The sequence below is a fragment of the Oncorhynchus nerka genome, linkage group LG28, assembly GCF_034236695.1.
Source record: "Oncorhynchus nerka isolate Pitt River linkage group LG28, Oner_Uvic_2.0, whole genome shotgun sequence".
NCBI classification, from domain to species: Eukaryota; Metazoa; Chordata; class Actinopteri; order Salmoniformes; family Salmonidae; genus Oncorhynchus; species Oncorhynchus nerka.
Window position 1 is genome coordinate 43644178 of NC_088423.1, and position 144179 is coordinate 43788356.

General features: G+C 42.2%; 4 protein-coding genes across 5 annotated transcripts in view; 1 reads left to right on the forward strand and 3 right to left on the reverse strand.

Moving 5' to 3' along the window:
- Positions 1-822: 822 nt before the first annotated feature.
- LOC115113258 (PDZ domain-containing protein 8-like) lies at positions 823-71544 on the forward strand. Its single transcript, XM_029640727.2, has 5 exons — positions 823-2125; positions 27638-27766; positions 37397-37499; positions 64985-65147; positions 65320-71544. Exons 1-5 carry the CDS (start codon positions 1245-1247, stop codon positions 67566-67568), a joined length of 3525 nt encoding a protein of 1174 aa, XP_029496587.1. The 5' UTR covers positions 823-1244; the 3' UTR covers positions 67569-71544.
- A 520-nt stretch (positions 71545-72064) lies between these two features.
- Positions 72065-99156, reverse strand: LOC115112701 (synaptic vesicular amine transporter-like). The gene is given in 17 exon segments (XM_029639727.2): positions 72065-80528; positions 84528-84661; positions 84862-84981; positions 85088-85151; positions 87672-87723; positions 88244-88322; positions 89106-89201; positions 89754-89814; positions 91043-91086; positions 91200-91289; positions 91391-91483; positions 94576-94659; positions 94800-94858; positions 96194-96554; positions 98648-98820; positions 99055-99095; positions 99097-99156. Coding segments are annotated over 17 exon segments (1713 nt in total). The 3' UTR covers positions 72065-80426.
- A 7767-nt stretch (positions 99157-106923) lies between these two features.
- On the reverse strand, positions 106924-125384 carry LOC115113872 (potassium channel subfamily K member 18-like). Its single transcript, XM_065012812.1, has 3 exons — positions 125116-125384; positions 124785-124940; positions 106924-107769 (listed from the first exon to the last, which is right to left on the reverse strand). Exons 1-3 carry the CDS (start codon positions 125336-125338, stop codon positions 106931-106933), a joined length of 1218 nt encoding a protein of 405 aa, XP_064868884.1. The 5' UTR covers positions 125339-125384; the 3' UTR covers positions 106924-106930.
- A 15802-nt stretch (positions 125385-141186) lies between these two features.
- LOC115113873 (cytosolic phospholipase A2 zeta-like) overlaps positions 141187-144179 on the reverse strand; it is a 23142-nt gene continuing 20149 nt past the window's right edge. The window contains exons 17-20 of one of the 2 annotated variants that reach the window (XM_065012813.1): positions 142888-143067; positions 142521-142690; positions 142130-142316; positions 141187-141831 (exon numbers count right to left, since the gene is read on the reverse strand). In XM_065012813.1, the coding sequence (XP_064868885.1) occupies positions 141620-141831; positions 142130-142316; positions 142521-142690; positions 142888-143067 (749 nt within the window). In that variant the 3' untranslated portion in view covers positions 141187-141619. Of the gene's footprint in view, positions 141832-142129; positions 142317-142520; positions 142691-142887; positions 143068-144179 lie in introns of those variants that run through there. The other variant, XM_065012814.1, reaches the window with a different exon arrangement.

Genomic DNA, 144179 nt, shown 5'->3' on the forward strand with positions numbered 1-144179 from the left:
CAGTTAACCCACCATTCCTAGGCCGTCATTGAAAATAAGAATGTGTTCTTAACTGACTTGCCTAGTTAAATAAAGGTATAAAAAAACTATTGTTATGAAAGCTTGAAACGGCCCTAATTAATCGGCCATTCCGATTAATCGGTTGACCTCTAATCCACAAGCACAAAAACGTATAGTGCGATCAGTATAAAATAAAGCATTCACAAAATGCCACAAAGAGGACTACATTTAAAAAATATATACGTAAAAAAAAAAATATGAGGTCAAATCATGACCTCAGTGATCTTCAGGTCGGAAAGTCAGAGCTCTGGAAAGTGGTTTGAGTTCCCGAGTTGGATGACCATTCAAATAAATTGTTCCCGGGCGGTGCTCGTTTTTTTTCTCCAGAGTTCCCAGTTGTTTTGAATGTACTAAAGTCAGAAGTCGGAGATTTCCGAGATCCGAGTTCCCAGTTGTTTTGAACATGGCATTGAATGCACCAACAGTTTCCCTGGGCTCGGTTGGTGCTTATGGTCATTTCGGAAAAGGCTAAGCGAGAGGCAGAACTTTGCCAGAAATCTTTCTTATCCAGCAGGCGACGTTGTTTAGTTTATTTATTTATGAGGTTTATTTGATCGAATATACGTTTTGTCATGCTTAGATTGTTACGAGTGTACTGATAAGTAGGATACGTGATATCCCGGCAATTTTGAAAAAAACATTTTTTTATCGGAGTTGTCTCGAGATGGCTATACATATTCATGACATAAGGCTAGTAGCGTAGCAGATATTTACTACAGGTGGTTGATGTTAACAACTCAAATAATGAGATGTATCCACCAATCCAAAGAGAGGAATAGGGAGAGCTCCGTGCAGCTTTGTGTTAGGGCGGAGAGACAAGTATTGCCGCGTTCAAGTGCTAGTCAAACTCTGACATTTCAGATTTGTTAACTAGTTGTAGTCATACAAGTGCCACATTTGAACCAGTTAGCGAGTCGGAAATTTGAGTTTAGTTCCGACTAGCACACGAAGGCGGCAAAATATCCATAATCTTTGGTATGGTAGTGTACACTTTTCTAAATCCGTCATTACGCACAACCACGTAATACGTTCGCCCAATCAGCTGAAGAGCTTGAACCCCAAGAAAAAGGCAGCTAATATGGCAGGTTTGTGAGCAACCAGGTGGAACTTGCTTTGTTATTACTGTTATACGGCGGAATATGATTGTTTTATAACGCGGAAACGGGAAGAGGCAACTGCTCGAAATGATTTACTTGATAGTAATTTCCGCATTATCTGGCGCATTCATTACGTTGGTATTACAGTTCTTACTGCTTTACTGGAGAAGCCCCGAGCCAAAAACCGGGACAGTGCAATATGTCAAAGCAGTGCCTGATCCCGCCTTGAAGGATTACTTCAATAACCAACATGCCGAATCAGGTCAACAACAAGATATCGCAGCATCTGCTGCATCCAAACTGCAAGAGGCCACCTCTCCCAGGCAACAGGAAGCAGCTGTCACAAGCAGTAGCCCTAAACAACAACCGCCACCGCATTGTCAAAGCGAGCCCCTCCACACCTCCAAACCGGAGACGTGCAATTTTCTAAACGCGATCTTTTTGTTCCTATTCAGAGAACTCCGCGACACTCCTGTCGTTAGGCACTGGCTGACCAAAAAGATCAAGGTGGAGTTCGAGGAGCTATTACAAACCAAGACAGCTGGTCGGCTGTTGGAGGGACTCAGTCTCAGGGATATCTCCCTGGGTAATTCTTTGCCCGTTTTTAAAACGGCCAAACTTATTAATCCAGTGCGTTTAAATGAAGACGGCATGCCCGAGGAACTCAATTTCGAGGTGGACCTAGAATATAATGGGGGATTCCATCTAGCAATTGATGTAGACCTTGTTTTTGGGAAGTCAGCCTACCTGTTCGTAAAGATGACGCGTGTGGTTGGAAGACTGAAGCTGCAGTTCACTCGCGTGCCTTTTACGCACTGGTCCTTCACGTTCCTCGAGGACCCATTGATAGACTTTGAGGTGAAGTCACAGTTCGAGGGAAGGCCCTTGCCTCAGCTTACCTCAATCATTGTCAACCAGTTGAAAAGAGTCATCAAGAAGAAACACACCTTGCCAAATTACAAAATCAGGTAAAACTTGCTCAGAAACTACAGTTTTATATTTGTTTAGGTCTATGCAAGTCAGTAGGCCTGCCGAGAGATGGTCAAAAATGTGTATCAATATTTCAAGCTAGCCTAAGGACCATGGAAAGTGGCCCTCAACAGCCTTACTTCTATTTCTATAGTTACCAAGATCTGTAAGATGCATATTTGGACTCCAAGTTGGTGATAATACATAGGCCCAGAGCCTTCTATTTAGCTCAGTTTAAGGCTCTGCTTTGGCCTTTTAGCCTACTGCCACCTTTTTAGAAAAATGTTTAGGTTAAAAATGGACCACCATGTTACTGAAAGGTTTAATGACAACAAAACATGCTGTCTTGATGTTTTTTCAACTGTCAGCCAGGACATACCCACTTTCAGTATGCACACAGTGTGTTAGTTTAAGGTCTTGAGACATGGGATGGCACCTGTTGCAAAGAAAGCCATTGAGGGACATCATGGTTGCAGACGTATGAAAGGATAGGATTCATCCTATTTAGACAGAGGAGTGCTTTCTGTCACTACATTCAGAATGTTTTTAAATAATCACAACCTGGTGTGAAGTAGTGACAGTTAAACATTTAGCCGAAACTTGTGTAAAACTGAAAGACAAAAGCTTTCTAGTATTTCCCTGTTAGAAACATGAATGCACGTGCAGCATCCTTTCAGCTCCTCCTATTTATTAATCTCTGTCACTTTTTTCAGGCTCCCTTTTCTAGGTATCTTTTACTGGAAGTGTGCCCCTTCACTCTTGTATTTGGTTGCACTCTCATAGGTAAACAATTTAGACTAAGCTAGGCCTGGAAGTTTTCCGATTTTCTATAAACGTATGTCACATAGCCTAAATGTAGGTTTAACTGATGATATACTGCCTTACTAAATTGGTCTATTTTGTTACCGTAATGTTGTTACACTGTACCACTACTGTAACTTCTCAGGTATAAGAGCAATTTAATGTTAAGCGTTACCTTTTCAACGTGACTAGGCCTTAATGTAGAATAAATCGATGCCTTTTCAAGTTGCGGAAAACTAATCGATTGAATTATGCTGAAAAGGTAGGCCTTAGCCTATCACCTATAATTTGCTATGGTTGATCTTCTTCTAAATGCTTCTAGTGGCTCTGTCAGCTTATCATAAATGCTGTGACAGCACTCTCTGGGCTCAGAATTGGTGGCCCCAATTACATGGCACCCTGTCCCATGCAGCTGGCTCCTCTGTGTTATGTTTGGAAGGGTCACACTGGTGTGCTGGAACTGCAGCGATAGCTGCATTGGAATGTAAAACCTTTCTACATTCAGTCTCCTGTACAGTGTGATTAACATTATTCCTGTCTCATTCCTTTGCTTGGATTGTTAGAATAGCAGTATTCCAGCAAAATGTTATCTTGTTGCCTGTTCTATCCTTTGAAGTGAAATGCACTTCACATCCTGGGTAGGTTGTCTGCAGGTGCGTTGGAGATTCACTAGAATGTAGCATGCCAAAATCACTTTTTTAGTTTGCTATTAGCCTAATATGATTTATTTCAAGATGTGGTCTTTGCGTGTGAGTTTTTTTTGGGGCAAATCCACGCTAACAGAGGGATGCACAGTTCGGTAACAGAATGACGGTACCAACAGCATAAGCCGTCATTCTGTTACCAATCTTTGCATCTGCACTGTTCTGCAAGCACGTGTTTTTGTAAGGTTTTATATGGTTTGTTGAACTTTGCAGTAATTAGTTTTTGTTTGACATACATTTTAAAGTGAAAGATCAGAGAAACTTAGCATTTGCACTGTTTTTCAAGTAGTGCTGAGCGATTACCTGAAGTTTCGGGTTATTTATTTATTTATTTTTAATCAATTAGTTGACCAACATGGTTTATTATTTGAATTCCGCTTTGTTAGTTTTTTTCTGTGAGCTCAACGCGCACATTGCACAGTTTCTCTAGAGATAAATCAGGTCTTGTCTGAACTGGGATGTAGTAGGGAGTTGTAGTTAACAACAGGCCAATATTCTACGTAGTTTAGCGCATATAACATGGTAATTATTCCGTTGTCATAAATCACATTTTTTACGGCAATATTTTTCGTCAATTGGACGATGCTTTGTGTTCTTGAAATTTGCAACACAAACAAACATGGAGGAGCGTGAACGTGACACAGAGCACAGAGACACGGAGCTCGTACCTAAAAGAGGGGCTACTTCAGTCGCATGGATGTGGTTTGGGTAGGGCTGGGCGATATGGCAAATAAATGATCACTATCTATATATTTTTTTCATTCGATAACGAAAGTTATCACGATATTAATCAAATAATGTTTAAAAGGTGCATATCTGCTTTAGACTCAAGAATGCCTGAACAAACCACTAGGCAGAGCGTTGGGCCAGTAACCGAAAGGTTGCTAGATCGAATACCTGAGCTGACAAGGTAAAAATACATAATAGCAATGCATAATAGCATTTGTGATGTCTTTTCAATGTTTGCTTGTAGGGCATAAACGCTGTCAGTGCTGACTGCTTCGGGCAAACATCCCTAGATTGGCTGGTGCTTGAGGGGCGTTTATCAATACCGTGGCGCAAAATCAAAACTTCCTGCATGTTCCAAACAGTGACTTTGCTTCAGATGTTGAATAAGGTTTGTCGTATTACCAGACTTTGTAGCCACCTGTCTACGGCAAAATTTGCACCGAATGTTGCTTGGCTCTTTGTCGGACTTCAAAAAGCCAAACCACTTCCAAATTACTGAAACAGTTTAACCCTTTTTTTTTATCAATTTCTTCGTTGGAAGCTGCTCCTTCTCCATGGCTATCACTGCCACTGTTTTCGCTTACATCAATCATTTTTTGTGGTTAATAGTGGCTACTCCATCACATGAGGTGCTAAGTGGTTTTTAGTGGGCGTATACTTCTCCACGTGCATATTGTCACTTCTCCTCACGTTCCTGCTGCGTCAGAGGTCAAATTGACTGCTGTACCTAATTATTCTATATCGACATTATCGAAAATGAATCTAAACGTTTTATATCAATATTGAGGGAAGTATATTGAATATTGCCCAGCCCTAGGTTTTGGTATGAAAAGTCTGACACAGACCAGAAAACCGTCCTCTGCAAAATATGCCGCAGGCCAGAGTTCTGACAACAAGCTCAAACACGACTAACCTCTTTACCACCTACGCAAGAATCATGTGAAATAGTATGGAGAGAGTCTACGGATGAGACCCAAAAAAGTACAGTTGAGTGCTCAAAACAAACCCCTGACTCAGACGTTGCAAGAGGTTTTTGCCCGCGGCACACCATATGCCAAAGAATCCCGAAGATGGAAGAAGAGAACAGCTGCCGTTACAACTTACATCTGTCCAGACATGGCCCAATTTACATGGTCGAGAAACGGGAGTTTCTTGAGTTGGTGCTAACAGTCGACCCAAGGTACCAAATGCAAATTAATATGTGACAAGTATTAATGCCAAAATAACAGGCACGCCCCCCAAAATATATCTATTTTAATTTAAGTATTTTCTATTTACCTTTTTTTTTTTTGATTTTATACATTAATATTTTTATTTTGTTACATGCTTAACTGAAAATTTGCACAAAGGTTCTAAATAAAAGGAGAAATAATCAATAATAATATTTGTTGAGTATAATTCAAAATGTAATAAGAAATGTTTATTTATTTTATTTCACCTTTATTTAACCAGGTAGGCTAGTTGAGAACAAGTTCTCATTTACAACTGCGACCTGGCCAAGATAAAGCATAGCAGTGTGAACAGACAACACAGAGTTACACATGGAATAAACAATTAACAAGTCAATAACACAGTAAAAAAAATATACATTATATATACATTGTGTGCAAAAGGCATGAGGTAGGCGAATAGTTACAATTTTGCAGATTAACACTGGAGTGATAAATGATCAGATGGTCATGTACAGGTAGAGATACTGGTGTGCAAAAGAGCAGAAAAGTAAATAAATATAAACAGTATGGGGATAAGGTAGGTAAATTGGGTGGGCTATTTACCAATGGACTATGTACAGCTGCAGCGATCGGTTAGCTGCTCAGATAGCAGATGTTTGAAGTTGGTGATGGAGATAAAAATCTCCAACTTCAGCGATTTTTGCAATTCGTTCCAGTCACAGGCAGCAGAGAACTGGAATGAAAGGCGGCCAAATGAGGTGTTGCTTTAGGGATGATCAGTGAGATACACCTGCTGGAGCGCGTGCTACGGGTGGGCGTTGCCACCGTGACCAGTGAACTGAGGTAAGGCGGAGCTTTACTTAGCATGGACTTGTAGATGACCTGGAGCCAGTGGGTCTGGCGACGAATATGTAGCGAGGGCCAACCGACTAGAGCATACAGGTCGCAGTGGTGGGTGGTATAAGGTGCTTTAGTAACAAAACGGATGGCACTGTGATAAACTGCATCCAGTTTGCTGAGTAGAGTATTGGAAGCTATTTTGTAGATGACATCGCCGAAGTCGAGGATCGGTAGGATAGTCAGTTTTACTAGGGTAAGTTTGGCGGTGTGAGTGAAGGCGGCTTTGTTGCGGAATAGAAAGCCGACTCATGATTTGATTTTAGATTGGAGATGTTTGATATGAGTCTGGAAGCAGAGTTTACAGTCTAGCCAGACACCTAGGTACTTATAGATGTCCACATATTCTAGGTCGGAACCATCCAGGGTGGTGATTCTAGTCGGGCGTGCGGGTGCAGGCAGCGAACGGTTGAAAAGCATGCATTTGGTTTTACTAGCGTTTAAGAGCAGTTGGAGACCACGGAAAGAGTGTTGTATGGCATTGAAGATCGTTTGGAGGTTAGATAGCACAGTGTCCATGGAAGGGCCAGAAGTATACAGAATGGTGTCGTCTGCGTAGAGGTGGATCAGGGAATCGCCCGCAGCAAGAGCAACATCATTGATATGTACAGGCCTTTACATGTGGTCATCTTATATAAACTATTTATTCATTGAATTTACAGAATGTGCTATATCGTGATATGTATTGTTATCGGGATATGAAATGACCTATATCGGGATATGAGATTTTGGCCATATCTCACAATTACCATGATCCACTTCTACTTGTCCGGTCTGTGCTTATTTTATGCCTGCTACAAAAGAGGCAGAAGAATGCACGATCGTGAGGGGATATAGGGCAGCGCACAATTGGCCTAGCGTCATCCGGGTTAGGGTTTGGCCGGGGTAGGCCGTCATTGTAAATAAGTTCTTAGCCGACTTGCCTAGTTAAATAAAATAAATATAGAGTGCAGCTGTTGCTTCGTGAGATATCTCTACCTGAAAATACATGATTTTAAGTGATTCATCATTGGTATTCAGCAGTCATAAAAGTATGCCTTATTTACTTTGAAGAACTACAAAATATACTTTTTTGTCAGAAAGCATAGGCAGTAGCTCTATAGAGATGATGACTTGAAATAAAATAATAGTCAAATAAAACGCATGTAATATACACAACTGAAAATATATAAGTAATGTGAATAAATGGCTAATAAGTGATAAGCAGTAATGGGCAGTCACTAGCGTCATGGGAATTCTATTAATGGTTTTATTCTGTGTTACAGCATTCAACTCAAATGGTTGAAGTCGAAAAGCCTGATAATTTAAAAAAAGAAAATCCAACCAAAACTTAACCGGCCTCAAAAATTGATTGCTCAGCACTATCTTCAAGGAAATGTGTTTTTTAGTGAAATTCGGTGGAAATTGTTAAAAGTTGGCCTTGTGCATGGAGTTGTATGGTTTGCCAAACAAAAACCAATGATTGCAAAATTAAGCATACATTTTAAAGTAAAAAATTGGTGTCTCTGCATCACTGTGTTACTGTGGAATTGCCCTTTTTCAGAATGCGTAGTTGTGATTATCGGGTTGTGTAATAAAATACTGTAATATGTTCTGGTCCATTTCAAATCATGTTTATCATTGTTCTACCTGGCTGTTGCTTTGAAAATGTAAAAAAATATTTTTTTGCCCTTTTTTCTCACCAATCTTGTGATATCCAATTGGTAATTACATTCTTGTTCCATCACTGCAACTCCCCTACGGACTCGGGAGAAGCGAAGGTTGACAGTCATGCGTCCCCCGAAACACAACCCTGCCAAGCCGCACTGCTTTTTGACACACTGCTCACTTAACCCGGAAGCCAGCCGCACCAATGTTTTGGAGGAAACACTGGCCAGCTGGTGACCGAAGTCAGCTTGCAGGCGCCCGGCCTGCAATGAGTCGCTAGAGCGCGATGGGACAAGGAAATCCTAGCCGGTCAAACCCTCCCTTAACCCGGATGACGCTGGGTCAATTGTGACACAGCCTGGGATCAAACCCGGGTATGTAGTGACGCTTCAAGCACTGCGATGTAGTGCCTTAGACTACTTTGCCACTTGGGAGGCCCCTGGCTGTTGATTTTTACATGTTTTATTTGATATCAACATTTTTAACACTGTAATGCAGCAAATAGTCCCTACAAAACCAGCTTTTCTCGTTGATTTAGATTATACTTAACTAATTAGGTGAGATTAATCAGGTAATTATTGCTGTTTAAATGCCAGAGAATGTGAGTAGGCACATTGCTTCACTTGAAAATCAATGAAATGCTGTCTTGTGTCCGTTCATTTTGTCAGACTTTCCTTTTATCCACTATGTACTGTGTGGGCTGCAGAGCAGGCAAACAATGGTTTTGTTGTTTTGTGAGAACAACAACTCAATGTAACTATTTTAATGTTCCTCTGTGTGGCCACAGACACCTTTTGGCATGGCATAGCCACTTCTTGTGAAAGATCTGTTTCGGCTCATGTGTGGGAGCTAACTGTTAATTGTAGACTAAATGCACCAATCTGGAGGAGTTGCCTAAAAGGGTGCATGTGTCTGAGGTGCCCATGATAAGGACTGACTGGGCAAGCTAGGGTTCTGAGGTGATGTAATATAAAACAGCCTTTGAGGACAGAGCAGTGGACATTAGGATTTGCTGAATGTCACAGATGACAGAACTCTGGGCCAGACGGTTTACCAGGATGTGTACTCCAAGCATGCGCAGACCAACTGGCAAGTGTCTTCACTGACATTTTCAAACTCTCCCTGACCGAGTCTGTAATACCTACATCTTTCAAACAGACCACCATAGTCCCTGTGCCCAAGAAAGTGAAGGTAACCTGCCTAAGTACAGCACTTTGAGATATCAGCTGATGTACGAAGGGCTATATAAATACATTTGATTTGATTTGATTTAAGTGATTACTGCCCATAGCACTCACGTCGCTAGCCATGAAGTGCTTTGAAAGGCTAGTCATTGCTCACATCAACACCATCATGCCGGAAACCCTAGACCCACTCCAATTCGCATTCCGCCCCAACTGATCCACAGATGATGCAATCTCAATCTCACTCCACACTGCCTTTTCCCATCTGGACAAAAGGAACACCTTTCTGAGAATGCTGTTCATTGACTACAGTACAAAGCTCATCACCTAAGCTAAGGACCTTGGGACTAAACACCTCCTTCTGCAACTGGATCCTGGATTTCCTGATGGGCTGTCCCCAGGTGGCAAAGGTAGGCAACAACACATCTGCCACACTGATCCTCAACACTGGGCCCACTCAGGGGACTAAGCATGCACCCCTACTGTACTCCCTGTTCACCCACGACTGCGTGGCTAAGCACGACTTCAACACCATCATTAAGTTTGCTGACGACACACAGTGGTAGGCCTGATCACCGACAACGATGAGCCAGCCTATAGGAAGGAGGTCAGAGACGAGAACTTCTCCCTCAATGTGTGCAACACAAAGGAGTTGATTGTGGACTGAAGGAAAAGGAGGGCCGAACAGGTGCCCATTAACATCGCCGGGGCTTAATCGGAGCAGGTCGAGAGTTTTAAGTTCCTTGGTGTCCACATCACCAACAAACGATCATGGTCCAAACACACCAAGACAGTTGTAAAGAGGGCATGGGTCCCCAGATCCTCAAAAATCTCTACAACTGCACCATCGAGAGCATACTGACTGGTCTAGGACCAAAAGTCTCCTTAACAGCTTCTACCCCCAAGACCATAAGACTGCTGAACAATTAATCAAAATGGCCACCCGGACTATTTACGTTGATCTGTTCTGCCAGGTAAGGGGCCAATCACTTGGTGGATCAGATCAGAGTAAAATGCACTAAACCATTCACCCTGTTCCCGTCCTAATCTGAGAGTGGACAGGACAGACCAGATTGGAATCATTTTTTTGTAAGCTTGGGCTTACCGTGCGTCATTCCTTTTTAATTGTCATGACTTTGGGTGGTTGTTTGATTGACTCTACAATATGACTCGTATGTCCTGTGTGAAATTCAGAAATGATTTTAGTTTGAGATGTCCTGGACCTTCCGTAATGGGTGAAGCCTCATGGCGTTGGAGCCATTACGGCATCAAACAACCCCCACCTCTCACTTATCCACTGTCAGCTGGGTTGTTTGTTACATAATTGCTCTCCAGACATCTGTTATTCCTTCACTTTTACGTCTAACCTCTCGCTCTCTCTTTGAGCTCTTTGACTCAACATGCTGAGGGAGGGACACAGCACAGTTTTACATGTAGGTAGCCACTTTTTAATGGACCCTCTTCTCCTCTATGCTCCACTCTGGATAACCTGGGACTTCAGACACTTCATTGATTGAGCTGTCATTGTTATTAAGCTGTTCTATTGGATCTCAGAGAGGGAGAAAAAGAGGTTTATAAAACAATGAAGCTAGAAGTACTACTACAGCCTGTACTACTACTACTACTACTACAGCCTGTACTTCATACAGGACAAATGGCCATGCCCTCGCCCACCAATCTCCCCTTATGTCCAACCTCTGTCAATAGAACAACATATTGCATACTCTTGTATAAGTGTGTGTTTTAGTGACTGGTGCTCAGCTTGGGGTGACCACATTTAAAATACCCAAATGAGGGAGAACAGGATTTTGCGGGACAGTGTAGCCTACATTAATAATTTTGGGGGGCCAGCACCCCCCAACACACACACATCCCCTTTAACTAAAGCGCACCTAGCCTACTCTTGCCTCATGCCAAATTTGGTGATGCAGAAAACGAGACCACGTGTAGCTGTTTTCTGAAAATGTGGAATATGTGGCCAAAGAACATTTTTTGGTTGGTTTCAGGGAATGTAAAACAGTTAGGAAGTGAGACTAAAAATGGGATTGAGTGAAGTAGAAGCAAATATGTTGAATGAGCAAACCGCACTAGTTTGAAATTGACCTTATGTTTCAGTCTAATACGGCGATTTACATACTTCTGTAGCTCTTTGTTAAAAGCATGCTTTTTGTAAGTACTTAACTGTCCAATTTTCTCCAAATTTAGATGGAATTCAGCCCGAAAGGATTTGACAAATGTGATAGGCCAATGTCATATCTCAACCAATGTCTCACCCTGCGCTGTGCATAATATCAGATCTCAACAATGATTGGAGAAGTGTTTAACATCACCAGCACCACATCCCTATGATCTATCTCGTCAAAAGCGCAACGTGATTGCAAAAGGTACAGGTTGGAATGTCTATTTTCCTCGATTGAAGAGGAAGTCTGAGTGAAATGCGTGATAAATGTACCTTTTCTGTAAATTAATTTATTGATAAAATGTGGGACACAATTGTTTGGTTGTGGGACAAAGGGCCAAAATGCAGGACTTTCCTGCACAATCCGGGATATGTGGTCACCCTATGTCAGGGTAGGGCTGTGACTGTCATGGGATTTTGGATGACACTAATGGGCCATCCACAAAAATGTATGTATGTATGTATGTATGTTTTCTCCTCTCCTCCGCTCCTGACTGTATGGGCAATGTGTGTTGCAGCTGCAATATGGGGGGTGTTGCCTAGGCAACCGACAAATCCTTTGCTCCAACCCCGCTGGTCATCATTAGCTTCCATAGCAACAATGTCCAAAATTTATGGCTGAATTCTGCCCATTTCTACAATTGATCTATTAAAATGTGATTTAAAACCTAACCCTAAACCATAACCACACTGCTAACCTTAAGGCAACACCTTGCTTGTTGTAGCAAGGACCAACAGTTTCATCACGTTGTTAACAGTCCATATGTTACCGCAGAAACTGACAAAACTGCACGAATGCCTGGCCGTCCCGTCTAAATGGTTATGGCTGTTTTATTTTCATTACGGTCTTCATCCATAACCATCGGTTATTCGTAATTGTGCTAGACATCCTGATAATGTTGTTCATGACATCCTGATAATGAATAACTTCATCGATTTCCTTTTGCTCGAAATTTTTTTTTTTTTTTTTTTACAAGACACCTGACCAGTTTTCTTTACTTGCTAAAGTGATAGGACAACTCACAGTCTCTTAAATATGGATCACAATCTGTTTCAGCTCAATGTTTTCAAGATTTCTATCTAACATCTTTAGATTTCACTGTTGCTAGGGCACCGGGCATAACAATGAAGTACATTTGTATCAGAGTACAGTAATAATTTAATGAGCATGCATGTGATTTCAGTTCTATTTTGAGTGAAGTAGTAGAAAATGCTATGCTACTGTCTTTAGCACACACACGACAAGTTTATGATGACACGTGCTCCCTGATCCTGTTAGGGCATTGAGCAGTGGGGGGGTTACACAGGTGGTGTTGAGTCCATTTCCATAACATAAATAATTGCTGTTATTTTCACCACATGGGCCATTGGCATGTTTTCCAGACATGTTTTCCAGACATGTTTTCCAGACATGTTTTCCAGACATATGCTTCTTCTCATTTTGAGACTGATACCTTTACAAAAAAAATGTAGACTAGGTAGTGGAAGGATTTTCAGTCTGCTTTGCTCAGTAATGTAGTTTTCATACATTATTTAAGAAAATCACAATGTGTTTGGTTATTCCATCAGATTGTTGCATTTTACTGGTCACCTCTGCTTATCATCTCCTCTCACCTAGCAACCCTCATACAGTCATTTTAGGATTATTGCCTGAAACATCTGTCTGGCTGCATTTGATCCAGTCCTCCCAAAATAGACTTTAATCCTCACCGATCACACCAGGACTATTAAACTGAGTTTTGCAGATCTTTATTGGGCAACCAAGGCAGTTCAAATCAAATTTGATTCATCGCGTGCTTCGTAAACAACAACAGGTGTAGACTAAGTGTGAAATGCTTACTTATGGGTCCCTTTCCAACGATGCAGAGTTAAAGATAAGATATATACTTTTTTTAATGTAGGGTCACCCATTATTTTGATAGAAAATCTGGACTATCTGTAGATGTTATACAGATTCTTATCAACAGATAGTATGAACAATTGCTTGATAAGAGTAGGTTTAGGGTAAGGGTTAAGTTTTTAGGGTTAGGATAAGGGTTAGTAGATAGTCCATGCTCTACAGATGAACTATCCAAATAAGAAATAGTGACAAGGAATAAATACACAATGAATAATATCAATAACGAGTCAAAATAACCTGGCTATATACTGAGTTGATGTGCAGGGGTACGAGGTAATTGAGGTAGCTATGTACATATAGGTGGGTTAAAGTGACTAGGCAACAGGATAGATAATAGACAGTAGCAGCAGCGTATGGTGTGTGTGGTGTCAGTATGCATGTGTGTGAATGTTGTGTGTGTGTGTGGGTGTATATAGTGCGCGTGTGGGTAGAGCCCAGTGTGTGTGCATAGTCAGTGCAAAAAAGGATCAATGCAGGTAGTCCGGGTAGCTGTTTGATTAGCTATTTAGCAGTCTTGTTTAGAAGTCATATGCCTTGGGGGTAGAAGCTGTTTAGGGTCCAGGTTTTGCCCACTGGGGAACGTTTAGCTAAAAATGTTGATAAACACTGAACGAAAATATAAATCTGAGCCTATTGGTATCCGACCTCATGCTCCGATAGCATCTGCCTGACAGTAAGGGAGAGAACAGCTCGTGGCTGGCGTGTTTGCTGTCCTTGATGAGGCTGCACGCCTTCCTCAGGCACCGTTTCGAGTAGATGTCCTGGATGGGTGGGAGCACGGTATTAACTATGGCTGTATCCGAGTAAAAAAAAAAAAGAGTCATCTGTTCTTCTGATGAAGCGATTGGTTGAAATTTTAAAACGTATATTTTAAAAATATTTTTGGCAAGCCATATGTTTGGCTACTGAGCTTGTCTGATGCGTTAAGCACTGCACATAAGATGAAGACACAGGTCAATATAGCCTAACAAGAAGCTGCTGCTGGCCTTCGCAGATTCTACCATTATGCTCCTGATGTTGCCGGTAATAAGCTACACCAGCGTTCGGCAACCTTTTCCAGTTGGAGTGCCAATTTATCGTACCATTTCTACTGATCTGCATGCCAGTTAATTTATTCCTTTATAATAATGTCTTCATATCTCAAAATCAATGTCATGTGGTTAATCAATTATATCTAAATGATTCAAATCTAAAAGTAACATCTATTGCCATATAAAAGTAGCCTATAAAGCCAACAAATAAAAACGTTGAAGGTAGAAACTATCCTGATAAATATCCTGTAAATCACATTGGCTACTCATGGAACTTTTAAATATTGTGTCAACTATTGTATTAACTTGGTCCAGCCCGAAGCTCGTGCTAGCAAACTTGCAACATTGTATAAAATATTCTGGACCCTCAGAGTTTCCGGGGCCAATAAGCTCGGGACAGACACACAGCTGTAGGCTATTTTGCGCAAGGGAAAATAAGTAATCTGTTAGATTTACACTATATATACAAAAGTATGTGGACACTCCTTCAAATTAGTGGATTCGGCTATTTCAAGCTAACGTGTTGCTGACAGGTGTATAAAATCGAGCACACCGCCATGCAATCTCCATAGACAAACAGGCAGTAGAATGGCCTTAATGAAGAGCTCAGTTACTTTCAACGTGGCACCAGCATAGGATGCCACCTTTCCAACAAGTCAGTCAAATTTCTGCTCTGCTAGAGCTGCCTCTGTCAACTGTAAATGCTGTTATTGTGAAGTGGAAACATCTGGGAGGAACAAAGGCTCAGCCGCAAAGTGGTAGGCCACACAAATTCACAAAACGGCACCGCCGTGTGCTGTAGCGCGCAACAATTGTCTGTCCTCAGTTGAAACACTCTACCGAGTTCCAAACTGCCTCTGGAGTTTCATGAAATGGGTTTCCATGGCCAAGCAGCCACACACAAGCCTATGATCAACATGCGCAATGCCAAGCGTAGGCTCAACGGGTGCAAAGCTCGCCTCCATTGGAGCAGGGGAAACGAGTTCTCTGGAGTGATGAATCACGCTTCACCATCTGGCAGTCTGACCGACGAATTTGGGTTTGGTGGATGCTAGGAAAACGCTACCTGCCGAATGCATAGTGCCATAGTGTTGGTGGATGAGAAATTATGGTCTGGGGCTGTTTTTTATGTTTCGGGTTAGGCCCCTTAGTTCCAGTGAAGGGAAATTTTAATGCTATAGCATACAATGACATTCGAGACTATTCTGTGCTTCATCTTTGTGGTAACAGAAGTGGCACTCCTAGTGGCCGGGGACTTTAATGCAGGCAAACTTAAATCAGTTTTACCAAATTTTTACCAGCATGTCACATTTGCAACCAGGGGGGAAAATAATCCTAGACCACCTTTACTCCACACACAGAGATGCATTCAAAGCTCTCCCCCGCCCTCCATTTGGCAAATCTGACCATAATTCTATCCTCCTGATTATATAAGCAAAAACTAAAGCAGGAAGTAAGTGACTCGCTCAATACGGAAGTGGTCAGAACGCGGATGCTACACTGCAGGACTGTTTTGCGAGCACAGACTGGAATATGTTCCTGGGACTCATCCAATGGCATTGAGGAATACACCACCTCAGTCATCTGCTTCTCAATAAGTGCATCGATGACGGCGTCCCCACAGTGATTGTATGTACATATCCCAACCAGAAGCCATGGATTACAGGCAACGTCCGCATCGAGCTAAAGAGTAGAGCTGCCGCTTTCAAGGAGCGGGAGACTAATCCGGACGCTAATAAGAAATCCTGCTATGCCCTCAGATGAACCATCAAACAGGCAAAGCGTCAATACAGGATTAAGATTGAATCCTACAACTTCAGCTCTGACGCTCGTCAGGCTTGAAAACTATTACGGAATAGAAAGGGAAACCCAGACGCGAGCTGCCCAGTTACGCAAGCCTACCAGACAAGCTAAATAACTTTTTATGCTTGCTTCGAGGCAAGCAACACTGAAGCATGTATGAAAGCACTAGCTGTTCTGGATGACTGTGTAATAATGCTCTCGGTAGCTGATGTGAACGAAACCTTGAAACATGTCAACATTCACGAAGCCGCTGGGCTAGACGGATTATCAGGACGTGTACTCCGAGCATGCGCTGACCAACTGGCAAGTGTCTTCACTGACATTTTCAAACTTTCTGACTGAGTCTGTAATACCTACATGTTTCAAGCAGACCACCATAGTCCCTGTGCCCAATGAAGCGAAGGTAACCTGCCTAAATGATTACCGCCTCGTGGCACTCACGTCTGTAGCCATGAAGTGCTTTGAAAGGCTGGTCATGGCACATATCAACAGCATCCTCCCGGACACCCTAGACCCACTCCAATTCGCATACCACCCCAACAGATCCACAGATGACGTGATCTCAATCTCACTCCACACAGCCCTTTCTCACCTGGACAAAAGGAACACCTATGTGAGAATGCTGTTCATTTACTACACGAAGCTAAGGATTCTGGGACTAAACACCTCCCTCTGCAACTGAATCCTGGACTTCCTGACGGGATGCCCCCAGGGGATCAGAGTAGGCAACAACATGTCTGCCACGCTGATCCTTAACACTGGGGCCCCTCAGGGGTGTGTACTTTAAGTTTGCTGACGACACAACAGTGGTAGGCCTGATCACCAACAGCAATGAGACGGCTTATAGGGAGGAGGTCAGAGACCTGGCAGTGTGATGCCAGGACAACAACCTCTCCCTCAGTGTGAGCAAGACTAAGGAGCTGATCGTGGACTACAGGAAAAGGCAGGCCAAACAGGCCCCCATTTAACATTGACGGGACTGTAGTGGAGCGGGTCGAGAGTTTTTCAAGTTCCTTGTTTTCCACGTCACCAACAAACTATCATGGTCAAAACATACCAAGACCCTTGTGAAGAGGGCACGACAATGCCTTTTCACCCTCAGGAGACTGAAAAGATTTGGCATGGGTCCCCATATCCTCAAAGTTCCACAGCTGCACCATCAAGAGCATCTGGACTGGTTGCATCATCGCCTGGTATGGCAACTGCTCGGCATCTGACCGTAAGGCGCTACAGAGGGTAGTGCGAACGACCCAGTACTTCATTGGGGCTAAGCTTCCTGCCATCCAGGTCCTATATTATAGGCGTGTCAGAGGAAAGCCCATCAAATTGTCAGAGACTCCAATCACCCAAGTTATAGACTGTATTCTCAGCTACGGCATGGCAAGCGGTACCGGAACGCCAAGTCTAGGACCAAAAGGCTCCTCAACAGCTTCTACCCCTAAGTCATTAGACTGCTGAACAATTCATTAAATATACATTGAGTCCTCCCCCTCCCTCTCATTTTGAACACTGCTGCTACTCGCTGTTGTTTGATACCTGTGCATAGTCACTTCTCCCCCACCTGAATGTACAGATTACCTCAACTAGCCTGTACCCCCGCACACTGACTCGCTACCGGTGCCCCCTGTATATAGCCTCGTTATTCTTATTGTTACTTTTTATTATTGCTTTTTATTTTAGTCTACTTGATAAATATTTTCTTCTTCTTGAACTACACTTTTGGTTAAGGGCTTTTAAGTAAGCATTTCACGTTTGTCTACACTTGTTGTATTCGGTACATTTGACAAATAAAGTTTGATTTGATCTTTAATTTGAACAGTTTGGGGAAGGCCCTTTTCTGTTTTAGCATGAAACAAAGCGAGGTCCATACAGAAATGGTTTGTCGAGATCGGAGTGGAAGAACTTAACTGGCCTGAACAGAGCCCTAACCTCAACCCCATCGAACACCTTTGGGATGAATTGGAACGCCGTCTGCGAGCCAGGCCTAATAGCCCAACATCAGTGGCCGACCTCACTAATGCTCTTGTGGCTGAATGTAAGCAATCCCAGCAGCAATGTTCCAACATCTAATGGAGTTCCTTCCCAGAAGAGTGGATGCTATTATAGCAGAAACTCCATATTAATGCCCATGATTTTAGAATACAATGTTTGATGAGCAAGTTTCCACACACTTATTTGGTCATGTAGTGTATTTTATGACGTTTCCACCGGATCAGAGCATTACATTTTTTCCTCCTTTCATGCTTAGTGGTTATCGAAAGGGAGAGAGCTGGAAAGATTTTTCAAATAGGCTAAATTGAGGAACTGTTGTAATTCTTAATGGATGTAAAAACAGACTTTGTCAGTGAGTTAAGACAATCAGATAATAGTATTAGATCACCAAATGGGCACACTTATAGACCTACACTTGTGCGCAGGCCTGGTAGCCTCATCCTACTTCTATATGCGAAATCAGGTGTGTGTCCTTAGTCAAGATTCGACAGGACGTCTCCAAGCAAAAACTCGGAAATGGAATGAACCAAAACTTTTTTTCTCAGAAGTTTAGCCTAGGGTGTGCTCTCTGCAAACAACGTGTCCACTCCTACAATGACAACGGTAAGACTGTAATAATAATATTAAATGCATAACAGAAATTACCGTAACCAAACAAACATTGTAAATGAGAAATAATGGGAATTGACAGTAAATGTACTACTGGTGATACTGGTGTGCCATCCCCGCAGCCTCTGCAATGGATTAGTCCACTCAGACAGGCGTGAATCAGATGGGTGTCTCGTGTGGCAGAATCTTTTTATATTCAGTGCCTACGTTACAGCCTTATTCTAAAATTGATTAAATTGTTATTTTTTTCTCATAAATCTCCACACAATACCCCATAATGACAAAGTAAAAACAGGTTCCTATACATAAAAAAAAAGGAAATATCACATTTACGTAAGTATTCAGACCCTTTACTCAGTACTTTGTTGAAGCACCTTCGGCAGCGATTACAGCCTCGAGTCTTCTTGGGTATGACGCTACAAGCTTGGCACACCTGTATTTGGGGAGTTTCGCCCATTCTACTTTGCAGATCCTCTCAAGCTCTGGCAGGTTGGATGGGGAGCGTCACTGCATAGCTGTTTTCAGGTCTCTCCAGAGATGTTCGATGGGGTTCAAGTCCGGGCTCTGGCTGGTCCACTCACATATACATAGTCTTGTCCCGAAGCCACTCCTGCGTTGTCTTGGCTGTGTGCTTAGGATCATTGTCCTGTTGGAAGGTGAACCTTCGCCCCATTCTGAGGTCCTGAGTGCTCTGGAGCAAGTTTTCATCAAGGATTTCTCGGTACTTTGCCCAGTTCATCTTTCCTTCGATCCTGACTAGTGTCGCCACAGCATGATGCTGCCACCCCCATGCTTCACCGTAGGGATGGTTCCAGGTTTGGGCTCCCGAGTGGAGCAGTGGTCGAAGGCAGTGCTAGAGGCACTGAGACACCCTGGTGGCACTACAGACACCCTGGTTCGAATCCAGGCTGTATCACAACTGGCCGTGATTGGGAGTCCCATAGGGCGGCGCACAATTGGCTATGCGTTGTCACGGTTTGGCAGGTGTAGGCCGTCATTGTAAGTAAGAATTTGTTCTTAACTGACTTGCCTAGTTAAATAAAGTTTTTTTTAAATCCTCCAGACATGACGCTTGACATTCAGGCCAAAGAGTTCAATCTTAATTTAATCCGACCAGAGAATCTTGTTTCTCATGGTCTGAGAGTCTTTACGTGCCTTTTTGGCAAACTCCACACGGGCTGTCGTGCCTTTTCCTGAGGAGTGGCTTCTTCTGGCTGAGTGCTGCAGATATGGGAGAACCTTCCAGAAGGACAACAATGTCCACACAGGAATTCTAGAGCTCTTTCAGTGACCAACGGGTTATTGTCACCTCCCTTCTCCCCCTTCTCCCCCAATTGCGGCCAGCTCTAGGAAGAGTCTTGGTGGTTCCTAACTTGGAGGCCAGTGTGTTCTTGGCGACCTTCAGTGCTGCAGAAATGTTTTGGTACCCTTCCCCAGATCTGTGCCTCGACATAATCCTGTCTCGGAGCTCTACGGACAATTCCTTCGCTCTTATGGCTTGGTTTTTGCTCTGACATGCACTGTCAACTTTGGGAACTTATATCAACAAGTGTGTGCCTTTCCAAATCATGTCCAATCAATTGAATTTACCACAGGTGGACTCCAATCAAGTTGTAGAGACTTCTGAAGGATGATCAAGGGAAACAGGATGCACCCGAGCTCAATTTCGAGTCTCATAGCAAATACTTGGGTAAATAAGGTATTTCTGTTTTTTATTTTTAATACGTTTAGAAAAACAAACCGTTTTTGCTTTGTCATTGTGGGATATTGTGTATAGATTACAATGGAATTTTTATTGATTGAATCCATTTTAGAATAAGGCTGTAACGTAACAAAATGGCTGTAACAAAACAAAGAGTCTAATTACTTTCCGAAGGCACTTTATTTGCAACTGCTCAACTAAAAAAATATTTATCGACCAAACAATCGACCAGTGAACTAAATGGGGTCAGCCATAATGTCAACATGGAGGGTAAATGGGATTTTAAGATATTGAATTTGGACAATGCTAGATAAGAAAAGATCAGTGTTAGCTGTGAATTTCAAAACAAATCAAATCAAATGTTATTTGTCACATGCGCCGAATACAACAGACCTTACAATGAAATGCTTACTTACAAGTCCTTAACCAAAAATGCAGTTTTAAGAAAATTACTCCCCCCCCCCCCCCCCCCTTTAGCAGTCAGTCTTATGGCTTGGGGGTAGAAGCTGTTTAGAAGTCTCTTGGACCTAGGATTGGCTCTCCGGTACTGCTTGCCGTGTGGCAGCAGAGAGAACAGTCTATGACTTGGGTGGCTGGAGTCTTTGACAATTTTAGGGCCTTCCTCTGACACCGCCTGGTATAGAGGTCCTGGATGGTAGGATTCTTGGCCCCAGTAATGGGCCATACACAACACTACCCTCTGTAGCACCTTATGGTTGCATCACCGCCTGCCATATCAGACAGTGATGCCACCGGTCAGGATGCTCTCGATGGTGCAGCTGTAGAACCTTTTGAGGATCTGGGGACCCATGCCAAATCTTTTCAGTTTCCTGAGGGGGACAAGACTATCTTGGTGTGCTTGGACCATGTTAGTTTGATGGTGATGTGGACGCCAAAGAACTTGAAGCTCTCAACCTGCTTCACTACATGAGAAAGTGGAGTTCTGTCCTCCTTTTCCTGTAGTCCACAATCGATCAAATGTATTTATTAAGCCCTTCTAACATCCGCTGATGTCATAAAGTGCTGTACAGAATCCCAGCCTAAAACCCGAAACAGCAAGCAATGCAGGTGTAGAAGCACGGTGGCTAGGAAAAACTCCATAGAAAGGCCAGATCCTCGTAAGAAACCCAGAGAGGAACCAGGTTATGAGGGGTGGCCTCTTCTGGCTGTGCTGGGTGGAGATTATAACAGAACATGGCCAAGATGTTCAAATGTTCATAGATGACCAGCAGGGTCAAATAATAATGATCACGGTGGTTGTAGAGGGTGCAACAGGTCAGCACCTCAGGAGTAAATGTGAGTTGGCTTTTCATAGCCGATCATTCAGAGAATCTCTACCGCACCTGCTGTTTCTAGAGAGTTGATAACAGCATGTCTGGGACAAGGTAGTACATCCAGTGAACAGGCCAGGGTTCCATAGCCACAGGCAGATCATTTGAATCTTGAGCAGCATCACGACTTGGTGTACTGGCGACACCAAGTCATCAGGCCAGGTAGTCCTGAGGCATGGTCCTAGGCCTCTGGTCCTCCAAGAGAGAGGGAGACACAGAGAGCGAAAGTGAGAGAGAAAGAATTAGAGGGCGTACTAAAATTCACACAGGACACTTGCTAAGACAATATAAATACTCCAGATATTAACAGACTGACCCTAGCCCCCGACACACAAACAATTGCAGCATAAATACTGGAGGCTGAGACAGGAGGGAGACACTGTGGCCCCGTCTGACGTTAGCCCCGGACAGGGCCAAACAGGCAAGATATAACCCCACCCACTTTGCCAAAGCACAGTCCCCATACCACTAAAGGGATATCTTCAACCACCAACCTATAATCCTGAGACAAGGCTGAGTATAGTCCACGAAGATCTCCCCCATGGGGGGGGGGGGGGGGGGGAGCGCCAACCCGGACAGGAAGATCACGTCATTGACTCAACCCACTCAAGTGACACACCCCTCCTAGGGATGGAATGGAAGAGCACCAGTAAACCAGTGACTCAGCCCCTGTAATAGGGTTTGAGGCAGATAATCCAAGTGGAGAGATGGGAACCGGCCAGGCAGAGACACCAAGGGCAGTTCGTTGCTCCAATGCCTTTCCGTTCACCTTCACACTCCTGGGCCAGACTACACTCAATCATAGGACCTACTGAAGAGATGAGTCTTCAGTAAAGACTTAAAGGTCGAGACCGAGTCTGTGTCTTTCACATCGATAGGCAGACCATTCCATGAAAATTGAGCTTTATAGGAGAAAGCCCTGCCTCCAGCTGTTTGCTTAGAAATTCTAGGGACAGTAAGGAGGCCTGCATCTTGTGACCATAGCGTATGTGTAGGTATGTACGGCAGGACCAAATCGGAAATGTAATGTAAAGCTCATGTTATGCTTTGTAGGTTAGCAGTAAAACCTTGGAATCAACTCCTTCCCTATTGAAGTTGCAGTGGGATATTGGTCATGTTGCACTTCCTAAGGCTTCCCCTAGATGTCAACAGTCTTCAGAACCTTGTTTGATGCTTCTACTGTAAAGGAGAGGCTCATAAGGGCTCTTTGAGTCAGTGGTCTGGCAGAGTGCCACAAGCTCGTGACGCTCGTTCACTTGAGAGTTAGCTCGCGTTCCATTGCATTTCTGAAGACAAAGGAATTCTCCGGTTGGAACATTATTGAAGATTTATGTTAAAAACATCCTAAAGATTGATTCTATACATCGTTTGACATGTTTCTACGGACTGTAATGGAACTTTTTGAAATTTCGTCTGCTTCTAGTGGATGCCCTTCGTGAGTTTGGATTTGTTTACAAAACGTCCTAACAAAAGTAGCTGTTTGGACATAAATGATGGACATTATCAAACAAAACAAACATTTATTGTGGAACTGGGATTCCTGGGAGTGCATTCTGATGAAGATCATCAAAGGTAAGTGAATATTTATAATGTTATTTCTGACTTCTGTTGACTGCACAATATGGCGGATATCTTTTTGGCTTGTTCGGTCTCTGAGCGCCGTACTCAGATTATTGCATGGTTTGCTTTTTCCGTAAAGCTTTTTTGAAATCTGACCCAGTGGTTGCATTAAGGAGAAGTGTATCTAAAATTCCATGCATAACACTTGTATTTTAATTCACATTTATTATGGGTATTTCTGTAAATTGATGTGGCTCTCCGCAAAATCACTGGATGTTTTTGGAACTACTGTACAATGCGCCAATATATAGTGAGATTTTTTATATAAATATGAACTCTACCGAACAAAACACATGTATTGTGTAACATGAAGTCCTATGAGTGTCATCTGATGAAGATCATCAAAGTCATTTTGTGACTCCTCTCTTTGGCTGGAAAAATTGCTGTGTTTTTCTGTGACTTGGTTCTGACCTAACAATCGTTTGTGTTGCATTCGCCGTAAAGTCTATTTGAAATCAGACACTGTGGTGGGATTAACAAGAAGTGCAAATTTAAAATGGTGTGAAATGCTTCTATGTTTGAGGAATTTTAATTATGGGATTTCTGTTGTTTTGAATTTGGTGCTCTGCACTTTCACTGGCTGTTGTCATATCGATCCCGTTAGCGGGATCTCAGCCCTAAGAAGTTTAACAGGAAGCCAGTGTAGAGGCTAGCACTGGAGTAATATGATCTCTTTTTTTTTGGTTCTAGCCAAGATTCTAGCAGCCGTGTTTAGCACTAACTGAAGTTTTTTTTTTAGTGCTTTATCCGGATAGGTGGAAAGTAGAGCATTGCAGTTGTCTAATCTAGAAGTGACAAGCATGGATGATATTTTCTGCATAATTTCTGGACAGAAAGCTTCTGATTTTTGCAATGTTAGATAGATGGAATAAAGCTGTCCTTGAAACAGTCTTGATATGTTGGTCAAAAGAGAGATCAGGGTCCAGAGTAAATCCGAGGACTGTACAACCATCAAGATAAATAGTCAGATTCAACAGAAGAGTTCTTTGTTTTTTGGGACCTAGAACAAGCATCTCTGTCTGAATTTAAAAGTAGACCTCTCCTTTTGTCTTGATCACATTAAGGGAGAGGTGGTTCTTCTTGCACCACACGGTCAGGTCTCATTGTTATCGGTGATCAGGCCAACCACCGGTGTGTCATTGACACACTTAATGATTGTGTTTGAGTTGTGCCTGGCCATGCAGTCATGAGTGAACGGGGAGTACAGGAGGGGACTGAGCACGCACCCTTGAGGGGCCCCCGTGTTGAGGATAAGCGTTGCAGATATTGTTACCTACCCTTACCACCTGGGGTGGCCTGTCAGGATGTCCAGGATTCAGTTGCAGAGGGAGGTGTTTAGTCCCAGGGTCCTTAGCTTAGTGATGAGCTTTGAGGACACTTTGGTGTTGAACGCTGAGCTGTAGTCAATGAACAGCATTCTCACATAAGTGTTCCTTTTGTCCAGGTGTGAAAGGGCAGTGTGGAGTGCGATTGAGATTGCATCATCTGTGGATCTGTTGGTGTGGTTTGCAAATTGGAGTGGGTCTAGGGTTTCTGGTCTAATGGTGGTGTATTGAGCCATGACCAGCCTTTCAAAGCATTTCATGGCTACAGACGTGAGTGCTACGGGTCGCTAGTCATTTAGGCAGGTTACCTTAGTGTTCTTGAGCACAAGGACTATGGTGGTCTGTTTGAAACATGTAGGTATTACAATCTCGGCCAGGGAGAGGTTGAAAATGTCAGTGAAGATACTTGCCAGTTGGTCAGTGCATGCTCGGAGTACACGTTCTGGTAATCCGTCTGGCCCTGTGGCCTTGTTAATGTTGACCTGTTTTAAAGGTCTTACTCACATCAGCTGCAGAGAGCGTGATCACACAGTTGTCCGGAACAGCTGATGCTCCCATGCAAGTTTCAGTGTTACTTGCCTCGATGCGAGCATAGAATTCATTTAGCTCGTCTGGTAGGCTCGTGTCACTTGGCAGCTCTCGGCTGTGCTTCCCTTTGTAGTTTGTAATAGTTTGCGAGCCCTGCCACATCCAACGAGCGTCGGAGCTGGTATAGTATGATTCGATCTTAGTCCTTTATTGATGCTTTGCCTGTTTGGTGGTTCGTCGGCGTGTATCACGGGATTTCCTATAAGCTTCCGGGTTAGAATCCTGCTCCTTGAAAGCGGCAGCTCTACTCCGTGTGAATGTTGCCTATAATCCATGGCTTCTGTTTGGGGTATCTACGTACAGTCACTGTGGGAATGACGTCCTCGATGCACTTATTGATAAAGCCAGTGACTGATATGGTGTACTCTTCAATGCCATCGGAAGAATCCCAAAACATATATTCCAGTCTGTACTAGCAAAACAGTCCTGTAGCTTAGCATCTGCTTCATCTGACCACTTTTTTTATAGACCGAGTCACTGGTGCTTCCTGCTTTAATTTTTGCTTGTAAGCAGGAATCAGGAGGATACACTTATGGTCAGATTTGCCAAATGGAAGGTGGGTTAGAGCTTTGTTCGCGTCTCTGTGTGGAGTAAAGGTGGTCTATTTTCTTTCCCTCTGGTTGGACATTGACTTGCTGATTGAGATTGTAAGTTTCCCTGCTTTGACTTTTGGAGATGAGTTAGGCTCACAGAACTAGAATGAGTTATACTTTTTTTCTATTCAATACGTCTATGCATAGGCTATCTCACATCTTCCATTTTAGATTATTATGAACAGTTACACAAAATCTTATCTGGTTTAGAATGTGAGGGGCTTCAGGCTAGAAATATCATCAGGGGCCAAAAATAAAGGCATACGTGTGGTCCCAAACAGCATGATGTTCTTAATTACAATGAGTAAAGGGAGTTGCACACTGTATATTCAAGCTCCCAGTAATTTATTGGGTGAACCACCAACGTTTCTGCGTCACTGTTTTGCACAGTTGGTGCTTTATCCAATTAATTACTGGAAGCTTGTATATGGAGTGTGAGGCTCTCTTATTTAATAGCATACAGTTTACTCCCCATTAGTCAGCACCTCAAATAACTATTTTGGGTGAGTGCCAACTCATGCTTTTTATTACCTAATTACAACAACCCATTATTTACAGTTTAACCATCTGCCTTACTGCTGCTTTTAGCCAATGACCACACCCAATTGCGGAAGTTACAGTGCTGGGACCAAACATTTTGTGAGGGTGTCTGTGTGTATGGTCAGGGAGAGAGGTTGTGCGAGCAACGGGCAGGAGAACGTCATGTTGGGAGAGTGGGCCAGTGTGTGAGTAGAAGAGTGTGAGCTAGGGCGAGCCTGAGAGATGGAGAGCCAAGCTGTGAGTGTCTTTCTCAGCCCCGCATTGGTTGAGGTCAGCCTCCCTGCTGTGGAGCGAGAGCAGGTAACAACCAGGGTTTGTTAGATAATCTGATCCCAGCAGGATATGGATTTCCTCCTGCCTTTCCTACCTTCCTGCCAACTGGAACAGTGGGGCTCCTGTAGACGCTCCTATAGCATCTCCAACATTTCTTATCTATCTGTTCTCCGTCTTTCCCCTACTTTTCCTCATCTCTACATCATCACTCCTTCATGTTTCAACTCCATATCCTCTCAATCTCTCCTTTTATTTCCTAAAATGTTTATTTTCTCCTCATTTCTCTTTCTACTTCATCTCTTCTTCTCATTGTCTTCTTCATTCCCTTTTCCAACCCATTCATTCTCTGAGCAAGGAAGTGCCCTTATTACTGTGTAATTATTAATGTAATTTCAATGTAACATATTACACTAATTTATTACACACATTGATTCAGTGCATTTATTTTGTTTTGTGCCTTTTTATATCTGTAGTCCTATACTGTGTGGCTTTGTTTGTGCAGGTATTGTGAATAAGCCGTCAATAGCAGCTTTAGCATGCGTTTTAGACTGTTGGTTGTCTCTAGTTTTATCACTGAGCCTGTATTTCTGTCACTTAATAGAGACAATCCTGAGGATGCTGACAAAGCAGAAATGCTTAACGATTGTGTCTGTTAATCTGTTGCTGTGGGCTAACAGCAGATCATCCTCTGAAATGTAGATGTTACCCCCAATGGAAAAGCCAGAGGCCTATGCTTCGATTGTCAAACATGGCTAAATTTTGTTTTCAGTTAGGCCCCGAGTTCTTTCAAGTGTAGAATTCCTCAGCAGTTATAGTCTCACTGAAATCACAAACAGTATACAACAAATGTATAATCATTTACTCATTGTTTACCTTTTTGTGTTTTTCCAGATACAAACCCTTCTTCCCGTTCCAAGTGCAACCTTCCATTGGATCCTCCGCCTGTGACTTGGACCTCTCTGTTCAGGACTCAGGATTGGTTGAGGGTCGGCTTAGGGTCACCCTCGTTGAATGTAGCAGGTAGGATGACTCATTCTTGGTAATATTTGAGAGTGGGGTGGTATTTCCCTATGCATTACAGCAATCCCCCTTTTATCAGAGAATATATCAAATAATATAATTATACTCAAACCAAGTCAACCCTTCCCGTGTTGTATGTAGTTAGTGTTATGGTCCTAACAGGCCTATGAGACCATAAGAATGAAATGCTATTGATCATCATTATTAATAGTTCAACAGTACTGGTCTCCACAGCTTTTCTGCACAGGGATACTAAATACTTTATGTAACACACACTATGTTCAGCACTTTTTATGCAGACTCATAAGGTAGGCCACCCGCTGTGTGTATTCTAGCCTGGTTTGAGCTACTTGACAGGTTAGGATATATCTTATGGTGAAAACCACTTTTATTACATAAGTATTAAAATGACCTAAGATCTCTGGACTATATTTTAACATTGCATTTGTCACTAGTATTTATGCTAGGTGTTCAAGCCTGCTCTTCATAAATAATCAAGGCCTTTTATTCTCTAGCCACAGAAAGGAAATGCAGCACTAATCAACTTAACCTGCAAGGCTACAAATTTACCAGATGATTGACTTACCGCCTGCTCAAACTAACCTAATCCGTTTGGGCGACAATGCCTACCTACCACAGTTTCAGGCTGACTACACCGCTCACGTCGTGTGCGCGAGCGTTGCAAAATAAATTTAGACATGCATGTTATTCAATTATTGCACCCACACTGCTCACGCGCACCAATGAGCATCTGCGTTGCCAAAGGCTAAAATAGAAGTCAGTTCTATTTCTGATGCAGATCGTACTGCAAGTCCTGCCTCACCCATCTCCTCATTGATTTATAGAAGCAGCTATCCATGTGCCATCTCCTCATTGGTTACACCCACGTGGGTGACTGAAAGACGAACGAGGTCAGTGCCGGTAATGCACCTAATTTATAAAAGTTGCCAATCGCCATATAAAGTCAAGAGAAGAAAAAGCCTGGAAGGAGGAGAGATGACTAGAAACGATTTGGTTGACCATTTTATGTTTGGATTAATTGGCGGAGTAGAGGACCTTGTGCATTTCAGGTAAAATATCAACTCAATGTTTATATCCCAGGACAAATTAGCTAGCAACAGCAAGCTAGCTAAATAGGACAAATTAGCTAGCAAGTGCAAACTAGCTAGCTAAGTTGCCATAAATGTTTAATACTTTTCAACCGGTCCCTAAATCAGATTTTGTTTTGACATTTTAACCTGCGTGTCTTAATCGCATTTGGTGTGGGGGGACAAAATACATTTATGCACGATGGCGCACGCGCGTAGCTGGTTTGGGTTCCATGTTAGAGGGCGCACTTAAAAAGCAGCCCTTTGTCTCGGGGTAAGTGATGTATCCCTTCACTAGTCTCCTCTCCCTTCCTGAAACACCCACTTCTGCACTGGGCTGTTGCGGTGACTGTTTCACCACCTCACCGACAGTCATGACCGCAGTAAAATTCCATGTGACTGTTGAGTCATGGTAATCTCCTCTTATGCACACTGGACATGCTATAGTAGTACCCAACTTGCTAATGGCCTAATGGCCTGGTACTCAGGGCTCTATTTTCCCTCTAACCACTCTGACATCAATGCAAATGGTAACGAAACACAACAAAATGGAACAGTGCTTTCAAAGGTGATGATTAATTCAAAACACACATTGGCATATTAGGGCTTATACAGCCGCAGAGGCTTATGAGCGCAAGCATGAAATAAAAACCTGAATTATGACTCTGCCGTTATACAATATATAACCTACAGCATATTACGCATGGCAGAAAAACAAGAAACTAAACTGATTTTAAGATGCCTTTGGTACATAATTGGTCTAGCCTATACTCCAAAATTAAACAAATTAGAATAATCGCTTTTGAGTGTGGACAGTTTATTTATTATTATTATTATTCATACCAGATGGTGTGATTACCTTATGCTATGTTCCAAAATGTCTATCCAAATCAAATTTTATTGCTCACATACAGATGTTAATGCAAGTGTAGCGAAATGCTTGTGCTTCTTGTTCCGACAGTGCAGTAATATCTAACAAGTACCCTAACAATTTCACATCTACCTTATATACACAAGTGTAAAGGAACTAATAAGAATATGTACATATAAATATATGGATGAGCGATGGCCTAAAGGCATAGGCATGATGCAGTAGATGGTATAGAGTACATTATATACATATGAGATGAGTAATGTAGGGTATGTAAACATTATATAAACTGGTATTGTTTAAAGTGACTAGTGATATATTTATTGCATCCAATTTTTTATTATTAAAGTAGCTAGAGATGTAAGTCAGTATGTTGGCAGCAGCCACTCAATGTTTGATGGCTGTTTAACAGTCTGATGGCCTTGAGATAGAAGCTGTTTTTCCAGTCTCTCGGTCCCAGCTTTGATGCACCTGTACTGACCTCGCCTTCTGGATGATAGCGGGGTAAACAGGCAGTGGCTCGCTCGGGTGATGGTATTTTTGGCCTTCCTGTGACATTGGGTGGCGTAGGTGTCCTGGAGGGCAGGTAGTTTCTTCCCGTGATGCGTTGTGCAGACCTCACTACCCTTTGGAGAGCCTTACGGTTGTGGGCGGAGCAGTTGCCGTACCAGGCGGTGATACAGCCCGAAAGGATGCTCTTGATTGTGCATCTGTAAAAGTTTGAGTTTTCGGTGATGTGCCAAATTTCTTCAGTTGAAGAGGTGCTGTTGCGCCTTCACAACGCTGTCCTTGTGGGTGGACCATTTCAGTTTGTCTGTGATGTGTATGCCAAGGAACTTAAAACTTTCCACCTTCTCCACTACTGTCCCATCGCTGTTTCCTGAAGTCCACGATCATCATTATCGTTTTGTTGACGTTGAATGTGAGGTTATTTTCCTGACACCACACTCTGTGCCCTCACCCCCTCCCTATAGGCTGTCTTGTCGTTGTTGGTAATCAAACCTACCACTGTAGTGTCGTCTGCAAACTTGATGATTTGAGTTGGAGGCGTGCATGGCCACGCAGTCATGGGTGAACTGGGAGTACAGAAGAGGGCTGGGAATGCACCCTTGTGCGGCCCCAGTGTTGAGGATCAGTGGGGTGGAGATGTTGTTTCCAACGCTCACCACCTGGGGGAAGCCCATCTGAATGTCCAGGACCCAGTTGCACAGGGCGGGGTCGAGACCCATGGTTGCGATCTTAATGACGAGTTTGGAGGGTACTATGGTGTTAAATGCTGAGCTGTAATCGATGAACAGCATTCTTACATAGGTATTCCTCTTATCTAGATGGGTTAGGGTGTGATTGCGATTGCTTCGTCTGTGGACCTATTGGGGTAGTAAGCAAATTGGAGTGGGTCTAGGGTGTCAGGTAGGGTGGAGGTGATATGATCCTTGACTAGTCTCTCAAAGCACTTCATGATGACGGAAGTGAGTGCTATGGGGCGATAGTCATTTAGCTCAGTTACCTTTGCTTTCTTGGGAACAGGAACAATGGTGGCCCTCTTGAAGCATGTGGGAACAGCAGACTGGGATAGAGATTGATTGAATATGTCCATAAACACACCAGCCAGCTGGTCTGGGCATGCTCTGAGGACGGGGCTAGGGATGCCGTCAGGGCCAGCAGACTTGCGAGGGTTAATACGTTTAAATATTTTACTCACGTTGGCTGTAGCAAAGGAGAGCCCGCAGGTTGTGGTAGCGGGCCTTGTCAGTGGCACTGTATTGCCCTCAAAGTGAGCAAAGAAGTTATTTAGTCTGTCTGGAGCAAGACATCCTGGTCCGTGACGGGGCTGGTTTTCTTTTTGTAATCCGTGATTGCCTGTAGACCCTGCCACATACGTCTCGTGTCTGAGCTGTTGAATTGCGACTCTACTTTGTCTCTATACTGACTCTTAGCTTGTTTGATTGCCTTGCGGAGGGAATAGCTACACTGTTTGTACTCTGTCATGTTTCCGGTCGCCTTGCCATGATTAAAAGCAGTGGTTCGCACTTTCAGTTTTGCGCGAATGCTGCCATCAATCCACGGTTTCTGGTTGGGGAAGATTTTAATAGTCACCGTGGGTACAACATCACTGATGCACTTGCTAATAAACTCAGCATATACATAAATGTTGTTGTCCGATGCTATCCGGAACAGAGTACGACCCTGCCTCACACAGGAAGCGGCGCAGGTCCTAATCCAGGCACTTGTCATCTCCCGTCTGGATTACTGCAACTCGCTGTTGGCTGGGCTCCCTGCCTGTGCCATTAAACCCCTACAACTCATCCAGAACGCCGCAGCCCGTCTGGTGTTCAACCTTCCCAAGTTCTCTCACGTCACCCTGCTCCTCCGCTCCCTCCACTGGCTTCCAGTTGAAGCTCGCATCCGCAAGACCATGGTGCTTGCCTACGGAGCTGTGAGGGGAACGGCACCTCAGTACCTCCAGGCTCTGATCAGGCCCTACACCCAAACAAGGGCACTGCGTTCATCCACCTCTGGCCTGCTCGCCTCCCTACCACTGAGGAAGTACAGTTCCCGCTCAGCCCAGTCAAAACTGTTCGCTGCTCTGGCCCCCCAATGGTGGAACAAACTCCCTCACGACGCCAGGACAGCGGAGTCAATCACCACCTTCCGGAGACACCTGAAACCCCACCTCTTTAAGGAATACCTAGGATAGGATAAAGTAATCCCTCTCACCCCCTCCCCTGAAAAGATTTAGATGCACTACTGTTCCACTGGAGGTCATAAGGTGAATGCACCAATTTGTAAGTCGCTCTGGATAAGAGCGTCTGCTAAATGACTTAAATGTAAATGTAATGTAACATATCCCAGTCCATGTGATCGAAACAATCTTGAAGCGTGGAATCAGATTGGTCGGACCAGCGTTGAACAGACCTGAGCGCGGGCGTTTCCTGTTTTAGTTTCTGTCTATAGGCTGGGAGCAACAAAATGGAGTTGTGCTCAGATTTGCCGAAAGGAGGGCAAATTCCTTTAGATCTGACTAAAATAAACAATGGATTTATTGTGATGGTGTATATTAAATTGATTTATTAGACTTTTTTTAAATGTAGATGTTGGAAATGCATGCACCAGCGGCTTGTATGCGCGGAGGCCTTGAGATGCTAAACATGTTTATGTTAATTAGCTGCAAATTACCGTGAGACCGGCAGACTTTTGCATGACAACCAGATGACACAATTTCATGACCTCCAGAGCTCTACTCTGGGCCAATGAAAATGTGTAAACATGCCAGCTCTGGGTCTGAGCTCTGTCTCCTCCACCCTCTGCTGACGGTGGTGTAAGCCTTTATGTTGCTTGGGTCTGGTATAGTAGTGGAGTGGCTGAAACGGTAGGACATCCAGAAACCGGCTCCTCATTAATAATGCACAGTCCCTGCCCATTATGAGGCCAGGCCAATGCTATGACTGGCTGGCTGACACTCCTATCCTCACAGCTGCTGCAAATGGATACCCTATTACCTCACTGGGCCAGCCAGACATGTCTGACAATGACAACCATCCACCTCAACTTACCGTGCCCAATATTGGGTTTGTCTATGTGGAATTCCATTGGGATGGTGCCAACTGCAACCAAACTGCGAGGTCTTAGTTTTTGGGGGATAAGCAATGCACTTTTAAGGGAAAAAAAATGGTTGATATTCAGAGGAATATCAGGATATTCTACATAGGCCTGAAATGAACAGTGCACTGGTCCAGATGAATATTTGATCGATTGCAAATTGCAACAGGATCTCTTTAAACTGCCTATCATGTTCTTTATGTTCTCTTAGTTTTGGCTACTTTCTGTCTGGTTACTACCAACAGACGGTGAGAAACCTCTTAAAAGGTAATGATAGCATGCTTGCTTTTTCTTGCCTACCATGTGTCCAAAATACATCGCTAGTGAAAGTCTAAAATTCAATCTAAAAAGGGATTTCAAAGTCAGTTTTTTCCCCCTCCAAATGAATACAAAATACACATTGCATATATGAATGCATATATTTTCACACCCCAGAGTTAATACTTGGTGGAAGAAGCTTTGGCAGTAATTCAACTGTGACTCATTTTGAATAAGATTTTGCCAACTAAGCACAACTCTTACAGCAGCTATAGTTTTTGTCAATATTGCTCAAGCTCAGTCAATTTGGTTGGGAATCATTGATGGACAGCAATATTCAAACGTTGACTTTGGTGTTAAAATCTGTGTAATTCTCCCGCTGAAAAATAAAACTCCGACTGCTGTAGGTTTTCCTCTAACTTTTAACCTGGGCTCCTTTTTAAATATTTAAATCCGGACAAACTCCCCAGTCGCTGCAGGTGACGAGCATATCTATAACCTGATGCTGCCACCACAATACTTGAAAATACAGAGGAACAACTTTGCTTTCACTCCACATTACTGGCCTGTATGACAAAATGAAAAGAAGAAAGCTGGTGTTAAAAAATCCACTCCAAATCATCCATTCTGTTTGCAACCAAGGCCCTTAAAGGTAAACTTAGCGAAATGACATTGCCACGAACAGTAGGTTGTGTGGATCTGTAGGAATAAAATCCAAATGAATCTCTTTTTTCAGATGTAATTGTAAGGCATCAAAATGTGAAGACTGTGCAAGGGGTGTGCAGACTTTCACTAGGCTCTGTATGAATATAGAGTTACCAGTCAAATGCTTGGAGACACCTACTCATTCACTTTTAATTATTATTATTATTTTTAACTATTTCCTACATTGTGGAGTAATAGTGTTGACTTCAAAACTATGGAACCATGTAGTAACCAAAAAAGTGTTAAACAAATGAGAATCTATTTTAGATTTGAGTTTCTTCAAAGTAGCCTTGATGACGGGGCGGCAGGGTAGCCTAGTGGTTAGAGCCAGTAACCGAAAGGTTGCTAGATCGAATCCCGAGCTGACAAGGTAAAAATCTGTTGTTCTGGCCCTGAACAAGGCAGTTAACCTACTATTCCTAGGCCATCATTGTAAATAAGAATTTGTTCTTAAATGACTTGCCTAATTCAATAAAAGTAAAAAAATCAATAAATAAATTAGCTTTGCACACTTGGCATTCTCTCAACCAGCATTTCCAGGAGTTCCCACATATGCTGAGCACTTGTTGGTTGCTTTTCCTTCACTCTGCATTCCAACTCATCCCAAACCATCTCAATGGTGATTGTGGAGGCCCGGTCATCTGGTGCAGCACTTCTTGGTCAAATAGCCCTTACACAGCCTGGAGGTTGAAAGCACAAACCAGATGAGATGGCGTATTGCTGCAGAATGCTGTGCTAGCCATACTTGTTAAGTGTGCCTTGCATTCTAAATAAATCAGACAGTGTCACCAGTAAAGCACCTCCTCCATGCTTCACGGTGGGAACCACATATACGGAGATCATCTGTTCACCTACTCGGCATCTCACAAAGACATGGCCGTTGGAAGCAAAAATCGCAAATTTGGGAATCATCAGACCAAAGGGCAGATTTCCTCCGGTCTAATGTCTATTGCTCGTGTTTCTTGACCCAAGCAAGTCTCTTTGATTTATAAATCACTTGGTCTTTCACCATATAGGGTTATCTTCTGTATACCACCCCTACCTTTTCACAACACAACTGATTGGCTCAAAAGCATTAAGAATGAAACAAATTCCAGAAATTAACTAACAAGGCACTCCTGTTAATTGAAATACATTCCAAGGTGACTTCCTCATGAAGCTGGTTGAGAGAATGCGAAGAGTTTGTAACGCTGTCATCAAGGCAAAGGGTGGCTACTTTAAAGAATCTCACATTTAAAATATATATTTGTTAAACACTTTTATTTTGGTTATTACTGTGTTATTTCGATGTCTTCACTACTCTACAATGTAGAAAATAGCAAAAATAAAGAAAAACTGCTGGTCAAGACAGAAGAAGGGTGTCCAAAGCTTTAGTGGTCGGCTTTTACCCAAATTCAGAGAGGAGCTTTAAGATTTGCAATCAGTCCGTGACAGTATTAAGTTATCAAGTCTGTGTAAAATGTGCTGTCTACTACCACCAGATGGAGACATAGTCAGTATATTGTTAATCCAGAATCCACACATCTTGTATAAATACTGAGCTTGTTGTATACAGTAATTGGGGACTCAATTGATTTAAGTAATGGGTTTATCCAGTGGTCTAATTGGGGAAAATAAAAAATGGTTACTACAGTTTCTTTTATTTGCTTTTTTAAACACTTGTCAGTTGTATTTTTATGACCATAAAATTAAGTAAAAAAATATACATTTTGAAACCATCAATTTCAAATAGGTCTACGTACTGTATATTGTAGAAATGAATCCCACAATACACAAGAAGACTCTCCTATGTATTATTTTGGACAGTGAAGCAAAAACTTTTCATTTGGCTCTATACTCCAGCATTTTGGATTTGAGATGAACCGTTTCATATGAGACACTACAGAATGTCACCTTTTTTTTTTGAGGGTGTTTTATATAACTGTTTTACCGTTTAGAAAGAACTTTATGAAAGAAATAACTTTATGTATCTATTACCCCCTATTTGAAGGTGTCATAAGTAGTCAAGTGTAGTATTTGGTCCCATATTCCTAGCACACAATGACTACATCAAGCTTGTGACTCTACAAAATTGTTGGAATCATTTGCCGTTTATTTTGGTTGTGTTTCGGATTATGTTGTGCCTAATAGAAATGAATGGAAAATAATGTATTGTGTTTTTGAAGGCACTTTTTTTGTAAATAAGAATAGAATGTTTCTGAACACAATGTGGATATTACCATGATTATGGATAATCATGAATCAGTCTTAAATAATGATGAGCGAGAAAGTTACAGGCATATATATTATACCCCCCCCCCCAAAAAAAAAAAAGTTAACCCCCTGTTATTGGTAATGGTGAGAGGTTCGCATGTCTTGGGAGTATGATCTTTGTGCGTCTAACTTTCTCATCAGTATTCAGGATTATCCATAGTCATGGTAGCATGACATTAATGTAGAAGTGTTCAGAAACATTTTCCATTCTTATTTACAATCAAAAAAGACTCCAAAATGACACCATACAATATTTACCATTCATTTATATTGGGCACATCATAATCTGAAACACAACCAAAACAAACTGCAAATGCATCCAACAAGTTTGTGGAGTCACAAGCTTGATGTAGTCAATTTGTGCTAGGAATATGGGACCAAATACAACACTTGACTACTTTTATACACAAGTACATTTGTAAAAATACTTATGACACCTTCAAATAAAGTGCTGTAAAACGGGTATGTATTAAGAAAATACCCTCAAATAAAAGGTGACATTCTGTACTGAAACATTTTATCTTCAGCGTCCAAAATAAATAATTACGGGAGTGTAAATAGCTCAACACTTCAAATGTGCAGATACTACTGCTATACTACAGTAGTTTATGCTTTTCTTGTGTATTTTCATTACTACACCAGGGGGCAGCAATAGCCTTGACAGTGTTTGTTTGCTTTAGTATCATTGCAACCATTGGTCAGGGGTCTCTCTGATACATCTTAGTAGCACCAGAAAACATAGTGGCATCAACAGGTTTACATACAGTAGGCTATGCACTATACATAGGGAGACCAGGAGAATCCGCAATGATGTACTGTCTAAATGAGCTTTTTGTTCTGTAATTTCTCCTTCAGGCTGTTTATCCTGGGCTCGTATGACAGAGAGACCTACGTGCACTGCACCTTTGAGCTGAGCAGCCATGAGTGGAAAGAGAAGACGCGCAGCTCCATCAAAACGGTGGGCTTCTCTTAAGATACTGTTCCTCCCCCCTCCCCCATGTAAAACAGCAGTCATCTTAAAGACCACCCGAGTTGAATGCCTATTTGTATCTGACAAAAAGCCAGAAGGCTACTGACACGTTTGAACCCCCATGTTCAACAAGGGGAACCGTTTTCCTTAAGAAGAATAACAAACAAAGTATCGTATCGGTGCTCCATGTTATTTTTGGGATCCAAATCAATTGTCACATTTTGGCAATGGTGTTTAACTCTTATAGATGAGGTACATTTGTGAAACGTTAATTTGCTAAACAACAAAACACCTAATGGTGACATTTATCGGTTTCACTGATTTTTATACATTTTTATTCACAGATATTAACATGATAGAGACCATAGCCATTAGAGAAGAAGCATGACACACTTGATCTATTGACACAAATCTTTTAACTTCCCCCATCTGAGAAGTCAATTACCCCCAGTAACATTTTGAAAGAAAACACATAATCAGGCCTTAGAGCAAACCTTTTCTAATTGCAGCAATTCAGAGATATTAGCATTTTCACATTGGGGTTTTTCGGAAGTAACGCCTAACGACCATTTGGGACTGAAATGTCAAGTCTAGGCTAATTGCTGACTCCACCGCTCACACATCCCAACGCTGCTTCTTTCTGTGTGTATAACTGTCATTTGTATTGGCTCAAAGTTCATTTTAGTTTCATTCAAGAGGTAATTTCTCTGAACAATTATTTCATATTCATTGTAATTAAAGGAGCAGCTTCCATCCTGTCCAGCAGGGGGCAATGCCACTAACATTTGTTCTTCGCTACGTCTCTTCCAATAAATGTCTCAGTAATCCTTATTTACTGAGTATCCTCTCAGTAAGCCATGCTTTCTAGCATGACATGATCTGTAAATTACAGTTGTGTGTGTGTGTGTGTGATGTTTGTTTTGAAGAGGGAGCCAATGAACATCATTTTTATTTTACCCTCATTAATTTGAGAGAGACCTAATTATATCTCTACCATTACATTTTCCCATATTAAGCTTGTTTTGAGTTTCACGCTTTGCTTCAAACTGTTTTTGTTGTTGCTCTGTAGCCTACAGTGCATTCAGAAAGCATTCAGACCTTTTCCACATTTTGTTACGTCACAGCCTTATTCTAAATTTGATTGCAAAATTCCCTCATCAAGCTACACACACTAACTACCCCTTTATGACTTTTTTATTTATTTTATTTTTTACATTTTAGCTAATGTATTAAACATTTCAAAACTGATATGACACTTACATAAGTATTCAGACCCTTTACTCAGTACTTTGTTGAAGCACCTTTGGCAGCGATTACAGCCTCGAGTCTTGGGTATGACGTTACAAGCTTGGCACACCCATATTTGGGGAGTTTCTCCCATTTTCCTCTGCAGATCTTCTCAAGCTCTGTCGGGTTGAATGGGGAGTGTTGCTGCACAGCTATTTTCAGGTCTCTCCAGAGATGTTTGATTGGGTTCAAGTCTGGGCTCTGGCTGGGGCACTCAAACCTATACAGAGACTTGTCCCAAAGCCACTCCTGTGTTGTCTTGGCTGTGTGCTTAGGGTTATTGTCCTGTTGGAAGGTGAACCTTCACCCCAGTCTGAGGTCCTGATGACTCCGGAGAAAGTTTTCATCAATGATCTCTCTGTATTTTGCTCCGTTCATCTTTCCCTTGATCCTGACTAGTCTCCCAGTCCCTGCCTCCCAGTCCCCACAGCATGATGCCACCACCATGCTTCACCATAGGGATGGTGCCAGGTTTCCTCCAATCTTGTTTCTCGTGGTCTGCGAGTCCATTAGGTGCCTTTTTGGCAAAGTCCAAGCGGGCTCTCATGTGCCTTTTACTGAGGAGTGGCGTCCGTCTGGCCACTCTACCATAAAGGCCTGACTCCACAGAAGTACTCTGGAGCTCTGTCAGAGTGACCATTGGTTTCTTGGTCACCTCCCTGACCAAGGCCCCTCTCCCCCGATTGCTCAGTTTGGCCAGGCAGCCAGCTCTAGGAAGAGTCTTGTGGTTCTAAACTTATTATATTTAAGAATGATGGAGTCCACTGTGTTCTTGGGGACCTTCAATGCTGCAGACATTTTTTGGTACCCTTCCCCAGATATACGGACATATCCTTCAACCTCATGGCTTGGATTTTGCTCTGACATGCACTGTCAGCTGTGGGACCTTACTTACACAAGTGTGTGCCTTTCCAAATAATTTCCAATCAATTGAATTTACCACAGGTGGACTCCAAGTTGTAGAAACAGCTCAAGGATGATAAATGGAAATGGGATGAGCTCAATTTCTATTCTCATAGCAAAGGGTCTGAATATTTACACTTAAGGTGTGTTTGCAAAAATGTCAACCTGTTTTTGCTTTGTCATTATGGGGTATTGTGTGTACATTGAGGAAAAAATTCAATTTCAGATTAAGGCTTTAACAAAATGTTGAAAAAGTCTAAGGGTCTGAATACTTTCTGAATGCACTGTGTGTAATAGTGCAAGTGATAGCCGAAGGCAGTAGCCATTTTTGTAAAAGCTATGAATCACAGACATGCTACAACACATTTTCCTCACATTCCTTCCAATGTAAAACCTCAACTGCAGCTGCTGAGGTAAAAGTGTTCAACTTGCCCGGTGTGTCCCTCTAATGGCTCCTCTACAGATAGATCTGTTGCCAGCTCTCCATTAATATGCAACCTAGAGATGCAGATGCAAAGTGGCATTTAGGCTGTTTTATCAGCCTCTTCCAGCTTGTGTCCCAACAGGACTCCATGCTAAGGATTAAAGGCGATACCATCTGAAAAAAGGTCACTCTCTCTCTCTCTTTGCATATTCCTTTGCATTTTTTTTCCAAGAATGATCGCCTGAGATGAGGTCCAACTTTCCTCTGAACTGGGCTCTTTGTGTGGCACACACAAATGGTTCATGGTTTTCATGCGATTTAACTACTTTCTCTCTCTCTCCCTCCCTTCCTCCCTTGAGCAGCTCTGTCCTCAGAGTAGCATTTTTCCAGGAGAATTGGTTCAAGCTCCTAAATGATATTATTGACAGTGTTTTTCACAGCCATTTGCAGCTGTCTGTAGATATTTACTTAGTGGTTTCACACAAAAGACATGCACAATACTGGTTTCCATTGCAGAGTGCTGCAAAGCCTGCTCTTGAATAACCTGTTTGCAGAAAGAAAATAGTGTTGTCATTCATACTAGTTGTGTGGTCACAGTTGTAGCTTAGAGTATAGTGTAATTTTACTGGTAAATGATTGTAAACCAGGATAAGGTTTGAGCTATCTGCTTCCGTTTTACTCTCACCTTGACCACCCTCCAATATATCGAGTTATAGCACGGTTTCCATTCCTAATATTGATTTTTAGATGCGTTTCTACAATGCTTCCTATTGTAGACTAGAGGGGGGGGCTCGCTCCCTTCACACTCCTTGCCATCACATAATACCCAGACATACCCCTTTTGTGTCATCTACCCGTCTCAATATGTGTAGGGGGAGAGGAAACGTTGCGGACGCTTGGGTAAATTTAGCCTTTTTCCATGACCAAGCTGGGCTGGGTTTATTAGTGACAGGAGGGGGAGGCCTGTGGTGCAGACTGCTCCACCTTACGTGTTTGCACATCTGCCCCATTGATTCCATCATCAGCCATCAACTGGTCCCGAGTGCTGATGCTTTCTGACAGCCTACCAGACAATGTGTGTCTGTATGTGTTTTCTACATAAGTTTTCATATTTGTGTCTATCAGTCCATCTCTTTAGTACCAAAATGTTAATGGTAAATAACCAATTGATTTAAACAATTTTTTTTACTTTTTTTTTTACATGGTCCTTCTGTTGTCCAAATGTGCCTGAAGGTGTGTGCTTAGATTAGAAAGTGACTGGCTGAATGGCTATATCTAAGAACTGATGTCTAGTTCTCCTCAATGACAAAGGATGTCCGGGTTCAGCACTGTACCCCCCCCCCCCCACACACACACACTTATTTTTACTACACATGAAGTGAAATGCACTGCTCTATCGATAGGATCACCTCCGCTCAGTGGTTAGGAGATCATGACACTGCAAAAGAACACAGCGTTTCTCACCACAGAGTAGTCCATCTCTACATCTCTCTCACTCTCTCCATCATCATTGCTGTTGGTCATGGGAATGACACAGGCAGACAATGTCTCTGGCTGGAGTTAGGAGCTGTCTCACTGAGTTTCACTCTCTTCAGCTGGCTGGAGACTAGTGAGTCTGTCTGTACACAGTTAGACGTAGTACTGTGCACGCACAGCTCGTTCAGAGGAGTTCCCCACAGACTGAGTGTCAAAAACAAGACCAGACGTAAAGGTGCTCACTGGGCATCCTTAATTCCTGTGACCTAGAGAGCTTGTTTGCTTTTATTTCCTTACAATTTTGTTTATTTTATTCAGCATTTTTCTGTGTTTCTGTCCCTCCCCGTCTTTCATGATTAATCAATAAGACATTTCCTCACTTTTCACTGTAAAGGCGTCTGTCTGCATACTAGGTTTGGTTTGCTCCAAGCAGAACTCGGCTGAAGTGAATGTCTGTACTCCCTTAAAAGACCTTCGCTTGAAAAATGAGAAAAAATAGGCACTAGTACTGTTTGTCCCCCTTGAGATGCCGTAGCCAGTATACACTTCCTCAAAATAGTCTGAATTCATCTAAGACAGGGGTGCCCAGACTTTAGTTACGTACGATCTACTTTTCTGCTGCCTCTAAAAAGGACTCTCTTAGCATTTCTCCATCCTTGAACGGTTTATTGTGCTTTGCTAGTATGCGACTCACCCGGAATAATGGAATCGTGGCTGCCTTTGATTTTGAGCTGGGCCTTGTAAAGATTGATTGTTGGGCAGCTAGTTGAGACTTCAACTCTTACTTTTCTCCTACGTCGTACACTTTGAGCTGGAAAGTCACTTTCATATTTCTTGTGAACAGTTTTGAAATGCCTCTCGACATTTCCCTTCTTAGCAAGAGCTATGTTTGAATAGCAGATCAGACACACACATTTTGAATTTGGAAAAAAATCATCTTCCTCCCACTCACTGTGAAAGTGGTAGATTTTCGATTTCTTGCTGCTTGGTCCAGCATTCAGCATTGGAAACTCAACTTCATAGAAAAAAACATAGTAAAATAACTACCACTGGAATAACAAAGAATATTCTGTTACATGTCTCGCAAGCGTGGAAATGTAAACGTACTAACTTCAGACGGTTGCTATGGTAGTTACAGTTTGGAAAACAAACGTAGCAGCTATAGTGCCGCGGGTTGGTCCAATTGTATGTCTATTATGCAGTTTAAAAAATGACAAAATATTTTGGCGGTGCAGTAGTATTCGAGAAAGAAGCTAACCTGTAAGCAAAGCATATGGTGCTTCAGAACAGTGGACCTCATTATTTTTAAGCAGACTCGATGGTAACGCTGAATTGCCCCAAAAAATAAAAATTGTGCATACATTTTGAAACTTTTTTTATGCGGTCTACTAGAAAGAACGTTGCAATTGACGGGTCGACCGCGATCAACTTCCTGGACACTAATGATCTAAGATATCTCAAGAAATCTGTAATTTTGTTGTTTTTTAGGAGTAGGTCTTAGTCACACAGTTTTACCTCTAACTAAGATGTTTGGTGCAGTATTTCTCAATTTAAGAAATATGCATGAAAACGAGTCTTCCCTCCTTGAATGACAACACACTTAATTGAAGAATCCCTATCGAACTGTGGATAGCCTCAAGACAAATGTGTTTGCCCAAACAGTCAGAAAAAAACCTTGCCAAAGACCAAAACGAACAAATAACATCACAAAATGCCATCATAATAGATGCACAAACTGTTTCGCATGGGAAGCATGCGGACGCCTTAAGAACTGTCATTTTTCTGCATCCTGTTTTCACAAAGGATCCTCTCTCATTTTGCCAGTTCACCTGGAACAACTCCATGTGTCCATCTCTGCAGTCTGGCCTTCAGCATCTCACCAGTGCTGGTTTGGAGCAATCGAAAGGGAGCACTTCCTGTGTCCATTGGTGTCATCAGAGATACTCTGACGCACCTCTTCACTCCCCACTGTTTGATGTTCCACTCCAGCGTGTGTGCGTTCCTGTCTCTTTTAATCCACCTTGTGCATGGCTTGCACTGACAGCTGATGAAAGGCAGTCAATTGACAGGTCTGTCTCCCTCGCTCTCTCTCCCCCTCCCTTTGACCTCGCCTGCCTCTGCTCATTCTGCCCTGCAAAGATGAGGTTCATTCAGGCGATGGGCTGCACACAACCCCAAACTCCACCATACAGGTCAGGTATACACAGTGCACTTACTGGCTCCTTTGTTGTGTGGCAGAGCTCTTCAAGCTCTTCTCTTGAGGCAAATGTTTGATTTACATGGAGAGGATGTGAAAAAGTAGATGGTTTATCAGGTATTTTTTAGTTGCTTTCATCGTGTTGGTGTGGCTATTCACTTCCCTGAGGGACAGTGATAATATACAGTGGTTGCTCCACTAAAAGTTTTGTGATTATGCTGCGGGACTTAGGTAATGTGTGGTTTAGGACGGTACCCTGCGTCACCACTTCATTGCTCCAGACCAGCGCACGGGGGAGTTGGAGCACCGATTATGCTTTTGTGTCCTACTGTGTCTTTAACTGACAATGAATGGGTGACATAAACCTAAATATAAACTGATAATTGTGCACGACTTCAGTATTACTTACTAAAACTGTTGTTACACTAAGGTTTTTATTATTTTATTTTGTTAGGATTATTTTGCTCTTACTGTAGGCCACTCCCGATCGGTCACGTTATACAGCGCCTGAGTGGCACAACTGTCTAAGACACTGCGTAGTAGTGCAAGCTGTGTTGCTACAGATGCTGGATCAATACCCGAGCCGGGCCTCGACTGGGAGTCACATGAGATGACTAGGTTATTGGTTTTTCTCCCTCTAAAAACATAAATAAATAATTCTAAATAACAAATTGGCTTTATTTACAAATTAGTAACGATGTCTCACGCCATGTTCAAGAATGGCCTTTTTCTCGCTCATTTGATGTTATTTGAATACAAAATCATCTCCAAAATATTATTTTTTTGAACAAAGCTATTATTTATTGGTTTAGAATTATATAAAAGCCCGTTGGATATTCTCACAGATATATTATTAACCCCGTTATTAGCAGGACAATATATATCGGTCATGGCTCCCGAGTGGCGCACAATGGGATTGCCTTGCAGTTCTCCTGCTGTATCCACTGAAAGCGTGTGAGGTTCAAGGCACGGGGGCAGGGGCCACGGGATGGGCCGCAGAGCCGTGCACAGAAGACCGACCTAGCCGGGAGGGAGGGAGGGAAGGAAGGAAGGACCCCCACCTCGCCACACTGGCAACACTTTGAGGCATTGCACCAATAATGTCGCTGACTAGGGAAATGTTCTAGCTGTTTGTTCTTAGTGCCAGTCTGCACGTTCAACCTAAAACAAATCAAATCAAATTGTATTTGTCACATACACATGGTTAGCAGATGTTAATGCGAGTGTAGCGAAATGCTTGTGCTTCTAGTTCCGACAATGCAGTAATAACCAACAAGTAATCTAACTAACAATTCCAAAACTACTGTCTTATACACAGTGTAAGGGGATAAAAAATATGTACATAAAGATATATGAATGAGTGATGGTACAGAGCGGCATAGGCAAGATGCAGTAGATGGTATCGAGTACAGTATATACATATGAGATGAGTATGTAAACAAAGTGGCATAGTTAAAGTGGCTAGTGATACATGTATTACATAAAGATGCAGTAGATGATATAGAGTACAGTATATACGTATACATATGAGATGAATAATGTAGGGTATGTAAACATTATATTAGGTAGCATTGTTTAAAGTGGCTAGTGATATATTTTACATCAATTCCCATTATTAAAGTGGCTGGAGTTGAGTCAGTGTGTTGGCAGTAGCCACTCAATGTTAGTGGTGGCTGTTTAACAGTCTGATGGCCTTGAGATAGAAGCTGTTTTTCAGTCTCTCGGTCCCAGCTTTGATGCACCTGTACTGACCTCGCCTTCTGGATGATAGCGGGGTGAACAGGCAGTGGCTCGGGTGGTTGTTGTCCTTGATGATCTTTATGGCCTTCCTGTAACATCGGGTGGTGTAGGTGTCCTGGAGGGCAGGTAGTTTGCCCCCGGTGATGCGTTCTGCAGACCTCACTACCCTCTGGAGAGCCTTACGGTTGTGGGCGGAGCAGTTGCCGTACCAGGCGGTGATACAGCCCGCCAGGATGCTTTTGATTGTGCATCTGTAGAAGTTTGTGAGTGCTTTTGGTGACAAGCCAAATTTCTTCAGCCTCCTGAGGTTGAAGAGGCACTGCTGCGCCTTCTTCATAATGCTGTCTGTGTGGGTGGACCAATTCAGTTTGTCTGTGATGTGTATGTCGACGAACTTAAAACCACAATGTAACTAATAATGGCATCTTTATGCTTTCGTTAATAAAATAATTATAAAAATACTCTTTCAAAATGCAGATGTTTATTTAGTTATGGCTCCATAATGAATTACTATGGGAATAAATATCACTGAATTACAGAAATATCCTCCAATCCTCTATGTAATTATTAGCGGAGAGAAGTCATATTTTTCGATATACTGAAGGCGACATGAGTCTCACTAGTGTTGAGTAATGTGCTGTTAAAAGTGGTGTAGGTCTTATTTATTTAAAGAGCATATTGAAGTAAGAAGCAATAGAATTTGAAGCAATAGCCTACAACTATTTTAGCACAGTATCGCACTGCTCTGAAACAAGCATGGGGACTGGTCTTGATAAATCAATGCGATTTTTATTTTCACAGAATTTCCATTTGGGTATTGGTTAGACTACAATTAGAAAATTAGGGAATAAAAATGTTATGCTCGTGTAACCTTTAACTAGACAAGTCAGTTAAGAACAAATTCTTATTTACAAGGACAGCCTACTCCTTCCTCCCTGTCGGGGAATTGAACCCCGGTCTCCCACGTGCCGGCACGACACTGGGATTCTTTAGCGAAGTAGTCCAGTACTGTACTCCCGACCGTCATGTTGTACAGTGCCATATTTTCCGTTCCATCCTAACGGAAACCCCAAGTTTTTTTTTTCTTGGAATAGAAACATCATAATATGAAACAAGCAACTTTTCTTAAAATCTGTCCCGTATACTATGTTCTTACAAAAAAGTTTTAAATTCTCTAGTACAGCCACTATTGAAGGCTATCAAATGCTTCTCAAAGATGCCCTCTGGTGGGCAAACTAGCACTAACTAGCATTAATGCTACCAGTGATTCACACGTAAATAACGTGCCATAAAATTCTGCGGCATCATGTAAGCTGCACCGCAGTACGCTGCAACTTTTAAAGGATTAACCACTGTAGGCAACAAAAATGCCTTTGACACATATTAATGGATCGAAAATGTATGTGGAAAATGTATTGACATGCATCAACTCTCTCAAAAGCCAGTAAAATACTTTTATTTCTTAACCCAGTGGGGGTAGTTGATGATCTAGCCATTGGAGAACTGCTGTCACCTCAATATCTGTTACATGGCAAACAAATTGACTGCCGGATTGTGTGACACATATCAGCGCCTTCCTCCTAGGTGTGGCCAATAAATGGCCCACTATAATTCTGTTTACAGCTGTGTGTCTGCAAGGTGGGAACAGATTAAAGACACAGACACCAGGTCTCGTAGGCTGTTTGTTATCATCATTGAATTTCCAATCGATTCACCTCGGAGGGTGAGCATGACAGACCTCGCCACAACCACATTACTGACTTCCTGTTATTTGGGCTCGGAATGCCTTCATCTGATACCTTGGACAGCATCACTCATTCGAGCGTGAATGACCTCACGTTATTTGCTGCTATATGTCAGAATTGTCCCAGGTTCTGAAAGAAACATCAATACTGTGAGGAAATTAACCAAATGCGATGCTCTGTGTTTCATGCGCAGGCAGGTTTGGCTGCCACAGTGCCACAAAGAACTACATAACCTTTAGAAAGCTGTTGTTGTACCCAAACATATCTATTTACTGTACTGAAGAAAAGCATAACACAAGTTTATTACAACTAAGTTTGGTAGAAATACTATGATGTTGGAGAAAAATAAAGAAAAAATATATAGATTTTTGCTGTGGCACAGCAAATCGATGTTTGTTTTATTAGTACCGGTATAAACTCACAGCAGATGGATCTTAGGCTATAGCCTACAGTAGATCACACTAGTTGGCAAACTGCTCAGATGAGCTGAAGGAGAACTGTTTAGTTTTATGATCAGCTTATATTCCTCTGACAAGGGCCATGTTTTTTCTCCTCAGTTTAACTTCATTCAGAATGAAATAAATTGATGGTAATTTCTTTTCTTAGAATTTTTTTCTGCTGCAGTTTGCATTTCCTCTGATCCAAAACTCTGATAGTACACAGGAAGGCTAAGAGACAAATGAAGAGACTGGTGCTGGAGGGGGTTGCTATGGGACTGGCTCCATGTCTGCTCTGGTAGGGTTCAAAGGGTTGGTTGGCAGGGGATGTTCTAATACACTGTGGTTGGACCAGACTAATACACTGTGGTTGGACCAGACTAATACACTGTGGTTGGACCAGACTAATACACTGTGGTTGGACCAGACTAATACACTGTGTTGCTGTTTACCTACGGGCTCCAATCAGCTCCTAAGGTAAGCTAAGTAAATGCCAGGGGTTAATCAGGCAAGTCAGGATTGAGAAGTCCCAGAGAGCTGAGTAGCACCTGCGATCCCACAGAGAGCCTCCACTTGAGAAGTTCAGAAAAGGATATGACCAGGCTAACACTGCATTTGCCTGATTGACAAGCTGCACGTTGGAGCTCAAAGGACCAAGAATAAATAATTAAATGCCAACGTGATAAGGAAAATAAAAGTGTGTCATTGCTGTTTGAAAGGAAATTGCTGATATGAGAGGAAGGACATTTTGTGTCTTTGTGGTGGTTTTATATCCATTTGGGAAAACCGCTGCTGATGAGAGATTATTATCTGGGTGCGAAGGACAATGGGCCTGCTATAAACAGACCTGTGGACTACGTGTGGGTGAAGAACCTACAGGGGAGGCTGTATATGCAAGTGCAAATTAGGGGGAGAGGAGGGGGGGGGCATGAGTACCTTTTTTGTGTTTGTCTCCATAACAACTCTTTTGTCCCCTTGCTTTTGAACCCGGCCTCCTATCATAAGCCACAGTGGAAACATTCAAATTCAAATAACTTTTGATGACAAACACGATCATAAATTAGACCGCAAGCTTTGTCAACTCAATTTTTCTAGATTTGTATTATTTAAATGTATTTGGGTACATCTTCCCATTCTAAAATAACTAATATAGTAGCTTAATTACTTAATTATTAGTGGAGGCCACTAATGCTTCATTTAAATTGACTACCACCAAGTGACACTTTTGAATTTACACACACCAAATGATCAATGTAATCCTCAAATGTATGACATACTAAAAGGGTGTGATTAGCTAATAATTGTATTTAATATAGACCGACCTCTTCCCCAGTAGCAGTTCGCCAATGGAGAGAATGCTCAACGTCCTTGTATATCTTTGTACTGTAATCTGTGATTTTCAAGGCGGTAACACCAATGGCATAAACTGAGGGACATACATTTCAGTAAAATAAATAGGTATTTGAATAGTTGATTTAGAGCGTTATTTACTTTTCACGAAAGAGGAAAGGGCAACCATGACAGGCAACGATAATTATGTCAGTTACGTGTGAGGCCTGATTTAGCAAGTACATCTGCAACATGCCCAACAAGTAATGTAATTGGCTTTCTCCTTCAATTAAAAGTTTTTGGGTCAAACAGATTGCAATGCTTCACATACAAAACAGAGATTATTGATGAAACATCCATTATGAGACCTCCTATTAAATCTGTTAAACCAGGCAGCCATAACCAGCCATATAAAAATAATCACACAGTCACATTCTTTCTTACACATTCTATTCCATATCGCAGGGGTTGCCAAACTTTTTGGGGGCTGGGGATGCTTTTTGTGATGCCTAATTCATTGGGGACCCCCTCATAATCAGAACACAACTCGAGTGGGGTAAAAATAGGATACTTAGAGTTTTACTATGACTTTTTGACAGTGCATGCCAGACAAACCAAGTCTCTGGCCCTGGGAAGGAACATTTTAAAGGCCCTCCTCTTGGTATCAGAGAGAATTTAGCAGTTTTCAAGCAAATTTCCTGCAATTCTACACATTTTGTCATGTGGCAGAGATATTTTTTTTGATGCAGTTTTAAAGCTAATATCCTGAAATTCGACACATTTTTCCATGAGGCAGAGGGAGAACTTTGCCATTTTAAAGCATGTGAAGAAAAAAAAAGATATATATATATTTTTAATTTATTTATTTTGGGGAAAACAAAAAGTATTGAGTTGAAAACATTGATAATTGGTGGAAAGAACAGAAATTCTAGATCCATAATACTGTATTACACCCTCAACTTATTCCCTTTGCCAAAATATGTTTAATCTGTTTTTAAAAATATTCATAAACATGTATTTTTAAATATATTTTGAGATCTGGCCGCGGACCCCAGCAGTAGCTGTCTGCATGCCTTGCAGGGACTTGTACCCTATAAGCATACACAAATCGATCTGACATGTGGCATTAGATTAGATTACTGGGCAGCCCAGTGACAGGGAAAAGGATTTGTTCGCCCCGACCAGCATCCGGCAGACACTGCTCACGTGCAACCCCCTGGATCAGCCTGAGAGGAGCTTCAAGTTCAGCCATTCTGCAGAAGCCCCAGCCCTCTCAGGTCATCTATATTTCAATTTGTACCTCTAAAAGCACATGTTACAAGAGTGTAACATGTGCTTTTAGAGGTACAAACTGAAATATAGATGAAGCTGGTTAAGCTATGACTGTGGCACTACCTGGCCTATACAGGGTATTATATGAAACAATTTGAGGCAGAAGGAAATTAAGGGGCTAGTATCGTTGACATGTTTTATATTTTTTTTCAGAATAGTGCAAAACCACTGAAACTATGTGTTTGTTTTGGCTAACCTTTCTAGTTTTTTACCTCTTGCTGCCTAACTTCATGATATTGCTGCTTATATTTTGGCATCTAGCATGGTGTCAGTCTACACATGGACGTTGATGTAGGGAGTGCTGAAGTTTAACATTTATCTAAAATTTCTCTGTCATAGAATTTCTCAATTTCATTAGGCTACATAATAACAAAGAAGACACACACACATTATCAACAAACTATTGAATAGATTTCACAGTACAGGCCAATTTAAGTAAAAATCCAACGTGCGATTTAAATAGATACTGTGATGAATCAAAGAAGATAATGGCCAACTGTATTCTTACTCAAGCGGAGGACGAGGCTACAGACGAATGTGTATTTTAATCAGGAATACCGGCTAAATAAATAATATTAACCTTTCATTTGTTCTTCATGGCAGCACAGATAAAAGATATGTTTGCTAAAATAGGCAGAAAATTGTTCTATTTACACCGAGGCCATTCACTGTTGCTACGCTTCCTGTTTGTTTTTCTCCTCAGTGAGAAGAAACCAAGAGCTGTCTGTTCTCTGTCAATGTTAACTAGATTACTCAGTCACTTCAGCTCGCGCTTGAGATTAAGCACCCACATAAAATAATAAAACAATGTCATTTGAGGGTAAAAGCCATTTAAAAACAACTTTAAGCACGAAAAGTGCCATTAAAAAAAAGGCCTGTTTGGCACACATGGTTTTTCATTAGTTGAATTTCAGGTCTGTTTTTGTCCAACACCATGGTTGATATTAAAGAAATGTGTTTACTGACGCATACTGTAGATATATATACTTTATATTAATATTTGGATACTAACATCAAGCTGAAAGGAATATAATTGTTTTGTGTCAGCAGCAGCACTGGTGGATTATAAGAGGTTGTGCTGGTTTCTCTTATGTTAGTTGAATGAATCATCGATGTACAGTAGACCATAACTCTGAAGGAGCCCGGGACAAACACTCTTTAATGAACATCTGGGAGAGAACAGCGGTCTTATTTCTAAATTCATTAGGGGTTTTCTTTCTTGTCAGTGTCTACCGTGTGTGTGTGTGTGTGTGTGTGTTGTGCACACAGCATGTGGGAGGGGAGAAGGCACTATTTGCACTACACAAAAAAAAAAAAACCTCTGCTCTCATATGCAAATGACCCAGGGGGTGGATGAAGAGGTAGATTGAACAGCGGCGCCGCTCGAGCAACAGGTATATATGCAAGGCTACTGTGTTTGAGCACAATAGCTTCAATGACTGTCCGTCAGCACACACACACACCCATCCATGTGCCTCAACTTGGCATATTTGCTCATTTACATTTGACATTTTGGTCATTTAGCTGACGCTCTTATCCAGAGTGACTTACAGAAGCGATTAGGGTTAAGTGCCTTGCTCAAAGGCACATCGACAGATTTTCCACCGCTTAACCACTAGGCCACCCGCCGCCTCTCAATCTCTTGGCATCTGCGACATGGGTAATTTGTTTCTCACCAATGTACTCTGTCAGACGGCCTGTCATTACAATTGCAGTGTACAATTTGATGTCTGTGCATTCTGTTCAGAGGCAATGTTGCTTAGCAGAGCATACAATTGTATTTGTGGGGACACTGGGTTTTTTTGTGTGAATCATCCTGCAATTTTATGTTTACGATTTCACTACTTGTTTCCCTGTGAACAGTAACTGAATAAAGGACGTAGTGGAGTTGTATTTAGTCATAAATGGTGTTGACTCACCTCACTTCCTGTACTGAAAAACATATGATTTCCGCTCAGTGCAAGGCGATCATTTTTTCAGTATAACTACTTGAAGTGCTGTAACTGCAAGCATAGATGTATTCAACCCTGTATTATTTTGCTGCAGCCTACGACTTGGTCATCTAACTGTAAAGCTTTTTAGTGTTACGTCACCCCTATGAATGTAATCACATGTCACTCAAGACAATGGTACCATGTTGTACACACAGCTCGAGGGGACATTAATGCTGGTCAATGAATATTCCTCCTCAGGGAGGTGTGTGTTTGGTGTGCCTCTTTTTAGTTCATGGCAGGTAGGCCATCTGTGGGCCAGGCGTGCTGATCTATAGGGACCGTGTACAGCATCCGTTTAAATTGATGTGGTGCGGAGCGCTGCACGCCACAGCCCTGGTGAGCGGCAGCATCTGTTTACCTGCTCCCTGAAATTATTGGCCTGGCTGAATCCTACGCCGCTCCTACCGTCTCCTCTGTAATTGCCCTTTAGTCGGCGTTCATCCTTGCAAATTACCCATAATTGCCACTCAATGACTCCTCTGAGTGGGTTAGGATTTTTGGGGGAAAACAGTGACATGGACACACACAGGATGTCTATCTCAGGGTCTTGCTGCCAGGGCATGTAGAACAGTCATAGCAGAGGGTATTTTCTCTGCTTTCTTCTTTTGTATAGTGTCTCATTTTTGAGAGCCTTCAAGAGGTGACATGCCTATCAGATAAACCGATTTCCTACAAATCCTATTCAAGGCAAACTGATGAGCTTCAAGCCTAACCCTCCTTGACCCGGCGAGCATGATCTTTTCTTTTTTTGGGGGGGGGGGATTTTTACCCCATTTTCTCTCCAATTTTGTGGTGTCCAATTGTTGTAATAGCTACTATCTTGTCTCATCGCTACAACTCCCGTACGGGCTCGGGAGAGACGAAGGTTGAAAGTCATGCGTCCTCCAATACACAACCCAACCTAGCCGCACTGCTTCTTAACACAGCGCGCATCCAACCCGGAAGCCAGCCGCACCAATGTGTCGGAGGAAACACCGTGCACCTGGCAACCTTGGTTAGCGCGCACTGCGCCCGGCCCGCCACAGGAGTTGCTGGTGCGCGATGAGACAAAGACATCCCTACCGACCAAGCCCTCCCTAACCCGGACGACGCTAGGCCAATTGTGCGTCGCCCGATGGACCTCCCGGTCGCGGCCGGTTACGACAGAGCCTGGGCGCGAACCCAGAGTCTCTGATGGCACAGCTGGCGCTGAAGTACAGCGCCCTTAACCACTGCGCCACCCCGGAGGCCCCCGGCGAGCATTATCATCACAAAATATTGATAAGCTGCAGTACCATGAAAACAGTTTTGTTTAATACTTATTAGAATTGTGAGGTTTTAGACTGAATGTCTAGTTCAGAGATCAGTGTTTCTTCAGGTTGGATGCTGAAACTCATGAGGATCCAGCTGATGGTTTGCCCTCATTGAATTTGCTTCGTGACTATAGCAGTGTATAGCAGACCATTCGATCTGATGTTAAATTGTCTTTTGTCAGTCGCAGCCTTGTGTGTGATTTGCATCATAACCAGCGACTGAAGTGGATTGCAATGCTTTCAGAGGCAGACATTCTCAGATGAAAGCCTCCGGTTTAGATCACACAGCGTTTCCGCTCCTGGCACAAAGAAGATATTAGCCTCAGTAATAGCGGCGGCACCCTTGATATTCACTCTGCCATGCTAAATGTTGAGCTTGAATTGCTTTATGTACACTCTGGTCCAAAATGATTGGCACACTTGATAGATAAACGAAAAAGACTGAATGAAAATAAATAATACAATGAACATTTCTGAGCTATATTGCATGTTACATTTTAAAAATAATATTTTATACTAATACAATTACTCAGAGAAAGAGATTTTGATGAACAAGTCCACATATTTTACAGTAGGTATGGTCTTTTCTTTTTATGCAGCTTTCCACCACTGGTGTACGTGGCCTAAGAACTCTATTTTCATATAATCTGACCACAGCACAGGTTCCGATCCAAGTGCCATTGCCGTTTAGCATACTCCAGGCGTTTACATGTGTTGGATGACATGAAAATATAGCTCTTGGGCTAGTGGTGGGTTTGGCTTCGAAAGAAAGATTAACTCATACCTACTGTAAAATATGGTGGTGGATCATTGACGTTCATTCATGGTTTCCAAGATGGCATAGCAGTTCAGACGTCTTTTGTCCTCGTCTTGTCGTGTCGTGTATATATATATATTTACAACTTTTTTTTCACATACATTTTATTTTTATTTTCCATCAACTCATCTTCAATACACTCTCCTGCAACCTGCCTCACCAATTGATATGTATAAATACGTATTATTTACCTCAAATCTGCAATCAAATCTGCAATCCTCCAAGAAGCTAGCCAGAAGCTAGTTAGCTTCTTTACTGGCAACTCGTTCGTATTCAGCTAACCACGGTTTGTGGTCATTAGCTATCCTTTAACTCGAAAATCTATCGCCAGTTTTGTACGGCGCAGCGCAGCGCGGCTCGGAACGGAACATACCGGACCGATTTTTTTTCTCTCCATGTCCCTGGATTTCAACTGCTCTCTGGACATTCACTCCCGGATCTCACAGCTAGCTGGCTGCTATCCGTGTGTCTATCTGCTTTCGTCGATTCCGGAGCAAACATCAATTACTCCGGAGCTAGCGAGCTCCGTCAACCACTCCTGAGCTCCGTCAATCACTCCTGGGCTGCAGTCACCTATCCGGACCCGTTTTACTGCCTACACGGAGCCCCTCCGGGCCCTCACAACTGGACTGCCGACGTTATCTACCCGAAGGAGATCCGGCTGGCTCCTCCGTCGCGACGTTACCTGAATGCCCATCTGCGGCCTGCTAACCGTTAGCTGTCTTACCGGATGCTCTCAGAATAGACAATCGGACAATTTATTTATTTTTATTATTAACATGTTTCTTCTTGGGCCTCTATAACTATATCTATTGTTTTTATTTTTTTGTTGTTGTGTGATTTGGACTAATCCCCTCTACAACACGGAACTCCACTAATCTATTGACGGAACGCAAGAGGTGGCTAACAACAGACCTCCATCCTATGCTAGCTTGCTACCGATGTCCTGGCTAGCTGTCTAAATCGCCGTGACCCCCAAACCAACCTCTCCACTCCCTGGACCCTTTTGATCACTCGACTAAGGATGCCTCTCCTTAATGTCAATATGTCTTGTCCATTGCTGTTCTGGTTAGTGTTTATTGGCTTATTTCACTGCAGAGCCTCTAGTCCTGCTCACTATACCTTATCCAACTTATTATTTCCACCACCCACACATGCAATGACATCTCCTGGTTTCAATGTTTCTAGAGACAATATCTCTCTCTTCATCACTCAATACCTAGGTTTACCTCCACTGTACTCACATCCTACCATACCTTTGTCTGTACATTATACCTTGATGCTATTTTATCGCCCCCAGAAACCTCCTTTTACTCTCTGTTCCAGACGTTCTAGACGACCAATTCTTATTGCTTTTAGCCGTACCCTTATTCTTCTCCTCCTATGTTCCTCTGGCGATGTAGAGGTGAATCCAGGCCCTGCAGTGCCTAGCTCCACTCCTATTCCCCAGGCGCTCTCTTTTGATGACTTCTGTAACCGTAATAGCCTTGGTTTCATGCATGTTAACATTAGAAGCCTCCTCCCTAAGTTTGTTCTTTTCACTGCTTTAGCACACTCTGCCAACCCGGATGTTCTAGCTGTGTCTGAATCCTGGCTTAGGAAGACCACCAAAATTCAGAAATTTTAATTCCAAACTACAACATTTTCAGACAAGATAGAACTGCTAAAGGGGGCGGTGTTGCAATCTACTGCAAAGATAGCCTGCAGAGTTCTGTCCTACTATCCAGGTCTGTACCCAAACAATTTGAACTTCTACTTTTAAAAATCCACCTCTCTAAAAACAAGTCTCTCACCGTTGCCGCCTGCTATAGACCACCCTCTGCTCCCAGCTGTGCTCTGGACACCATATGTGAACTGATTGCCCCATCTATCTTCAGAGCTCGTGCTGCTAGGCGACCTAAACTGGAACATGCTTAACACCCCAGCCATCCTACAATCTAAACTTGATGCCCTCAATCTCACACAAATTATCAATGAACCTACCAGGTACCCCCCAAAGCCTTAAACACGGGCACCCTCATAGATATCATCCTAACCAACTTCCCCTCTAAATACACCTCTGCTGTCTTCAACCAAGATCTCAGCGATCACTGCCTCATTGCCTGCATCCGTAATGGGTCAGCGGTCAAACGACCTCCACTCATCACTGTAAAACGCTCCCTGAAACACTTCAGCGAGCAGGCCTTTCTAATCGACCTGGCCGGGGTGTCCTGGAAGGATATTGATCTCATCCCGTCAGTAGAGGATGCCTGGATATTTTTAAAAATGCCTTCCTAACAATCTTAAATAAACATGCCCCATTCAAGAAAATTAGAACCAGGAACAGATATAGCCCTTGGTTCTCCCCAGACCTGACTGCCCTTAACCAACACAAAAACATCCTATGGCGTTCTGCATTAGCATCGAACAGCCCCGTGATATGCAGCTGTTCAGGGAAGCTAGAAACCGTTATACACAGGCAGTTAGAAAAGCCAAGGCTAGCTTTTTCAAGCAGAAATTTGCTTCCTGCAACACTAACTCTAAAAAGTTCTGGGACACTGTAAAGTCCATGGAGAATAAGAACACCTCCTCCCAGCTGCCCACTGCACTGAAGATAGGAAACACTGTCACCACTGATAAATCCACCATAATTGAGAATTTCAATAAGCATTTTTCTACGGCTGGCCATGCTTTCCACCTGGCAACTCCTACCCCGGTCAACAGCACTGCACCCCCAACAGCAACTCGCCCAAGCCTTCCCCATTTCTCCTTCTCCCAAATCCATTCAGCTGAAGTTCTGAAAGAGCTGAAAAATCTGGACCCCTACAAATCAGCCGGGCTAGACAATCTGGACCCTTTCTTTCTAAAATTATCTGCCGAAATTGTTGCCACCCCTATTACTAGCCTGTTCAACCTCTCTTTCTTGTCATCTGAGATTCCCAAAGATTGGAAAGCAGCTGCGGTCATCCCCCTCTTCAAAGGGGGGACACTCTTGACCCAAACTGCTACAGACCTATATCTATCCTACCATGCCTTTCTAAGGTCTTGAAAGCCAAGTCAACAAACAGATTACCGACCATTTCGAATCTCACCATACCTTCTCTGCTATGCAATCTGGTTTCAGAGCTGGTCATGGGTGCACCTCAGCCACGCTCAAGGTCCTAAACGATATCTTAACCGCCATCGATAAGAAACATTACTGTGCAGCCGTATTCATTGATCTGGCCAAGGCTTTCGACTCTGTCAACCACCACATCCTTATCGGCAGACTCGACAGCCTTGGTTTCTCAAATGATTGCCTCGCCTGGTTCACCAACTACTTCTCTGATAGAGTTCAGTGTGTCAAATCGGAGGGTCTGCTGTCCGGACCTCTGGCAGTCTCTATGGGGGTGCCACAGGGTTCAATTCTTGGACCGACTCTCTTCTCTGTATACATCAATGATGTTGCTCTTGCTGCTGGTGAGTCTCTGATCCACCTCTACGCAGACGACACCATCCTGTATACTTCCGGCCCTTCTTTGGACACTGTGTTAACAACCCTCCAGGCAAGCTTCAATGCCATACAACTCTCCTTCCGTGGCCTCCAATTGCTCTTAAATACAAGTAAAACTAAATGCATGCTCTTCAACCGATCGCTACCTGCACCTACCCGCCTGTCCAACATCACTACTCTGGGCGGCTCTGACTTAGAATACGTGGACAACTACAAATACTTAGGTGTCTGGTTAGACTGTAAACTCTCCTTCCAGACCCATATCAAACATCTCCAATCCAAAGTTAAATCTAGAATTGGCTTCCTATTTCGCAACAAAGCATCCTTCACTCATGCTGCCAAACATACCCTTGTAAAATTGACCATCCTACCAATCCTCGACTTTGGCGATGTCATTTACAAAATAGCCTCCAATACCCTACTCAACAAATTGGATGCAGTCTATCACAGTGCTATCCGTTTTGTCACCAAAGCCCCATATACTACCCACCATTGCGACCTGTACGCTCTCGTTGGCTGGCCCTCGCTTCATACTCGTCGCCAAACCCACTGGCTCCATGTCATCTACAAGACCCTGCTAGGTAAAGTCCCCCTTATCTCAGCTCGCTGGTCACCATAGCATCTCCCACCTGTAGCACACGCTCCAGCAGGTATATCTCTCTAGTCACCCCCAAAACCAATTCTTTCTTTGGCCGCCTCTCCTTCCAGTTCTCTGCTGCCAATGACTGGAACGAACTACAAAAATCTCTTAAATTGGAAACACTTATCTCCCTCACTAGCTTTAAACACCAACTGTCAGAGCATCTTACAGATTACTGCACCTGTACATAGCCCACCTATAATTCCCAAACAACTACCTCTTTCCTAACTGTATTTAATTTATTTATTTATTTTGCTCCTTTGCACCCCATTATTTTTATTTCTACTTTGCACATTCTTCCATTGCAATACTACCATTCCAGTGTTTTACTTGCTATATTGTATTTACTTTGCCACCATGGCCTTTTTTGCCTTTACCTCCCTTCTCACCTAATTTGCTCACATTGTATATAGACTTGTTTTTTTTTTTACTGTATTATTGACTGTATGTTTGTTTTACTCCATGTGTAACTCTGTGTCGTTGTATGTGTCGAACTGCTTTGCTTTATCTTGGCCAGGTCGCAATTGTAAATGAGAACTTGTTCTCAACTTGCTTACCTGGTTAAATAAAGGTGAAATAAAAAAAAAAACGTTATGGGGCTATTTTGCTTCCACTGCTCCTGGGGCCCTTGTTAAGGTCTACGTCATCATGAACTTTACACAGTACTAGGACATTTTAGCCAAAAACCTGGTTACCGCTGCCAGGAGGCTGAAACTTGGACGCAGGTGAATCTTCTAGCAAGCCAGTAACCCCAAGCACACATCTAAATCCATAAAGAAATGGTTACTTGACCACTAAATCAACATTTTGCAATGGCCATCTCAGTCTCCAGACTTGAACCCCATTGAAAACCTGTGGTTTGAATTGAAGTGGGCAGTCCACAAGCACAGACAAAGGATATCAAGAATCTGGAAAGATTACTTATGGAGGAATTGTCTAAATCCCTCCCAATGTGTTCTCCAATCTCCTAAAACATTTTATTAAAAGGCCCAGTGCCATTATGTTTGCAAGGTAAGGGTATTTAAAGGTAAAGGTATTTAAAACAAGGGTGCCAATAATTTTGACCCCTATTTTTTTGAGAAAAGTAAATATGACTTGTTAAACAATATCTCTTTCTCTGAGCAATTGTATTAGTGTAATGCTTTTGGCATAAAATATAGATTATTCAGTATTTTGTATATTTATTTTCTGAAGTCGAGTTTGCTCGTCTTTTATCAAGGGTTCCAATCATTTTGGAGCTGACGGTATGTGTGGTTTCAGACCCTCTTCTGAATCTCACTGGCCTCTTATTTTAGAAAAGGGGGAAAACATGTTTTCTTTGGCAAGATTGGCCCCCATAGTTTGACTTACCTACAAAATGTGTCGTTTCCTCCTCTAATATTACAAGAGCATGCTGTCAACTCTGTTTGACACTTCCAAAAAAATATATATATATATATATTTGTGTAAGAATATGTGTGCGCGTGTGTGTGTGTGTGTATATTTACACAGTTGAAGTCGAAAGTTTACATGCACCTTAGCCAAATACATTTAAACTCAGTTTTTCACAATTCCTGACATTTAATCCTTAGATACACAGTGGTCTTCATCATTGGCTTGTGCACAATTTTGATGACTTTAAAGGCTCTTGTGCACAGTTTGTCTTTACAGCTACTGTTAGCTTTGCTGTTCTCCTAGTTTCCCCACAAACACCTGTTGCCTTTTAAATGTCGTTAGGGCATTCTAGGAAAGGGGAGCAACGTGGCCAGATCAAGTTAAGCCGTGAGGCAGAGACCTGCATTAAATGAATTTGGAATGTCTCAAATGAAAAGGCAGGTTCCTGGGTCCACAGGATTTATAAACCGGTTATAGGACTAACTTAAAAAACTGCTGTCCACACCATATAATGGCGGCAGGTAGCCTAGCGGTTAGATCGTTGGGCCAGTAACCGAAAGGTCACTGGTTTGAAAACCTGAGCTGACAATATTTTATTTTGTCTGTGCCCTTGAGCATGGCACTTAACACTAATTTGGCTGACACTGTAAAACAACACATTTCACTGCACCTATATGGTGTATGTGACAATAAAACAGATTGTTAAAAAAATATATATATTTTTTTTTATTAAAAAAACATTGTCAGTTGCCTCCCAATGTGACGAGGCCTACAGGCTATTTTCATGGTTCACACCTCAACTGTGTTTTTATTTTTCTGGTGTATTGTAAGTATTTTTAAACCATCTGCAACATGTGTGAACATAGTCAAGATAATCTGCAGTTCTTTATGATTGCACAATCATTTGATTTCCAACAATAAAATAGTCAAATAAATGTACGTCAAAAGCACAAGTTACCATTTTACTTTTTCTGATGATACCTGGAACTTTTATTAGAAATATAAACCATTATGATCTGTTCTTGCCTACAGTGTTACATTGTGATGTAGCCACATCTCTTTATCTCCAAAAGGTTCCCATCCCAGGTTTGAAATCATCCGTCAGCTTCAAGTGAATCAACCCCCCTCGGCTTGCCAGCTCATATAGATCATTTGCTTTTTCATCCCCCGCCCCTAACTTGATCAGTGCCCTCCTTGAGAATTATGCCAAATGACAGCTGGGAAATTACAGTTGTTCGTCTCAGTCTCTCTGGCTTCTCTGAGTCCTCTCTGTCTCCCCTTTCCCTCAACCATCAAACTCTCATTCAAGATCTGACCGACTTCATCAACTTCCTCCACAATTCTATAGTTGTGTTGGTGTGTGCACGATGTTGATAGTTGGAATTGTCCCATGATGCCATGGTGTTATGAGGATCTGCATACAATAGAGGGGGACTCCAACTTTAGACGGACTGCACTTTAGCGACACATGCTGTCATGTTGCATTGGGCCAGGGAGACACAAAGTAGGTTGCCCCGACGTCACAACCGGTGAATGGTGGATACGTGACTTGTTCTCTGTGACAGTGATTGAGGCAGCTGGTAAACTCCAGGAGCCTCATTTATCAATCCTCTGTAATCACAAATCTGTGCGTAAACGATGCAGGGTATCATTTCCACGCAACGTGTGAGATTTATCAATATGAACGTTTGCTTGAGAGTGTGCGTAAATTTACATCCATGACCATGCGTACGCACAGTGTCGATTGGTCGGAATACGGGAACTGCTGGTCAAGCGTAACCTAGTGAATGGGTCAAATATATGTTGAAATTGTAATCAATTTTTGTGAAGTCATGCAACATATCTTGACAGTGCATTTGTTACAATAATAATCCTTATAAAGTACAGTTATTTGTTAAATTAGAGGTACGTGTGAAAGGGAAGCCATTGTTGAAATACTATTAAAGGAAATGGGGAAATGGAATGAGAGCTGGCCGATCTTGCTCTGTTGGAGGATTTGGCACAATTATTGTATTTTGCAGAGAGCACGTTTTTAGAGACAGGTGGGACTTTTTAGCGTCAAGTACAAATTGGATCATCAGACATAGTTTCCCCAAACCAATGTTAAAGGATTTTTGTAAGGATTTAATACCTACTTTAGAAAGGCAAGCACATGCCACTCCGGTGCACATCCAAGTGCTCTCCACCCTAGGGATTTTGGCAGGAGTTTACCGATCGGCATCTCACAGCTCGACGGACTGTGTTTTGGATGTGATCATTAGCAAAACGAACAGTTGCATACAATTTCCATACACCATCTCACAACAGGTTAAAGTTGAGGGGTTTTCTTTGCCATCAATAGGTTCCCAAATACGAATGGAGCAATAGACGGCACCCACATCGCCATAAAAGCACCCTCCCTAAACAAGTTCAACTATGTGAACAGAAAAGGCTTCCACTCACTCAACCTATCACCTGCACATTGTGTGATGCGCAAAAGACGCTGCTGAATGTGGTGGCCAGGTGGAACACACAACTCATCCATTCTGCAGAACAGCAATGTTGGCCTGAGCTGTTGAGGATAGATGGCTTATTGGTGAGTGTTGCCTACTCATTTGAAGTATATTTGCCATTGCTAAACCAACTTGAATTGTCCTAATGTTCTCTATTTGTAGCTATGCTTTTATTTCTACTTGTCAAGCCACAACCGAGCGAGCCAAGTAAAACTGTTTGGTTTTACGTAACCTCTGACACTAGCACCTCTATCTCTGTATTTCATTTTCTTCAAGGAAACATTGCTCAATCCCCACACCATTACACCACCGCCACCAGTCTGTACCATTGACACCAGGCAGGATGGGCCCATGGACTCGTGCTGACTCTGCCATCAGCATGACTCAACAGGAGCCGGGATTTTTTTTCTTGAGCAGATAGTCAGGGGGCCGGAACATAATTACAAATAATTTGTAGATTGCAAATTGTTCGATTTTAATATTTGACTAAAACATGATCATTTCAAACCTTGCTTACATACAGTTGAAGTCGGAAGTTTACATACACTTAGGTTGGAGTCATTGAAACTCATTTTTTCAATCACTCCACAAATTTCTTGTTAACAAACTATAGTTTTGGCAAGTCGGTTAGGACATCTACTTTGTGCATGTCACAAGTAATTTTTCCAACAATTGTTTACAGACTAGATTATTTCACTAATAATTCACTGTATCACAATTCCAGTGGGTCAGAAGTTTACATACACTAAATTGACTGCCTCTAAACAGCTTGGAAAATTCCAGAAAATTATGTCATGGCTTTAGAAGCTTCTGATAGGCTAATTGACATCATTTGAGTCAATTAGAGGTGTACCTGTGGATGTATTTCAAGGCCTACCTTCAAACTCAGTGCCTCTTTGCTTGACATCATGGGAAAATCAAAAGAAATCAGCCAAGACCTCAGAAAAAAAATTGTAGACCTTTGGTTCATCCTTGGGAGCAATCTGTACAAACAATAGTATGCAAGTATAAACACCTTGGGACCACACAGCCGTTATACCGCTCAGGAAGGAGACGCGTTCTGTCTCCTAGAGATTACCTGAAAGGCCGCTCAGCAAGGAAGAAGCCACTGCTCCAAAAACCGCCATAAAAAAGCCAGACTACGGTTTGCAACTGCACATGGGGACAGAGATCATACTTTTTGGAGAAATGTCTTCTGGTCTGATGAAACAAAAATAGAACTGTTTGGCCATTATGACCATGCCGAAGAACACCATCCCAACCGTGAAGCACGTCGGTGGCAGCATCATGTTGTGGGAGTGCTTTGCTGCAGGAGGGACTGGTGCACTTCACAAAATAGATTGCATCATGATTAAGGAAAATTCTGTGGATATATTGAAGCAACTCTGACCATGAGAAACACGATTCTCTGGTCTGATGAAACCAAGATTGAACTCTTTGGCCTGAATGCCAAGGAAACCTGGCACCATCACTACGGTGAAGCATGGTGGAGGCAGCATTATGCTATGGGGATGTTTTTCAGCGGCAGGGACTTGGAGACCGGATCGAGGAAAAGATGAACGGAGCAAAGTACAGAGATCCTTGATGAAAACCTGCTCCATAGCGCTCAGGGCCTCCGACTGGGGCAAAGATTCACCTTCCAACAGGACAACAACCCCAAGCCACACTCCCCATCCAACCTGACAGAGCATGAGAGGATCTGCAGAGAAGAATGGGAGAAACTCACCAAATACAGGTGTGCCAAGCTTGTAGCGTCATACCCAAGAAGACTCGAGGCTGTAATCGCTGCCAAAGGTGCTTCAACAAAGTATTGATTATGCAAGTTAAAGTAGATGTCAATTCTTCATGGGTAGCTAGCTAACATTAGTAGCTAGCCAGTTAGCGCTGACTTACTATGGGCTTGAGACCTACGCACACTACAGTGGGTATTGTAGGCAGGTAACCCTGCCAAAATTAACACAGCATGTATTTATTAACGTTTCAAAATAAAATATTGTAGTCAGGCAACATATGAGATGTTTATAGTCGACTGCTATAAATAGAGGACTTCACAAGAAGTCAAGCGTTTACTTACTGTCTAGAAATGAACTTCTTCATTTGTTGAATACTAATATTGTTGAATATTTGTATGCTGTAAGGGTGTTAACTGTTCTGTGATACTTTGGCTTACTGTGTTTTCTTCAATGTTCTGATATCCAAGTTAGAATCCTTAGTTGCTACATCCATTTTTGGACTTACATTATTCTATATACCCATTCATTCTTGTAGAATATAACTTATAAATGCCTTATGAGCTTACTTACAAACACTGTATAGCCTCAAAACATGGTTAAAAGTATATTTTTTATATCATGGATGGTCAAGTCCATGCATCCATAGCTCTATCTATACATTTGAGAGTGGTTACATTTCTTAGCTTTTTAGCAAAACACTTTGTTATTGTTTTCACTTCAGGATTCTAGTTTTAAAGTGATCCTAAGTTGAAAGTACTAAGTGTGTTTGTTTCTCTCTGTGTGTTTCAGGCAGAGGTGATCAAAGGGCCCTTTGGCAATGTGGGTATGACATTCAGGCACATCCCTGACTGTGAGGGTGATGCGGTCCATGTCAGCATCGAGACAGTCACTCCCAACTCTCCTGCTGCCCTGGCAGACCTACAGAGGGGCGATCGACTCATCGCCATCGGCGGTAAGACACTAAGGCCATGCAGCATAAGTAAACCGACTGTGGCATGATCTGGCAACCCTGAGGATGTTTGAAGTGACTTAAGAACAGCAGCATACAGTAATACTGGATGTATGTTGTTCAGTTGTACTGTTTATCTCAATATGAGTCTAACATGTTCTCCATCTCTGGGCAGGTGTCAAAGTGACATCCTCTGTCCAAGTGCCCAAACTGCTGAAGCAGGCAGGGGACAGGGTGCTGGTCCTGTATGAGAGGCCTGTGCGTCACCAGAGCACCACCATTGGCCTGGGAGCCCTCCAGGAGGGGCTGGGCCAGCTGGAGGAGCCCGGGTTCATCCTCCCGCCGGGGGGCTATGAGGAGGACCCGGCACCAATCACCGCCCTCGCCGACATATCCGACAGCAAAGACATGGACTCTGAGTTTGAAGAGTCGATTGCAGACCCCAAGTCTAGCCTGCTTAGCAGCAGCGCCGAGGCCAAGGAGGATTTCCTGTCAGTAAACCAAAGCCCCAAAAGGACTGTGGCCAATCTGGCCTCCAAACCCCTTGGCAGCATATCGCCCATCCTCAACCGCAAACTGAACTTGGCAGGGCTTCAGTCACCGGTCAGACCTCCACCCACACCAAAGCACTCACCACAGAAGAGTGGCGAGCCAGGAGAGGGGCCACAGCGCCCCACTGTCCCCCCTCCACCCCCACCCACTCGCCCGCTGGTGCCCCCTAGACCCCACATTAAATTAACGTCAGCCTCTTCTGAAACACAAAGTCTGCTGGAGGGGAGCGAAGCTACCACTGCAGCTGAGAAAACTCCAGAAAAGACTCCTACACACTCCACTGGAAGCAATGGTGACAAAGGCAGTGCTGTGACGACACCTGTGAAACAGCCTGAACCAAAGCCGGCGGTCAAACCACCCGAGCCCTGCGAAGAGCCACCAGGGGCCCCCTCCGCTCCCAGCAAGCAGGAACTGACCAAAGACAAGGTGTCTGAGAGCTCCATCATCACCCGAGACATCATGGAGGACCACTCAATGTGGGAGTCCTCAGAGATCATGTTCCGCAACCGGATGGCCCATTGGGGCAATGGTTCTGTGGTGTTAGCGGTGCAGAGCAACCATAAGTACCTTAACACGGCCCTGTGGTGCAAAGACCCCTTCAAGCTGGGCAGCCTGCTGTGTCTGGGCCACGTCAGCTTGACACTGGAGCATGTTGCCCTGGAGTGTCTGTCCTCGTCTGAGTACCAGAGCACTTTCAGACTGGAAGCCCCAGAGCCCAGGGCCAGCGTCAGCCGCACCGCCCTGCGCAGCCTTAGCACCCACAAGGGCTTCAACGAGAAGCTCTGCTATGGAGACGTCACACTCAACTTCAGCTACCTGGCTGATGGAGAGTCAGAGATGTGTGGTGGGCTGATGGAGGGTGAAAAGAAGGCCAGCATGCCGGATGACGAGCTAAGGGAGAGGGAACAGCTTTCCTTTGTTCCCCGTGATGACCTGGCCTACAGTGCCATACAGCTGGTGGAGGTGCGCCACAACTTTCAGGACACCCAGTTCCAGAACCCCACCTGGTGCGAGTACTGCAAGAAGAAGGTGTGGACCAAGGCCGCCTCCCAGTGCATGATCTGTTCCTATGTCTGCCACAAGAAGTGCCAAGAGAAGTGCCTGGCCGAGCACCCTTTCTGCGTGGCCGCCACCGACCGACGCAGTGCCGACCCGGAGGCCAAATCCACCATCAACCGCGCCACTGCGGGCCTCAGCCGCCACATCATCAACACCGGCTCCCGTCTGCTCAATCTGCGCCAGGTGCCAAAGAGCCGGCTGGCAGAGCAAGCGTCTGATGTGCCAGATGTGGTGCACATCCCCGACATCTCTGACAACGAGAGCAGCGATACAGAAACCTACGCTGGGGCCAGCCCCTCCAAGCATGCAGCCGGCGGCAGCACCAAGCTTGTACGGCGGGAAGGAGGACTTGACGACAGTGTATTTATCGCAGTGAAGGAGATCGGCCGCGACCTTTACCGGGGCCTGCCCACTGACGAGCGCTCTCAGAAGCTGGAGCTGATGCTAGACAAGCTGCAGCAGGAGATCGACCAGGAACTGGAGCACAACAATGCCCTGATGCTGGAGGAGAGGGAGACTGGGGACGCCCGGAGGAAGGCCCTGATCACGGCCGCCCTGGCCAAGTCTGGGGAGAGGCTCCAGGCTCTCACCCTGCTCGTGATTCACTACCGGGCAGGCATCGAGGACCTGGAGTCTGTGGATAGCACCGGCACCTCCCCCTCGGAGCCACATGGTTTCAAGGATAAGGGGGTGGCATTGGAGGAGGCCTTACTGGGGACAGAGGTTTATGACAGTGACATATGCAGCCCAGTGGAGGCCCAGCTGCTGGATGACATCACAGAGGAGCAGATATGTGTGGAGGCGCTCCACTAGAGAGGACAAGGACGAGGGATGGGCTTCAGAACATTTTTCTGTGGGGGTGGTGGGGTGAAGGTTACCTTCTGAAGATCAGCTGAGGAGGTCTGGTGAGGGTGAAATTGTTGATTTGTAAAACAATTGGTCACGCAATTCATACTTGGTTTGGGGAGACCACTCTTGTTGTCCCAAAGAACAGCAGTTTAGTTTTCCTAAAATTATACTTTTAAAGGGAAGCTGGAAAGCTAGATGGTGAAATTTGCATTGAGGATCAATGTTTCATGGCAATCTGTAAGTGCTTGGGATCACAAACATTTTAAAACATACATATATAAAATCGCCTTCTATAATTTAGCTTTTGTTGACATTAAGGTGCCCTGTAACTTTTTTTCTATCACTTGAAAATGTGAGTTTAAATGCTTGTTAAAGTTCAGTATTTTATCACTAAAGGTTTACAGCAACCGCTTTTCCGTTTTGCAGAGATTGCAATCAAAATGTGGTTGCCGTTGCAGGAGCTATGCAAATAGCAAATGGCTCTGTTTTATCCAAATTGTATTTGGGGAATAAATATTAGTTTGATTTGTTTTACTGTGAGTAACACAAGCATATTTTGTTAGACTGGACACCGTGTTGTGCGTCTACAGGAAGATAACAGTCCTCCACCATATGGAAATGTATGTTTCAGATGATGTACTTTTCATATCTTCACTTTGTGAGCACTTTTGATTTGAATGCATAATCTATTTTTAGAAATCACCTATGACTTTCCTCTTCTTTTGGACTTTTTGGATTTTTTTGCAAACTACAAGCTCGTGATGATTGAATGAAATGGGCAATAATGTTGTGGGGGAAGATGGTCTCTCCCCTGTCATCCTTGGTTCAGTTTATTTATAGGCCAAACATGTATGACCCATTTTGTTTCACCAGCATATTAACTGTACATGTTAGTTCTATCTCTGTTACAATGTTTTCTTAGCTTTTTGGGTGGAGGGATAGTTATATAATATTTTTCTCAAATGTATCATTTTAACATGTTGTAAGTTATTTGATTAAGCACCTGCTTTTGTGTTCTTGCCCCCCTTCCAAATCGTTTTTTTTTTTTTTGTATGGATATAATATCCCTGAACTAAAACATAACTGTGGTGGTTTTATCCAATCATGTTACTTCAGACGGAATGCTTGCTTTTGAAATGATTCTTGATAAATGCAAAGTATTTATGTAGTCGTGGCAGAAAGTTTTTATTTATATGGTTCATCTCTGTATGAGTGTTGTTACAGGAGCACATGGATCTCTGTTTTATTCTATGTACAGTGCCAGTCAAAAGATTGAGCACACCTACTCATTCCAGGATTTTGCTTTATGTGTACAATTGTTTACATTGTAGAATAATAGTGAAGACATGAAAATGACAAATTTACACATATGGAATCATGTAGTAACCAAAAAAGTGTTAAACAAATCTACATATATTTTATATTTGAGTTTCTTCAAAGTAGCCACCCTTTGCCTTGATGACAGCGTTACAAACTCTTGGCATTCTCTCAACCAGCTTCATGAGGAAGTCACCTTGGAATGTATTTCAATTAACAGGTGTGCCTTGTTAAAAGTTCATTTGTGGAATTTCTTTCCTTCTTAATGCGTTTGAGCCAATCAGTTGTGTTGTGACAAGGTAGGGGTGGTATACAGAAGATATAATTTTACCAAATAGGGCTAAGTCCACATTATGGCAAGAACAGCTCAAATAAGCAAAGAGAAACTTCAGTCCGTCAGTACTTTTAAGACATGAAGGTCCGTCAATCTGGAACATTTCAAGACCTTTGAAAGTTTCTTCAAGGGCAGTCACAAAAACCATCAAGCACTATGATGACACTGGCTCTCATGAGGACTGTCACAGGAAAGGAAGACCCAGAGTTACCTCTGCTGCAGAGGATAAGTTCATTAGAGTTACCAGCCTCAGAAATTGCAGCCCAAATAAATGCTTCACAGAGTTCAAGTAACAGACACATCTCAACATCAACTGTTTAGAGGAGACTGTGTGAATCAGGCCTTCATGGTCAAATTGCTGCAAACAAACCACCAATAAAGGACACCAATAATAAGGAAACTTGCTTGGGCCAAGAAACACGAGCAATGGACATTAAACTGGTGGAAATCTGTCCTTTGATCTGATGAGTCCAAATGTTTGATTTTTGGTTCCAACCGCCGTGTCTTTGTGAGATGCAGAGTTGGTGAACGGATGATCTCCGCATATGTGGTTCCCACCGTGAAGTATGGAGGAGGAGGTGTTATGGTGTGGGGGTGCTTTGCTGGTGACACTGTTGGTGATTTATTTAGAATTCAAGGCACACTTAACCAGCATGGCTACCACAGAATTCTGCAGCGATATGCCAGTCCCACTAAGCGCAAACCAGATGGGATATCATTTGTTTTTCAACAGGACTATGACCCAACACACCTCTAGGCTGTGTGCTGCCTATTTTACCAAGAAGGAGAGTGATTGAGTGCTTCATCAGTTGACCTGGCCTCAATAATCCCCTGACCTCAACCCAATTTAGATGATTTGGGATGAGTTGGACCGCAGAGTGAAGGAAAAACAGCCAACAAGTGCTCAGGATATGTGGGAACTCCTTCAAGACTGTTTCAAGAGTGTGCGAAGCTGTCATCAAGGCAAAGGGTGGCTACTTTGAGCAATCTCAAATATAAAATGTATTAACACTTTTTTTACATGATTCCATATGTGTGATGTCATAGTTTTGATGTCTTCACTATTATTCTAGAATTTAGAAAATTGTAAAAATAACCATGGAATGAGTAGGTGTGTCAATGTTTGACTGGTACTGCATATCTTTATTTACTTCGTTTGGTGACTGGTGTGGGTTCTGATTTACAAATGCTCTGTGCAGTTAGGATGTTATAAATGCTCTGTGCAGTTAGGATGTTATAAATGCTCTGTGCAGTTAGGATGTTATAAATGCTCTGTGCAGTTAGGATGTTATAAATGCTCTGTGCAGTTAGGATGTTATAAATGCTCTGTGCAGTTAGGATGTTATAAATGCTCTGAGCAGTTAGGATGTTATAAATGCTCTGTGCAGTTAGGATGTTACAAAGGCTCTGTGCAGTTAGGATGTTATAAATGCTCTGTGCAGTTAGGATGTTACAAATGCTCTGTGCAGTTAGGATGTTATAAATGCTCTGTGCAGTTAGGATGTTATAAATGCTCTGTGCAGTTAGGATGGACACACACACACTGATTTTTAGGGAAAAGTTAATATAAGGAGAGCATTATTCTCTTAAGGGGCCCAAATCCTCTGGATAGGATCAGTATAACATGTATTCTGTTCTCACCAAGCTAATTTATATTGCAGTGTACTTCTGTGGCTGTGCTGCCATTTGCTTCAGCACAGGACCAGAGCTGGTTAAAAGCAGGACTTTTGGGGTCAGACAGGAGGACAATATACAAGGTGTGAAGGGGAAAGGAAGCAAAGCAAAAAATGTCTGTGCAATAGACGTGATGCTCTTCTAGATACTGTCTTGGCTGCTACTTGTTGATCTCTCTTCAATTGTTGTATATTCATATTTTTGTAGGAAATGAAGACAAATGTGATAATCAGGAAGGGAATCTTCAGTTTGCAATCTCTCCTTTTCAGTTTCTCGTTGTTTCTCTCCGACGCAAAAAAATATCTGGTGTAGTTTAAGGGTCAGTTAGGTAACTTGGGGGACCCTGGGCTGGAATTGAGCTCATGAGGAGAGTAAACAAAAAACATTTTTTGGTCTGTGTCTTGCTACTTCCATTACTACTGCTGCAGCTATTGTAAATCTGTGCTCTCTAATCCCATTCATACGCTGTTTATCTCTCTCCCCACGATTCACATCGTGTTATGGCGTTCTGCTTTTGTGATTTGTTTTGTAAGAGGGATGTTGTACACAGTTCTAGAGGTGGATCATGTAATGAAGCGCTATTGTACATAGCCTCAATAAACAAGCTCATCTGAAGCCCCTTCCTGCGTGTTTCTACTCCAAATACTCTTTGAATTACATAATACTGGACTCATAGTCTTACAGTACCTTCAGAATATGGCATTTGCTCCTGTTAAATATTTTCTTAGTGAAACATTACATTGATCTAATGGTTTTTCTCTCACACTGTCCTGTAGACACAGGGAAAGATAAGGCAGCCAGCGGTCTTATGGTAACTGTAAAGTTCCTTGGTGGAATGGGAACGGAGCATCTGGTAAGTAATTGGAGCCCAGTGGGGAGACTGACATGATAAGTACAGTGTGTCGTCTCAAACATGGGAAACTGGTGACACCCCCCCCCCCCCCCATCATCATAGCCTGGTCCCCCATCATCCTTGTGTCTCCCACTACTGCTTCGAAGACATCAAGAATAGGAGGCATTTATCCTCAGTCAAAAACAATCATACCATCAAACATGTAACAAACTTAGGTTGATTGAATCTACTGCTTAAAAAAAAGATATCCAATGTTGACATACTCATATTCAATCCTAACACTTTTCAGAGCAACATTTATTTTGGGGTTTTCCATCCCCACTGAGTATCAACATATATTACACAATCAGCACACTTTACAGGTAAACAACCAGTCCAGAATATAAAAGGTCAACATTTGTTTTTGTGTACCAGTTAGTAAGTAGTTGATATACACACAAACCAATTACATACATGTCAGAAGGCACACACACCAACATGGGCACACACACACATATGTTTGTGCATGTGTGCAATAGATTTCTAATATAAACAAAATGACCAATATATTCATCTCTACACCCTAGGTAAATATGAACAAAAAAGGCTGGGGAAAAAAGTTGTTTATCAGCTTAATCTTACACTCAAAATATATTAATCTAACCTTTAAGTAACAAAAAAGTTTTTTTTTTTTTAAACAAACATGCATATCACAATTATTGGCACCCCTGCATTTCTTTGAGCACCCTCCCCTTTCCAAGATAACAGCTCTGAGTTGTCTTGTAATGTTTGATGGGGTGGGAGAACACAGGAAGCAATTTGAGACCATTCTTCCAGATCCTTGGTCCTCGCTTGTGGACTCCCCTCTTCAGCTCACCCCACAGGTTTTCAATGGGGTTTAGGTCAGGGGACTGGGATGGTCATCGCAAAAGCTTGATTCTACGGTCAGTGAACCATTTTCTTGTGGATTTGGAGGTTTGCTTTGGATTGCTGTCCTGCTGGAAGATCCAACGACGACCCAGTTTTAGCCTCCTGGCAGAGGCAGACAGGTTTTTGCCTAAAATCTCATGATGCCATGTATCCTAACCAGTGGTGTAAAGTAGTTAAGTTGTTTTTGGGGGCTATCTGTACTTTACTATTTCTGTTTTTGACAACTTTTACTTTAATACATTCATAAAGAATGTATTATTTTTTAAATATATTTTTTTACCCCATTTTCTCGTTATCCAATTGGTAGTTACAGTCTTCTCTCATCGCTGCAACTCCCATATGGACTCGGGAGAGGTGAAGGTCGAGAGCCGTGCGTCCTCCGAAACACAACCCAACCAAGCCAAACTGCTTCTTGACACAATGCCCACTTAACCCGGAGGCCAGCCGCACCAATGTGTCGAAGGAAAAGCCAAACACCTGGCAACCGTGTCAGCGTGCACTGTGCCCAGCCAGCCACAGGAGTTGCTAGTGTGTGATGGGACAAGGACATCCCTGCCGGCCAAACCCTCCCCTAACCCAGATGACGCTGAGCCAATTGTGCGCCGCCCCATAGGTCTCCCGGTTACAACCGGCTGCAACAGAACCTGGACTCGAACCTAGAATCTCTCGTGGCACAGCGATGCAGTGCCTTAGACCACTGCGCCACTCGGGAGGCCCTAATTTTGATCCTTAAGTATATTTAAAACCAAATACTTTTAGACTTTTACTCAAGTAGTATTTTACAGGCTGACGTTCACTTTTACTTGAGTAACTTTCTATTAAGGTATCTATACTTTTACTCAAGTATGAAAATTGGGTAATATTTCCACCACTGATCCTTACAAGGTTCCCAGGGTTTTTGGAAGTAAACAGCCCCACAACATCACAGATCCACCACCATACTTATTTTCTGCATGACCATGGCTCTCTTTTTACACCAAACCCTTGTTGCCAAAAATCTCTATTGTAGTCTAACCAGACCATAGAACGTGGTTCCAATCAAACTTCCAATGACATTTAGCAAACTCCAAGTGCTTACATTTGTGGCTTTGTTCTAGCAACCCTTTCAAATAACTTTTTGGCATTGGTGGCGTCTAATTGTAGTTTTGGAGACTTGGTGACTCCAAGATGTTACCCTTCTGCAATTCTCCAACTATTATCCTTGGAGATTTTTTTTTTGCCACTTGAACCATCCTTCTTAATACACTTGCATCCTCTTCGAGGCAGGTTCATCACAGTCACCAGTTGTTTAAAATGTATTATTAATTATTATTAATGATTATTATTATTAATTATTGCCATTATTGCCATTGGTATTTTCAGGCATGTAGCTATCTTTTTATAGCCATTGCCTGATTTGTGAAGGTCAACAACCTTTTGTCCATGTTGATGGATGACTAAGGGATTTAGTCTGTGTGTCACCTCATATTTATACCCCTGTCATGGATGACCTGTTAAGAGTTCCAAGACTCAGATCAGAATATACATACAATTGATTTTGTTAATAAGAATTTTTTAGGTGTGGCAATAATTCTGACGCATGTTTTAGAATAACTTTTTTTCTTGATTTGTTTTACATTTTTGTTTTTAGAATTTGAACTCAATTAAATGTTACGTTCATATGATATTTGGAGTGTAAGAACAAGTTGATAAACAACAATTACATTTTTTCACAGCCTTTTTTGTTCACCTGGGGTGCCAATAATTCAGGAGGGCACTGTATAATCCACTATGTAACCTACATGACCCAACAATGTATTGCAAAGTAATAACAATCTCTCAGAATGGTAGCCATCTCGACATGAGTATTTCAATTTAAAATGTTAATATACATTTAAGTGCAAATAATGAAACTAATAGTGATCAGGAAACTTTCTCTGTCAACTCCATCACAGACTATTTTGCTTGCATCATTTATTTACAATGAAACCCATTGGGGTGTCCATTCAACCAAACCTTCAATCCAGCAAACCCAGAGTTTTGCAAATAACAGTTCATATATGTAAAAATGCAGTCTTATTTGACATTTTTAACATGGGCCATTGTGTTTTTCCGTGGCAAGGGCATAAAGGTATTTTCACAGATGTCAGATTCCAGATGTCAGGTTTGCTCGAACAACCACAGAATGGTTTGTAATAAATGCACTTTGCCAAACAGCACAGAGATATTTGACAGTTATTAGCAGTGCTTTGTATGCCTGGCTGTTTCTGTTAGATCACAGTGGTCTTGACAAAGAGCAGTGGATGAGTCAATATTTTCAGCTTCAGGACAAATAGGAGAGGGGGGATGGGAGGGACACTTCATGGCTCTGTGTTGTGGATTAATACTGGTGACTGACTGCACACAAAAGTCTCTAATGACATGTGCAGGCCAGGGCCCAGTCAGCCAATCAAATCCTCAGACTGAAGTTGCTACTGTATGTATGTGCATGCACATTGCTGCTGGTCAATATGATCTTGGATCTTGGAAACAATGCATATTGATCTGTATATATTGTGTGTATACTTTTTGATGACCTACTGGAAGTGTTCACAAATAATATTAATGCTCTTCACAGGTTAGTTTAAGATTCCAACTGGTCAAGATTGAAACCAGAAATTCAACCTCAGTGTTTGAAAACACATTGCGGTTCTATTTTATTTATTTAACTAGGCAAGACAGTTAAGAACAAACTCTTATTTACAATGACGGCCTCCACCGGCCAAACCTGGGCCAATTGTGCGCCGCTCTATGGGACTCCCAATCACGGTCGGTTGTGATACAGCCTGGATTCAAACCAGGGACACCTCTAACAGTGAGATGCAGTGCCTTAAACTGCTGTACCACTCGGGAGTAGTGTTGGGGATTAACACTACTGGGATGTTCAGTGCACTGCACACACAATAAGTGAATTCATCTTTGATAAAACTTTGAGTGTTTTGTTGCTAACATTAGACAAAATTACAAAACATATCAAGCTCATCACCTCAATTCTCTCTCTGCTAAACCAACATCAACATACTAGAACTGTCCTTGGAGTTAAATGGTGTGAGTAACTAGACTCTGATAAAGTGCTTTACCATCTCCTCAAGGTGCTGTTTATTCAGAGACGTCAAAGTAAACCAGTATCCATACGTTTACCTTTCAACACAATATATATTTGTATGGCTTGTAATGTCAATAGGGAAAGTTAATTATCTTCTCCCTAAACATTGAGTCTTCAGATCCCTATTACTAGCCCATTCAACCTCTCTTTTGTATCGTCTGAGATTCCCAAAGATCGGAAAGCTGCCGCGGTCATCCCCCTCTTCAAAGGGGGTGACAATCTAGACCCAAACTGCTACAGACCTATATCTATCCTACCCTGTCTTTCTAAGGTCTTCGAAAGCCAAGTTAACAAACAGGTTACTGACCATTTCAAATCCCACCATACCTCCTCCGCTATGCAATCTGGTTTCAGAGCTGGTCATGGGTACACCTCAGCCACGCTCAAGGTTCTAAACGACATCATAACCGCCATCGATAAGAGACATTACTGTGCAGCCGTATTCATCGACCTGGCCAAGGTTTTCGACTCTGTCAATCACAACATTCTTATTGGCAGACTCGACAGCCTTGGTTTTTCAAATGATTGCCTCGCCTGGTTTACCAACTACTTCTCTGATAGAGTTCAGTGTGTCAAATAGGAGGGACTGTTGTCCGGTCCTCTGACAGTCTCTATGGGTGTGCCACAGGGTTCAATTCTCGGGCCGACTCTCTTTTCTGTATACATCAATGATGTTGCTCTTGCTGCTGGTGATTATCTGATCCACCTCTACGCAGACGACACCATTCTGTATACTTATGGCCCCTCCTTGGACACTGTGTTAACTAACCTCCAGACGAGCTTCAATGCCATACAACTCTCCTTCCGTGGCCTCCATCTGCTCTTAAACGCAAATAAAACTAAATGCATGCTATTCAATCGATCACTGCCCGCACCTGCCCGCCCGTCCAGCATCACTACTCTGGACGGCTCTGACTTAGAATACGTGGACAACTACAAATACCTGGGTGTCTGGTTAGACTGTAAACTCTCCTTCCAGACTCCCATTAAGCGGCAGCGTAGCCTAGCGGTTAGAGCGTTGGACTAGTAACCGTTGCGAGTTCAAACCCCCGATCTGACAAGGTACAAATCTGTCGTTCTGCCCCTGAACAGGCAGTTAACCCACTGTTCCCAGGCCGTCATTGAAAATAAGAATGTGTTCTTAACTGACTTGCCTGGTTAAATAAAGGTAAAATAAAAAAAGCATCTCCAATCCAAAATTAACTCTAGAATCGGCTTCCTATATCGCAACAAAGCATCCTTCACTAATGCTGCCAAACACACCCTCGTAAAACTGACCATCCTACCGATCCTCGACTTCGGTGATGTCATCTATAAAATAGCCTCCAACACTCTACTCAACAATCTGGATGCAGTCTATCACAGTGCCATCTGTTTTGTCACCAAAGCCCCATACACTACCCACCATTGCGACCTGTACGCTCTCGTTGGTTGGCCCTCGCTTCATACTCGTCGCCAAATCCACTGGCTACAGGTCTCTGCTAGGTAAAGCCCCGTCTTATCTCAGCTCACTGGTCACCATAGCAGCACCCACTCGTAGCACGCGCTCCAGCAGATATATCTCACTGGTCACCCCCAAAGCCAATTCCTCCTTTGGTCGTCTTTCCTTCCAGTTCTCTGCTGCCCATGACTGGAACGAATTGCAAAAATCTCTGAAGCTGGAGACTCACATCTCCCTCACTAGCTTTAAGCACCAGCTGTCAGAGAGGCTTACAGATCACTGCACCTGTACATAGCCCATCTGTAAACAGCCCATCTATCTACCTACCTCATCCCCATACTGTTATTTATTTAGCTCCTTTGCACCCCGGTATCTCTACCTGCACATTCATCTTCTGCCAATCTACCATTCCAGTGTTTATTTGCTATATTGTAATTACTTCACCACCATGGCATATTTATTTCCTTAACTTACCTCATTTGCACTCACTGTATATAGACTTTTTTTGTTTTCTTTTGTTCTACTGTATTATTGACTGTATGTTTTGTTTATTCCATGTGTAACTCTGTGTTGTTGTATGTGTCGAATTGCTACGCTTTATCTTGGCCAGGTCGCAGTTGCAAATGAGAACTTGTTCTCAACTAGCCTACCTGGTTAAATAAAGGTGAAAAAAAAGACATGAGTCTTCGTTTTCCACACATTCAAATGGCTTACCAAAAGGTATGTACACTTAAAAAACAGCTAAACATGTGTCCTATGAGCTGTGGTATCATTTACAGTGACAGTCATGTGCTTTATTAACTTGTTTTTAGTTTTGATGTGGACAGTGAAACTGAGGAAAGGCATTGGAGTGATGGTGTTTTTTTTAATGTGGTATACCATGCAAATAGTCACAAGCACAGTCATAAGCAGTCAACCCAGGACAGCATTGGCTATAACAGCTTCTGGTGTATTGTCCTTTCATTTCAGGTATTTCCTCAATTTAAAAATCAATCTCAATGTATAAAAAAATGTTTGTGGAATCAATGAAAAAGGCCCATTTCAAGGTAAAATGTGGTTTGCCTTGTTATAGCAGTAAGATAATTCTCATTCCAAATGTATTGAGTAACTTGTATCTCTGTAATAGGCTATGTTATACTATATATCTAAATAATTTACCAATTATTCTCAACCAATAGAATGACCAACACTAAGGAGTGTTCTCATCGTGCCTTGTTAGAGATGTTGAATCTGACCCTAGGTCAGTTTCTACACAGACAGAAGTAACTCTCTAAGTACATTAGTTTTGTTCGTACAGTTAATGGCCAATAGGTGAATTATTAGGATAGGTTTGTACTCCTAGCCGATCTACAGCACAGAATTTGGTGATCTACAGTCGTAGCCAAAAATTTTGAGAATGACACAAATATTAATTTCCACAAAGTTTGCTGCTTCAGTGTCTTTAAATATTTTTTTGTCAGATGTTACAATGGAACAATGCATAATTACAAGCATTTCATAAGTGTCAAAGGCTTTTATTGACAATTACATGAAGTTGATGCAAAGAGTCAATATTTACAGTGTTGACCCTTCTTCTTCAAGACCTCTGCAATCCGCCCTGGCATGCTGTCAATTTATTTCTGGGCCACATGCTGACTGATGGCAGCCCATTCTTGCATAATCAATGCTTGAAGTTTGTCAGAATTCGTGGGATTTTGTTTGTCCACCCGCCTCTTGAGGATTTGACCACAAGTTCTCAATGGGATTAAGGTCTGGGGAGTTTCCTGGCCATGGACCCAAAATATCGAGCCACTTAGTTGTCACTTTTGCCTTATGGCAAGGTGCTCCATCATGCTGGAAAAGGCATTGTTCGTCACCAAACTGTTCCTGGATGGTTAGGAGAAGTTGCTCTCAGAGGATGTGTTGGTACCATTCTTTATTCATGGATGTGTTCTTAGGCAAAATTGTGAGTGAGCCCACTCAAATAACTGAGAAGCAACCCCACACATGAATGGTCTCAGGATGCTTTACTGTTGGCATGACACAGGACTGATGGTAGCGCTCACCTTGTCTTCTCCGGACAAGCTTTTCTCCGGATGCCTCAAACAATCGGAAAGGGGATTCATCAAAGAAAATGACTTTACCCCAGTCCTCAGCAGTCCAATCCCTGTACCTTTTGCAGAATATCAGTCTGTCCCTGATGTTTTTCCTGGAGAGAATTGGCTTCTTTGCTGCCCTTCTTGACACCAGGCCATCCTCCAAAAGTCTTCGCCTCACTGTGCATGCAGATGCACTCATACCTGTCTGCTGCCGTTCCTGGGCATGCTCTGTACTGGTGGTGCCCCGATCCCGCAGCTAAATCAACTTTAGGAGACGGTGCTTGCTGGACTTTCTTGGGCACCCTGAAGCCTTCTTCACAACAATTGAACCACTCTGCTTGAAGTTCTTGATGATCCAATAAATGGTTGATTTAGGTGCAATCTTACTGGCAGCAATATCCTTTCCTGTTAAGCCCTTTTTGTGCAAAGCAATGATGACGGCACGTGTTTCCTTGCAGGTAACCATGACAGAGGAAGAACAATGATTCCAAGCTCCACCCTCCTTTTGAAGCTTCCAGTCTGTTATTCAAACTCAATCAGCATGACAGAATGATCTCCAGCCATCACTGGCATGATGTCAGCTGGTCCTTTTGTGGCAGGGCTGAAATGCAGTGGAAATGTTTTTGGGGGATTCAGTTCATTTGAATGGCAAAGAGGGACTTTGCAATTCATCTGGTCACTCTTCATAACATTCTGGAGTATATGCAAATTGGCATCATACAAACTGAGACAGCAGACTTTGAAAATTAATATTTGTGTCATTCTCAAAACGTTTGGCCACGACTGTATAATACCACCCTCATCTGAACTATTCAGTAAATATGACTCACAGCAGTCTGCTATTACGGCCCATGAAAACCCTGTTTTGACACGGCCCCACTTCCATTGGATAAGGCTGTTGGCTCAAAATAAACACAGGGCAATGACAACAACTTTGGTTTGCTCTAGTCGTACAATAACAATGACACAGAACAGTGAAGACGGACACTCACAACAAAACAGCTTTGCTGTTAAAAAATAATAATCATTGTATCTCTGTTTTTGTACAACAAAATAGATCCTCTGGAAGGTAACATACATGTCTGGTGTCCATTAATACTCATCGTACTCTGTCTCCATCTCTTCGTACTCTGTGTTCCCCTGTGTTGAGTATGATCGGGTCTTCATCGAGCAGTTAGAGTCCATCAAGATGGCCTGAGAAGATTACAATTGTATAGAGTCAGAATATAACCAAAGAATTTACTAGAAATTTTAAGAGAACAAAAATTAGCCACCAATAATTTGTTATCAAGGATCAAAGTTTCAGAGACAAAATATGACTCTCGATTGAACACAAAGAGCTTTGTACTGTGGTTACATTGTAACAGTCATGTGGAAGACAACTACCAAGGCAAATTCATCCGCCTGTCTCAGTGCATTCAGAAAGTATTCATTTTGTTACATTACAGCCTTATTCTAAGATTAATTAAATTGCTTTTTTTCTCATTAATCTACAACCAATACCCATGAAGACAAACCAAAAACAGGTTTTTAGAAATATCACATTTACATAAGTATTCAGACCCTTTAAATCAGTACTTTGTTGAAGCACCTTTGGCAGCGATTACAGCCTCGAGTCTTCTTGGGTATGACACTACAAGCTTGGCACACCTGTATTTGATGAGTTTCTCCCATTCTTCTCTGCAGATCCTCTCAAGCTCTGTCAGGTTGGATGGAGAGTGTCACTGCACAGCTATTTACGGGTCTCTAAAGAGAGGATAGATCGGATTCAAGTCTGGGTTCTGGCTGGGCCACTCGAGGACATAGAGACTTGTTGCAAAGCCACTCCTGCATTGTCTTGGCTGTGTGCTTAGGGTCATTGTCCTGTTGGCACGTGAACCCCAGTCTGAGGTCCTGATGACTCCGGAGCAAGTTTTCAACAAGGATCTCTCTATACTTTGCTCCGTTCATCTTTCCCTCGATCCTGATTAGTCTCCCAGTCCCATGCTTAACCGTAGGGATGGTGCCAGGTTTCCTCCAGACATGAGGCTTGGCATTCAGGCCAAAGAGTTCAATCTTGGTTTCATCAGACCAGAGAATCTTGTTTCTCATTGTCTGCGAGTCCTTTAGGTGCCTTTTGGCAAACTCCAAGCTGTCTGTAATGTGCCTTTAACTGAGGAGTGGCTTCCGTCTGGCCACTCTAACATAAGGCCTGATTGGTGGAGTGCTGCAGAGTTGGTTGTCCTTCTGGAAGGTTCTCCCATCTTCACAGAGGAACTCTGGAGCTCTGTTACAGTGACCATTGGGTTCTTGGTCACCTCCCTGACCAAGGCACTTCTCCCCCGATTGCTCAGATTGGCTGGCCGGCCAGCTCTAGGAAGAGTCTTGGGGATTCCAAACTTCATCCATTTAAGAATGATGGATGCCCCTGTGTTCTTGGGGACCTTCAATGCGGCAAAAATGTTTTGGTACCCTTGTTTTGGTACCCTTTTGTGCCTCGACACAATCCTGTCCTTGAGCTCTACGGACAATCCCTTCGACCTCGTGGCTTGGTTTTTGCTCTGACATGCACTGTCAACTGTGGGACCTTAGACAGGTGTGTGCCTTTCCAAATCATGTCCTATCAATTGAATTTACCACAAGTGGGCTCCAATGAAGTTGTTGAAACATCTGAAGGATGATCAATGAAAACAGGATGCACCTGAGCTCAATTTCGACTCTCATAGCAAAGGGGCAGAACACTTATGTAAATAATGTATTTCTGTTTTTTATGTATAATAAATTAGCAAAAATGACATTAGTTAGTTGCAGACATATGCATGTGCAATTTATAAAAGCCTTTCTAACTATGTACAGGTATTGTACAGTGGCTTACAAAAGTATTCACCCCCTTGGCATTTTCCCTATTTTGTTGCCTTACAACCTGGAATTAAAATCGATTTTTGGGGTGTTGGTATAATTTGATTTACACAACATGCCTACTACTTTGAAGATGCAAATTGGTTTTCTTTATTGTGAAACAAACAAGAAATAAGACAAACTGAGAACTTGAGTGTGCATAACTATTCACCCCCCCCCCCCCCCAAAGTCAATACTTTGCAGAGCCACCTTTTGCAGCAATTACAGCTGCAAGTCTCTTGGAGTATGTCTCTATAAGCTTGGTACATCTAACCACTGGGATTTTTGCCCATTCTTCAAGGCAAAACTGCTCCAGCTCCTTCAAGTTAGATGGCAACCGCTGGTGTACAGCAATCTTTAAGTCATACCATAGATTCTCAATTGGATTGAGGTCTGGGCTTTGACTTGGCCATTCCAAGACATTTAAATGTTTCCCCTTAAACCACTCGAGTGTTGCTTTAGCAGTATGCTTATGGTCATTGTCCTGCTGGAAGGTGAACCTCTGTCCCAGTCTCTAGAAGAGGTTTCCCTCAAGAATTTCCCTGTATTTCACCTCACCAATTTGGACTATTTTGTGTATGTCAATTGCATGAAATCCAAATAAAATCTATTTAAATTACAGGTTGTAATGCAACAAAATAGGAAAAACGCCAAGGAGGGTGAATACTTTTGCAAGGCACTGTAACTGCCAAAATAAAGGAAACGCCAAGATAAAGTGTCTTAATAGCGCCAAAACAGCTTCAATGCGCCTTCGGATGGTCTGGAACACTATTGTAGGGATGCAACACCATTCTTCTATGACAAATTCCATAATTTGGTGTTTTGTTGATGGTGGTGGAAAAAGGCGCTAATCCAGAATCTTCCATAAGTGTTCAATTGGGTTGAGATCTGGTGACTGATACACACACACACATACACACACACACACACACACACCTTTTAAACCCCCTATGCTCCTTTGAGACCCCTCTTTCAATGTCACTGAGATCTCTTATTCCAGCCATGGTAGCTACAATAATGGGCAACTCTGCATTTTTATACATGACGCTATTTAGGAATTTAGGAACCACACCTGTGTGGAAACACCTGCTTTCAATATTTTGTATCCTTCTTTATTTTGGCAGTTACCTTTAGACTTACCACCATTCACCACCACCATCTACCACCAAAAGGTCCAAAAGGGGAAACTTTATATAGTTAATCAAGCTGAATCCCCTGCTATCTGTTCATGTATGTGGTGTATCTGTTACAGCAAACAGTAAACATTCACACAATCTGAATGTGGTCAGAGAGAGGTGTTCTCTCATTTGTGTCTAGAAGTAGCTAGCCAACGTTAGCCAGTTAGCGTGGGTCCTTGACTGCCGTTGAACGCTCGGATCAACCCTACTCCTTACTCCTTGGCCAGAGTGTCCAGTGTGCTCTCTGAACGCTCCGACCGCTCTGAATTTACAATCTGACAACGCTCTGGATTTACAAACGCCCAGAGCGCATTCTGGTACTGCAGATTGAATTTACGAATACACCCAAAATCGTAAAATGTTTAGCTAGTCATTTGTTATGCTAACAGGCTAGCAAGAGGTTGCATAGCAACAGCATCCACTTCCGGTAGACAGGCAAAACTCTAGTATGTTCAACTGAAACGATACCATTCGTTTACAGTATGCTAGAATGAACGAATAGTATGTAGTATATACTCATTAAGTATGCAGTATACAGTATGTTAGCATGGGTATTTGAACACAGCTCATGTGTTTGATGTGTTTGATACCATTCATTAATTCCATTCCAGTCATTACTATGAGCCTGTCCTCCCCAATTAAGGTGCCACCAGGCACCATGTGCACAATCGATCCACCTATCCCTCCCCCATGTGCACAAATAAGCCATCCTCTTCCACCTACCCATACACAGCTTACTCATAGTCTAAATCAATTTAGTCTAGGGAACCAAAAGCAGGTAGAAGGTAGAGTGGGGGTGGCCAAAAGCAGTAGAATGCAATACACAGCAATGATGAGACCTGAACTGGTCAAGTTAAACAGACAGCCCATTCAAAGTGTGTCTCATGATCAAAGTGTGTCTCGAGTTCCTCTCTCTCCGTTTCACCTGGTAGTGAAAAGATGGCAATAGTTTGAGCCTGTGGGGACGGCAATGGATAGTTCTCTCTGCATCAGATGCAGCTTTACAAGTAACCAGTATTCAAACGCATACCTCTGTTTAAGTGTGTGTAGTATGTTTGTGTGTGTGTGTGTGTGTGTGTAGGTGTGTGCATGCGTGCACACTTCTGTGCACGTGTGTACAAGGTGTTCAGTGTCTCACCATTTTCTCTTCCCTCCCAGGAGGACTCCTGAGGAAGTAGCAGAGGGGAGCGAAGAGGATGTCCACGACGCCGATGATGGTCATGAGCCAGGGGAACCCAATGTTCTTCGCTATGGCGCCTCCAGCGGACGGACCTTCGTCAGCAAATGGAAGGTTAGTGAGCTTATAGAGGAGCCGGATATAGATTATTTCCCCTAAATTGACATATCGTGATGCCACTCTTATCGTGCCACACTTCAACAAAAAAAGAAACATACATAAGAACGTGTGACAGAAATGTTTTAAAACTATACTATGGGACTGGGTTATTTTCAAGCATCTGATGTTAATTTACCTAAAGCAAAGCCCATACAGAAAGCCACATCAGCAATGGCGTACACAGTGCCATAGACTGACACATGTCTCAGGTCCACCAAATATCCCATGATTGGCATCATAGAGGAATCCACCATGCCTGACAAGAGACAAGACAATGAGAAGTTCAGTAATATCTGTTACAAACCAGATGCTGATTTCATCATCTGTTGTTTCTCTATACAATGCAATACAAATTGACTTACCAATTGCAAAACCAACACCAAAATTCGGAAGTATCAGTCCATAGATGTCCTTAGCGAAAGGGACCTATGACACGACATAGTCAAGGTAAGAAGTGGAAGAGGATTTGTATTGATCAAATGTTTACCGTGTAATTCAGAATACCATCTTTATGTGGTCTCAGGACTTGAGGATCTTTGTTCTCGCACTACATTTGTTCTCGCACAACACAATTGCATAAGGAACAACAATGAAAATGTAATTATCTGTGTCCAGAGAATTCACTGTTTTCTGACTGGCTTTTGAATTGACTTCTGATTGAACTCCCCTTCCCTTCGTAGACTCAAAATATGATTTGGAGACTAATGAGATACAGTAGGACATTAAGACAGTAGGCCTGTTCCAATACTTAGAAAATGAATCCTTACTTCCTCCCTTCTCGTATGTAACCCCTGATCTGACATGACTGGGTTGGTAAAACCCTAGCTTTCACCTACACAACATGACCAAAAGTATGTGGACCCCTGCTCGTCCAACATCTCATTCCAAAATCATGGGGATTAATATGGAGTTGGGGACGCTTTTCACTAGATGTCATGCTGAAACATGAAAGGGCCTTCCCGAAACTGTTGGCACAAAGTTGGAAGCACATAATTATCTAGAATGTCATTGTAGGCCTGTAGCATTAAGATTTCCATTCAGTGGAACTAAGGGGCTTAGCCCAAACCATGAAAAACAGCCCCCAACCATTATTCCTTATCCACCAAACTTTACAGTTGGCACTATGCATTGGGGTAGGTAGCGTTCTCCTGGCACTCTGGGCTCCCGAGTGAAGCAGCGGTCTATTATAAAAAATATAAAAAGATTCGTCCATCAGACTGCCAGATTGTGAAGCGTGATGCATCACTCCAGAGAACTTGTTTCCACTGCTCCAGAGTCCAATGGCGGTGAGCTTTACATGACTCCAGCAGACGCTTGGCATTGCGCATGGTGATCTTAGGCTTGTGTGTGGCTGCTTGGCCATGGAAACCCATTTCATGAAGCTCCCAACAAACAGTTATTGTGCCGGTACAAGAACTGCTTGAAACTCAGTAGTGAGTGTTGCAACCGAGGACAGATGATTTTTACGTGCTACACACTTCAGCACTCTGCGGCCCCATTCTGTGAGCTTGTGTTACTTACCACTTCGCAGCTGAGCCGTTGTTGCTCCTATACATTTCCACTTCACAATGACAACACTTACAGGTGACCGGGGCAGCTCTAGCTGGGCAGAAATTTGACGAACTGACTTGTTGGAAAGGTGGCATCCTATGACAGTGCCACGTTAAAGTCACTGAGCTCTTCAGTAAGGCCACTATACTGCCAATGGCTGTGTGATATATATTTTACACCTGTCAGTAACCAGTGTTGCTGAAATAGCCGTATCCACTCATTTGAAGGGGTGTCCACATACCCCTGTTTTTACAGTGCCTTGGAAAGTATTCAGAACCCTTGACTTTTTCCACATTTTGTAACGTTACTGCCTTATTCTAAAATTGATGAAATTGTTTTTTTTTCTCCATCATCAATCTACACATAACACCCCATGATTACAAAGCAAAAACAGTTTTTTTAGAAATTTGAAATAACTGAAATATCACATTCACATAAGTATTCAAACCCTTTGTTCAAGCACCTTTGGAAGCAATTACAGCATCAATTACAGCATTGCTACACAGCTATTTTCAGGTCTCTCCTGAGATGTTCGATCGGGTTCAAGTCTGGGCTCTGGCTGGGCCACTCAAGGATATTCAGATACCTGTCCCGAAGCCAGTCCTGCGTTGTCTTGGCTGTGTGCTTAGGGTCGTTGTTCTGTTGGAAGGTGAACCTTCGCTGCAGTCTGAGGTCCTGATTACTTTTTGAGCAGGTTTTCATCAAGGCCTTTCTCCCCCGATTGTTCTGTATGGCCGGGTGGGCAACCCTAGGAAGAGTCTCGGTGGTTTCAAACTTCCATTTAAGAATGATGGAGGCCACTGTGTTCTTGGGGACCTTCAATGCTGCAGAAATCTTTTGGTACCCTTCCCCAGATCTGTGCCTCGACACTTCCTGTCTCAGAGCTCTACGGACAATTCCTTCAACCTCATCACTTAGTTTTTGCTCCGACGTGGACTGTCAACTGTGGGACCTTATATAGACAGGTGTGTGCCTTCAAATCATGTCCAATCAATTGAATTTACCACAGTTGGACTCCAATCAAGTTGTAGAAATATCTCATGAATGATCAATGGAGCTCAATATCGAGTCTCATAGTAAAGGGTCTGAATACATTTTTAAAAAACTGTTTTTGCTTTGTCATTATGGGTTATTTTGTGCTGATTGATGAGGAATTTTTATTTATTTAATCAATTTTAGAATAAGGCTATGTAACATAACAAAATATGGCAAAAGTTAAGGGGCCTGAATACTTTCCGAAGGCACTGTATAGTGTATACCCAATAGTGTTAACCATATCCTTAGATGGACCCCCTGATTCAGATGATGCCACCAGTCCAAACAGGTACATTAATGTTAGCATTGTGTTGAGCTGGATGCTAAAAGCTACCTGATAAAGATGTGTCTAGTACTCACACAGAGGATGCTAACCCCCACGAGGACCATCCCGATGAGAGAGCACAGCCATCTGGGAAAAGAGGAAAGAGCAGTTCAGGGTCTGCCAATGACAACAGTCAATGTCCCTCTCCCCTCCCTTCACAGTTGTTTTTGTACCGCAAGCCCACAAAATCTCATTTATTACAATAATAAACTTCAAATAAATGACAGAGGAAGCAAATGGATCAATCTGTTTTCTTTGAGACTGGATTAGGACATTTTGAGAAACAAATGTTAGATTTTTTTTCAAACTTTCTAAAAGAATACTTCTATGACTACAGGCAATATTTGAGCCCTGAAACACATGTATTTTCATAAAGTGTGAGGTAAAAATCTATTGATTTAAATGGGACTGTGCACACACAACTGTGGTAAACAAACAAACGTTAGCCAAGCGGTTACCACTGTCACGCTGTAGACTTCAATAAACAGCAAATACCCAACCTGCCTGAGAAATCTCATTTAGAGTTGCTCAATAGCACAGGAAACAGATACCAACGTAGGAAAAGATAAGGAGACCGAAAAAAAACGGGAGTCATTTCCCTCCCTACCTCCCCATCTTGTGCGCGAGGACGCCAAAGATGTTCGTTCCAATCAGGTAGGAGATGCTGGCTGGCAAAAAGGCAACGCCTGGCAGAGAGAAAGATAGAGAGGGAGGGACAGAGATCAGTTGAGAGAGATTAGGGTAGAGCGAGAGATAGCAGGGTACAGAGGGGCCCAGATAAACAAGCACATTATCCGTCTCTATCATAGGGCTCCAGCATATCTCCTAGACACAGTAATGAGCACTCCCACTCTCCACTCGCCCGCAAATGAAACCCTAATATCCTGTCCTCCCCCCCCCCCCCCCCCCCCCATGTCCCTCCATCCTCTTTCTCATCCCCCATTTATCTGTGCGAGTCCTCATCGTCAATGCCACTAATAAAAAAAAAGTAATAATGGCGGGAAAAGAAAAAGAGTAATTCGGGTTTCACTAAAACGAGAGGTTCAATGAGGTGGAGAACGACTACAGATCCCTTTCAATGGTCATCTAGATGCTGTATGAAGTTTTTGTGAATTCACAGTTATACGCCACAGTGTCATAATCAAGTTATTATTGTGTTATGCTGTTTCTTTTTGCTGTGTTTTCAAACCTCGAGTTCAAATGAAGGCCATTATTCTAAGTACATTCAGCAAGCAGGGTAGCCTAGTGGTTAGAGCGTTGGACTGCCTGTGGTTCTGCCCCTGAACAAGGCAGTTAACCCACTGTTCCTAGGCCGTCATTGAAAATAAGAATTTGTTCTTAACTGACTTGCCTAGTTAAATAAAGGTAAAATAAAAAATGTAAAAAGCAGAGTGGTTTCATGTGCAGCATTGTCAATAGGGGAAACAGGGTTGTCAAGAGGACAAAAAGGAAAAGAAATGTCAAAATACCTAGCTGCCATTTTCTTGGACACATGGTCTCCATCATCCAAATAGGCAACGCTGGTTCTAACATTGCAATGGCCATGTTTGCAAAACAAATGGATCCTGGAAAAGAGAATGTGATTGAGGATAAGTGGATCTTGGGCCTGTTATTCTCCATCTTTACACATTTTTATGTCCCTGACAGCCCCCCCCCCCAGGCATAATACCCAGTATTAGGCTGCCCTGGCAAAAGGGCATGGTAATTGAAGTGGTGGGGAGTCTAACTGACACATAGATGTTGTTTCCCCAAGCACTTCAGCATCACACACACACCAACACACACAAGCAAATGTGCACGCACACAACACACATACACACTCTATTCTGATGCGGAGATGACCCCTTCTAACATGCAGTGCTCGCTCCCTCTCAACACTCTTTCTGGCAATAATACTGTTCTTAACCCAGAAATCAATTGGTAGGCTCAGTGTTGGTCTTTTCCTAGCTCAGGGCAGAAATTCAACCACTGGAATACAATTTGTTCGAACATCTCAGTCAATTCTTCTTCCACATCTTTGCTCCCACCTAGTTGCTTTTTATTTAGTGTGACTGAAATGGGAAATGCCACAGCAGGTACTTCAGAATGAAGTAATAATATGAATGATGAATTCTTACCTGCAGCAATGAGTATGTATGGATCTTTAATAAGGCTCCAAAGTGAGGACCCTTTCTGGCTCTGTAGAGAGAAAAGGGTCAGGAAATGTAGAGCTAAACGGACAGCTGTCAGTTTCATGTCAAAACTGATTAATACAAAAAGGCAGCCTCGAATAATTATGTTACTGCAGTGCTGTCTGTACCTTTACATCATTCCACAATGATGTACAGTTATGTACAGTTACTATCTGTGCTTTCAGTATGCAAAGTGTTTGTGCACACTGAAATACCACTGTTCCTGCTCTTACAGTAATGAATAGGAAATGTCCACACATAGCCATTGAGTTCACTAATGACTGGCACAGGTGTGACAATAACCTCTTGTCAGTTACTATGACAACGTCTCTAAGCTTAATGATCATGTATTCACATCACTGTTAAAAATCTCAGCAACAGAGATTTTAAATTTTATTTTAACTAGGCAAGTCAGTTAAGAACAAATCCTTATTTTCAATGACAGCCTAGGAACAGTGGGTTAACTGCCTTGTTCAGGGGCAGAACCACAGATTTTTATCTTGTCAGCTTGCAACCTTTCGGTTACTAGTCCAATGCTCTAACCACTAGGCTACATGCCGCCCAGCAGTGATGTACTAATAGTGAGGATTATGTCATATCCCCTTCCCCTTTTCCCTTTTTAATATTCATCATCCACAACTAAACAATGTATAAGCGCCATTGGTCTGAAAATCACAGCCACCATCTGATTGGGTCTCTGTCACTACCTCCTTGGTATCCGTGATGACTGATATGCATCAGCCTCATAGATCAAAGTCAGAGGGGCTCTGATAGGAATATCCATCCCAGGCACATGTCTCCTCTAACTGGGATGGTAACCCATCATACCAGAGACATACACAGCACACAGCTCAGGCTGCCGCTCTGATATAAAAACCTGGCTGGAAGACACTTCCAAACGGATCATCACTCATGGCTGTCACTGTGAGCGGCTGAAGTTCATTTCTCTGCTTATCTGCTTATCTGTTTGCATGGCAGAAGAGTTCTGACAGAGAAAAGTGTATTTACTCAGTGTTAAATTACTTGTAATGGCCTGTATTCCCTAAACAGTGTAAAGCACTTTAAGCATCTGGAAAGACGCTGTATGAATCCAATCAAATCACTTATAATACTCTATTGATCCCCGCATTCATATCACAGTGATCTGGTGATTGTGAACACATTCTTCCACAATTCCAATGAATTTACATCAATAATCATAAAAAGAGCTGTCAAATCGATAGCCATACACTCACCTCTGGTTCCACCTTTGAGGGCTGGAGAATGAACAGTTGCAGTGCTGTTGGGAGACACAGAGGATGAACTTAGTTAGCATGCCTAACAGGTGACTCCAGATTAGAGAAAACAGAATATCTGCATTATGATAGACAGAAACATGGCCACATGACTTACCTCCATCCAGCACAGCCAGAACAGCCAGAATGAGGAAAGGTGCTGTTTTCCCCACAAACTCATACATGACGCTGCCGAATGGTGGGCCCACTGGGTGGAAGAAAGTAAAGGTGGTCAATGATTTTGTGCCAAATGTTGCCTGTTACAGTAGTCTACAAAGAGCTCAAATACATCATAAATTGTGTACATACCCAGCACGCCCATGGCCAGACCACCCAGTGCTATCCCGATGGCATTTCCCCTCTCCTCATCATCTGTGTACACACTGGCAAGCATCCCCATCCCTAGAAGAAGAACAGAACATGTAAGCTCTTATATACAAAGGTACATTTCACCTGGCCATATCTATTTAGTTGGTTTGAGCAGTCAGGGTTATATACAGTGCCTTGCAAAAGTATTCAGACCCCCCACATTTTCACAATTAAAATGGATTTAATTGTCTTTTAATTTATTATTATTATTATTTTTACATACATAGAACCAGTCAAAAGTTTGGACACACATACTCATTCAAGGGTTTTTCTTTATTTTTTACTATTTTCTACATTGTAGAATAATAGTGAAGACATCAAAACTATGAAATAACACATACGGAATCATGTAGTAACCAAAAAAGTGCTAAGCAAATCTAAGTATATTTTATATTTGAGATTCTTCAAAGTAGCCACCCTTTGCCTTGATGACAGCTTGCACACTCTTGGCATTCTCTCAACTAGCTTCATCAGGAATGCTTTTCAACAGTCTTGAAGGATTTCCCACATATTCTGAGCACTTGTTGGCTGCTTTTCCTTCACTCTGCGGTCCGACTGACTCTCAATTGGGTTGAGGTCGGGTGATTGTGGAGGCCAGGTCATTTGATGCAGTACTCCATCACTATCCTTCTTTGTAAAATAGACCTTACACAGCCTAGAGGTGTGTTGGGTCATTGTCCTGTTGAAAAACAAATGATAGTCCCACTAAGCCCAAACCAGATGGGATGGCGTATCGAAGGGGCGCATTGATGGGGTGGCTACTTTGAAGAATCTCAAATAGAAACTATATTTTGTTTGTTTAACAGTTTTTTGGTTACTACATGATTCCATATGTGTTATTTCATAGTAAAATGTAGTAAAATAAAGATAAACCCGTGAGTAGGTGTTTTTTTTTTTTTTACCCTTTTTTCTCTCCAATTTCATCATATCCAATTGTTAGTTGTCTTGTCCCATCGCTGCAACTCCCGTACGGACTCGGGAGAGGCGAAGGTTGAGAGCCATGCGTGACCCCACCAAGCTGCACTGCTTCTTGGCACACTGCTCGCTTAAGCCATCCGCACCAATGTGTCCGAGGAAACACTTTCCAGCTGGTGACCGAAGTCAGCTTGCAGGCGCCCGGTCCGACACAAGGAATCGCTAGAGTGTGATGGGACAGGGACATCCCGGCTGGCCAAACCCTCCCCTAACCCGGACTACGCTTGGCCAATCGCACGCCGCCTCATGGGTCTCCCAGTCGCAGCCGGCTGTGATACAGCCTGGGATCGAACCCGGATCTGTAGTGATGTTTTTAGCACTGCGATGCAGTGCCTTAGACAGCTGCGCTACTCAGAAGGACTAATTGTAAGTTTTTGTCAACAATCTACACAAAATACTCTGTAACGTCAATTTGGAAGAAAAAGTATCAAATGTTTAAAAACATTAATAGAAATGTAATAAATAAAATATAGTCGTTGCATAAATATTCAGCTCACTGAGTCCATACATGTTAGAAACACCTTTGGCTGCGATTACAGAGGTAAATCTTCTTGGGTAAGTCTCTAAGAGCTTTGCACAGCTGGATTGCACAAGATTGACCTATTATTATTTTCTAAAATCTTCAAGCTCTGTCAAGATGTTGGTGATCATGGCTAAACAGAAATGTTCAAGTCTTGCCATAGTATTTCAAGCAGATTTAAGTCAAAACTGTAACTTGGCCACTTAGGAACATACACTGTCTTCTTGGTAGGCAACTCCAGTGTAGATTTCTCTCCCAGTATCTGGTATGAAGGAGATTTTAAGCAGGGTTTGCTTTAGGATTTTGCCTGTGCTTAGCCCTGTCCCGTTTTTTTAATCCTGAAAAACTCCCCAGTATTTACTGATGTCAAGCATACCCATACCACGATGCAGGCACCACCACGCTTGAAAATAAGAAGGCAGTTACTCAGTGATGTGTTGTATTGGATTTTCCACAAACATAAGGCTTGCATTTAGGACAAAAAGTGTATTCCTTTGTCATGTTTTTCTTGCAGTATTACTTTAGTGCCTTGTTGTATACAAGATGCATGTTTTGTGTATTTATGTTCTTCTTTTCTCTCTGTCATTTAGGTCATTATTGTGAAGTCACTACAATGTTGCTGATCCATCCTCAGTCCTCTCCCGTCACAGCCATTGACACCACTTTTAAAACCACCAATGTCCTTAAGGTGACATCACTGAGCAGTTTCATTCCTGTCCTGCAGCTCAGTTCAGAAGGACAACTGTATCTTGGAGGTGTCTGGGTGGCTTAATACATAATGCACAGCATAATTATAAATTAGACCATGCTACAAAAGATATTCACTGTCTGATTTTTATTGTTACCTATTTACCAATCACTGCCTTTTTTTTAGGAGGCTTTCGAAAAGTTCCCTGGTCTTTGTAGTAAAATCTGTGCTTGAAATTCAATTCATGACTGAGGGACTTTACAGATGTATGTATGGGGGACAGAGGAAGGGTTAGTCGTTTAAAAATCATGTCATGTCCATGTAACTTTTCATGTGATTTGTTAAGCCAAATTTTACTCCTGAACTCATTTAGGCTTGCCTAAACAAAGGGGCTGAATATTATGCAACAACTATATTTTTGTTGTTTCATTTTATATGAATCTTTAATTCTTCCACTTTGACATTTGACAGAGTATTTTGTGTATATTGTTGACAGAAAAATGACAATTACATCAATTTTAATCCCACTTTGTAACATAAAAAAAATGTCAATCTGAATACTTTTGCAAGGCAATGTATTTCTTTATAGCATACTACTACATACATTATTATTATTAGTTCTTGAAACACTGCTCTTCATTTATCCCAGGGCTGCTTGCAACAAATCCTCTGTGAATGTTTGAATAGACACTTACCAGCGTTACGTTAGGGAGTATTTGTTGTTCCTCTCACCACATCACCTTTCAATAACTCAACTAGAGATGTGTATAAGAAATGCCTCATTGTTCAACGAGAGAGACAAAGATGCATACCAAGGTAGGCCTACTGTAATAACAAAGGGGATGGTTCTGGGGAAACGGTATGTGCTTGCTGCTCCTGTCTCAAAGTGAAGCTAATCCTGAAAGCATCTATAAATGTCAGGGGTAATGCCAAGGACCTTACCAGCCACAGAGGAGCAGGAGGAGCCCACACCCTGCAGGGATCTGGCCAGAAACAGCAGAGTGTAGCTCGATGAGAAGGCGAACACTTTACAACGACGACAATAGAAATTCAGACGACAAAAAAAAGAAAAGAAAACATCAATCATGAAAAAATATAATTGAAACACGGTGTGAGATCTGGAAACAGGTGTGGATGTGACAGGTGTGGATGTGGTTAATACTTACTAATGGTTGACAGGAACATAATACAGAACCCAGCAAACATGGGGATCTGGTATCCTATTCTGTAAGCACATTGAGACATCCTTTCTCAATACTATAGAATGTAATGCAATACTATATAAAACAAGACACATAACTACAGCTCATCTAACATTAGGCAGTCAAGTAGAAGTTGGGCAGAAACACTCTTTGGCCTCGTACACACTGCATTTGACACAATGGTTGTGATACAACTGATATTTGTGTGATACACACCTGGGAGTTGGTCTGCACAAAAACTACACAATCATGGTGTGGTGTCAATGCTTTTGTAAATATGCATTGTGTGTACTTAGAGCCTTGTTCCATGTACCTGACATGCATGACTTGCCTTGTGTTGTCGTTTCCCACACGGAAGGTGACTATGGGTAAATAATAGGATTCTATTGTTTGCTTCAATTACAGAATATTGTGGTGCCCGAGACGTGCCTGAGACGGTAAATATTAGCCTTGATTCATTCGTCTATAACTGAGCAGTGAGCACTGCTAGAGCTCAAACCTTGACTGACTTTACCCATGTGAGCATTCCATAAGAAAATATTTCACAGTAATATCTCTGACAAATTGGTCTTTCCGAATAGGTGCGCTAACATACAGATATGTCTACAAAATTACTGATCCTTAGTATAATCAATATTGAGTAATTTCAGAATACAGTACGTAGTTCAAAACAATAACTACAAGTGCTTGTAAAGTATTACAAGTAGGGATCCATACTGAATGCATGCATGCAGAGATGCATAAATCCAACACAAACCACTAAACAGGAATTTAGCTATATGGGAACAGGCTGGATTAGATCTAACTGACATGACATTTGGTCTCAAAATAGCAATATACAAATGGCAGCGTTCGATTTGACTCCCTGTCACTTGAAAAGAGTCTGTTCCTGGTCTTTCTCTCCATGGACCTTTGACTGATTACCCAAACGCAAGCCAAGCTGAGCCACCATTTAGCTCTGGGCTAGCAGGAAGCCCTGGCAGGCACCCACACTGCATGTGGCTTCACACTGAAGATACACATTGGCCTAACCTGCATGCCTGCTGTCATCTCATTTTAGTGTCATTCAAAACTACTTGTCTTAATTATTAGTATTATTAGTCAAATCAAGTCATAACTGTATGAAACCACCCCTTTATAACCATAATTAAAACATTTGTGCAACTAGGGAATCATTTTAAATGCTAAAACTCTTCATAAACTAGGGCAACATAAATAGACAGGTTTTACGAAACCTGAATTATAGTTGCCATGCAAGCCAGTTCACAGCTGGCATTTCATTGAAATAATCTAGAAATAAGTATGAAAATTAGATAACACAAAACACACCAACCAGTGTGGTCATGTCAATCACCCACCTGTTGGTGAGAGGCCCAATAAAGGGGTTGGTGATGAGCTGTACAGTGGCCTTGGAGGCAAAAAGTAGTCCCACTTTCACATTCTCATTGAGAAGCTGGTCATCTGCTTTGGGGCAGTCAGGCTCTGTGGAGTTGTGGGGTGTGAGAGCCGAGGTGGAAAGAGAGACCGCCTGCGTCTGATCCAAGGGTATGGGTGTGGAGTCCATTGGGCCCCCGTTGGTTACCCTGACAGAGTTGTCATAGAGGGACACGATGGTATGGAAGGTTCCAGAAGGGGTGTGTGGGGAGGCCGTGGTGTGATTCTTGGCCATGTTGGCTGCTGCATCATCAACTGTGTATAGGTAGCTGGGGATGATGGGGACTACCAGGAAGAAAGGAGCAGAAAAACAGATGCTGAAAAGTGTTATATCTACTATAGTATATTCCGATATAACCTCATCATCCAAAGAAGTCTGTGTGGAATATAATTACGAATTTATTTCATATTTATTTGATTTTCGTAGCGGGTAGGACATTAGGACACACTCCATTTCTTTCAAAGGTTAAGAAAAGATTGATTTAACTCATGTAGCTATACATGTGCCAGATAACACAGTAATTGGCCCCATTAAGATGGTTTTAGCTTATTATTTTCACATTATTGTTATTATCATGCTTTTATCATATTGTTATTCACACCCTTGCTGTTTATAGATTTGTCTCCAATCACGTATGAGCATATACAGCTACTCTAGAGTCATTTCTGACTGATAAATTCGGACATTCTTCCAATGCGCATCTGTATCCATTTTGCTCAATGGACATGTCCGGGAGACGTGACGGCACGATCTCAAGCAAAATAACAGCATTCATGTGCACATCAATGTCATCCATAATCTATCTGATATGACTGGGAGATTCATTGGTAATGGCAATGCTGATGCTTTCAAGGAAATCAAGAGAGCTGGGGACCTTGGGACCAAAAATATACAATGGATGTAGATGGATGAATTCCATGGCCAAATCATCTGTAGCGGGCCCACCATCCCGGCCCACCATAGTTTTCATTTACTAATTACTATTCACTTGGCCACGTGAAAGGCGATATAAATGATGACCAATTATTAACAATTAACCTCCCTGTGAACTTTACACTAAAGGCTACATTCAGCTTTTGAAAATGCCTAAGGTTGTAAACAACTGATAACATGAATAATCAGAGGAAATGTTTAGGGAAAAACATTGTAGCACATAGGCCACTTACTAATATGTTATTATGGGTATATTTACATTTTAATTCACAATATGTTGGATTTATGACATATTTTATTCATTCATTCTGAACTTGGACTCAGGAGTAGACGTAACATAGTGAAAGTAAATCCGGGATGTTCCAATTATTTATTTACATTTTATTTCACATATTTAACTAGGCAAGTCAGTTAAGAACAAATTCTTATTTACAATAACGGCCTACCTTGGCCAAACCTGTACGACGCTGGGCCAATTGTGCCCCGCCGTATGGGACTCCCAATTACATTTGGATGTGATGCAGCCTGGATTAGTATGATATGTTACATTTGGTATGTATGTATTCATTTGTGGATGTCCATCATCCATTTCGTATGATATGTTAAGAATTACAATTCGTACAATATGTAACGAATTTCCAAAATGTAAAATATGTTACGAATTCCAATTTGTTGTTGCTAATGTTAGCTAGGTGGCTAACACTAACATGTTAAGTAGTTAAAAAGTTGTAAATAGTTGCAATGTTGCTAATTAGTTCAAATGCTAGTTGTCTGTGATGAGATTCGATCACGCAACCTTTGGGTTGCTAGACATTCGCGTTATACACTCACCCACCCTACTTTCAGTTTTACCTTAAGTCACCTTCTGTTTTATGTATCATACCACACCTAACATATAATACAAATTTATGTGTCCATGATTTACGTTTACTATGTATAGTTTAGTCTATGAGACCAGGCTGTCATTCTTACTCATTGTGCTATCTAATATTGGATATTGGATGAAAACCAATGTGTATCTTATTTGAATAAAATGTAACAACTGAAGTAGCTAGTGTCTAATTTCGTATATAATTAAAAAGCTTCATGCAAGGTAAAATTATGAGCAAATCATAGGCTTTAGACTAGACAATATTTATTGGGTAGACAATATTTATTGTGGGGGGGGTAATAGCCAAGACCGAATAACTTTTTTTCCACACCAAAAATTATAATTGAACTACTCTAAACAAAAAGGAGAATACAACCTTCTTACAAGTGAAACAACAGAACATTGCATTGGTGAAAATAATATTGTCGGTAGCCCACATTGTTAATGGGTTAGTTTGGCTAGCAACAGACTCGAATTGTCATTTAGACAGGCATTGATACGTTTCAATGGGCGAAACAACAGTTGACACAACAGTAACAGGTGTGAAAATAATTTTTCCAAAGTTGCACCTACCGACCACCGTTAGAAGCATATTATCCAGCAGCAAGGCGATGAAAACGATGACCAGGGTCAACTTCCTCGATTGTCTTTCCTCTCTCATCCATGACAATAAATTAAATTCTCTCAGAGTGTCTAATCTTCCCATTTTTTGAGTCCACAAAGGAGCGAGCGAAAAAAGATTTGCTCTGGGGAAATAACAAACGTTATGGACACCAGAGAGTGACAGTCCTAAAAATTTACTTTAGCACAAGAAGCCTAATGGCAAATTAAGCATTCATACAAGGCGATGTAAAATGACTTGATGTAGATTGGAGAATACTCAAATAAATCGCATATGTGTCATGAGAATAAAACAGAAATTGGGACATCTGCTTCAATAAATCGTGACCTGTAATGTGACATAATGGTTGAAATCTTACCTTAGATGCACATTAGCAAAAATCACTTTGCGGCTGCAAACCGTGGTGAAAGAAACGATATGTGTAGGGCGTTTTAGTTTCTTGACTGGTCCTTGACGTCATGCAACTTTTATCATGAACATCCTCACCTAGAGCACAGCAGTGTCTTGAGAAGGGTGCAACTGCAGCCCGCAATTCGGGGGCGTTCTTACATGTGGGCATTTCTGCATCTGCGGGAACCCCTCTTTATACTTCTATTGATCCATTTTAAACTCTTACTCCAGTATATAGGCAGGGGCGCTCCAGTACAGTAGATGGCAGGGATGCAACATAATGTTAGATGCCATACGCTGATAAACCTCACAGGCAGAAGAGGCGGGGGCGACAACTGTAGCTAGCTATAGCTACCTAAGCTAGCTAAGTGTCCTTTGCCGCTGTTCTGTTAACGAAGGCTAGGGCAGGAGGGAGCCGTTCCGCTAATGTCATCCGTGTTCATCATGGCTAAAAAGGACATTTTGTTTTCAGGAATTTTTACGATATGGCCAATTTTGACATTCTGGCTGTGGAATACAGTGAAAACCGTTTAGCACTGCCTTCTCCCAATCCTGATTTGTCCAAATAATCAATGATGAAAACCCAAATCCAGGAACTACTGCTGCTCGTAATCACATAATTCTACGTAAGCCTTGACAGATTCTCGCTGTTTCATCTGTCCACGAGAATCTGTCCACTAGAGGTTACGTTGAAGACAAAGTCGAAATAGTGAAAGTCTGTGTTTTGATGATGTTCATGATATGAAATCAATACAATCTGCAAAATTGTAATTATTCGCCTACCTCCTCATGCCTTTTGCACACAATGTATATAGACTCTCTTTTTTTCCTATTTTTTTATACTGTGTTATTGACTTGTTAATTGTTTACTCCGTGTGTAACTCTGTGTTGTCTGTTCACACTGCTATGCTTTATCTTGGCCAGGTCGCAGTTGTAAATGAGAACGTGTTCTCAACTAGCCTACCTGGTTAAATAAAGGTGAAATATATATATTTTTTAAACAATTCCATGTCCAATTCCATAAAGTTACACTACATGGTCAAAAGTATGTGGACACCCCTTAAAATAAGTGGATTTGGGTATTTCAGCCACACCCTTTGCTGACAGGCGTGTAACCATGCAATCTCCATGCAACAAACATTGGCAGTAGAATGGCCCGTACTGAAGAGTTCAGTGACTTTCAATGTGGCACATTCATAGGATGTTTTCATGGCCATGTAGCCGCATACAAGCTTAGGATCACCATGTGCAATGCCAAGCGTCGGCTGGAGTGACAAACATTGGCAGTAGAATGGCCCGTACTGAAGAGTTCAGTGACTTTCAATGTGGCACATTCATAGGATGTTTTCATGGCCATGTAGCCGCATACAAGCTTAGGATCACCATGTGCAATGCCAAGCGTCGGCTGGAGTGGTGTAAAGCTCACCGCCATTGGACTCTGGAGCAGCGGAAATGCGTTCTCTGGAGTCACGCTTCACCATCTGAATCACGCTTCACCATCTGTCATTCTGACGGACTAATCTTGGTTTGGTGGATGCCAGGAGAAGGCTACCTGCCCGAATGCATTGTGCCATCTGTAAAGTTTGATGGAGGACGAATAATGGTCTGGAGCTGTTTTTCTAGGCCCCTTATTAGTTCCAGTGAAGGGAAATCTTAATGCTACAGCATACTAGACGATTCTGTGCTTCCAACTTTGTAGCAACAGTTTGGGGAAGGCCCTTTCCTGTTTCAGCATGACTATGGCACCGTGCACAAAGCGAGATTCCTACAGAAATGGTTTGTCTAGATAGGTGTGGATGAACTTGACTGACCTGCACAGTGCCCTGACCTCAACCCCATCTAATGCCTTTGGAATGAATTGGAACGCCACCTGTGAGCCAGGCTGAATCGCCCAACACAGTGCCCAACCTCACTAATGCTCTTGTGCCTGAATGGAAGCCCTGTAGCAATATTCCGACATCCAGTGGAAAGCCTTCCCAGAAGAGTGGAGGCTGTTATATCAGCAGAGGGGGAACCAACTCCATATTAATGCCCATGATTTTGGAATGAGATGTTCCATAAGCAGGTGTCCACAAACCTTTGGCCATGTAGCGTATTCTTTTTTTTCACTTATGATTGGCATCATTATCATTTTTTATCCAACTACAGTTTATCTGTTAAGACTGACAATCTAGCATAAAAATAAAAAAAATGGGTAGCCTAATAAGAAGGCTACACTCCAGTTTATTCATAATCATACATAGGCAACAGCCTATCACAAGGTGTACAGTAGATGTGTGTATGTGCGTGCTTGTGCTTGTGCTTGTGGAAGTCATTTAAAAGAGATTTCTCATGGGGCTGTGAACCAAAAGCTGGAGCATGAACAAACACACTCCTTTGTAATTTCCCGTACATGACCGATTGTCACATCTGCACATCTGCTCATGCTACGCCCTCTGGTGGTCATCCAGTGTCCTTTTGTCAGTTCTCAAGATCCTGTTGCTCTGCTGTGCTTGTTTCCCTGCCTCACACCGTCTTGTCCTCTCTTGCAGTTACCTCTCTGTCTCCTGTCTCCTGTTCCACATCTCACCACCCAACCAACTTGCCCTGTATATCACTCACCATCACTCCCTTGGATTCCCCTTAGGACCTGTTTCCCTGTTCAACTCAGCCAACTCCAACCTCACTCTACTCTTCTGGTTTTCCTGCATCTCATCTGAGCTATCCCGGTTCTGCACTCCATATTTCTCTGTGTACAATAAACATTTTGGTTCCATCATCCCGGCTTCCTCTTCAGAGTCTACTCTTGGTTTCCCCGTTTCGCACCACGTAACAATAATATAGATCCTGTGGGTGCGAGGTAAAACTACTGGAACTTTTGTGAACTGTAAAAAAACATTATTTTGATCCCCTCATACAGGAGTAATAGTTAAGGGGGGATACCTAGTCAGTTGTCCAATGTATTCAACTGAAATGTGTCTCTGCATTTAACCCAACCCCTTTGAATCAGAGAGGTGCGGGGGGGCTGCCATAATTGACATCCATGTCTTCAGCACCCGGGGAACAGCAGGTTAACTGCCTTGCACAGGGGCAGAACGACAGATTTTTACCTTGTCAGCTCAGGGATTCGATCGAGCAACCTTTACGGTTACTGGCCCAACCCTCTAACCACTAGGCAGGCCTAGTTCATTCATTTTGTGGAGAAAAAAAGTGTATTTACATTTTTTAATACATATTTGTTTTAATTTTGATATATCAGGGGTTGCTGCAGCACTCTCAGCGCCACTTACTTCCCGTGGCTTTGTAAAAAACGATACTCTTGTCTAATTTGGAAAAGGACTCGTCATTATGCACACTTCATTCAGTAAAGGGTTGCAATGGCACCATCTTGTGTTATATGACGTCTCTTGCATCTCCACGAGAATGCGAAACTGACACTGAGTAAGCCTGTGTGTTGCCATAAACAGGGAACCACCTACAGTGTCTGTGCATCGCCAAGTCTATGGAGACATAAAGATGACGTAGCTGTTATCTGTCTAGACTTCACACGACTGTCAGTGTGATCAAATTGCATTTTATTGGCCCCGGATATATCCACGACCTTCATCCAGTTAAACTGAAGCAAATCTAAACTATATTGACATATTCAAACTATCATGTCACCCACCAGTTTACAGATCATTTAGTCCACATCTAAAGGATGTTGACCAAGAAGACTCGTATTATAAAGATGGAAAAAATTACCTTCACTCTTTCTGCAACCCATGATGTTTTACCATTGTAGCCTATTCACCTCCTTGACCTACTGTATGACATCTCCAGCTCATTAAGTAACCACAGCCTCTTGCCCCTCCGGTTGGATAGCTGACAGCAAGTTTATCAATAACTTTTCTTACATTACGTGCATTTTTTTCTATTTTTGTGATTTATTAGTATGTTGCTGCTGTGGGAGTAGATCAAATATTTTGTTCTATTGGTTACCTCAAGATACACTAAGGGGAAATTGCTTCTGTCTGAAATAACACAGTTGCTTTCCTGAATTGTAGTAGGCCCATGTTGTTACTACTGGGGTTTTATGAGATGCCGGTACAGTATGTTGGTTGGGATCTCCTGTGATTGGCCATTGACAACAACCCCCACGTTACAACACTGTTCTTCCAGTTGAGCTGTCAGACTTCACTCTCAACCTTTCTTTTTTCTCTCTGCTCTCTGAGAATTTGCTGCCATACTAAAAGGTTATAAGCATATCGTATTTGCTGTTCGGGAATTTGCTGTATGAGTCTGATTTAAACAAGTTTTGACGTGTCACAATGTCTCACGTTGTTTCCTTCATGAAAAATGTAGACACCACACATTGAGTTGAACGTGTTTTAATGGTGGTGTGAAAGCAGGATGTACAGTTGGCTGGAGACAGCATGAGCTTTTACGTGCAGGGTGATTAAGATAACAAATTCTCTGAAATATGTTGTCATCTCTTCTCCATTACAATTTTAAACAAACAATTTAAGTAAACTACCGTATACATGTTAGTAGTTACTGCTGGCACATACAATGCACACAGTCAAATACTAGCTCAATGAACACAGAAGGCAAGTTGAATTTTTTTGATTGGTAGTACTTAATTTTACATTACCAAGAATTTATACGTGATAAATGATAATTACACAATAATAACCATTTGGTACCAGGTACTATAGTTACTAGCCTAATTGTGTTAAATTAAGTAAATACCGGAGAAAATGCATTGATAATAAATACAAGGTAAATACAGTGACCATATATATATTTTTATATATAAACTGCTAGCACATTAGTCCCTATAGAGAAGGCACTGAGAAATGCAGGCGCAAGTGTACAAAGTGTACAAACATTTCCATGAAATTAACTGACCAGTTAAATCAAATTGTATCTGTCACATACGCTGTGTTGTATTCAACCTTACCGTGAAATGCTTACTTACAAGCCCATAACCAACAATGTAGTTCAATAAATAGAGTTAAGAAAATATTTACTAAATAAACTAAAGTAAAAAATTAAATAAAAAGTAACACAAAATAAAATAACAATAACAAGGCTGTATACCGGGGGTACCGGTACTGAGTCAGTGTGCGGGGGTACAGGTTAGTCAAGGTCATTTGTACATGTAGGTAGGGGTGAAGTGACTATGCATAGATAATAAACAGCGAGTGGAATGCTTTTGACACCTTGTAGTTGACACCTTGTAGACTCTCAAACTTGAGGCGGTTTTAAGGGCAAAAGTGGGTGCAAATATATTAGCAAGGTGTTCCTAATGTTATTGTACACCCAGTGTATATTCAGGCAACAGACATGTAAGATGAATCGAAAACATGCGGTCTCTCCTTCACTGCAGCCGAGGTGAGTAAAGACATTTAAACGTGTTAACCCTCGCAAGGCTGCAGGCCCAGACGGCATCCCCAGCCGCGCCCTCAGAGCATGCGCAGACCAGCTGGCCGGTGTGTTTACGGACATATTCAATCAATCCCTATACCAGTCTGCTGTTCCCACATGCTTCAAGAGGGCCACCATTGTTCCTGTTCCCAAGAAAGCTAAGGTAACTGAGCTAAACGACTACCGCCCCGTAGCACTCACTTCCGTCATCATGAAGTGCTTTGAGAGACTAGTCAAGGACCATATCACCTCCACCCTACCTGACACCCTAGACCCACTCCAATTTGCTTACCGCCCAAATAGGTCCACAGACGATGCAATCTCAACCACACTGCACACTGCCCTAACCCACCTGGACAAGAGGAATACCTATGTGAGAATGCTGTTCATCGACTACAGCTCGGCATTCAACACCATAGTACCCTCCAAGCTCGTCATCAAGCTCGAGACCCTGGGTCTCGACCCCGCCCTGTGCAACTGGGTACTGGACTTCCTGACGGGCCGCCCCCAGGTGGTGAGGGTAGGCAACAACATCTCCACTCCGCTGATCAACAACACGGGGGCCCCACAAGGGTGCGTTCTGAGCCCTCTCCTGTACTCCCTGTTCACCCACGACTGCGTGGCCACGCACGCCTCCAACTCAATCATCAAGTTTGCGGACGACACTACAGTGGTAGGCTTGATTACCAACAACGACAAGACAGCCTACAGGGAGGAGGTGAGGGCCCTCGGAGTGTGGTGTCAGGAAAATAACCTCACACTCAACGTCAACAAAACTAAGGAGATGATTGTGGACTTCAGGAAACAGCAGAGGGAACACCCCCCTATCCACATCGATGGAACAGTAGTGGAGAGGGTAGCAAGTTTTAAGTTCCTCGGCATACACATCACAGACAAACTGAATTGGTCCACTCACACTGACAGCGTCGTGAAGAAGGCGCAGCAGCGCCTCTTCAACCTCAGGAGGCTGAAGAAATTCGGCTTGTCACCAAAAGCACTCACAAACTTCTACAGATGCACAATCGAGAGCATCCTGGCGGGCTGTATCACCGCCTGGTACGGCAACTGCTCCGCCCTCAACCGTAAGGCTCTCCAGAGGGTAGTGAGGTCTGCACAACGCATCACCGGGGGCAAACTACCTGCCCTCCAGGACACCTACACCACCCGATGTTACAGGAAGGCCATAAAGATCATCAAGGACATCAACCACCCGAACCACTGCCTGTTCACCCCGCTATCATCCAGAAGGCGAGGTCAGTACAGGTGCATCAAAGCTGGGACCGAGAGACTGAAAAACAGCTTCTATCTCAAGGCCATCAGACTGTTAAACAGCCACCACTAACATTGAGTGGCTGCTGCCAACACACTGTCATTGACACTGACCCAACTCCAGCCACTTTAATAATGGGAATTGATGGGAAATGATGTAAATATATCACTAGCCACTTTAAACAATGCTACCTTATATAATGTTACTTACCCTACATTATTCATCTCATATGCATACGTATATACTGTACTCTACATCATCGACTGCATCCTTATGTAATACATGTATCACTAGCCACTTTAACTATGCCACTTTTGTTTACTTTGTCTACATACTCATCTCATATGTATATACTGTACTCGATACCATCTACTGTATGCTGCTCTGTACCATCACTCATTCATATATCCTTATGTACATATTCTTTATCCCCTTACACTGTGTATAAGACAGTAGTTTTGGAATTGTTAGTTAGATTACTTGTTGGTTATCACTGCATTGTCGGAACTAGAAGCACAAGCATTTCGCTACACTCGCATTAACATCTGCTAACCATGTGTATGTGACAAATAAAATTTGATTCGATTTGATTTGAATCTCACACAGATAACATCACACAATTTTGCTTAAAGTGGCACTCCAGTCTCATTTTCACCTCATTTAATACCTGATTTACTTAACAAAAGGAACATCTCAATAGGTGGTCAAGGTGAGTCATGCCATATCACGAGGGGGTGGGCCTTTCCTCTTTTGTTCTCTAATGTTCCTCTATTGTTCCTCAGGCAATGAGGGAGGGTGATGACATCACGACTTCCCATCTGACTAACTCCTTGAATGCCCTATTCCTTGAAGTTTGTAATTGTGTCTAAAAAACACAATTTTTCTCAAAACTTTTTGGTTTTACCCTTGAGTGTGTGTACTTTACTGTATTTATACTTGGGATATTACTTTTCAACAGGACATTTAAAAAATAAAATCACTGGAGGAAATGCACATTTTCATTTGCTCATGCTAATGATGAGGGGTCAACTCAAGGGTTATCTTTGCACCGCCCTGAGCTAGACACGGTTCCCAAGTCAGCCGTACAGAACTTCAACTCCACTCTTAGTGCTTTTTTGATCCACAGTGCAGGGCCTTATAACCCTAGAACCCTTGAGCTGCCCGATGGGGGCCAAAACTCTTTGATTCAGTCGCTCTCCAACTCGTCATACCTCTTCACCTTCCCCCCGCTGATACAGCGCATGCACTGGCGGTAACAGCAGACGATGCGTGACTGGCCCAGCTTGAAGGCCATGGACATGATGGCCATGCCCGTGATGATGAAGACGAAGGTGAGCATGAAGAACTTGGGGTGGTTGGGCACGATGTCACCGAAGCCAATGGTGGTGAGGGTGATGAAGCAAAAGTAGTAGGCGTCAAAGGTGTTGAACTCTGTCTCCCACAGGGGCAGGATGAGGCCTCCAAACAGGATGTAGGCAAACACCACCACCAGGATGAGGAGCAGCGGGACGTTTAGCTTGTCCATACTCTCCCCGATGCCTGTGAAGTCCCAGATGGCAAAGTCCTTGGGCAAGGGAGGCATGCTGTCAAGCTCATGGCAAGAAAGGCTCCGCACCAGTGGGCCCTGCCTGTTGAAGTTCTCCTGTGCAATGATGCAGTCAAAGATCTTTGTGTTGTTCAGCAACTGGTTGGACTTGCACTTCACAGACTGCTGGCTGTGAAGGACCTGTCGGATGTCGATGGGCTCCCGGACCACCACCTTGTGGCTGAATGTGTAGGTTCCGTCCTGGCGGTCCCCCTGGCCCCCGTCCCCTGACTTCTCTGTGTGATGGGAGGGGAACCAGCGGCCATATTGACGCAACCTGCAGAAAAGAGTGTGCAGGTGGATGTAGGCCCTGGACAGGAGCACGGCCATGAGGTCTCCCACATCTGTGATGACCAGGAGCATGAGGGGGATACCCACCATGGCATACAGGATACAGACCACCTTACCATTCAGGGTCACCGGATAGATATCTCCATAACCTGAGACAAGAAAAGAAGCAAGGTATTAATTTCTCCCTCATTACCAAATATAATATTTTGTGACAACAACAATTGAGTCTAACTTCAAATTATATTGTAAAAATGATATGTACACTACCAACATACAACAAAGACGTGTAGAAGGTTGAGATAATACATTTTTTAAAGTTGGTTTTGGATCTACAGTGCCTTGCAAAAGTATTGGCGGTTTTCCTATTTTGTTGAATTACATCCTGTAATTTAAATGGATTTGTATTTGTATTTCATGTAATGGACATACACGAAATAGGTCAAATTGGTGAAGTGAATTGAAAAAAATAACTTGTTTAAATTATTATTATTATTTTTAAACTGAAAAGTGGTGCGTGTGTATCTATTCACCCCTTTTGCTATGAAGCCCCTAAATAAGATCTGGTGCATCCAATTACCTTCAGATGTCACATAATTAGCTAAATAAAGTCCACCTGTGTGAAATCTAAGTGTCACATGATCTGTCACATGCTCATTGAAAGGCCCCAGAGTCTGCAACACCACTAAGCAAGGGGTACCACCAAGCAAGCGACACTATGAAGACGAAGGAGCTCTCCAAACAGGTCAGCGACAAAGTTGTGGAGAAGTACAGATCATGGTATCAGAAACTTTGAACATCCCACGGAGCACCATTAAATCCATTATTAAAAATGGAAAGAATATGGCAACACAACAAACCTGCCAAGAGAGGGCTGCCACCAAAACTCACAGACCGGGCAACTAGGGCATTAATCAGAGAGGCAACAAAGTGTTCAAAGGTAACCCTGAAGGAGCTGCAAAGCTCCACAGCGGAGAATGGAGTATCTAGCCATAGAACCACTTTAAGCCGTACAATCCACAGAGCTAGGCTTTACGGAAAAGTGTCCAAAAAAAAATAAGTAAACATGTTTGGTGTTCGCCAAAAGACATGTGGGAGACTCCCCAAACATATCAAAGATGGTACTCTGGTCAGATGAGACTAAAATTGAGCTTTTTGGCCATCATGGAAAACGCTATGTCTGGTGCAAACCCAACCCCTCTCATCACCCCGAGAACACCATCCCTACAGTGAAGAATGGTGGTGGCAGCATCAAGCTGTGAGGATGTTTTTCATCGGCAGGGACTGGGAAACTGGTCAGAATTGAAGGATGGCGCTAAATACAGGGAAATTCTTGAGGGAGACCTGTTTCAGTCTTCCAGAGATTTGAGACTGGGACGGAGGTTCACCTTCCAGCAGGACAATGACCATAAGCATACTGCTAAAGCAACACTCGAGTGGTTTAAGGGGAAACATTTAAATATATTGGAATGGCCTAGTCAAAGCCCAGACCTCATTCCAATTGAGAATCTGTGGTATGACTTAAAGATTGCTGTATACCAGCGGAAGCCATCCAACTTGAAGGAGCTTGAGCAGGTTTTCCTTGAAGAATGGGCAAAAATCACAGTGGCTAGATGTGCCAAGCTTATAGAGACATCCCCCAAGAGACTTGCAGCTGTAATTGCTGCAAAGGGTGGCTCTGGACTTTCTTTTGTCTTATTTCTTGTTTGTTTCACAAAACAAATATTTTGCATCTTCAAAGTGGTAGGCATGTTGTGTAAATCAAATGATACATTCCCCCCCCACAATCTATTTTAATTCCAGGTTGTAAGGCAACAAAATAGGGAAAATGCCAAGGGGGTGACTTTTGCAAGCCACTGTATTGCTGCCATCTGTTGGTCATATCTATAAGCTGCCTTTGCTGATTCTTCTCTTAGGGCATTCAGGGACATATACCTGTATGCTCATTGCGCAGGTATTGATATCATAGCCTTATTATTCAGTTCTTTCAATTACAGTCAGTGCAACATTATGCTGAAAAATTACTATGGTTAAATGGGGGAATCTGCAGTCAAACAATAACAAAGTGGAAACCCCGCCACTGTTTTGATAAAAAGCCGAGGGATAAGGCTGGAGAAATGTAACCACTCTCAAATTCACAGACATATCTCTGGAAGTGATGACTGGCCATCCATGATATACAAATGTCGTTTTAACCATGCATTGAGGCTATTCGGTGATTGTTTACAATTACATTATTTACAAGAAATGTAATAATAAAAGCTTATATGTTTGGTTCTGAGGGGGTATGACAGTTGAAGTAAGCTCAATAGGCATTTATTAGGGGTTAACAGCCCATTGTTATTCTTAGATGTGTTTTGTCCCTTGACATGGTCAAATAACTCAAGCATAGATTAGTAACTTTTTTCTAATTTGGCACACAGAAACTAGACGCCATCGGTAACTTGTTCAAAAAGAATAGCCCCAATGGCACCGCCATCATGAGCAGTCTCACTTAAATCATCATATTGGACGCCCGATTTGACAGATCTCTTAACATAGTTCAAGGAAAGCAAAGGGATTAGTTAAGAAATGGCTGAGTTATTGGTAGATCAGGAAATCAGATGTTTCATGTCCATTTAAATCCTTTGTAAATCCACTTCACAACGGCCTATCAACTTGAAACCTTTTAGAGTCATCAAATAATTACCATAATGAACCATGTTTTTGCACTGCTATCTTAAAAAACAAGGAAACTATTAACAATCCACTTCTTTGGCTATGTAATGCTAATGCTTAAAATAATCATCAAAAATCTTCTCATGTACTAAAAGTCAGATTCACTACAAATGTTGTCTTTGGGCTCATCACAATGGTCCCTAAAGAGATGGAGACAATGACATTGATGCATTCAATGATGGCCACACTATACCAGTGCTAAAATATGCTTCTCATGAACCATAGGACCAAATGACACCAAATGTGGAATCTAGGCCCATGGTACATATCTTAAAGATGCACTATGCAGAAATTGTTCCTCCATTTCCTGGTTGCTAAAATTGTAATTTTTGCCTAATTTCAAATATTGTGCAGAGAATCATTGTATGATCTAAACTGCTGTGAAATATATTTCCCATAACAAAAAATATTGTAATTTCAGCTATGTGAAACTGGTTAACAAAAACAAATGTGAAAGACGCAAAAACAAAACTTAAGAACGGGAAGCATAGAGATAGTGCACATAGAACAGATCTACCGCTTCTTAGACTTGAGTTCAATGAGAATGGCAGATCTATAACACAGATTTCTATGTGAATTTGGTCGTATTGCAGCTTTAACTTAGTTTAAGAAAAGCTAAGGGATTGGTCAAAAGATGGCTGAGCAATTGAAAAATACAAAATCAGATTTTACATGTAATTTTAAGCCACTGTAAATCCACTCCACAGTGGCCTGTCAACTTACAACGTGTCATCGCTATCATGTAATTTGGAATTGATATCTCAAAACACAAGGAAGCGATTAACAACTCATTCTTTGCATATGCAATGCTAATGCTCAAAATTATCTGCAATCATCTTCTCCTCATGAACCATATGTCAGATTCACTCCAGATTGTGTGTTGGGACTCATGATTGAACATCAAGGAAGATAGTTCCTACATGATAAAATGCTTGCTTTGATATCAAACTGATACTGTTTTCCATTCTGTCATCCTGTGAACTCTGTTAATATATTCTATTAATTTAAATTTAAAAGTAAACATTTGATGTAGCAATCGCAGATTGCCCCTTTAAAAGTACTGTTCAAAAGCAGCTGTTGGCTGACTTTTATGAGAGATAAGAAAATATATATCTGACTTACTAAAAGATATGTGCTGTCGCTGAGGGGGGTGATGCTTATTAGCGTTACTCCCATAGCATAGAATGGAAGGCATGCATGGATTACCATGCATTTTCTCTCACTTGAGAGTGTCCCTGGAGATGATAGTGCTACATCATATCACCAACTTAATAACAGTGAAATCTCTCACTATTGACACACACCATTGCCTCAACAACACATGCACAAGCTCAATAATTTACCATTTTGACTACTACGGGATAAAGAGGGGAAATAGTTGAGATGGGATCCATTGTGGCTTTTTAGTAGCTACATGAGGATACAATTGAAGTCGGAAGTTTACATACCCTTTAGCCAAATACATTTAAACTCAGTTTTTCACAATTCCTGACATTTAATCCTAGTAAAAATTCTCTGTTTTAGGTCAGTTAGGATCACCACTTTATTTTCAGAATGTGAAATGTCAGAATAATAGTAGAGAGAATGATTTATTTCAGCATTTCTTTCTTTCATTACATTCCCAGTGGCTCAGAAATGTATATACACTCAAATAGTATTTGGTAGCATTGCCTTTAAATTGTTTAACTTGAGTCAAACATTTCGGGTAGCCTTCCACAAGCTTCCCACAATAGGTTGGGTGAATTTTGGCACATTCCTCCTGACAGAGCTGGTGTAACTGAGACAGGTTTGTAGGCCTCCTTGCTCGCACACGCTTTTTCAGTTCTGCCCACAAATTTTCTGTAGGATTTAGGTCAGGGCTTTGTGATGGCCACTCCAATACCTTGACTTTGTGTCCTTAAGCCATTTTGCCATAACTTTAGAAGCATGCTTAGGGTCATTGTCCATTTGGAAGACCCATTTGTGACCAAGCTTTAACTTGACTGATGTCTTGAGATGTTGCTTCAATATATCCACATATTTTTCTTCCTCATGATGCCATCTATGTTGTGAAGTGCACCAGTCCCTCCTCCAGCAAAGCACCCCCACAACATGATGCTGCCACCACATGCTTCACGGTTGGGATGGTATTCTTTGGCTGGCAAACCTCCCCCTTTTTCCTCCAAACATAACAATGGTCATTATGGCCAACAGTTCTATTTTTGTTTAATCAGACCAGAGGACATTTCTCCAAAAAGTACAATCTTTGTCCCCATGTGCAGTTGCAAATCGTAGTCTTGCTTTTTTATGGTGGTTTTGGAGCAGTGGCTTCTTCCTTGCTGAGCGGCCTTTCAGGTTATGTTGATATAGGACTCGTTTTACTGTAGATATAGATACTTTGGTACCTGTTTCCTCCAGCATCTTCACAAGGTCCTTTGCTGTTGTTCTGGGATTGATTCGCACTTTTCGCATCATCTCTAGGAGACAGAACATGTCTCCTTCCTGAGCGGAATGATGGCTGCGAGGTCCCATGGTGTTTATACTTGTGTACTATTGTTTGTACAGATGAACGTGGTACCTTCAGGCGCTCCCAAGAATGAACCAGACTTGTGGAGGTCTACAATATTTTTCTGAGGTCTTGGCATATTTTTCAAGTTTTTCCCATGATGTCAAGAAAAGAGGCACTGAGTTTGCAGGTAAGCCTTGAAATACATCCACAGGTACACCTCCGATTGACTCAAATTATGTGAATTAGCCTATCAGAAGCTTCTAAAGCCAAGACATAATTTTCTGGAATTTTCCAAGCTGTTTAAAGGCACACTCAACTTAGTGTATGTAAACTTCTGACCAACTGGAATTGTGATACAGTGAATTATAAGTGAAATAATCTGTCTGTAAACAATTGTTGGAAAAATTATGTCATGCACAAAGTAGATGTCCTAACCGACTTGCCAAAACTATAGTTTGTTAGCAAGACATTTGTGGAGTGGTTGACAAACAAGTTTTAATCACTCCAACCTAAGTGTATGTGAACTTCTGACTTCAACTGTATATTGTGGTGATCTTGGAGACTAAAACCTAGCAAACAATACTCGTCAAGAAAGTGGAAAGAAGTATGTCTTAGGACCACTAAACTCATTTGGTGATGGGAAATGCATCTTGCTCTTTCAGTAATTTATGGACTCCCTGTTTGCCAACCAAGCTATTAGCCATTAGCCACAATAACCATGGACCACAATAACTATCATATATCAGACCTTAACAGACTTCCTAATGTATTAATGGCTCCTTAGACAATCATCCTGTTGAACGGTTTATTGCCTGCCAACTGTACAGTATACACTAAAAGTTGCCAGATTCAGAACAGTGCTAAACAAGATAGACTACCTGCTGATTAATAATGTAAATCGGTTAAGAGCGTTGGTCCACTAACCGGAAGGTTGCTAGTTCGAATCTCCAAGTCGACTAGGTGAAAAATCTGTTGGTGCCTTTGAGCAAGGCACTTAACCCTAATTGTTTCTGTAAGTCACTCTGGATAAGTGCTTCTGCTAAATGATTAAAATGTCAAATGTGCAGTTGATGGGATGGCACATTAACAATCACACCTAGGCACTTATGCTGTAGCTTCTAATGGATTTTGAGTGAAGCAAGACTGGTGGTGAAGTCAATGATCTATGTTCTCCACTAGAAGAGAGCTGAAAGAGCAGGCTAAACAATGTCTTATCTTATAACTTTAAATACTGGACATACACTACCATGTCCTCACACTCCCTCAATATAGTAGTAGTTGTCGTGTCTATGACCCCATCTGTCATTGACAGTTCAATTATTTGACTACCAAAATCAATAGGGGCCATTTGGAGATCAGGGCCCCTGGGAACATGCCCTGCATGCCCGCTCGGTATTCGGCCATGACTACTACAAGATTAGATAGCTAGCTAGACTAATTTACCAATCTAAAAATTGTTAGCTGGCATGGCTAATTTAGTGACTGTTAGTGACTGACAAAACAAGAGAAACTGCCGATGCACAAACACATTTCGACCTTGCACCTTGTGTATTCTACTATTTTAACTCTCAACAGTAAGTTGAGACCCTGACTGCCTCCCCCCCAAAAACCAACCGTTTTTTTCACTTATCCCTGTGTCCGGCCCTGCTAAACCCAATAGAAATGTTTGTTTCCTCTGGGAAATAATGGTTAGGGAGGGGGTCAGGAAACCACATTTGTTTAATATAGAATATAGAACATCTATGTATGTGCTAGATACAAGTCAATATCAACCATTTTTTTAACAATTCATTTGAAAAAGGGATTTAGGTTGGATGAATATAAATTCATACTACAGTCCAGACTTTTTGGAAAATGTTTACAAAATCGGTCGCCCTATAAATAATACTGACAACATTGTCCATGAAATGATCTAACGAGCAAAAAGGTGTAACATTTATTATACTGTATTTCCATGTAATGACAAACTATGTATCAGAAGGCTAATGTAGTCAAGTTGGCTATGGTAGGAATTACAGAGAGACAAATCACCAAAATATCATAGCTTCAATCCCTGTTGGCCAAACATGTTGTTTCATGGTTGACTGCTGGATGGATGGAGAGCAGGTCCTCAATTTTCTACCCTGATGAAGACAGCTTGGCTGTCGAAACGTTGGCAATTACATTTTTGCATCTGAGCTCCTAGAGTGTGCGGCTCTCTTTTATTTTCAAGTTTTCTACTTCGCTAGCCAGCACCTTTTTCTAAATAGGTGTGCCTTTCTTTTTCTTCTAGATTCCTCAATTTTCTACAGCCTGGTAGCATCAGTTCACTCAGTGAGCACAGCACACAGCCACTAAGACCAAAGTACATCAAGCCTCAGGCAAACAACAGCCAATGTGGTCCTATTTGTTTGTTTTTTAGGTTAATCTTTGTAAAAGATTTACATTGATATTGTACCAATACATCATATATGGTCTTCGAAATCCATGTATATGTCTTTCAAGCACGCACATTTATTTTTTACAGGAAAGCCATTGTTGCTTAGAGGCTGTCAATCTGTGAGTGACAGTAGGCTGTTTGAGATTGCGCAGATTGAAAATGTGCCAGCCTGAATGACATGGTGCGCTGTTCCAAGTTGTCAAGTGAGGGTTTGTAAGGTCATGAAAAGTCCTGGGAAGGAGTTTCATAATTGCTGGTAGTGTAATTCATTAAAGCACACTTTTAAATATGATCCATTAAAAAAGTATATATCAGCCATTATCGGAATGACCCTTCAGTGCACATCTGTGGTGTTGCGTGTGTGCCAGTGCAACATGCCAATGCGAGTGGGCCATTGCCCGAGGAGAGAGAGCAAGGGCGCCGCCAGGGATTTTGGGCCCCATGAAAAGATATCACATTGAGCCCCACCACCACAGGCCACACCAACCCTGCGCAATTGTTGTAACCACACACCTCCAGAACCCAATCGACCCATTCAAAGCTTTAAATAACTCCACCATTGCAGGCTTGCAACTCTCTTGTAGTCCAATATATACTGTACGATATTTGACAGTGAGCTGTGAAAATATAACACTGTGCAGACATGCATACAGTGGAATTCACTATTTGATGCAAGACTGATACCCTCTATAAGAAATGTGCTAAATGCCATCTTTTACAGTCTAAATGTAATTTAATGGGAAAATTCTCTTAACATGAATGAATAACTTAAAATAAATATAACTTAAATATACATGAACCTCTTCAATTTAAATAAATTAACATTATCATCTATAGAATGATATAACAAACAAAATAATAAAATCAGAAGCAGATTTTTGAACTAAGTATATATACCAACTAGACAATAAGCAGCTGTAAAAGTGGATATGGGAAATGGAAAACAAAATGGAAATAGAAATAAAAAGGCCTGATGGTAGCGCTAGAGGAAAGGTCAAGTGGTCACCAAATCAATAGGTTTCTTCCACTTGTGGTCTTGATTGTGTACAACGAATTTTATGACAATCCAGCCATTACTTTGAGATATATATTTTCCTCAGTCTGTTCTCAGTCTTGTTCTCAGCCTGTGGGCATCATGTGTGTAGTGATCCAATATCCATAACCATGCCATTTACCAGTTATCATTGGCCCTTGCTCAGTCTTACTCACCAAAAGCCTGGCGTTGAGCCTTCTTGCTAGCAAAGTCACTGGTCAAGTCTTTGAAGTCCAGCTTTCTAGCTAACTGACTTTCAGTGGGCGGCATGGCAAGACTGCAATGCCTGTCCTGGGACATAGCAGACCTCAAATAGTTGATCAGTTTTAGCTTACTGAAAGCTCTCTTGCCATCAGCAAGTCACAGGCAGTTTGCAAAATATACATAAAGCAATGCACACTTCTCCAAAAATGCTTTGCAGCTGCATCTTACAAATTGCATTCAGGAGACAAAGAGGGGACAAGTTAGGGGGGAAAGTGGCAGCGTATACAGTGTTCAGGTGTCTTACTGCATTTTGAAACTCAGGTGTAAGATCTCTGGAATACTTCATGATCAGTGGTTGGCACACAGAAGGGACTTTATCCTCACTAATCTGCCCAACTTTCAGGACAGCAGAAATTTCTTCTACAATTTTTGCAGTGGTGTGGAACCTAGTGTTCAAGTCACTTATGATGTTGTCCATAGCAGTAAAACACACTGTGTTCCGAAACACCGTTGCTGCACTGCCCTGAGCCGTCTCCTCTTGAGAGGTCTCATCATGGAATCTCTTCCTTTTCCTCTGGCAGCTGTGTTCTGTGCTAAATTGAGGTGGGACATCCATTTGCGTAGCAATCAGTGTTGCCTCAGACAGGAGAGACTCCCATCCATCTCTAAGAGCCTGCATCTTAGAGATGGGGCGGCAGGGTAGCCTAGTGGTTAGAGTGTTGAACTTGTAACCAGAAGGTTGCAAGTTCAAACCCCCAAGCTGACAAGGTACAAATCTGTCGTTCTGCCCCTGAACAGGCAGTTTACCCACTGTTCCTAGGCCATCATTGAAAATAAGAATTTGTTCTTAACTGACTTGCCTGGTTAAATCAAATAAAAAAGGCTCTGATATTGGCTGTGTCAAGTGAGATTTTTCCTGACTGAACAATCACATTCCTGTCCTCAATGCATTGCAATACCTGCAATTATGCCAACTGACATGTCATTCAACACAATGCTGCCCACCTCCTTCTTCAGTTGGGAGTAGGGCTGGTTCAGGGGTATGGGGATTGGGAGACAGGGCTGCTGAGCCTGAAGCTGCATCTGTTGGGCCTGGCACCAGGCAGGGGCAACTTATTTAGTATGAATAGCTTGCTAAAAGTTTGCCTGCATTGATTAAATGTTGGCTAAAAGAGGAGCGAAATGTAAACACTCAGAATTTTCTGTGAAGATATTAAGTAACTAATGTTAGGGGAGCAATAGTAGCCTATTTCTCTATGAACTAAGCTAACAGGTTAATTTCCATCACTCACAGACTACACCTACCTTCCTTTGTGAAAAATGTTGTCACATACTGTCGCCCTTTCTTTTCTCTCTCCTGCCTTTCTTTTCTTTCTTTTAGTTTTTGGAAGCCAGATGCTCCACCGGCACTCCTCACTTGCAATTCACTGGCAAGTACCGTTTGCACCTGGTTTGGGGGCAGGACCGAACCATCTCATGTAAATAGAGGGGGGGTGGGGCAATACAGGAGAAGCCCCTGACTGCAGTGTGCAGTTCAGGGTTTAGCTCAATGTGGGCGGAGTCAAACGTGTTTAACCTGAACCCTTCCCGCCTCCTTCAAGGTCAGCCAAATTGAGGTTCACGTCGAAGGTATCAACGTCAACGAATCTTAATCGAACCTAACCAACATGGATAAAAATATAAGCCATGGAAGTAAGTGAGTATAATGTACTTTGTAATATTCATGTTTTTCCATTGCAGTGGTATATTTTTATATAACCAACTACCGCACCGATGTTAGAATAGCATTAATTAGCACCCATTTGCACTTGAGCTAGCTAATTATCAATATCACCCTTTTGCACGTGAGCTAGCTAATTGCTTACAATGAGGGAACCTTATTTGGAGTAATTTGCCTACCTGAGCAGTAAGCCTAGGTTTACATGTACAGTTATGTAATCTATTTGATCATTGCTTTTCTGTGTTTCTTCAATGTATGCTGTGTTGTGTTTGGCTGGATCAAAATGTGTATCGTTGATGCCGACAGCCATTCCCAGTTATACATAGCGAGTCTACATGATATCACCTGGTCCCAACATACATGGCAAGTCAAGAAAAGTCATTGTAACTTGTCCACACTGCAAACTTGGGGGGGGGGGAATTCTCATCACTTGTGGATATGTTTTTTGGGATTCCCATCCGATTGTGTGATTTTCTTTTTCAAAGGAAATCATGCAGTAAATTAGGTGATGGTGGTGCAAGTTCTCCTGCAGAACTTTCCCATGTCATAAGTCTTAAACATTATAAAAACTTTTCATTTGCATCCTTAAAATCACTTGTTTCACTGTAGCCAGACTGACCTGAATATATTTTCATATTGAATGTATGTCATTCACTCACTAAGGTCTGAAGAAGAGAGATTGAAAAAGTCGGCGAAAACAAAATCCACTACAGGTAGGAGATGTCATATGATGAGTGGGATCGTCTTAAACCAATGTTTTAAAGACTTACCCCCCCCCCCCTCCAATATATTTCAGGACGATGTAGAACCCCCCCCCCCCCAAGAAGTCACAGCATGTCACGTCAGCATCTAGCTCTGCAGGATCGGGTACTGTATAGGCTACTAGCTAAAGTAAGGTGCATTCTTGTACACACATCCCGAGAGGTTCCCTTACATTACTTAATGACCACAATCTGTTTTCTTTCTAGACGATACTGAAAACAAAATATATGGCGAACTGGGTATGTAGTCTACTGTGTGTAATGATGAAGGCTTGATGCAAGGCAAGATATAATAGTTGTGATGCCTTGTTGAGTAGTTAGAGATATCACTGAAAACCCCTTTAGTAATAGTGGCTTTTGTTTGCATGTCGGAAGTTTTCATACACCTTAGCCAAATACATTTAAACTCAGTTTTTCACAATTCTTGACATTTAATCCTAGTGAAAATTCCCTGTCTTAGGTCAGTTAAGATCACCACTTTATTTTAAGAATGTGAAATGTTAGAATAATAGTAGAGTGATTTATTTCAGCATTTCTTTCTTTCATCACATTCACAGTGTGTTAGAAGTTTACATACACTCAATTAGTATTTGGTAGCAGTGCCATTAAATTGTTTAACTTGGGTCATTGTCCATCTGGAAGACCCATTTGTGACCAAGCTTTAACTTCCTGACTGATGTCTTGAGATGTTGCTTCAATATATCCACATGTTTTTCTTCCTCATGATGCCATCTATGTTGTGAAGTGCACCAGTCCCTCCTCCAGCAAAGCACCCCCACAACATGATGCTGCCACCACATGCTTCACGGTTGGGATGGTGTTCTTCGGCTTGCAAGCCACCCCCTTTTTCCTCCAAACGTAACGATGGTCATTATGGCCAAACAGTTCTATTTTTGTTTCATCAGACCAGAGGACATTTCTCCAAAAACTATGATCTTTGTCCCCATGAGCAGTTGCAAACCGTAGTCTGGCTTTTTTATGGCGGTTTTGGAGCAGTGGCTTCTTCCTTGCTGAGCGGGCTTTCAGGTTATGTCGATATAGGACTCATTTTACTGTGGATATAGATAATTTTGTACCTGTTTCCACCAGCATCTTCACAAGGTCCTTTGCTGCCGTTCTGGGATTGATTTGCACTTTTCGCAACAACGTACGTTCATCTCTAGGAGCCAGAATGCGTCTCCTTCCTGAGCAGTATAACAGCTGTTTGGTCCCATGGTGTTTATACTTGCGTACTATTGTTTGTAAAGATGAACGTCGTACCTTCAGGCATTTGGAAATTTCTCCCAAGGATGAACCAGACTTGTGGAGGTCTACAATTTGGCTGATTTCTTTTGATTTTCCTATGATGTCAAGCAACGAGGCACTGAGTTTGAAGGTAGGCCTTGAAATACATCCACAGGTACACCTCCAATTGACTCAAATGATGTAAATTAGCCTATCAGAAGCTTCTAAATCCATGACATCATTTTCTGGAATTTTCCAAGCTGTTTAAAGCACAAACTTAGTGTATGTAAACTTCTGACCCACTGGAATTGTGATACAGTGAAATAATCTGTCTGTAAACAATTGTTTGAAAAATTACTTGTTTCATGCACAAAGTAGATGTCCTAACCGATTTGCCAGAACTATAGTTTAACAAGAAATTTGTAGAGTGGTTGAAAAACAAGTTTTGATGACTCAAACCTAAGTGTATGTAAACTTCCGACTTCAGCTGTATATATGCTCAATTAAACAATTTAATTATAAAGTTAACATTTATCAACACAATTTTAACAGTACACAAGTCTGTTGTTCACTGCAACAATATCAGTAGCTTGTCTCAAATATAGCATGAAGCAAAAAGTGTTACAACACGTGCTGGTACCACTTCATTTAATATTTCTTACGATCTTCAAAAATTAAATACGTTTGTATTCTACATGTGCTTTGCACAAACGTGTATGTTTGTATTCAGTGTGACTGTCAAACCTGAGATGGACAAAAAAAAGTGTGTGTGTGGGGGGGGGGGGGGGTTGAATGTGGGCGGAGTCAAACGTTTGACTACGCCCACATTGAGCCCTTCCCTGACATTTGACTCCGCCCACATTGAGCCCCGCCCCGAATTGCAACCTGCAGTCAGGGGTACTTGTAATCCAAAGGCTCTTTGGATGTTCTTGCTTGCTTTTCTTGTTTTTGCCAAAACAAGAAAAGAAAACCGTACATTTTAAATGAAATATAATTTTAATGATAGGTTAATAATTTAATATTGAAAAAAATGTACCAAATGTTTTAGGGCCCCTGTCAGTCACAGGCCCTTTGAGTCATCCTAACTTTCCCCCCATACAGCGCACCTTAAAGAGAGTGCGACATTCCAGCAGCAGGTATAATGTATTGTAGCAGGCTCAGTGGTGTGGGGTTTCCATGTCACCAAGTTCAATAACAAAACATGCACCAGTGCAAATTGGTAGTTTATTAGGGATTTTGGTACACTGGGGAAGAGGGGGTGATCCTCACACTCGGGTCCTCAGCTAATCTGATCTAGTACACAAGGGAGGTAGTCTGACAGTCCAGGTCACAACGGGTATTCTCACAGATATTGCTCTCTCTTCTCCCACTCTTCATAATGCACTATCACTGGCAAACATGGTTACAGACCCAACAACATTATATAGGATCCTCTCCTCATGAAGAAAGGAGCATGAGCTAATTATTTAGCATGTGCTAATTATAGTACACAAAACAATTAAATCATTCCAACATTGTCTTAAATTATGAATAAGATACTAATGAGAGAGACCTATATAACAGTGGAGGCTGCTGAGGGGAGGATGGCCCATAATAATGTCTGGAATGGAGTCTAATGGCTGCAATGGAGTGAATGAAATGGTATCAAACAATGTGTTTGCTACCATTCAATTAATTCCAGCCATTCTTTTTGAACCGTCCTCCTCTCAGCAGACTCCACTGCTGTTTAAGCAATAAATCAATTGAGATGTACAAACTATGGCATAAGGGAACGCTGAGCTGATAGGAGGCAAGTTGTAATTTTGAAGAAGACAATGAGCGAGTAGTCAATATAACTATTTGTTCAGCACTTTTGAAATGTACAGTGACAGAATTCAGAACATGGGATGTTCTTACAGTATTCTCCGTGTACACCACGTCAGAACCGTAGGATAAATAATAGGGATACAAAGCAGACAATGAAAGCTCCTACAATATTCAATGATGATATTTCCCTAAAAACAGGCTATAGGCTACATGTGCACCACCAAGTCAGAACAGTAGTCTAAGAGGGAGATGGGACAAATTCTTAGTGAGACAAATGGGCTACTAACAGCGTACTACACAACATAAACTTAGTATTACTTTCTTAGCTACTGTATACATATATCCCTGGCATATTACATAATTTATGGCGCAGTTTACAAGGCATATTTTTGGACTCAGCATTGTTGTGCTGTGCTCATTTGAACGTGGTGCTGCAGTCCGTCTTGTGGGCAAACTTTGTCCTCTAACTTTGTCATCTCAGTCTGGCATTTTCTGGATTTATGGTGCTTTCAAGACAACTGGGAACTCAAAAGTAAACAAGGTCGAATCATGATGTCAGTGATCTTCAGGTCAGCTTTCTAGAAAGAGGCCTGAGTTCCCGACTTGGAATTCTGAGTTGGATGACCGTTCAAAACATATTTTTCCAGTCCAAGTTAATTTTTTTCCCAGTTGTCTTGAATGCACTGAATTCTGAGATTTCCGAGTTTCCAGTTGTTTTGAATGCAGCAGAAGTCATGCTGGATTGACAGCATGGCCAATGTATTCAATCTTTTCTGGCCCATGGTGTTGCATGTGAATGTTGATCCTTTTAAGCTTTGAAAAATGACCCTTTCAGAGATATGTTTTAAATCCTTAAAGCCATACTTAGCCCACACACCCTCACCATTGAATAGCAGGCAGGGGAAGCAACATAGTGATTGCTTTGTGACGCTTGCAGTTAGCTATTGATTCCTTCCAAACCACTCATTGATGAATTTGTGTAATGTTTCAAAAATATGAACGCATAATGTTAAAGTGATGGTTCTATAATTCATGAGCTGAAATTAAAGATCCAAGATAAAAGATCCCAGAAATGTTCAATACGCACAAAAAGCTTATTTCTCTCAGATTTTGTGCACCAATTTGTTTACATCCATGTTAGTGAGCATTTCTCCTTTGTCAAGATAATCCATCCACTTGACAAGTGTGACATATCAAGAAGCTGATTAAACAGCATGATCATTATACAGGTGCACCTTGTGCTGGGGAAAATAAAAGGCCATTCTAAAATGTGCAGTTTTGTCAGACAACCCAATGCCGAAGATGTCTCAAGTTTTGAGGGAGTGTGCAACAAACACAAATGTATTTGATCTATGGCAATTTTAATACTGAGGCCCATTGTTTCAGCATGATAATGCATGGCCCCATGTCACAAGGATCTGTACACAATTCCTGGAAGCTTAAAATATCCAAGTTCTTCCATGGCCTGCATACTCACCAGACATGTCACCCATTGAGCATGTTTAGGATGCTCTGGATCAGCGTGTACAACAGCGTGTTCCAGTTCCCGCCAATATCCAGCAACTTCGCACTGCCATAGAAGAGTGGTGCAACATTCCACAGTCCACAATCAACAGCCTGATCAACTAACTCTATGCAAAGAATATGTGTGGCGCTGCATGAGGCAAATGGTGGTCACACCAGATACTGACTAGTTTTCTGATCCACGCCCCTACCTTTTTTTAAGGTATCTGTGACCAACAGATGCGTGTTTGTATTCCCAGTCATGTGAAATCCTAGATTAGGGCCTATTGAATGTATTTAAATTGACTTATTTCCACATATGAACTGTATCTCAGTAAAATCTTTGAAATTGTTGCATGTTGCATTTATATTTTTGTTCAGTATGTAATTTCTCTTCATATGACAAGGATGGAAAAGGAATTACCAGTAGATTGTCAACATAATTCATGATGATGAGTCCTTGTCAAGCTTGCTAGCTACAATTGTGAAAGTATGATGTTAGCATGATTCTTCCAGTTAAAGCTACTGTAGATATAAAGTTATTTGATGCTAAATGACTTAAATGTAATGTAAATGTAATTTGATGTAATTTTATCTGAGGCCAATTACTTTGACTCTTCTTGGATAGACACTTCTAATGTAAATATATGGCAGCACCCAAGGGGGCATGAACTGGCTAGCTCACCTGGTGATTCGGCGGTGACGTGATCTCTCCACTTAGCCAATCACGGCGCATCTAGAGAAGATTACCAATGCCTACGCTATGTATTATAGCTGGCTGCCCCCACCACAGAAAGCACTGAGCTAGGCTGAAACACCTTCATTTTGGAGCTGCCTTACTCAAGAAAGAGACTGTTTTTGTGTTTTTAAACTCAATGTTTTTGAATATTTATTTTTTTACATTGTTTGCAAACTGATATGTGACACGAAATAATGAAAAAATAACTTGCAAAACAGGCACTAAAAAAATAGACGGGTTGCAACTGCTGCAATGCAGGACTGTTTAAAATGCTGCTTTAAAAAGGCTTCTGAAGTTTGTAATTTGTACTTTTCAATTTTGTACTTGATTTCCCCATATGAAAAATTTATCAACTCCTACAAAAATGTCCATTATTTATAATTATCCACACAATAATTCACATTTCCTATTTCCTAGTAGCAAATTAAAATCCTACACCTGCACACCAGTATTGTAGTATAGGCCTAAAGTGTTGTCTTAATTGGGAATATTTTGTGTTTGTTCTGCATGTCTTTTGAAATGTAACTTATGTTTGTGCATTAGATTACTTACCCACGGTTGTGAATACAGTACAGCAGAAGAACATGGATGCATCATATGTCCATCGCTCTGGACGTTGAAGCCATATGGACTTGAACCCCCTGTTGATTTCTTTCTCTAGTTCTTTTACCAAATCTTGTTCTTGAGTAGAATTGCTGGACGAATTAACTGCAAGTAAAATGCTATTATTTGAATAAAAGTAGCCTACACTTAAAAAACAAAACACATTTACACCACATTTTCACCCCATCTTATAAAGACTTTACAACTCACACGTACTACAAAAACAAAATGTATACTGGTGTTATCAACATAGATCTAGCTTTCTGGTATTTCACTTTACCTGGATAATTCTGAATTGTGCGCACCAGTTCACCCAAAAACTCACGATATTCCCGTTCTGTTTTGTACACACGTCCTCCCTCTATGTACCAGAATAGCACCGCTCCCAAGGCTGCATATCCGACGAGTGAAAGTATGAGAAAAACGTGAGGAAACAGCTTCCATAGATTCCACTTTATTGACTTCTCTATCGAACTTCGTGCCTTTCCCTCTGCCACCGACATCTTCCAGTCTCTGAAGAGCTATTGTATCGCAATTCCAAATTATCTCTCCACGGCAAGGCTGTCAAGACGGTCTGACGGCAAGAAGCGCAGGACCTGGCCACCCCTCTGCATTAAGCAAATCCTCACTCAAAGTCCCCCAGGAGACAAGTGCTATTGACTCCAACGAATTATCCCTCCATTTGTAGTCTAACCATCCACAGACACGGCAGAAAGATGTCTCTTGGAAGGCATCCAACAATTAAGATGCATCTTAATGCATCTTCATATCAGGATGAAACTCCACAAAAGAGGACATTATTTGTTTGGTACTTGATTTCACATTAAAGCCTCCTAAACTGGATAACTGATTAAAATGGAAATTGCATTAACACAATTTGATCTTGTCCCCTTGTCTTTTTGTACATATTTATTGTACAAAGTGTAACAGCCGTTGTTGGTGGAAGAAGGTAAGGACCAATGCGCAGCGTGGTAAGTGTCCATATTGATAATTTATTATCATGAGGAGAACACTAAACAAAATAACAAAGAAGAATGAAACGAAACAGTCCTGTCTGGTGTAGACACAAAACAGAAAACAATCACCCACCACTCAAGGGTGAAAACAGGCTACCTAAGTATGATTCTCAATCAGGGACAACGATTGACAGCTGCCTCTAATTGAGAACCATACCAGGCCAAACACAGAAATACCAAATCATAGAAAAATGAACATAGACAACCCACGCCCTGACCATCCTAAAACAAAGACGAAACAAAATAACTAAGGTCAGAACGTGACACAAAGAGCCTGCTGTGAGGCAAGAAAGATGCAACTCTTTAAATGTTTGAATTTTGCTTTAAATGTATTTCTTGTTTAATCCAACGAATCACGTTAAAAGGAGCACAATGTCAGACGGTCCATTTAAAGTCTTTTCAGACTGTTGCCATGATCCAAATAGGTGAAAGTCTGACAGTGGCAATTGTTAAGGGGGAGTCAACTCAGGGAGGATGTTTTAGGCTCTCAAGCTAAGTTTTGCATCATGTGAGCGTGGTTCACCGAAACACGTGACGAAACTAACCTACCAGGTTGTCCAATTTTGTGAGAGTGGCAATAAAGAACCTTCTGTGCCAGGTGCATCAAAGCTGGGACCGAGAGATTGAAAAACAGCTTCTATCTCAAGGCCATCAGGCTGCTAAACAGCAATCACTAACTCAGAGAGACTGCTGCCCACATTGAGACCCAAGCACTGGACACTTTAATAAATGGATCACTAGTCACTTTAAACAATGCCACTTTAATAATGTTTACATATCTTACATTACTCATATCACATGTATATACTGTACTCTATGCTACTGCACCTTGCCTATGCCGCTCGGCCATCGCTCATCCATAAACTTATATGTGCATATTCTCATTCACCCCTTTAGATTTTTGTGTATTAGGTAGTTGTTGGGAATTGTTAGATTATTTGTTAGATATTACTGCACTGTTGAACTAGAAGCACAAGCATTTCACTACACTCGCATTAACATCTGCTAACCATGTATTACGTTCCCCAGGTTCTGTGTTGTTTTGGGTTTGTTTGTGTATATGTGTGTATTTCAGGAAATGGTTTCCTGGATTCGAAGCAGCTGATTGGTCTGCCCCATGACGATTGGAGGTCTGATCCCGCCCTCTTGTCCGGGGATACAGCTGTCTAAAATTACAGACTCCTGCAGCTTGAAAAGCCAGTGTTCCTTTGTTAGAAAATGAGCTTCTTGGAAATCCTGTGTTGGTTGTTGCTCAGAGGTTTTGTAAAGTATTTTGTAGCTGCTATTTCTGAGGTATGTGTGTGCGCCAATAGGACTGTGTTTTTGATTATTAAAGTTGTTCACTTTAAGTTTATTATTCTGTTTCATTTGTTTCCAGGGGTGGAAGGGGAAGGCACCTTGGGAGTGTTTAAGCAAGAGTCCTGCAGGCATACATATACAGTGGGGCAAAAAAGTATTAGTCAGCCACCAATTGTGCAAGTTCTCCCACTTAAAAAGATGAGAGTGGCCTGCAATTTTCATAGGTACACTTCCACTATGACATACAAAATTAGAGAAAAAAATCCAGAAAATCACATTGTAGGATTTTTAATTAATGTATTTGCAAATTATGGTGGAAAGTGAGTATTTGGTCACCTACAAACAAGCAAGATTTCTGGCTCTCACAGACCTGTAACTTCTTCTTTAAGAGGCTCCTCTGTCCTCCACTCGGTACCTGTATTAATGCACCTGTTTGAACTTGTTATCAGTATAAAAGACACCTGTCCACAACCTCAAACAGTCACACTCCAAACTCTACTATGGACAAGACCAAAGAGCTGTCAAAGGACACCAGAAACAAAATTGTAGACCTGCACCAGGCTGGGAAGACTGAATCTGCAATAGGTAAGCAGCTTGGTTTGAAGAAATCAACTGTGGGAGCAATTATTAGGAAATGGAGGACATACAAGACCACTGATAATCTCCCTCGATCTGGGGCTCCACGCAAGATCTCACCCCGTGGCGTCAAAATTATCACAAGAAAAGTGAGCAAAAATCCCAGAACCACACGGGGGGACCTAGTGAATGACCTGCAGAGAGCTGGGACCAAAGTAACAAAGCCTACCATCAGTAACACACTACACCACCAGGGTCTCAAATCCTGCAGTGCCAGACGTGTCCCCCTGCTTAAGCCAGTACATGTCCAGGCCCATCTGAAGTTTGCTAGAGAGCATTTGGATGATCCAGAAGAAGATTGGGAGAATGTCATATGGTCAGATGAAACCAAAATATAACTTTTTGGTAAAAACTCTACTCGTCGTGTTTGGAGGACAAAGAATGCTGAGTTGCATCCAAAGAACACCATACCTACTGTGAAGCATGGGGGTGGAAACATCATGCTTTGGGGCTGTTTTTCTGCAAAGGGACCAGGACGACTAATCCGTGTAAAGGAAAGAATGAATGGGGCCATGTAGCGTGAGATTGAGTGAAAACCTCCTTCCATCAGCAAGGGCATTGAAGATGAAACATGGCTGGGTCTTTCAGCATGACAATGACCCCAAATGCACCGCCCGGACAATGAAGGAGTGACATCGTAAGAAGCATTTCAAGGTCCTGGAGTGGCCTAGCCAGTCTCCAGATCTCAACCCCATAGAAAATCTTTGGAGGGAGTTGAAAGTCCGTGTTGCCCAGCAACAGCCACAAAACATCACTGCTCTAGAGGAGATCTGCATGGAGGAATGGGCCAAAATACCAGCAACAGTGTGTGAAAACCTTGTGAAGACTTACAGAAAACGTTTGACCTCTGTCATTGCCAACAAAGGGTATATAACGAAGTATTGAGAAACTTTTGTTATTGACCAAATACTTATTTTCCACCATAATTTGCAAATTAATTAATTAAAAATCCTACAATGTGATTTTCTGGATTTTTTTTTCTCATTTTGTCTGTCATAGTTGAAGTGTACCTATGATAAAAATGACAGGCCTCTCTCATCTTTTTAAGTGGGAGAACTTGCACAATTGGTGGCTGACTAAATACTTTTTTGCCCCACTGTACCCGTAGTATGTACTCTGTCTATGCATACTAGGTAAGACCTGGGCAGACCACCCCCTGTAGTTTGGTTAGTGTGCCAGGTGGTGTTAGGTGGGTAGGCAGGTAAGGTAGGAGAGAGGACTCTAACTTTAACTTGATTTGCTTTCGTTCCGTCCAGACCCTTTTCCCCACATTACCGTGTTAAGGGAATAAATTCCCAGTAAACGGTAATATTCTCTGCCTCTGTCATCCTTACCAGCACCTACAATCACATATCTCTTTCACACCACGGGGAGTTGAGTGTAGCAGGGTGTTGCGTTCCCTCCTCCAAGAGGCGTAGGTAACACATGCGTATGGGAACAATAACACTTGTTTTGATCAGCAACTGGTCTGCAGCCTCCCTTTTGTAGGCCCGCAGACCAATTTAAACAAAGCCTTTTTTAAACTCAGTTGGTCTCAACTTACTGTTGAGTTAGAATAATAGAATACACAAGGTGCAATTTTGAAATGTGGTTGTGCATCAGTAGTCACTCAATTTGCCCATGTCAGCAATTTATTTTTAGATTGGTAAATTAGTCTAGCGGCCAGCTATCTAAACTTGTAGTAAGCATGGTCGAATTACCGACCGGGGTGGGGCCCACTAATCATCAGTTATATTAAAAACTGCAAATATTTGCCTCCACCCTATGGTAAAATGTGTAGAATTGCAGGATATTAGCTGTAAAATAGCACATTCTTTCTGCCCTACGGCAAAATGAGTAGAACTGCATGAAATTAGTTATAAACTTTTAATATGTTCTCTAAGCCCCGTTGTGCAGAATTGCAGGAAATTAACTTTAAAATGTAAATCTTTTCTCTTCACTGTCACAAGGAAGGAGGCTAAAATGTTTTGCTCGCAAGGTGGGGAGAGTATGGATGTGGGCATACAGACCCATGAGCCACTGCGGCCCCTAATTCTGAGTTTTTGTTTGTTTGTTGCTTGTCCTAATTATGAGGGCCTTTGTTGCTGCCCTATGCGCCAGCCAGCGCATAGGGCAGTGAGTATGGGTACGAGCCAACAAGGGGTTCATTCTCAGACTACTTTTTCTCTTCTTTACCCCAACTGGCTTTAATTATGGGCAGGTGGGACGGTAGCGTCCCACCTCGCCAACATCTGGTGAAATTGCAGAGCGCAAAATTCAAATTATAGAAATATTTAATGTTCATGAAACAAGTATTATACATCAAAATAAATCTTGACTTCTTGTTAATCCGGCCGCTGTGTCAGATTTACATTTACATTTAAGTCATTTAGCAGACGCTCTTATCCAGAGCGACTTACAAATTGGTGCGTTCACCTTAAGACATCCAGTGGAACAGCCACTTTACAATAGTGCATCTAAATCTTTTAAGGGGGGTGAGAAGGATTACTTTATCCTATCCTAGGTATTCCTGAAAGAGGTGGGGTTTCAGGTGTCTCCGGAAGGTGGTGATTGACTCCGCTGTCCTGGCGTCGTGAGGGAGTTTGTTCCACCATTGGGGGGCCAGAGCAGCGAACAGTTTTGACTGGGCTGAGCAGGAACTGTACTTCCTCAGTGGTAGGGAGGCGAGCAGGCCAGAGGTGGATGAACGCAGTGCCCTTGTTTGGGTGTAGGGCCTGATCAGAGCCTGGAGGTACTGAGGTGCCGTTCCCCTCACAGCTCCGTAGTCAAGCACCATGGTCTTGTAGCGGATGCGAGCTTCAACTGGAAGCCAGTGGAGAGAGCGGAGGAGCGGGGTGACGTGAGAGAACTTGGGAAGGTTGAACACCAGACGGGCTGCGGCGTTCTGGATGAGTTGTAGGGGTTTAATGGCACAGGCAGGGAGCCCAGCCAACAGCGAGTTGCAGTAATCCAGACGGGAGATGACAAGTGCCTGGATTAGGACCTGCGCTGCTTCCTGTGTGAGGCAGGGTCGTACTCTGCGGATGTTGTAGAGCATGAACCTACAAGAACGGGCCACCGCCTTGATGTTAGTTGAGAACGACAGGGTGTTGTCCAGGATCACGCCAAGGTTCTTAGCGCTCTGGGAGGAGGACACAATGGAGTTGTCAACCGTGATGGCGAGATCATGGAATGGGTAGTCCTTCCCCGGGAGGAAGAGCAGCTCCGTCTTGCCGAGGTTCAGCTTGAGGTGGTGATCCGTCATCCACACTGATATGTCTGCCAGACATGCAGAGATGCGATTCGCCACCTGGTCATCAGAAGGGGGAAAGGAGAAGATTAATTGTGTGTCGTCTGCATAGCAATGATAGGAGAGACCATGTGAGGTTATGACAGAGCCAAGTGACTTGGTGTATAGCGAGAATAGGAGAGGGCCTAGAACAGAGCCCTGGGGGACGCCAGTGATTTCAAAAAGGCTTTACGGCGAAAGCACACCATGCGATTATCTGAGGACAGTGCCCCGCATATAAAAACATGAAACATTTTTCAACCAGGCAGGTGCAACACAAAAGTCAGAAATAGCGATATAAGGAATGCCTTACCTTTGAAGCTCCTCTTCTGTTGGCACTCCAAAAGGTCCCAATTACATCAGAAATTGTCCTTTTGTTTGATAAAGTCCATTATATCCTTAACTCAGTTTAGCTAGTGTGCTTCATTCAATAATCGACCGGTTTCCTTCCTTCAAAATGAATCCCAAACGTTACCAATAAACTTATCCAAACAAGTCAAACAACGTTTATAATGAAACCTCAGGTACGCTAATATGTAAATAAACTATCAAATTTAAGACGGAGAATAGTATGTTCATTACTGGAGATAAATAAAAAAGAGCACGCATGGAAACACAACAGCCAAAATGGGAGCCACTACAACTTCCAGCTCATTCTTCCAAAAACCAGCCTGAAACTCTTTCTGAAGACTGACATCTAGTGGAAGCCCTAGGAACTGCAATCTGGGAGGACTTCACCTCATAAAAAACATGAAAGACAGTGGAAGGCTGAATTATTATTAATTTTTTTTAGAAGGTTGTCCTCTGGGTTTCGCCTGCCATATCAGTTATGTTATACTCAGACCTCATTTGAACAGTTTTAGAAACTTTAGAGTTTTCTATCCCAATCTACCAATTATATGCATATCCTAGCTTTTGGGCCTGAGTAACAGGCAGTTTACTTTCGGCAAGCTTTTTATCCGGATGTTAAAATACTGCCCCCTACCCAAGAGAGGTTAAATCAGACCATTGTAAGATCTCTGAGCCTGACCACATAGGCGAGTACCAAACCATTAGAAATTAGACCCTGTGGCACCACTTTTGCAAAGTTTCCTACAATATATGTACTGTGGATATATAAATAATTCAGATGAGGATGGGACTTCACTATCTGTATGGTTATCACATCCATTTGAGCAATCAACATTTGAACATCATACAATGTTCAAATTAATAATGGTCAATTGATAGGGTCACATATAGACAGTACTGTGACACTATGACACTATGTCTACAATCACAACTGGTAAATCTGGTGAATAATTAAGTGATAATGCCAGAAAAGCCAATGTTTGGAGGATATATTGGCTCGGGTTTTATATCTTCCAAACACCGACTTCTTGAGCATTATCAAATGTATTTATAAAGCCCTCCTTACATCGGCTGATATCTCAAAGTGCTGTACAGAAACCCAGCCTAAAACCTCAAACAGCAAGCAATGCAGGTGTAGAAGCACGGTGGCTTGGAAAAACTCCCTAGAAAGGCCAGTACCTAGGAAGAAACCTAGAGAGGAACCAGGCTATGAGGGGTGACCAGTCCTCTTCTGGCTGTGCCAGGTGGAGATTATAACGGAACATGGCCAAGATGTTCAAATGTTCATAGATGACCAGCAGGGTCAAATAATAATAATCACAGTGGTTGTCGGGTGCAACAGGTCAGCACCTCAGTTGGCTTTTCATAGCTGATCATTCAGAGTATCTCTACCGCTCCTGCTGTCTCTCTAGAGTTGAAAACAGCAGGTCTGGGACAAGGTAGCACATACGGTGAACAGGTCAGGGTTCCATAGCCGCAGGCAGATCAGTTGAAACCGGAGCAGCAGCATGGTCAGTTGGACAGGGGACAGTAAGGAGTTATCAGGCCAGGTAGTCCTGAGGCATGGTCCTAGGGCTCAGGTCCTCCGAGAGAGAGAAAGAAAGAGAGAATTAGAGAGAGCATACTTAAATTCACACAGGACACCGGATAAGACAGGAGAAATACTCCAGATATAACAGACTGACCCAAGCCCCCCCGACACAAACTACTGCAGCATAAATACTGGAGGCTGAGACAGGAGGGGTCGGGAGACACTGTGGCCCCATCCGACGACAGAGCCAAACAGGCAGGATTTAACCCCACCCATTTTGCCAAATCACAGCCCCATACCACTAGAGGGATATCTTCAACCACCAACCATCCTGAGACAAGGCCGAGTATAGCCCACAAAGATCTCCGCCACGGCACAACCCAAGGGGGGCGCCAACCCAGACAGGAAGATCACGTCAGTGACTCAACCCACTCAAGTGACACACTCCTCATGGGACGGCATGGAAGAGTACCAGTAAGCCAGTGACTTTGGCCCCTGTAATAGGGTTAGAGGCAGAGAATCCCAGTGGAGAGAGGGGAACCGGCCAGGCAGAGACGGCAAGGGCGGTTCGTTGCTCCAGTGCCTTTCCGTTCACCTTCGCCGGAAAGTAGAGCATTGCAGTAATCTAACCTAGAAGTGACAAAAGCATGGATACATTTTTCGGCATCATTTTTGGACAAAGTTTCTGATTTCTGCAATGTTACATAGATGGAAAAACCTGCCCTTGAAACAGTCTTCATATGTTCGTCAACAGAGAGATCAGGGTCCAGAGTAATGTCGAGGTCCTTCACAGTTTTATTTGAGACAACTGTATAACCATCAAGATTAATTGTGAGATTCAACAGAAGATCTCTTTGTTTCTTGGGACCTAGAACAAGCATCTCTGTTTTGTCTGTTTAACAGAAGAACATTTGCAGCCATCCACTTCCTTATGTCTGAAACACAGGCTTCCAGCGAGGGCAATTTTGGGGCTTCACCAGGTTTCATCGAAATGTACAGCTGTGTGTCATCCCCATAGCAGTGAAAGTTAACATTATGTTTCCGAATGACATCACCAAGAGGTGAAAGATCTAGTGAAAACAATATTGGTCCTGAGGCGGAACCTTGAGGAACACCAAAATTTACATTTGCTTTGTCAGAGGACAAACCATTCACAGAGACATCTTTCCGACAGATAACATCTAAACCAGGGCAGAACTTGTCCGTGTTGACCAATTTGGGTTTCCAATCTTTCCAAAAGAATATGGTAATCAATGGTATCAAAAGCAGCATTAAGGTCTAGGAGCACGAGGACAAATGCAGAGCCTCGGTCTGATGCCATTAAAAGGTTAATTACCACCTTTACAAGTGCAGTGTCAGTGCTGTGATTGGGTCTAAAACCAGACTGAAGTGTTTCGTATACATTGTTTGTCTTCAGGAAGGCAGTGAGTTGCTGCACAACAGCTTTTTCTAAAAATGTTGAGAGGAATGGGAGATTCGATATAGGCCGATAGTTAAAAAAAAAAAAATCTGGGTCAAGGTTTGGCTTTTTCATTAGAGGCTTTATTACTGCCACTTTTAGTGAGTTTGGTACACATCTGGTGGATAGAGAGCCGTTTATTATGTTCAACATAGGAGGGCCAAGCACAGGAAGCAGCTCTTTTAGTAGTTTAGTTGGAATAGGGTCCAGTATGTAGCTTGAAGGTTAGACGCCCTGATTATTTTCATCATTGTGTCAAGAGATATAGTACTATAACACTTGTGTCTCCCTTGATCCTAGGTCCTGGCAGAGTTGTGCAGACTCAGGACAACTGAGCATTGGAGGAATACGCAGATTTAAAGAGGAGTCCGTGATTTGCTTTCTAAATGATCATGATCTTTTCCTCAAAGAAGTTAATGAATTTATCAATGCTGAAGTGAAAGCCATCCTCTCTTGGGGAATGCTGCTTTTTAGTTAGCTTTGCGACAGTATCAAAATGACATTTTTGATTTTTCTTATTTTCCTCACTTAAGTTGGAAAAATAGGATGATTGATTATCACCTTTATACGGTTTACCAACGGTTTACTAACATTTTAAAATTATGATTGACATATTTTCATAAATGTTGTTTCTCATTAGTCATTCTTATTAATGTATTATTATTACCTTGTTAGTCTCATTTCAAACGTCGTAAAATTCTTTGTTATCTGCATGAACCCTGGCATAAATTATGAATCAGCAATATACAAATTGGCTTAATTATTTATTTACTAACTAAATAATCACAGAAATACATAATAAACAAACAGTAGATATTGGCTACTAAAATTGATAGAAAAGTCCCTAGTGGGCTAAGCTGATATGACAGCTTGGTAGACAAAAGGAAAGTGGTGGGACTGAGAAAGAGAGTGAAAGACTAAATGGAGTCATTACATACAGTCTATAATTATATTAATTGAAATGCTATTCCTCTACACATGAACAGCTGCTCATTCGAGAATGATTGCAATGTATATATATTTACGCCCGTATGTCATTGTTGTCTTCTCTTTTGGAATACTCGATCGTCCTGTAGGGTTCATCAGAGTCTCTGGTTAACTTTCATTGAAGTCACAAAGTCTTTAGTGATTGTAAATGGTTAGAATGGATACTTTACAGTACCATTCAGAAACGTTCCTATAGAATAGATGCTTCGGCGGTTGTCAGTATTCTCATTCTAGATTTATATAATTTCTATCTGCAGACTAGTAATTATACGTCTAAGATTGACTCTTATTCTGTAGGGATCGATAGTCTCAGAGTTTAACCATTTCCAGCCGTGTAGTCAATGCTCCACGTGATATAGTCTTGTCTTTTGGTAGAGTTGTAGTTTACTGACTTGGTTAACTTTATATGAAAACCTTCTAAATGAGAAAATATGGGTTAACATCACATTACATCTTTTCACAAATAGTCTCATGTTTAATCACAAACGTTTCACAATATTTAGATGTAAACCTGACGGCTGGGAAATGTACACTTTAAGAGATACCGTTATGTGTGTTTCCTGGCCTTCATGAGATCACCAAATGAAAAGTGTGTTTAACACATAATGGTATCTCTTAAAGTGTCCATGGACAATTCCAACATTCTCAAAAGTAGAAATATTGTTTAATTGTCCCATTTTGGGTATTTAGGAGTTTGGCCAAGTCTTTCTTTGTTCTCTCTAGGCTCTCTACCTCCCTATACTGCATGGAAGTTTCTACCCGGTATTTATGACCTGAGGTACTAAACCTGGTTTAGGAGAGAGAGGGAGGGGGAGGGAAGCAGCCACGATCTACACCTAGAAAGGGCCACGTCATGACAACTGGCTGCCTGCTTCTCTCTCTCTCGTCCACTACACGTTCATTACTGTGGGACAATTTGAATTTGAGATCGAATTTGAATATTGAGATTGTTTCAATATTCAAATTCAACGTTGCAAATGTCGGTGAGACCGACAGTAAGTTTTATACAAATCTCTGCTGTTGAAAACTAAATGTTAGTCCCCAAAAAATGTGAGATAATGTCTAGATGCTTTTTCAAATCAAATCAAATGTTACTGGTCACATACACATGGTAAATAAGATGTTAATACATGTAGCGAAATGCTTGTGCTTCTAGTTCCGACAGTGCAGTAATATCTAACAAGTAACCAAACAAATTCACAATGACTACCTTATACACACATATGTAAAGGGATGAATACGAGTATGTACATATAAATATATGGATGAGGGATGGCTGTGCGGCATAGGCAAGATGCAATAGATGGTATAGAATACAGTGTAAACGTATGAGATGAGTAATGTAGGATATGTAGACATTATTAAAGTGACGTTATTTAAAGTGGCTAGTGATACCTTTTATTAAATCCATTTATTAGATATATTACTGTGGTCAGAGATTTGAGGCTGTATGTTGACAGCAGCCATTCTGTTAGTGATGGGTGTTTGACAGTCTGATGGCCTTGAGATAGAAGTTGTTTCTCAGTCTCTCGGTCCCAGCTAGTGTGGATCAAGTTTATAACTTCCCTGCTTGGGCTGATGAGACAGTAGATTGCGCAGTCAAATGGAACGGAGTAAATAGGCATTTTATTGTCATAGATTTAGCCGGGGGTAACTTGTGGAATAGACACAGTCTGGAATGCGCTTTTAACCAATCAGTATTCAGGGTTAGACCCACCCGTTGAATAATTGATCTCAATCAACATAAGTGTTTAATTTTTACTCAATATTGAATTACTTCATTATATTGTGTATTGTTTCATTGCTTTTCATATTCTTAACACCAATAGCTTGTCCCTCAACCATTCTCAGTCTGTTCAATAAAACCCTGTACTGGATGTTTTGTACATACTGTCTGAACACAGCACACTATGTGAGTAGCAAACGTGGAGAAAGATACAAGTCAGTGCACTGAACAACACATTGTGTTAACACTTGATGTTTGGTCAATATTAACTTTGTAAGTATTTAGCTGAAATTAAGGCTTGTATAAATAGAGACCAGTGAGTCTCAGAATCACAAGGCTCTGATAGGTGACTTAACTACCAAGTCAGGCGGCATTCGGGTTGCTCACATGCTTGTCGGGAGTAGACATACTCTCAGACAAATCTTTAGTGAAGTAACTCAGCTGTTGTTTGAATTAAGGTGACATGCTTCATGATGTTGGAGAATTGTTATAGCCTCAGCTTCTAGCATGCTAGGCCCACCGTATTTTACACTCTGTATTTATGCTCAGGTTGTTATCATACACGGGTAGAACATTTCAGGAATGAGGCGGATAGTTTAATTCTCAGAATATTTAATATAACAATGGGGCAGGCAGAGGTTCGTAAACCAGGTCAGAGTCAAGCAGGTACAGGACGGCAGGCTCAGGGTCAGGACAGGCAGAAAGGTCAGAACTGGGAAGACTAGAAAATAAAAACTTAAGAACAGGAGAAACGAGAAACATGCTGGTAAGACCTGACAAAACAAGACGAATTGGCAACAGACAGAAACAGAAAACGCAGGTATAAATACACGGGATAATGGGGGAAAATGAGAGACACCTGGTGGGGGAAGGAGACAAGCACAAGACAGCTGAAACAGATCAGGGTGTGACATAACATGGTTACACCTAAGGTGGTGGTGTCTCCATATGAAACATACTGTATGGTTTATAATGGTAAAATATAAAAAAATACAGTCTAGATAAACAACACACAGCGTCTATAGCGTACGGAACATAGACTAGGAGCTTGGAAACAAGAACCCGAAGTTACAACAAAATGCATTCTCCTTTTAAACCATCAGAAGCAGGGCTTAAAACTTCTTAGGGCTGCAATCCCGTTAACAGGATTGATATGACAACAGCCAGTGAAAGTGCAGAGCGCCAAATTCAAACAATAGAAATCTCATAATTAAAAATCCTCAAACATACATGTGTCTTATACCATTTTAAAGATAACCTTGTTGTTAATCCCACCAAAGTGTCCGATTTCAAATAGACTTTACAGCGAAAGCACCACAAACGATTTTGTTAGGTCAGAGCCAAGTCACAGAAAATTTCTGCCATTTTTCCAGCCAAAGAGAGGAGTCACAAAAAGCACAAATAAAGATAAAATTAATCACTAACCTTTTGATGATCTACATCAGATAACACTCATAGGACTTCATGTTACACAATACATATATGTTTTGTTCGATAAAGTGCATATTTATACAAAAATATCTCTGAATACATTGGCACGTTACGCTCATTAGTTCCAAAAACATCTGGTGATATTGCAGAGCCACATCATTTTATAAAAATACTCATTATAAATGTCGATGAAAATATTATTGTTAGACATGGAAATATAGATACACTTCTCCTTAATGCAACCGCTGTGTCAGATTTAAAAAAAACTTTACGGAAAAAGCAAACCATGCAATAATCTGAGTTCAGCTTTCAGACAACAAAGCAGCCAAAAGGATATCCGCCATATTGGGTAGTCAACAGAAGTCAGAAATAGCATTATAAATATTCACTTACCTTTGATGATCTTCATCGGAATGCACTCCCAGGAATCCCAGTTCCACATTAAATGTTTGATTTAGTTTGATAATGTCCATCATTTATGTCCAAAGAGCTACTTTTGTTAGCACGTTTGGTAAACAAATCCAAAGTCATGAAGTGCGTTCCCTAGTTTCAGACGAAATGTCAAATTGTTTCGTTACTGTCCATGGAAACAATCAATCTTTAGGATGTTTTTAACATAAAACGTCAATAATGTTCCAACCGGAGAATTCCTATGTCTGTAGAAAAGCAATGGAACGAGAGCTAACTCTCTCGTGACCGCGCCTCAGAGCCTGTGGCACTCTGCCAGACACCTGGCTCAAAGAGCCCTTGTGAACCCCCACTTCACAGCAGAATCCTCAAACAAGTTTCTAAAGACGGTTGACATCTAGTGGAAGCCTTAGGAAGTGCAACATTGAAAATCGACCAACCTTCAGATTTCCCACTTCCTGTTTGGATTTCTTCTCAGGTTTTTGCCTGCCATATGAGTTCTGTTATACTCAAATACATAATTCGAACAGTTTTAGAAACTTCGGAGTGTTTCCTATCCAATACTACTAATAATATGCATATATTAGCAACTGGGACTGAGGAGCAGGCCGTTTACCCAGGGCACCTCTGGGCATCTTTCATCCAAGCTACTCAATACTGTCCCATGCAGCCATAAGATGTTAAGACCCCCCCGTTAACACCAGGAATGCGCTCATCTGTGTCATAACTCTCCTGTGACGATCTGAAGGACCAGGTTACAGTGGGTCCGCTCTACAGCGTGCTCTCCCTCATAGGGGGAGAGCGGGAAGTCGGCTGTTTAATGGTCGGTTATAAAATATGCTGCCCATATGCTCTGTAGTGTTTGAGATTGGAATGTAAACTGTGGAAAACAGAGAGGCCCTTGGACAAAAATAATTAAACAATATTTCTATTGTTGAGAATGTGGGAGTGGTTCGTAGACACTTAAGGGAGAGTCATGACGAGTTTGTTTTATTTGATGATCTCATGAAGGACAGGAAACCCACATAACTGTATCTTTGTTTGTGTACACTTTTCTGTTATCAGATTTACATCTAGATGTTGGATAAAATATGATAACTTATGAAACTATTTGTGAAAAGATCAAATGTGATGTTAACCTCCTAAATTAGAGTAGGGATTTTCATATGAAGTTTAACTAGTCAGTGGCCACACCCTCGTGAGCCCAGACATCACATTAGGCATCATAGAACTGCCCCTTCATTCACAGAGTATAAAACCTACTTCCTACAAAATGCACATTAATCCAGAGAACGCTGGGACGGAGTCCCCGCGTTGGAATGGCTACAATTCTATAGGACATCAGAACAGATAATATGAAGCTGATGCTACATGTTGAAATGGTTTAGAACTTGTATTCCATAGGGCACGGAGACCATACAGTTGGCTACACGGCTGGAAATGGTTCAACTCTAAGACTATCGATCACTACAGAATAAGAGCAAATCCTAGACAAGGAATTACTAATCTGCAGATGGAAATTACGAGAATACCGACAACCGCGGAAGCATCTATGCAACGACCATCTGTACGCCTGACGTATCCATTACAACAGACACTATCCAGAGCCGCTGAGAAAGCGGCAACTACGAAAGACATTGGTTAACTTCTGGGGAAGTTAACCAGAGACTCTGATGAACTGACTTTCCAGCAGACGGACCGGCGATTCCAACAGAGAAGATAATGACATACAAGCGTAAATATATACATTGCAATTATTCTCGAATGAATGGCAGTTCAAGTGCAAAGGATTAGCATTTCAAAGAATATATATGTAGTGAATCCATTTTGTCTTTCCCTCTCTTTTCCTGTCCCCAACCGTTTCCATTGTCTCCCAAGATGTCATACCATACTTATCAATGCATTGTGTTAGTAACCAATAACTACTGTTTGTTTGTTATGTATTTCTGTGATTATTTAGTTAGTTAGCAAATAAATAATTAAGCCAATTTGTATATCGCTGATTCATCATTTAGGCTCGTGCAGATATCCAAGGGTTTGCGACGTTCAGTAATGAGAACTGATGAGGTAATAATTATACATTAATAGAAGACTAATCGATAAAATGTGAAAATATCTGAAGAGTTGATTCGGGAAATAGACTCTATAAACATTTTCCTGTGATGCCCCGACTTCCTAGTTAATTAAAGTGTACATGATTAGTTTAAACACGTAATAATACATACACATAGAGAATTGATTTGATAAAATAACAGTCTTCACATTTAATGATAGTTCAGACACGACATCTAATAATAAGCAAGCAAATGAATGAGAGCCGGTCTCTCTGAAAATACATCAATCATAAAACGTAGAAGGCAAAACCTCATATCAAAATACTCTGCTCTTTATGATCTAAAAAATTGAAACCAAGGCCCCTGAATTGAAGATACAATTCATGAAAATATATTCACAATGTCAAGTCAGCAAGCTGCTGCTGATGTCTTCACACTGTCTTCCTCTCTCCCTTACTGTCTCAAATGGACAGTGTAACCAGACTGGACATCCCACCAAGAAATTGCAGTTAGAATTGCTCCTCTCAATGTAAAGACTGTGATCTGATTGCATGTTGTTCTCGCTCTTCCTCCATGGATGGGCTCATGTCAATGGCATGCGTGCTGCTCATGGTGGTCCTATTCCTCCACAGGCACCTTCCTCTCGAGGACCTTCCTGAGAGCCTGGAGGATCTTCTCCTTGTTGTTCTGGATGTTGTATGAGGTAAGGTCTGTCAGTGCCCGGAAGTCCTTTGCTGCATAGGTCAGGTGTTTGGTGAGGTAGGGGGAGCTGCTTGTGCTAACGTCAACATCCCCTGCCATCATCTCCTCCTTACCCTTACGTGCCACACCTAAAGAATGAGAACATAACAATACCATCAGCTTTAAACATCAAACAACCTTAAACTCAAACTATAGTTCGATCAATAATATCAACAAAGTGCAATCCAATACAAAGTTTGAAGGCAATGATCTTTGGCCCTGATCCCTAAAACACATATGAACCATTTTCTATTGACAGAATATTGATTTGATTGACAGGCACAGAGCCAATGGCTTATTGACAGCTTGAACTATAAGCTAGCTACAGTAGCTCATTGACTACCCCTACACTCTGCTTCTTTTAAAATGACCATCATCTGTGCTTACCAGGGGCCTTGAACTCTTTGAATGAGATGTTGACGAAAGGGAAGTGAAGCACTGTGGGAGCCTTGGGGTTCTTTTCATCCTCAAAGATGTATAACTCTTTCAGGGGCTGTCCCTTCAGGCAGCTGAAGTCAATGCGGGGGAAGGGGATGCTGTGGTCTTTGCAGTAAACCTCAGTCCTCTTTAGGACCTGGTAGATCGATTACAGAGATGTCAGTCAGAAAATTCAAACTCTGTGTATGGCCATTACGCAAGTCATTTGCACCTTCTGGCCTAGTGTGTGTGTGCAGACCTCTGTGCAAAATGTGGATCTAACAAATTATCAAGTACACTGCTCTGTTCATCTTTCAACACAAATTCACACTTGCATTATTCATAAATTCAACCCATTTACTTCAAATTGGTCCTCGCACCACGAATAGTTGAGGGACATGATGACATCAACAGCCCTCTCTGGTCTCAAGACAGGGGGACAGCCTGTGTTGATGGAGAACCCAGAGTCTGCCAGGTGGAGTGTGGAGTCAGCTGGAGTCAGTCTGTTGGGGAAGGCATCTGGATGCATATCTGCAGCAACATTGGGAGAAAAACTTCAGCAAACATAATCTTAATCTACATACAGTAATAATACAATACATAAATAGACTGTTGGTGCCACACACACACACACACACACACACACACACACACTACAACAGTCTTTGAATAAATCAATGTTGAATTTGTTTTAACAGTAATAGTTAGGGGAAGTTCATGCATGGTACCTTTCCAGGCAGTAAAGTTGCTGTTGTCATTGTAGTTCCAGTGCAGGAAGAACCCACGCATAAAGTTGTAGATCTTAGTGATGACTGGCCGTGTGGTAAAGAAGCTGGTCAGCGCTGAGGCAGTGTTAGTGACAGGCTTGAAGAGATAGGTGTCCAGGGTGGTTGGTTCATTGTCGGTTTCTTTGGAGGAAGAATTTGAGGGGTGTCAAATAACTGAAATATTGCCACAGAGTTTGGCTGTAGAACAGTATAGTATAGAGACCCTAGCCGCATCCTCCGAGCATGTGGAGACCAGCTGGCTGGTGTGTTTAAGGGCATATTCAATATCTCCCTATCCCTGTCTGCTGTCCCCACATGCTTCAAGATGGCCACCTTTGTTCCTGTACCCAAGAAGGCAAAGTTAACTGAACTTAATAACTATCGCCCCATAGCACTCACCTCTGTCATCATGAAGTGCTTTGAGAGACTAGTAAAGGGTCATAATCACCTCTACCTTACCTGACACCCTAGACCAACCGATCCACAGACTATGCAATCGCCATCACTCTGCACACTGCCCTATCCTATCTGAACAAGGAGAATACCTATGTAAGAATGCTGATTATTGACTATCAACACCATAGTACCCTCCAAGCTCATCATTAAGGTCGAGGCCCTGCATCTGAACCCTGCCCTGTGCAACTGGGTCCTGGACTTCCTGACAGGCCACCCCCAGGTGAAAGTAGGAAACATCCCTAGACCAACCGATCCTCTCCGCTGATCCAACACTGGGGACCCACAAGGGTGTGTGCTCAGCCCCCTCCTGTACTCCCTGTTCACCCATGACTGCATAGCCAAGCACGCCTCCAACTCAATCATCAAGTTTGCAGACGACACAACAGTAGTAGGCTTGATTACCAACGATGACGAGTCAGCCTACTGAGGGGGAGGTGTGGGCTCTGGGAGTGTTATGCCTGGAAAACAACCTCTCACTCAACATCAACAAAACAAAGGAGATGATCGTGGACTTCAGGAAACAGCATAGGATGCACCTCCCTATCTACATCGACGGTACCGCAGTGGAGAAGGTGGAAAGCTTCAAGTTCTTTGGCGTACACATCACTGACAAACTGAAATGGACCACCCACACAGACAGTATGGTGAAGAAGGCGCAACAGAGCGGCTAAAGAAATGTGGCTTGTCACCTAAAACCCTCACACACTTTTACAGATGCACAATTGAAAGCATCCTGTCGGGCTGTATCACCGCCTGGTATGGCAACTGCACCGCCCGCAACCGCAGGGCTTTCCAGA

Coding starts and splice junctions, on each gene's coding strand:
- LOC115113258 (XM_029640727.2), top strand. CDS start 1,245: ATGATTTACTTGATAGTAATTTCCGCATTATCTGGCGCATTCATTACG. Junction 27,767..37,396: donor ACCCTCGTTGAATGTAGCAG/GTAGGATGACTC, acceptor TTTCTCCTTCAG/GCTGTTTATCCTGGGCTCGT. Junction 37,500..64,984: donor CGCGCAGCTCCATCAAAACG/GTGGGCTTCTCT, acceptor TGTGTGTTTCAG/GCAGAGGTGATCAAAGGGCC.
- LOC115113872 (XM_065012812.1), bottom strand. CDS start 125,338: ATGTCGGTGGCAGAGGGAAAGGCACGAAGTTCGATAGAGAAGTCAATA. Junction 124,941..125,115: donor CACAATTCAGAATTATCCAG/GTAAAGTGAAAT, acceptor TTTTACTTGCAG/TTAATTCGTCCAGCAATTCT. Junction 107,770..124,784: donor TACTGTATTCACAACCGTGG/GTAAGTAATCTA, acceptor TTCTTGTCTCAG/GTTATGGAGATATCTATCCG.